General features: G+C 34.8%; 12 protein-coding genes across 23 annotated transcripts; 9 read left to right on the top strand and 3 right to left on the bottom strand.

The window, feature by feature from the left end:
• Nucleotides 1–4501: 4501 nt before the first annotated feature.
• On the top strand, nt 4502–8608 carry LOC103491643 (receptor-like cytosolic serine/threonine-protein kinase RBK2). Of its 2 annotated transcripts, none has more exons than XM_008451684.3 (8): nt 4502–4655; nt 6321–6672; nt 6767–7018; nt 7094–7248; nt 7344–7423; nt 7522–7657; nt 7766–7912; nt 8162–8608. In XM_008451684.3, the coding sequence occupies exons 2-8, from the start codon at nt 6342–6344 to the stop codon at nt 8303–8305; spliced, it is 1245 nt and encodes a 414-aa protein (XP_008449906.1). In that variant the 5' UTR covers nt 4502–4655; nt 6321–6341; the 3' UTR covers nt 8306–8608. The 2 variants fall into 2 exon arrangements, with proteins under 2 accessions (XP_008449906.1, XP_008449908.1); XM_008451686.3 differs by lacking the exon at nt 4502–4655 and adding an exon at nt 4850–4987.
• A 7746-nt stretch (nt 8609–16354) lies between these two features.
• On the top strand, nt 16355–18564 carry LOC103491644 (L-ascorbate oxidase homolog). The gene is made up of 3 exons (XM_008451690.3): nt 16355–16717; nt 16826–17938; nt 18041–18564. Exons 1-3 carry the CDS (start codon nt 16467–16469, stop codon nt 18339–18341), a joined length of 1665 nt encoding a protein of 554 aa, XP_008449912.3. The 5' UTR covers nt 16355–16466; the 3' UTR covers nt 18342–18564.
• Nucleotides 18565–22491: 3927 nt separating this feature from the next.
• Nucleotides 22492–24573, top strand: LOC103504343 (L-ascorbate oxidase homolog). Its single transcript, XM_051084987.1, has 3 exons — nt 22492–22844; nt 22934–24043; nt 24146–24573. The coding sequence occupies exons 1-3, from the start codon at nt 22594–22596 to the stop codon at nt 24444–24446; spliced, it is 1662 nt and encodes a 553-aa protein (XP_050940944.1). The 5' UTR covers nt 22492–22593; the 3' UTR covers nt 24447–24573.
• Nucleotides 24574–40309: 15736 nt separating this feature from the next.
• LOC127149468 (L-ascorbate oxidase homolog) lies at nt 40310–42408 on the top strand. Its single transcript, XM_051084986.1, has 3 exons — nt 40310–40654; nt 40744–41853; nt 41956–42408. Exons 1-3 carry the CDS (start codon nt 40404–40406, stop codon nt 42254–42256), a joined length of 1662 nt encoding a protein of 553 aa, XP_050940943.1. The 5' UTR covers nt 40310–40403; the 3' UTR covers nt 42257–42408.
• Nucleotides 42409–44787: 2379 nt separating this feature from the next.
• On the top strand, nt 44788–46626 carry LOC103491641 (E3 ubiquitin-protein ligase SIRP1). Its single transcript, XM_008451682.2, has 2 exons — nt 44788–45014; nt 45290–46626. Exon 2 carries the CDS (start codon nt 45356–45358, stop codon nt 46454–46456), a length of 1101 nt encoding a protein of 366 aa, XP_008449904.1. The 5' UTR covers nt 44788–45014; nt 45290–45355; the 3' UTR covers nt 46457–46626.
• An 814-nt stretch (nt 46627–47440) lies between these two features.
• LOC103491640 (pyruvate kinase, cytosolic isozyme) lies at nt 47441–51548 on the bottom strand. Its single transcript, XM_008451681.3, has 3 exons — nt 50942–51548; nt 49157–49618; nt 47441–48498 (listed from the first exon to the last, which is right to left on the bottom strand). The coding sequence occupies exons 1-3, from the start codon at nt 51167–51169 to the stop codon at nt 47686–47688; spliced, it is 1503 nt and encodes a 500-aa protein (XP_008449903.1). The 5' UTR covers nt 51170–51548; the 3' UTR covers nt 47441–47685.
• A 1072-nt stretch (nt 51549–52620) lies between these two features.
• On the bottom strand, nt 52621–69942 carry LOC103491639 (glucosidase 2 subunit beta). Of its 6 annotated transcripts, none has more exons than XM_051084989.1 (17): nt 69572–69942; nt 69345–69461; nt 68644–68739; nt 68264–68503; nt 66017–66279; nt 56951–57043; nt 56733–56822; nt 55008–55308; nt 54783–54887; nt 54583–54684; nt 54429–54486; nt 54255–54323; nt 53571–53658; nt 53288–53349; nt 53150–53201; nt 52974–53053; nt 52621–52871 (listed from the first exon to the last, which is right to left on the bottom strand). In XM_051084989.1, the coding sequence occupies exons 1-16, from the start codon at nt 69708–69710 to the stop codon at nt 52991–52993; spliced, it is 1938 nt and encodes a 645-aa protein (XP_050940946.1). In that variant the 5' UTR covers nt 69711–69942; the 3' UTR covers nt 52621–52871; nt 52974–52990. The 6 variants fall into 6 exon arrangements, with proteins under 6 accessions (XP_050940946.1, XP_050940948.1, XP_050940947.1 ...); XM_051084991.1 differs by having other exon boundaries at nt 56960–57040; nt 69572–69940; XM_051084990.1 differs by having other exon boundaries at nt 52621–53053; nt 56951–57040; nt 69572–69941.
• A 3039-nt stretch (nt 69943–72981) lies between these two features.
• LOC103491638 (uncharacterized) lies at nt 72982–89643 on the top strand. Of its 2 annotated transcripts, XM_017045280.2 has the most exons (10): nt 73758–73862; nt 73953–74389; nt 74625–74879; nt 75050–75126; nt 75280–75414; nt 78202–78256; nt 78392–78479; nt 88588–88686; nt 88851–89060; nt 89265–89643. In XM_017045280.2, exons 2-9 carry the CDS (start codon nt 74349–74351, stop codon nt 88983–88985), a joined length of 885 nt encoding a protein of 294 aa, XP_016900769.1. In that variant the 5' UTR covers nt 73758–73862; nt 73953–74348; the 3' UTR covers nt 88986–89060; nt 89265–89643. The 2 variants fall into 2 exon arrangements, with proteins under 2 accessions (XP_008449897.1, XP_016900769.1); XM_008451675.3 differs by lacking the exons at nt 73758–73862; nt 73953–74389 and adding an exon at nt 72982–73470.
• On the top strand, nt 78486–88335 carry LOC127149469 (uncharacterized). 2 transcript variants are annotated; one of them, XM_051084992.1, is made up of 2 exons: nt 78486–78765; nt 81658–88335. In XM_051084992.1, exon 2 carries the CDS (start codon nt 82991–82993, stop codon nt 85955–85957), a length of 2967 nt encoding a protein of 988 aa, XP_050940949.1. In that variant the 5' UTR covers nt 78486–78765; nt 81658–82990; the 3' UTR covers nt 85958–88335. The 2 variants fall into 2 exon arrangements, 1 of the variants encoding a protein (XP_050940949.1); XR_007821091.1 differs by lacking the exon at nt 78486–78765 and having other exon boundaries at nt 78772–87559; nt 87720–88335.
• Nucleotides 89644–92050: 2407 nt separating the features above from the next.
• On the top strand, nt 92051–94585 carry LOC103491637 (mediator of RNA polymerase II transcription subunit 21). Of its 2 annotated transcripts, none has more exons than XM_008451673.3 (4): nt 92051–92618; nt 93957–94034; nt 94108–94159; nt 94366–94585. In XM_008451673.3, exons 1-4 carry the CDS (start codon nt 92409–92411, stop codon nt 94440–94442), a joined length of 417 nt encoding a protein of 138 aa, XP_008449895.1. In that variant the 5' UTR covers nt 92051–92408; the 3' UTR covers nt 94443–94585. The 2 variants fall into 2 exon arrangements, 1 of the variants encoding a protein (XP_008449895.1); XR_007821092.1 differs by having other exon boundaries at nt 92072–92618; nt 94108–94273.
• A 2687-nt stretch (nt 94586–97272) lies between these two features.
• On the top strand, nt 97273–100382 carry LOC103491636 (protein MET1, chloroplastic). The gene is made up of 7 exons (XM_008451672.3): nt 97273–97807; nt 98555–98661; nt 98844–98938; nt 99166–99242; nt 99349–99469; nt 99861–99920; nt 100010–100382. Exons 1-7 carry the CDS (start codon nt 97398–97400, stop codon nt 100145–100147), a joined length of 1008 nt encoding a protein of 335 aa, XP_008449894.1. The 5' UTR covers nt 97273–97397; the 3' UTR covers nt 100148–100382.
• Nucleotides 100383–101029: 647 nt separating this feature from the next.
• LOC103491634 (lysine--tRNA ligase, chloroplastic/mitochondrial) lies at nt 101030–120741 on the bottom strand. Of its 3 annotated transcripts, XM_008451669.3 has the most exons (14): nt 120320–120741; nt 119998–120216; nt 119571–119682; nt 118421–118529; nt 117636–117693; nt 115626–115694; nt 114068–114175; nt 113401–113493; nt 113217–113321; nt 103653–103859; nt 103136–103230; nt 102335–102425; nt 101738–101914; nt 101030–101346 (listed from the first exon to the last, which is right to left on the bottom strand). In XM_008451669.3, exons 1-14 carry the CDS (start codon nt 120593–120595, stop codon nt 101254–101256), a joined length of 1812 nt encoding a protein of 603 aa, XP_008449891.1. In that variant the 5' UTR covers nt 120596–120741; the 3' UTR covers nt 101030–101253. The 3 variants fall into 3 exon arrangements, with proteins under 3 accessions (XP_008449891.1, XP_008449893.1, XP_008449892.1); XM_008451671.3 differs by lacking the exon at nt 103653–103859 and having other exon boundaries at nt 120320–120737; XM_008451670.3 differs by lacking the exon at nt 115626–115694 and having other exon boundaries at nt 120320–120736.
• Between the last annotated feature and the right edge of the window lie 1155 nt (nt 120742–121896).

Below are 121896 nucleotides of genomic sequence, written 5' to 3' on the forward strand. Positions count from 1 at the left end.
GTGGGACCCGTTAAGTGAAGGAAAAAAATAGAGAGAGATGGAATTTGGAGGTGGAAATTAAGTTCGAGATTTGAGAGCATCTTAGGTTTATTTGTAATTCAAATTACCAAATAGCTAAAATCCTCATCAAAATGAAAATTATCCCTTAAATAGACTAATTACATGCAACATGTAATTATTTTGTTAAATCTCAACATCTAATAATCCACTAACTATCGTTAACATCTAGTGGGATAGGTGGATGATGAACTTTATTTTAAAATTTGTTTATATTGATAAGGCATTTGTTTTAATAAAGGCATGATAGTGAAATAATATTTTAAGAGTAATATTATCTCAATTTAAATTAATTATCTGGGACATTTTTAAATTAATAAAATTAATTAAAATATTTATAAAATATAACAAAAAATTTTGCTATATTTGGTAAAAACTTTTCTTAATTAAATATAAATAAAATTTAAGGTGATTCTACGTTGAAAAATTGGCAGCATGATTGAAATATACCAAAAGTTTAGGATTAATATTATTTGTATAATTTACTTTTATTTCAAGTGAACGATATTTGATATAGTTATTTATTATGAGTGGGGAAGCAAAGAATGTGTAAATCATTATTGCATTCGTAAGGCAACAGCAATTATCACTCATTTGAGTACATCTTGATGTTTTAATGATGGTCTCGCTCTATGATCTCATCTCTTTTATGGTCGAGTACAACTTCATCCATCCCAATTCCTTTCACATTCCCATTGAGTTGAAATTATACGACAAAAAATCTCAAGTATGAAACCTAATAAGAATCATCATATTCTCCGGTGAACCTCAAATATATATCAGAAAGGTTAAACTATAAACCTACTCATTGAAATTTTCAACTTTTTGACCACATTTGGGACAACGCGTTCTGGAGTAGTGGACTCCAAGGAACTATGAAGTATGAGGAGTTTCAAACAATTGATAGCATAGAGAATGTGCTATCGAATTGCATTTAATTCGGGACATTCGTTCTACAATTTTAAATTTCAATTTGACTATTTTGTAGGTTTTGAGTAAATCATGTGTAGAATCTGCATTGATGACAAAATTGGAGCTTAATTAATTGGACAAAAACGAAGTCAAATTGCATCAACAGGAGACAAAAGGGCAAAAAAAGGCTTAAACAACCTTTGCCTTGCAACGCCGTGGAGCCTTACAACTTTGTGTGCGATGCTGTAATGCAAGTAGCTATCGAATTCACGAAAAGGTCATGCAATGAAGATGATTCACACAAAATTGTTGGTCAGTGTCGCGGCGTTGTTCCTATTATACCACATGACATTACGTTTTCTTCAAATACTGGTGCCACCACTTGATTAAGGGGATCTCAGATTCCAACTGTATCCTTTGATTGTTTCAAAAATATCAGCAAATCTTAAAAAAAAAAATGCATGGGCAAAGCCTTCTACAAATGGGTGGGCAACAAAGTGGTCAAAACCTTGTTGTCTTTTCTTTTGCCCACGCTTTTTGATGTTTTACCCATTACCTTGAGTTAGCAGTGGTGGTGTTGGCTTTGAAAAATTGGAGACATTATCTATTTGGCGAGAAGTGCCAAATTTTCACATATCATAAGAGTTTGAGATATATATTTGATCAGGTGGCTTGAACTCATTAAAGACTACGACTGCACTATAAAGTACCACTAAGGTAAGGCTAACTTTGTGGCAGATGCGTTGAGTAAGAAGTGGAGACTTTCGAAGAGTACCTTGTGTGACATTCGAGAATCCTTGTTGAGAGAGCTAAAGAGTTCTAAAGCAGCGGTATCTGCAGAGAGTTCAGGGAGCTTGTTAGCTCAGTTTTAAGTTAGGTTTTCTCTAGTAGTTGAAATTGTGAGAAGACAATTTGAAGATAGTCATATGCAAAAAGTGCTTGGAAAGTCCAAGCAAGGCCACAGAAGGTAGAGTTTGAGCTAAGAACAGATCAAGCCATAGTAAAGTAGGGTAGACTATATGTTTCGAGTATCAGAGACCGAAGGAGGGCTATCTTAAAAGAGGCTCATAGCTTAGCACATATGCTATGCATTTAGGTAGTACCAAGATGTATAGAACTCTGACAATAATATATATTAATTGGTGGCCCTAGAATGAAGCGAGAGATAGATGAGTATGTGGATAGATTAATCTGTCAACAAGTTAAGCCAGTTCGACAGAGCCAAGAGGACTTCTTAATCCACTACCAATACCAGAGTAGAAGCGGAAGCATATAACTATGAATTTTTTGTTTGGACTATCTCATTTTTCTAATGGACACAATGGTATTTGGGTGATGTGGATAAACTCACCAAGACAAAATAGTTCATGATACACATGATCTGTTTGATATACTTGATGTATTGCAAATCAATTTTGTATTCTTTAATGATACACTCGATTCGCAAAATACATTTAATATACTTGATCAAGTCCTAGATACACTTAATACATTACTGATATACATTTGTAAACTTGATTGATATACTTAATAATGACTCATTTTACTAATATGTTGATATATTTTACTAATATATTGTTAATATACTAGACAATGATCCACTAAGTTATATCGTTCATACACTTAATAACGTGCTGACTTAGACAATCGATACTCTTGATACAAAATTTATTACATACTTAACTATAACTAAAATGAATTGCATAAATTTTGAATAAATCATAATCACGTAGTAAGTATATCAGTCAATTACTAATATATATAATATAAGTACATCACAACGCTCACCGGTGGATTTAGTATAGGCTCGAGGGGGAGGGGGAGGCTCGAGCCCTCCCTCAACTTTATTGTCTTTATATAATATATATATATATATATATATAAAGAAAACTACCTAATTATTAATATTTTTCATTAGCTTAGTGGTTATTCTTATTGTTAGCCTCCCTTCTCACCAATGTTCAAGTCCTACCTATGTAGTTTATTTTCCATATTTTTTTTGCCCCCGTCAATACATTTCCTAGATCCAAACTCATACACAAAGTAAAACCAAAACCTCATAAAGAAAAAACAAAATCATTTAAAATTAGATTCAACTTCAAAGTTCACATCAAAGAAAGTAGAGAACAATCATAGTTGAAGTTAAATTCCTCAAATCAACAACTATTATATATCATATTGCAATTAATGAATGTACCGTTGGTATCTTTAAATCAAGATTAGTACAATAGAAAAGGGATTAATTTGTGGATGCCTAATAACAATACATAAAAAAAATAAAAAGCAAAACTATAAATAAAACTTAAAAATTGTTTAAATTGTCGAAAAATACAAAAAATCAAACACCTAAAACCACAAGGACAAAATCGAAATAATCAATAAAAATGAAGGACAAAATGAAAATTAGAAATCCATCCTCATATGAGTTTTAAACAACTTGACAAATGATTTACAAATGAAGACCCCTTTATCGATTCTGAAACCAATTGAAATCTACGGATGAGGAAGAACAAATTGTGTAAAAGAAATGATGACGGAGCTTAAAAGGTGAGAGAAGAATATCTTGAAGGGTAGTTTAAGAATAATAACAAATTTAATATGAAAAATATTTTCAAGAAGGAAAATTTTAAAATTGCGTGTCATATTTGTTATGTAAAAATATTTTAATAAATGAAAATTTTGCCATATTTGCAAAATCCTAGAACCATATACCATATTTCCTATATACTATTCTAAAAAAACTACCCTCTACAATTTTCCAAATGATACTTTTGGAGAGAACACTCTTTTGCTCTCAAAAGACTCACTCACCTTACTTAAAGTTTCTCTCTAAACTCTCTTGTTTTATTTTTTTCCTCTTTGTTTAGTTTGCTTGCTTGCTTTGCTTTTTTAACAAATGAGGACGATACCTCTTATTTATAGGCATAAAATTCTTAGAGCCTAAATATAAAAGCTACCCTCTGCAATTTTCCATACCTCTTATTTGTAAAAGATCTTAAAAAATAAAAGAAAAACTTTTATCTTTCTTTAAATATAAAAGAAGATATTTTATCTTTCTTTAAAATAAAAAGAAACTAATCGTAAAAAATGTAACATGATCGATGTTATTGCTTAGTATATATCTTTACATATATTAATAATAATTTAATTTAATGTTCATAGAAACTAGTTAACCTATCTAGAGTTGAGTTCATCAAAATTTAATTTAACAAAGTAAAAAAAAAATTACTATCAATAATTGAAGTATTGAATAATCTTAATTATAATATAAAATTGACATAGATGTATGTATTAAAAAAAATCTTCTGTTAAAATGATGTTAATTTAAATGTCCCTAAAAGAGTGTTTTTTACTCTCATCGGCCAGGACAAAATGTTGGGATATGTTTTCATGATTATCTGTGATGATTACTCCTAAACGAAATCTTAGAATTCACGATTTCGATTCTTCACATTATAGCTTAAATTTTGCTTATTGGCAACAAGAATGGAAAGAAAGAAAGAAAGAAAGAAAGAAAGAAAGAAAGAGACATTGTTTATTTCTTGAAGCAGAACCGTAGATTGAGGAGTTGGAGTTAACACCTTTCTGGATATTTTTCCAGTTCTCATCTCTTCCTCTCTTTACGTCCTCTTCTAGTGCTCATTCCAATGCCAAATATCTGAAAGCTCTTCCCCTTTTTCTTCAAGGTACATTCCACTTTTAGGTTGTTCACTTATTTGGATATCTATTGTACGTTACGTTGGTGATTCATTTTTTATACTTTATGTGAGAAGAAAGCTTAGGGGAAAAAAATTAGAAAAGAAGTAAAAAGGATATGAGATTTTTGTATATATTAGAATTGGAAAAGAAGTATATATATTTTTAATTCAAATATGAAAAAAAAAAAGAAGAAATCTGCTAAGAAGTATTTTGGAGGAGAAAGAGGAAATTGAGAGAGTCGTCACTGGAGAAGGTGATGAACTGCTGGAAAGAGAGGGTGGAAGTTGCTATTTATACGAAGAAAATTCAAACAGATCGAGTAAGTTGTTTCTTAACAAATTTAAAAGATTAGAGAAGTTATGTAAACGTTGGAGACTTTCATTATTATGTTTTGCTCAGAGCTTCCATTTCCATGGATGGTGTGCCATCAGCGTTATTGCTCAAAGATGGCTTGGATGTTGAGTAACAAACAAGGAATTAAAAGGGGGAGACTAAGAATTTCATGCCAAAAGACATAGTCGGTTAATTAGTTATTTTTTCTTTACAATGAAGCATGAATTTATAAACGAACGAGAGAAAGAGATAGCGTGGCCATGAACAGTGAGGCCAAGATTAGGACATTCTAAGAAATGTAATATTGCGTAGGCTTTTAGAGAAATTGTGAGATTTTCTTCGAAATTGCTGGCTATGAATTATCAAAAAGTTTACGACTTTTGTTCTAGAAGTGCTTGAGATATTGTGTGATCATTTGAGAATTTTGAAATATTTTTATGTTTTTTGAAAGAAATTTGAAGATAATCACAGATTAATTAAGAGAACATGTGGTAAGAGTTTAAGATTTGAAAAATGTTGCCCAAGGTGGTTATCGGTATACTAAGTGAATTTCTCTCACCCGTAAATACTAAGTGAAGGTCTTTCCAGAGTACGTCAGAGAATTAGAAAGATATACCTTTGGGACCCACATCGACATACATAAAGACTTTAGATCGTGTGGTAGGAGTGCTTTGCACATTAATTAGGTACCGCTCTGTGTGCACTTAGATCATAGATTTACTTTGTTATGCACTCATGAGAGCACTTCGATATATAGTACGACAGAAATTGCTTTTATGTTATGCACCTAGATATTACCCGATACATAGTAGGACAAAGATTTGCTCTACTATGAGTTTGGAAATTAAATTACTTGACATAGAATGCAAGAGATTCCTGTATTGTGTATATTGAAACTATATGCCTAGGACAAAAATTTTGGTATAGATTTTGGTTATGATTTTTACCAAGATATATTTATGATTTAAAGAGCTACTTTTACGAAATTTTCAAGCATTTTTATATGTCTCGAGTTTTCAAATTGCTCATCTTTCAATTGTATCTCAAAAGAGTTTTGAATTTCTATCGATCAGAATGTGATAACATTGATTTCTAGCAACTCTTTTAAAATGGCTTGGAACTATTTTGAAAAGAAGTTTCAATGGTTTGACAGTGAGCTTAATTTGAAGTGGTAGGTTTAGGTGAGGTGAGTTTTGGGTCAATTCATGATTGCTTTCACCCATCAACTTCAATTTGTGATTTAAGAGTGCTTTGTGTGAATGTGAAGAATGTCCAATATCCTGACGATGCTTTCTTTCTTGTCTCTCACTCTCTGGTAGGGTCTTTTTATTTTCTGAATTATGAAGGAGAAGGTAAATTCGTTTTCACCCACCGGAGTTCTAGAAGACTACTTTAGGAGCTCAGGACCCGAATCAACTTCTTCTGAGTTGGCCAAACCAGCAGGTTCCTTTTGGCGTGGAATATTCAAAATATTGAGGTCGAAATCCAGGAAGCCTGTAAGTAAATTGCATCCTCAGAGTGTGCTAAAGCTATCCAAAAGATTGAGCAACAGTATGAGAGAGACTCTGCATCTTCACTTTGGGTTTGATTCCGATGACTGCAACTTTAACTCGCCATGGAAGAATTTCACTCTGCGAGAACTCGAGGCTGCGACCAATTGTTTCAGCCCCGGTCCGTTCACACCTAAAAATTAAACATCATGTTTTTTTAAATAATATTAGCATAATTGGTAAGCGACTTGTGTGTTTTTTCTTTTTGGGTGTAGAAAATGTGATTGGAAAAGGGGGTTATGCTGAGGTTTACAGGGGATGTTTGAAGAGCGGACAAGTTGTGGCCATAAAGAGACTGACTAGAGGAAGTTTTGATGAGAATGTTGGTGATTTCTTACTTGAACTTGGAATAATGGCCCATCTCAACCATCCCAATACCGCCAAGTTAATTGGCTATGGAATCCAAGGTGGAATGCATTTAGTTCTCGAATTTTTTCCTCATGGGAGTTTAGCTTCTACGCTTCATGGTAATTATCATTTGCTAAATGATATATTTCTTTTCTTTTTTTCAAGTAATTTTAAACATATTGGCTATTCTCTAGGTTTAAAGGAGAAGCTGGAATGGAACATTCGGTATAAAATAGCCATTGGAATCGCAGAGGGTTTAAGATATCTACATGAAGGATGTCAAAGAAGAATTATCCACAGAGATATTAAGGCCGCTAACATTTTGCTCACTCAAGATTTTGAGCCTCAGGTATTTAAATGTTTCTGACCTTAATGAATATCATATTATCCATCATTTACTGCTCCTCACATGGTATTAAGTCCAAAACAAAAATTGTTGAACAGATTTGTGATTTCGGGCTTGCAAAGTGGCTGCCAAAGCAATGGACTCATCATATAGTATCAAAATTTGAAGGCACATTTGGGTTTGTGAATCTTATATGCCATTCTCTTGTTTACCAGTAGTGTGAGTCTTACATATATATCAACTTTTAGCTTATTCCTCCTCCTCCTGTCTTTGTAGCTACTTACCTCCGGAGTATTTATCACATGGTATAGTAGATGAAAAAACTGATGTTTTTGCATTTGGAGTTGTCCTATTGGAGCTTGTTACTGGACGTCGTGCTCTTGATTACTCTCAGCAAAGTCTTGTTTTGTGGGTGAGTTCTTGAGTACTCGCTTTATGCAACAAGGTTGCAAAGTTAATTTTGTTCAATCATCTGAATGGATGGGCACCGATTAACTCAGATTTTTTCTACCTTCATCAGGCAAAGCCGTTGCTGAAGAAGAACAATGTGAGAGAACTTGTTGATCCTTTTACAATAAATTATAATTCACGGCAGATGAATCTTGTTCTTCTTGCTGCTTCTTTATGCATACAGCAATCCTCAATTCGGAGACCTTGTATGAGTCAGGCATGTTGTTGTCTTTATTATTCTCAAATTAATTACACCCTTCTTATATATCTAACAACCAATTAAGTTGGAATTAGATATTGCATTTAGTATTCTGTTAGTTTGATTTTGAAACATTTTGATTTGGTCCAATCTATCGGATATGTTTCATTTGAAGCTTGCTTTAATTCTGATGTTTGTGATATCAAAATACTCTGGACTCCAACCAAAAGCCCAAGAAAAATTACTGTCCAAACATGTGATATGCAGGTGGTTCAGATCTTGACTGGAGACCTGAGCTGCATGAGAGGGACCAGAAAAATTCAAATACCTTTCCTTCGAAGAGCTTTTCGTGAAGAGTTATTTAGAGCGGAGCAGCCAAGGTTGAGAGATATTCTTATGGAACATCCATAGGTGGTGGTTTCATGAAAAAGAAAAAGACAGAGCATGGCCCTGTTGTGCCGTGGAGGCGCGAGGTCAACTGCAGAGTTCCTATATTTGGCTATTGGAAGCTGCAACCTTGGCTTAGGGAATATAGATTCAAATGCTTGCTTTCTATTCCAAAGCTTTGTTTATAATAAGAACATAAAATAAATACCACAAAGAGGGTCTCAGTTTCTTGTCAAAATTTTGTTTACATATGTCTAGTAGATGTATAAAATGAAACTTTTGAACCATAAAGACATAATAAGATATAGGATAATAATTCAAATATAATGTGCTAACTTCTCGCACATGTCTCACTATTTTACAAAGTCGCTGTCATCACATTTTTCTCACCGACTGTAACAAAAGATTTCGACGGAAGCTTATTTTGAAATAAAATTTAAGATTCAAAGGTGAAAGTAAAACCTTGAAATTTTAAGAGCCATGATTGAAATGTAGAGTATTTAGTGTTATGTCAAGTGAAAGATATATGAGATACTTGTTCATTATGAATGTGGAACAAAAATAGAAAAATGATTATTGTATTTAAATACAAATTTGTAAAGCAATACAAAACAAGTCCAACTGTACTTGTATGATTAAAGAAGACTCGCTTCTGTTTGCGCGCACACACATATCACGCACGTCATAACTTAATTTGCCTAATGAGTAATTTTGGACCCAAGTAGAAAGCTCATGACAGAAAATAACACACTAAAGGTTACATTGAAGCAAGTTAATTCAAAATCTATCCATACTCCAAATACTTAAAGTGTACGGTTCTGAATTTAGGAGAGAGACACATGAATGAACTGATATCACATCTAAATGATAGAAATCTTGAAGACACAAAAAGCAATAATGACATTATGCACCTCCCTTTACTTTTAGAAGGCCTTTGAGAGAAGCAATAACAACGTTTGTCAAGTTGGAGGAACCGGCAAGAACCATCAATTGTCAAATCTAGATTTCGTATTTGGGGCGTGACGTAAATGAAGTGACGGAAAAGTGAAAATCAGGCTAGTTGGCCTAAATTCCTTCCTCGGCCATGGAAGCAAAGGTGGCCTATGCCTTAGCTTATGAGACTAAGGCCAAACTATGTTTAATTTCTAGGGAGTCTCAAATTTACAGATAACTTAAAAGGAGAAGGGACCTCTATTGAACAATCTTACAATGACTAAACAACTGCTATAACAAAGAACTTTTGAAATACATATTGTTAGTTAATGGTCCCACCTACTTTATTTTACCACAAACTAATTAATTAATTGGTTATGGAGTTGGTAAAGAGATTTTCTTTACAAGGATGGTTAGGATTTATTCAAGATTTTTTTTTCAAGGATGGTCATAGATGGTTAGGATTTATTCCTTCTATATTGGTAAAATCTTGTGTGAGAAGTTATGCAGTTTTGAAGCAAGGAAGAAAAAGTATAAAAGCTTTTGACGGTAAGTTAAGTTTTTCGTTGTAGTTCTTCATGGAAAATAATACGATAAATAGATAGGGAATCATTAAGTCGTTCGGGTCTTGAGTTGAATACATCATCCATAAATCTGAGATTAAGGGGGAGATATTTTGTTCTTCTTATGAGTCATGACTATTATGTTCTCACATATTTAGTTCTAATGAGTCAGTTCTAGGGACATCATGGTGATAAATGTGTAGAGTGTTGTACCTTCAGCCAGAACTATGTATTCAACAATTATTACATGCACAATATATAAAATCTTCTATCCTGGGCAAACAGCCCCCAAATGTAGATGAGTATTCATCGAACTGGGTTAACAAATGATGATGTGTTGTTTGTTTCCTTTCATGTTACTCTAGTTTCATTGTTTGTGCACAACTGTGGTTACAATTGTTTTACTTATCTGAGAACCGCCTATTTTTCAATTGGTATCAAAGCTCGGTTAATAATCGATTATCATGGATGAAATTCGTGAAAGAAACTCAACGACTAGGCCACCTGTACTGGACGGAGGAAACTGTGGATGCTGGAAGTCGCGTATGGAGGCGTTTCTTATGTCTCTGGACATGAGGAGTTGGAGAGTCATTATTTCAGGATGGGAGCATCCCAATGAAAAGGATGAAACTGGTAAAGTTACACAAAAGTCTGAATTGAAGTGGACAAGCGAAGAAGATGATGCGGCCCTTGGCAATTCACATGCACTAAATGAGTTATTTAATGTTGTGGATCAAAACATATTCAAATTAATCAACACCTACAAGTCGGCCAAAGCAGCATGTGATATCCTGAAGGTTGCCTATGAAGGAATATCAAAGGTGAAAATGTCACGACTGCAAATTCTGACATCACGTTTTGAAGCACTTCAAATGACAGAAGATGAGACAATTGTTGAGTTTAATGTCCGAGTACTTGACATCATAAACAAATCAGATGCATTAGGAAAAAAGATGTCTGACTCAAAACTCGTTCAAAAAGTCCTTAGGTCTCTTCCATCCAGGTTCAATATGAAAGTCACTGCAATTGAAGAAGCTAATGATCTGCCAAAAATGAAGCTAGATGAGTTGTTCGGGTCATTGCGAACTTTGAACTACACTTGGGAGAAAGTGAGAGTAAAAGGAAAATTGGGATTACTTTAACCTCTGTGAATGAAGAAGTGATAGAAGAGTCCAAGGTGTCTACTAATGAAGAATCTGTAGCTGAATCCATTGAGTTACTAACAAAGCAGGTAGCCAAACTTAAGAGTCAGTTTCATAAGCATGTCGGCTGTCAAAGGAGCAATATCCACTCCAGTTCGACATATCACCCTAGAATATCTAGTTCATTCTCCTCACCTGGACTATATAGAAGAAAAGATCACGAACGAGACGAGATCATGAGTATGGGTCTTTAAAGTTTGAAAAAAACGGTAAAGGGATTAGATGTCATGAGTGTGAGGGGTTTGGACACATTCAAACTGAATGCCCAACATATCTCAAACGTAAGAAGAAAATCCTAGTAGTAACACTTTCAGATGATGAAGACTATTCAGAAAGTGATGAAGAAGAAGTTGGAAGAGCATTAATCACTATCTCCTCAACAAAAGAAGGTGCAATGGAAAGTGTAAACCATCAGGTGCTTGAGCAGCAAGGACCAGTGTCAAACGAACCTATCAGCGAAAGCACACTAAAAAGAAAATGGGCGGAAGATCAAGTTACAATTGCACACTAGCAAGACAGGATACGGTATCTTTAAGAACCAAAGTTTTCTATCCTCAATAGTCACATTAAAAGCTGAATTAAAAGAAATAAGAAATAAGTTTGACGAGCTTTCCAAATCTATAAAAATGCTGACAAGTAGAACTCATAAATTAGATGACTTGCTCAGCCAAGGGAAAAGATGCGATGACAAAAGAGGATTGGGTTTTTTCAGAAAGGGAATCTGACAAGACTAAAAACAAAACTGTGTTTGTACGTGTAGCCACCTAATTTTGTTTGATCTTATTTAAAATTAATTTAATTGCTAAGGTTAATTTTTACCTTAATTTGGCTTATTTTGAATTTTGTGATTAACTACCTTTTTCTTAAAAAAAAATATTATTTAATTGCTTTTAAAGTTTTGTGGATAGTTTGGTTAGAGTAACTAAATCAATTAGTTAGTCTAACTAAGGTATTGGAGAAATACCAAATATGGTAATTTTTTTAATTTACTTTTGTTAATAAAGGCTATATGCCATTTTGAGTTGTATGCCAAAGTTGGCATTATTTCAAATTAAAACAAATCCCACCATTTTGAATTTTTAGTCATTTGAACAAACATTTTTTGCTATAAATAACCCCTTCTTCTTCATCCACACAACACAACATAAAGAAAATGTCACACAAAAAACCCTAGAAATTTTTACAACATTCATATCCTCTCTTCTTCATCTAAATCTCTAAATTCCATTCCCCCTACTTCTTTTAACCTTCATACCTTCTTAAAAAAAATAAAAAGAAAAGATATACAACATCTATTTTATCTTTTCTTCTAACAACATCTATTTTATCTTTTATTCTAACAACCCCTAAATCTTCAACTTTCTCTTTGCAATACCAAGAATCCAACACACAAAAAACTTTAACTTAGTTGGAGGTGTATGGTAAGGTTTTGGTCCCAATGATCCATACCTCAACAACAAGTGAGTTTAGTATGTTGAGATTTCAACTTTTATTTCTTTTCTTTTTCCTCTTCTTCTTATTATTTTGTTTATTTTCCTTCAAAAGAAAGTTTTTCATTATTTCTACTATTTTAATAATTTTATTTATCTTTCTTCAATCTTCCATAAAAAATGCAAAAAAAATGACTAAATGATTAAATATTTGTCTATTATTATTGTTCTTATTTCTGTACATTTATTTCTTTTATAATTATTTATTTATTATCTTGTGAGCTTCTCTTTTATAGTTTTTTTTATTTATTACATATTTCTTCCTATCTTGTTGTTATCTATTTTTCATTTATTATTATGTCTTTTCTTTATTAATTTATTCTTAAGCTTTATTTTCTATATATTGTTTCTTTATTTTTTTTATATATAATTAGTATTTTTATTTATTTAATTTTTTTTCTTTTTATAGCATTTATTATTGCTTCATTTGTATTTTCTCATCTTGATTATTGCTTCTTTAATATTTTTCTCATTTTGATAATTGCTTCATTAATATGTTCTTGTCTTTTATATGTTATTTAATATTTTGTTTTCTCTCTCTTTTGTGATCAATTTAATATGTTATTGCTAATAATTTTTAAGTTTGTTAACATTTTAAATTATTTTTACTTTAAAAAAAAATCCGACGATGGAATCTAGGAAAATTTGAAGTCTAATTTCTTAGAATTCTTGAGGTGAGGAAATCGATTCTTTGGAAGTGCGAGATCGATCTCCAATATGTTTTTATTAAAATATCAATATGTTATTTTGTGTTTGCATAATGTATTATGATGCTTCTTACTCTTGTTTCTACTTATTTAATTTTCATATCAAGAAGAAAATCCTCCCGTCAGAACTATGTATTCAACAATTATTACATACACAATATATAAAATCTTCTATCCTGGGTAAACAACCCCCAGATGTAGATGCGTATTCATCGAACTGGGTTAACAAATGTTGATGTGTTATTTGTTTCCTTTCATGTTACTCTAGTTGCATTGTTTGTGCATAACTGTCGTTACAACTGTTCTACTTATCTAAGAACCGTCCATTTTTCACATATTATTGAAAATATGGGTTCATTGTAATCAAACTTGAACACAGTAAAATAACAAAAAGATCATATCAAGCTTTTTGTTTTCATTCTTTCCTACTGTTTGTATTCAATTATTGTCATGATATAAAACATAACACAACTTAAGAATAAATCTAATCTAAAAGAGGGAAGAAGGTTACGAAGCTTATGTCAAGTAAGAGAATTATAGAATATATAAAAGTCAAAATCTAAGTTATCTCATATGAAATCATAATGGAAAATGTATTTATAGGTGATTTGATATAAAATTTATCTTTGTCCAACTAGAACTAGGGATATGAATTTCATTTTTTTAATACAATAATCTAGGATATGGATGTCATAATCCTATATGAGATATGTTATCTCTCAAGTTGAATGGTTCATGGCATGGGAAATAGGGAAGGTTGGTCGATGTCTTTGTCGGGCTATATATTAGACTTTAGAGTGACCTTGGGCCAGGGCATGCGTAAAATATGCCCCATCGGACATTTGGCAAAGGCTGGTCTCCTCGGAAAGGAACAACCTTGACCTCGATGAGTGGCTTGGGTCCAGCCCAAACCAACCCCCTTTATAAGGGCCACTTCGATTTTTTATTCTCTTTAGTTCGTATCATGTTTTTTCTTGACTTTGTTATTTTAAAATGGCAATTATAACTTTTGGTTCAAAATCAACCATAACAATTATCCTTCCAAATGATGCAAATATACGACTAAATTGAAAAATATATTAACAACTTTGTGATTACGATATTAAAAAAAAATAATCAAATGCAAAATTAGTGGGACAGCTTAAGAAACCGACCACCCAACAATTTGATAACTCAATTAAGAAGCTTCTCCTTCTTTTCTCTCTCTATTTCTTGTTATTATATTGTATATTACTAGCTAGAATACAGAATCTGGCATACAATTAACAATCGATAACGAGGAAAATAACTCCAATCAACGAAAATTTAGAAAAATTCTAACATTTTCATGGGCAGATTAAAATTCAATTATTGATAATTTATCTAGACAAAACTTCAACATGCAAACTATTGACATAATTAGAGTATTTTCGGGAAATATTATTCTTAGGAAATATTATATTATTCTTGTATATTCTTTTCTTTATTGTGTTTTAATATGGTTATATATATAGGGTTGTAATCTTTGATTATAATGAATAGATATCAATGAAATACTGATATTCCATACAATCTAACATGGTATCAGAGCTTTAGGTTTTAGTTGATCCCTACTTTCGTGTTCGATCTTTGTCTCCGTCTATCGTCAATGACTAGCCATAGACGGAGGCAGACCCAAGCAAACCCAAGTTTAATTCTATAGCTTCCACTATTTGTTTCCACTTAATTAAAAAAAAACCCATGTGGTTTGCAACTCAGACTACTACACCCCAAACCCACGTCATCCGCAACACACCATGCCCCGAACTCCCTTCCTTTAGATCTGCCATTCCTTTGCAAACCACGTTTGCCGCTGGTTCCTTTGCAGCCTCGGTCCGCTGTTTCTGCCGTCGACCGTCGCCCCTAGCCTACTGCAGCCATCGTCGCAAGAAACCCTTCCTTCAACTGCTGTCATTTAAACACCATTCAATGACCCATTGTTTACTGATCGCCGCAAGTCTCCCTCCGTTCTAGCCCTGTCCATCGCCGTAATACCCATGTTCGCCGCCGCCGCCTTCAGATCTGCAACTCTATCGCATCGGTTCGTCGTCAGCGAAACCCGTCTGCCGTCCCTGAAATCAATCTGCCGACCATCTGCATCAGCTCCGTCCATTCTCCGTTCGTGTGAAAACAGTAAAACCCCCTTTCTCAGCCACTCTCGGGTTTCCGTGAAATCCAGTCTCTTGTTCTACTCTCCGTCGCCCCGTTCTCCGATCTCCGTTTGCTTTAAGACGAAGCTCTCAGCCCTCCGTTTTTTTTTGTTTAGCCTCGTGGTTCAGTTCGTAAATTACTTTAAAAAAAAAGAAAAAAAATATTTATTCTGTTTTCAAATCAGTAGTTATTGGATTCCGTTATGATCTCTACGACCCAGAAGTTCGGTATGTTCTTCGTAGGTTTTGTTATAGATCTCTATACGAGGATCTATATCTCCATCCCAGAAGTTCTTCCTTTTGTTCTTCGTGGGATCTGTCTCCATCCCAAAAGTTTTTCGTTTTGTTCTTTGTGGGATCTGTCTCCAGCCTAGAAGTTCCTTGTGTTTTTGTTCTTCGTGGGTTCCTGATATCCTAGATTTACTGATTTGCTTAGTATGTTTTTCTAACAAACTCAAGTTTGTGATAACCTTGAGTTTGAGGGAGGGTATTGACATATTTAGAGTATTTTTGGGAAATATTATTCTTAGGAAATATTATATTATTCTTGTATATTCTTTCCTTTATTGTGTTTTAATATGGTTATATATAGGGCTGTAATCTTTGATTATAATGAATAGATATAAATGAAATATGGATATTCCATACAATTTAACACAAACAATTTCAATTAGAATGTATTAGTTTTGAAATTAGGACACTAGAATTTGGGGATAAATATGAAACAATGAGCTTTCCAATTAGTGAATTAAGATCGAGTGGTAGTTAAAAACAAAATTCGCCCACGTGTCCTTTTTACTCCACATTTTCTGGGGAGTCAACCACTAATTTATTGAAAGAACATTAAGTTTGAAGATGGGTGTTGGTATTTTTCTTTTTTCTTCAAAACGAGAGGTAAGGAAATATGCAAGGCTAGAAAATGGGAGAGGTTAGAGAGAAAAAGTAGCAACGTGAATGGTACAGAAATTGACTTTTAACGGCTTTATAAATGAGGGGGATTGGAAGGGCTAGAATCAAAGAAACACAACAATAATCAATCTTATGTTTTTAGAAATATAGTCTACTCGAGAACAAAAGCAGCGATTTGACAGAAATAAGAAAAGAAAGAAAAAGGTGGAGTTAATGATGGCTACAATGATGTTTACTGTATTGCTTTGCCTTTCGGCTGCAACAATGTCGATGGTTCGAGGTGAAGACCCATATTTCTTCTTCACATGGAACGTCACTTATGGCACCATCTCTCCCTTGGGTGTTCCCCAACAAGGCATTCTCATCAACGGCCAATTCCCCGGACCCAATATCAACTCCACATCCAACAATAACATAGTTGTTAACGTCTTCAACAACCTCAACGAACCCTTTCTTCTACATTGGTATACCAATTATGTTTATTATTTATATCTATGCATACACATTTAAAACTCTATTTAGTGGTTATCTCGATGGCATAATACAACAACAATATGGAATGGGACTTGCAGGAGCGGTATTCAACACCGGAAAAACTCATGGCAAGATGGACTACTTGGAACCAATTGCCCAATCCCACCGGGAGCAAACTTCACCTACCATTTCCAAGTTAAGGACCAAATTGGAAGTTTCTTCTACTATCCATCAATTGCCATGCACAGGGCAGCCGGAGGCTTTGGTGGCCTCCGTATCAATAGTCGTTTACTCATTCCTGTTCCCTATGCTGACCCTGAAGATGATTACACTGTCCTTATTGGTGATTGGTACACCAAGAGCCACACCACTCTTAAGCAGATCTTGGACAATGGTCATCGCTCCATTGCTAGACCTGAGGGTGTCCTAATTAATGGGAAAACTGCAAAAGGTGATGGAACCGATGAGCCACTCTTCACCATGAAGCCTGGAAAAACTTACAAGTATCGAGTTTGCAACGTGGGACTAAAGACATCTCTCAACTTTAGATTTCAAGGACACACCATGAAGTTGGTGGAGATGGAGGGGTCTCATACCGTGCAAAACGATTACCAATCACTTGATGTCCATGTTGGACAATGCTTTTCAGTGCTAGTCACAGCCAACCAAGAGCCCAAAGATTATTACATGGTTGCATCAACCAGGTTCATTAAGAATGTTATTATTGGTAAAGGAATTATTAGATACACCAATGGCAAAGGTCCTGCGTCTCCAGAAATCCCTAAGGCACCCATGGGCTGGGCTTGGTCCCTCAATCAATTTCGTACCTTCCGTTGGAACCTAACTGCTAGTGCTGCAAGGCCTAATCCTCAAGGTTCTTACCATTATGGTTCCATCAACATTACTCGAACCATCAAGCTATTCAATTCAGCTACTAAGGTGGACGGTAAGCTGCGATATGCCATCAATGGTGTCTCTCATATTGATCCTGAAACTCCACTAAAGCTTGCAGAGTACTTTGGAATCGCTGACAAGGTCTTCAAGTACGATATCATATCTGATGAAGGGCCAACAGAAGGTGCAACTGCCGTAACTATTGCTCCTAATGTTGTTAATGCAACCTTTCGCAACTTCATAGAGATCATTTTTGAGAATCATGAAAAGAGCCTCCAGTCATGGCATTTGGATGGCTACTCTTTCTTCGCTGTTGCGTAAGTATCACTTGCTTGAAACAATCAATATGTGTTGATAAGTATAAACTGTAGATCCGAAATTGATGGATGAGTAATAAATTCCTGTTCAATATTTTACAGCATTGAGCCTGGGAGATGGTCTCCAGAGAAACGATCAAACTACAATCTTCTAGATGCTGTGAGCAGGCATACAATCCAAGTATTTCCTAATTCATGGGCAGCCATTCTTCTCACATTTGACAATGCTGGAATGTGGAATTTAAGATCTGAGTTGACAGAAAATCGTTACTTGGGACAACAACTTTATATGAGTGTTCTTTCACCCGCTCGCTCCCTTAGAGATGAGTACAACATCCCAGACCACACTTTACTCTGCGGTTTGGTGAAGGGCATGCCATTACCCAAGCCCTATACCATTTGAAACTATTCCAAATGCCCCTTTTCAACTCCAGTTGTGAAAATATGCTGCACATCAAGTAATTTGGAGAGGTTAAATTTCCATGCATGAATGTTGCTAGTAATTAAAAATGTAAGATTCTCTTCTTTATAATTTTTATTTGTAGTATTGAGCCTTCTTGTTTTCTTTTTGCCTTTTTTGCTTTTCGTATAATGAATTTTGAAATAAAACACAAATTTTGCATCAATCAAGTTTTCTCTAAAGAAAATTAAAAAATGTTTGATTCAATAGTCGTATAACTAATTAATCATTTCATGTAGTTATATTATATTCTACATCCATTGATGATCAATTGTCAAATCTACTCCTATTTTTGTTTAGATTGTTGTTTTAGATCTTATTTGTGGTATGATTAATGAGACTATGTAGGTTCAATTTTTTCTCTTTACATTTATTTCTCCGATTATCATTTTGTATATTTTATATTGAAGTGTATGCTTTTTACAATTATACGTCATTGTCATTGTTTTTTATATCAACATATAACTGTTAATATAATATTCTTCAAAATTATAAGGAAAAAAGGTTCGTCAAGTGATATACTCCACTTTTCTTTCTTCCATTCTCGTGCCTAGCTAGCTAACAAACAACAAATTTTAAATTTGTAAAAAATGATAAATATAACAAAATATTTATAACATATAGTAAAATTTTATATTATATCAATGATAAATATTGACAGATACTAATATGCTTCTATTAGTCATATTGATAGACAATAATAAAATTCTATCGGTGTCTATTATTGATATAATCTAAAATTTTGTTATATGTCGTAAATATTTTAATTTATTTTACTATATTTAAAAATATCCCTATTTTAAATAAATTATGGGCTGCAAGATGCAAATAAAAACTATAATCATTTCAATTTTTGAAAATTTTGTAATTTAAAATCATAGTATAAATCCTAATGTCATGTATGGTAAAACCAAATAAACCACAATCTTGTTTGGTTATATCAATTTTGACCTTTAACATTCAATTTCATTAAAATTAAATCCTAAACTTATATAAATGTTGAAAACAATTACCTTCGATTCAATGTTTTGTTAGTTATTTCACAAATTTTAATAGAAATCAAGATAAAAATTAACCTTTGTAAATTTTAATAATCTCTAAACCCTAAATCCAAAACGTGACTTCTCTTTGCAAGGAACTTTGCCTGTTTAAGGAAAAAAAATATAGAAAAGGCATTGTCACTTTCAACTCCATTGTTGTGGTTCTCTCCGATCCATCTAGCTTGAAAGAAAATAATAGAATTTTAAAATATCATGAGATCGAAGTCCTTTGCGGAGATTTGAGAAGAGATTCAAGTGCTCTCACTAGCAACTGGACTAGCAAATCTCCTCAATTTGCAAATTATAGTACTAATTCTACTGCTTTAGATCTTCAAGCTTTTGTTTAACTTATGAACTTATTTGGGCTTATCTCTTAGCCCTATGCTTTTGTATCCTTCCTTCATGAACTTCCTTTCTCATTCAATAATAAAGTAGAAATGATGACGGCACTAAGGAAGTGTCCACCTAGTGGAGATCATATTTTAGTACACCTACTAACTCCTTTGTGTATCTTTTTGAAAAAAATTGTAGTGACAATCCCATGAGAAAAAATTATCTTACCTTTCACATTATTATTGGTAGGTGATTTTTAAAAATAAATCATGAATATTTCGACGGTATTGTTGAAAATTTTATGTTCTAAAACTCGTAGATATCAAATGTAATTTATTGACTGTCATTAATAGTGTTATTTTTATAATTTCAATAAAACTTTATTTAACCTAAATTCAATAAATTAACCTTTAAGTTGTTTGATGAGTCAGAAATGTATGTAGAGACGTAAATGATCAATATCTATAGTACAAAGACAAAGGCTATTAACTATGACATTAGAATAACATTAGGCTCGAAGCATTTAAAAATTATGACACTCAAATTTAAAAAATGAGTTTTTAAAAAAATATAACAATTAACCGACAGAATATTTACGATGTATATAACAATTTCCAAACAAAAAAAGCTCATAGGCCCATATGAAAAATACAAAATATGTCTTAGTCAACATGCGATTAATTGGCCACTCGCGCTCGTAATATATTTGGTTTTAGACGATCGATTCGTGTACGAAGATTGTTTAGATTTGGATCATTTAGATTTGATAGTTTAGATTTGGATCGTTTAGATTTGATAGTTATTTGTTATCGTAAGATATTTTTTATTCTTAGCATAATTTATTTAGACTCACATATATACTAAACGGTTAATTATTTTAGCATTATTATTAATTTTCTTCAATTAGATTGTAGTTCACTTTTGCCTAATGAGACCCAATAATAATAATATGAGGTATTTATTGTAAATATAATGATATATTATAAATGTAAATATTCATAACTTAGATAGGTTACAATTTTCATATAACTCTCGCATTCAATTCCATATATAAAATAAATCAATATATTAAGATATGAAAAATAAATTAATTATTACAGTTACAAAATAAATTAATTAGCTTTGTGTATATTGTAAATATTGTAATGATATAATTGTAATTCATTAAGAATTGAATGGATAAAATAGTCCAAAAATATATTTTTCAAAATATATTTTAAATAATAATAACATAATTTAGTAAATAACTTTATTTAGTTTTTTTCTTTATAACATACTGAATGATTTTTTACCATCGTATATAAAACAAATTTGTTGTGTATCGTGGATATGGATCTTTTCAAAAACATAACAAAACATCAAAATATTTATACTGTATAAAATAATTTCGAAAACGGAAAAAACTCACAGTCCCACCGTGTAAAACACAAAAAATGTCATGTCCACTATGCCGTCAACAACGGATATATTTGCTAAATGATCGTTTAGATTTAGCTATTGTTTGGTCTACTATGCCATCGTTTTGGTTTTGCTATTTTTTGTATATGTTCGTTTAGATTTGGTTACCCAAATTCAAAGGATGTAAAAAAAGAAGAGGATAAGAAGAAAGACGATGGAAAGAAATTGTAGGAAAAAAGAAGGAAAAGAAGAAAAACGATGGAAAGATTAAACGACGTAAATAAAGAATTAGAAAAGAAGAAAGATGATAAAAAGAAATAGCAGTAAAAATGTGAGTAAAAAAAGAAAGACGACGAAACAAATCGCGTAGTAGAAAATCAATAAAAGAAATGGCAACGAGGAGAAAAAGCAATAAAGAAATCGCGAATAAGAGATGAAAGACGACAATCTGGAATATTTAAAAAATGGCTCATGGACTTTGTCAAAGGAATCGTTAATAATTTAGTATTTTATTACATTTATAAAAATTAATCTCGTAAATATTGCAACAGCATAATTATAGTTTATTAAAAATTGAGGGGATAAAATAGTCTAAACATGTTTTTCAAACACCACGGTCTTAGTAGATAGATTAGATATATATAGATAATAGGATCTTAGATATTTCAATTTGTTTATTTAGTTTTGAGGCCGAAAAATTTATTTTTAGTTTTTGGTGTGATTTGTTGTTGTTGTGATGATCATCATCATCTTAAAATTGTACGTGATTTGTGTTTATAGAGCTTTTCTTAATAGATTTTTATTCAGTTATATATAAGAAAATCAATAAATAAAATTGCAACGTCGAATTTGTATATAATTAAAGTTGATGCCACAAAGATTATATTCAAATTCAACCACGATTAACCATTTCTAAGTTTTTTTATTAATATTTTTCTATGCCCAGAAAGTATGCCCACGTGTAAAGATTTCAAAGTACATTATACTTGGCAACTAATGATTTACACATACATGCAACTAAATCACTATTTTAAACCAATTAAAACTAATGAGAAAGAGGAAAATTAGAAGCTGGCAAAAAAAAATAAGAAAATATTCTTTGTTCGTTCGTCTCTCTCTTCCTCCACTATTTTTGAAGAGTCAACTCATTCTAAAAATTGGATGAAACATATGTTTGGACCGGGATGTTGGCATTCTTCTGAAAAACTAGAGGTAGAGGAATATGCAAGGCGCAAGAAAGAAGGAGCAGTTAGAGAAAAACTTGGAGTCAAAATGTTTGAGAAATTGTATATAAATGAAGGATTGGAAGGGTTAGCCATCAGGGAACGAACAATAACCCATTTCGGGATACATAGCCTGCTCGAGAATAAGAGCGGTGATTTGAAAAGAAAATTATTGAAAGAGAGAAAAGGGAGAGGTAGAAGATGGCTAGGTTGATGTTTACCGCACTGCTTTGCCTCTCGGCTGCAGCAATGATGGCGACGGTCCGGGGTGAAGACCCTTATTTCTTCTTCACATGGAATGTCACCTATGGCACCATCTCTCCCTTGGGCGTTCCCCAACAAGGCATTCTCATCAATGGTCAATTCCCCGGACCTAATATAAACTCCACATCCAACAATAACTTGGTCATTAACGTCTTCAATAACCTCGACGAACCTTTCCTTCTACATTGGTATATATATGGAACCGCCACTTGTATTCTCATCATATTTACTAATGTAAATCTTTCAACTTATTAATAAATTGGAATGGCACTTGCAGGAGCGGAATTCAGCACAGGAAGAACTCTTGGCAAGATGGACTACTTGGAACCAATTGCCCAATCCAACCGGGAACAAACTTCACCTACCATTTCCAAGTTAAGGACCAAATTGGAAGCTTCTTCTACTATCCATCAACTGCCATGCACAGGGCAGCCGGAGGCTTTGGTGGCCTCCGTATCAATAGTCGTTTACTCATTCCAGTTCCCTATGCTGACCCTGAAGATGATTACACTGTCCTTATTGGTGATTGGTACACCAAAAGTCACACCACACTTAAGCAATATTTGGATAGCGGTCGCTCCATTGCTAGACCCGACGGTGTCCTCATCAATGGAAAGACTGCAAAGGGTGACGGAACCGATGAGCCACTCTTCACCATGAAGCCAGGAAAGACCTACAAGTATCGAGTTTGCAATGTGGGTCTCAAGTCATCTCTCAACTTTAGATTCCAAGGACACACCATGAAGTTGGTAGAGATGGAAGGGTCTCATACCGTGCAGAACGATTACCAATCACTTGACGTCCATGTGGGGCAATGCTTTTCGGTGCTAGTCACAGCCAACCAGGAGTCGAAAGACTATTACATGGTTGCATCAACTAGGTTTATTAAGAACGTTCTTGTTGGTAAAGGCATTGTTCGATACACCGATGGAAAAGGTCCCGCATCTCCTGAAATCCCCGAGGCCCCAGTGGGTTGGGCTTGGTCCCTCAATCAATTTCGTACCTTCCGTTGGAACCTCACTGCCAGTGCTGCAAGGCCTAACCCTCAAGGCTCCTACCATTATGGTTCCATCAACATTACTCGTACCATCAAACTCGTTAATTCAGCCAGTAAGGTGGATGGTAAGTTGCGATATGCCATCAATGGTGTCTCTCATGTTGATCCTGAAACTCCATTGAAGCTTGCAGAGTACTTTGGAATAGCAGACAAGGTGTTCAAGTACGATACCATTTCCGATGAGGGGCTAGCAGAAGGCGCAACCACTGTGACAGTCGCTCCTAATGTTGTCAATGCAACCTTCCGCGATTTCATAGAAATCATTTTTGAGAACCATGAGAAGAGCCTTCAATCATGGCATTTGGATGGCTACTCATTCTTCGCTGTTGCGTAAGTATCGTGGTGGTCTTAAATAATTTATGTGCTAATAGTTTACATAATTTAATCCCAACTTAGGAATGACTGACAAATTCTTGTTCAATGTTTACACAGCATTGAGCCTGGGAGATGGTCTCCGGAAAAACGAGCCAACTACAATCTTCTTGATGCCGTGAGCAGACATACAATACAAGTGTTTCCTAAGTCGTGGGCAGCCATACTTCTTACATTTGACAATGCTGGAATGTGGAACTTGAGGTCCGAGTTGACGGAAAATCGTTACTTGGGGAGCCAACTCTACATCAGTGTTCTTTCACCAGCTCGCTCCCTCAGAGATGAGTACAACATCCCAGACAACACTTTGCTCTGTGGTTTAGTGAAAGACATGCCAATGCCCAAGCCATATACTATTTGAGACAGTAAATCCATCATTCCCCACTCCAAATGTGAAAATATGATACACCTCAAGTAATTTTGGAGAGGTTGATTTTTCATGTATATGATTGGTTGCGATTAAAAAATAAAAGAATATTTTCTGATAATTAATTATATCCTTTTTGTATATACCCTTTGCATGCATGTTTTTTTATTCGACTTTATATGATGAGTTTTTAAATAAAAATAAATGTATACTTTTATTATGGAACGTTTATAAGACATGATTCAATAATTCAGGAAGAATGCTCCTTTAAAAAGGTTTGTAATAGATAAGCTGCAAATATGTGTAACGAAGAGGGCAATCATTTGTTTGCATTTATATTACATATCCAAGTCATTTTTAACAATACTTTTGTGCTTAATCTAATACAAATATTTTTACTCTTTTATTTAGAGAAAACTGTTCTAAGCAATTATAACTGTTTCACACTGTCTCTGATAACCTACCTACACCTACGATACGCTACGACCGATAATAGATTCCGAGCATGCCATGGAGTCAGGTGCATAGTTCTAACAAGCCTGCAAACTCTTCTCAAACTTAAACTAACTAAACTTAAAACACATTATTACTTAAATATTTCACTCCTCCTTTTAGCTACATGTCACGTTACATTGTAGAGACTATCGGCAATTTTCAATCAGCTAAAATCTGGTTGAAACTCAAGAGCAACTGGTGGAAAATAATTATGCAATGTTGAACTAAAAAGCATAGTTAGTGGTGACACTTTTTAGAAAAATTGTTGGGTCTTGTGGTTGCCAATATTTGCTTAAGGTCGTTTGGCTATTTTGGGTTTGATGGTTGTCACATAAATTTGCTTCAAAGATTGTATGAGACATTTCCTTTCTTGGAGGATTGTTTCTTCCTTATTTAAGCATCTGCAAATTTTTGCCTTGAAGGATTTTTTTCCTTTTTGGTATGATTGTCAGTTCTGAATGGGTTGGTTTTCCTTTTCTGCTGCTTCTCTTTTTAAGACAGTTTCTTGCTAGGGTTACCACTTCTAAGATTGAACATCTTTGTTTTGTGAGAAATTTTTAGACGGTCGTAGAGCTAAGAAAAGGGTGTTATGTGTTCGTCTTGTTTTGCGAAGGAGTGTCTGATGAAATAATACTCACTAAGGCGTCAGGTCATGGTTTTGGGTGATTCAAAGATCTCTTCATTGCTTAAGAAGTAGATTAATTTAGCTAGGGGAGTTCAAGTTTGTCATGTGAGTGCGACTTCACAACAAGGTGTTGGGAAGATCATGATTGAGAAGAGTTCTCACTTTTAGAGTGAGCGTAAGAGATAACTTACTGACATTCATACTTAGAAGGAACCTAAGTATTCTCGTGTGGAGGTTTTACATTTTGGGGCACTTAAGTATGTTCTTAAAAGTTGAGTTATTCGTTTGTCAATGTTTAGATCTTTCATCTATAGATAAGTACAATGGTCGTAAATTGCTAAACTTCATACGCTATAAAAAATTGTGGCTCTCCCAACGCATTCAATCATCGGGATTATACACTACAAGAAATCGGAGTTTTTTCGATGCCAAAAAGATGTCGACACAAAGAACGTCGGGAATATCCATATTCCCGACACCGGACAGATGAGTCGTGAAAGCCGCGTCGGAGAAAACCCTATTCCTGATGCCATGCACAATGCGTCAGGAGTGGCGTCGGGAATAAGGCCAAATTAAATTTAAAATACACCTTATTCCCAACGCCATGCACAGTGTGTTAGAAATAGCGTCAGGAATAAGGGGTTTTCCCAACGCATTATTGCGCATCGGGAAAACCTTTTAATGAGCATCGGGAATACTCTTATTCCCGACATCATAAAAGGGATCTCCCAACGCTTTCGTGCAGCGTCGGGAAATCCCCTTTATAAACATTCCAATTTTATTTTACACTGAACTTAATACCAAAGGGAAAGAGAGAAGAGAGAAACGAAGATTCGTCGTCGTCCGTTCCGCCGCCCTCTGCCACCTTAGGTAAGTTTAAATATAAAGTTTGTTTAGTTTAAATATAAGTTTTAGGGTTTTTTTTAAGAAAATTGTTTTAGGATTTTGTTTTGGAATAGATTTTTGTTTGTTAAATGTATTTTTGTATAGAATTTGTGTAATTTGTGGTTGAATTGAAATTTGAAGGCTTTAGGTTCTATGATTTATAGTTAAATTGAAAATTGAATTGTAGGGGGTTATGGTTGAATTCAAATTTGAATGTAGGAAGGTGTTATGGTTGCATTCAAATTTGAAGGGGGTTTATGTTTTGAATTGAAAATGTAATATGTGTGTTAAGATTTGTTTTGGCTATCCTTAGCCTGTTTAAGTTGAATAGCTTATTGAATGTTTGTTTTCTATGTCCACAGTCATTATGTCATCGTCATACCCATGTAATAATTTTACGGAGACGCACGCTATGTTCTGCGATACGTATATATGTCTCCATTATTCTTAAGTTTTTGCAATGATAGTATACAGTGAACATATGGATATATGTACTAAACTTAGTTACTTTTATATCATTGTACGACTGAAGGTGTAGAATGACGCGTACGCGCCTCGTTGGGAGACTTTTTGTTATGTTTGCGTATTTTTGTATTATGAGAACTACATTTTTTGTATTAAACTTACTAATATTTTTTGAACTTATTCGTATTATTAATTTTAAAATTTTTTAATTTGTTTTTGTATTTCTTAATTTATTAATTTATATTGAATTTTTTTTAATTTAATCCAAAACGTCAAGAAAAATATTTGAGTCGTTGTGAATGTTTGGGCAAAATATTTTAGAGAAAAAAATTAGAAATTACATATTTTAAAAAACATATATAAAAAGGAATTCCCGATGCACAAAATACGTCGGGAAAAAAACGTCGGAAGAGACATTCCCAACGCCACGTCATGCATTGGCATAAGGTCCGTCGAGAGAGGAACTCCCGACGCCACTTTGGCCGACGCATGTCATGGCGTCGAGAATGCCTCTCCCGACTCATTTCTTCCCACGTTATTTCCAACGTGGTGAAAAACGTCGGCATATCCTTTCCCGATGTTTTTTCACTTTTCCCAACGTTTTTGTGCGTCGAGAGTACCTCCATCCCTTGTAGTGATATATATCAAAAAGTATCGATAAAAGATCTCCTTTTGTGATATTATTTACTTGTGATGTGGAATATGTACATTGTCTTCATGCTGTATGTTTGTCATACAATTTGATTAAAGAATTTGTTAAAGACAATTAGACTTTTGTAATATGATACGACTATTATCCACGTAGATAATAGGTCAGCATGAAATTGCATGCCTAGTAAAGCGTAATAATCATAGCAAGAACATCGATACAAGATTTCACTTTATCATATATCAAGTACATGAAGCTTGAAGATCCAATTACATATATTTTATTCATAAAGCCACTCAGAGTTGATAGTGTTTAACAATTTGAGATTTTTGCTTGGAGATTACAGAAAACATGCTTAAGCTAATCCCTAGACCCAAGACCCCAAACCCCAAACTTCAAACTCGATCTGTTAATTTTTTAAAATAAGTTTGTTCACTTTTATCTAAACGTGAATATTTAAAAATATACATATTTTTAAAAAAAAATCTATTTTTAAAAGAAAATTCAAATTTTGAAATCTATTCTTTTTCAAATTTTTGTTTACTATGTGAATTTATCAAAATCAATTATTTTTGGGTAAATGGGAAACACAAATGTTTTTTTTTTCAATTCTAACATCATTTGATTTTTGTTATTTCTTTTTAAGGCGATTTAGTTAACATAATATATATAGGTTAATTTACATATATACAACAAAACACGAAAATATTTCCGGCCCGTATAACAAAAAAAAAAAAAGTCTTTGAAGCCACCATTGTTTTTCATAAATTTCATACTTGCCCTTGTTGGTTTTGAATTTCCCAAGACTAGTATATTAAATTCTTTCGTGAATTTTTTTTATATTATTGCTTCTCCTTCTTCATATTCTCACTTTTCTTGTTCACGATTTCTCCATTTTCTCTTCCAGAATTTCTTCCTTAATCTTTGTCATCTCTTATCTTCTTTTTTTTTCTTCAGTTCTTCTTTTTTCACTACATGATTATGTCCCAAAATCTAAACAATTAGTCGTCTATCCCAGAAAAACAAAGATAGATCACTATCTATTCTAGATAAATAAGTGATAAGATCTAACAATTATTTACCAATATCTAGTATAAACAATTATTTAGATTTGATTTGGTACAAGATCGTGTACCAAAGATCATTTAGATTTGGTACAAGATCGTACAGTGAGATCATTTAGATTTGTACAAGATCATGTACGCCAAGATTGTTTAAAGATATTGGTACAGGATCGTGTCCCATTTAAACAATCAATCGTATATCCTAGATAGACAGAGATAGCTAAACCATTATCATTATTTATCATAGATCAATAAGTGATAGTTTCAAACGATCGTTTACCAAAGATATGAACAATCGTGCATCAATATCTAAAAGATCTTTTAGACTATATCATGTTGGAATTTATGTCCTAAAACTCTTAGTTTGTAATCATATTCTATAAAGTTGTTATTTAGAAATTGAAAACTATAATCTTAAATCCAATATATAAACTATGTCCCAAGGCTATTTTTTAGTAAACTTTAACTTTATGTAGAGACATAAACGTGGATTAAGTTTGAGTATATATCCTAAATAGCCTATAGTATATGAATAAAGATTGGGCGTCTTATTGAAAGAAACTATGGATACAGTCCACTTTGTAGTTAATTAGTACAAACGAGGTGATCCTGAATCATTCATGTAGAGACATAAAAGTGGGGGCTAAAGTGTTTACATAAGACTAAATTATGAAATAGTCACTTTTACGTTATATCGTAGTTTACTGTTTAATACTGACTTTCTCGATTATTGATGAACTAGGTAAGTTAATCATAATCTTTAGTTAACTATGAACTCCTATTCATACGAGATTATCCTTAGATCTGCATGAGTGAGGACAACTCATTAGAGTTGCCCAATAAAGCCTCCTATTTCAAGGGTAAGATCAGGTGGATAGCAGGAAAAATAGGGTGCAAGACAGAACGTTGGTTTTAGCTCGATCTAAAAGAGTTTAGTTAATTAATCTTGGATCGTTGGAGCCCATGATCTATAGGTCTATTAAGCTCCCCTGCTAGCTCATATGGAATAAACTTAGAACAGTATGATGGAACGAGTCAAATTAGGCTAATTAGGCCAGGAGAGAGAACTGACAAGTATATGTGATATAGTCATCGGATTTCAGATTAGATATAAAGCTTTACGTTTAAATGGGATTTAAATATTAAAAATATAAATACGGATTCATACTCAAAAGCTCGAAAATAATGGAAATAGTCAAAGTTGTAAAAAGTCAAAATGTTGACTTTTTTAATTTGAAAAGTCAAACAAGTCAAACTTTGATCGATAATATATTCAAATGTAATTTGAATCTTGAGAAAATGAATGTGATTCATGCTCGAGAGGTCAAAATTAGTCAAAACGAACAAAATTATAAAAAAAACAAAATGTTGACTTTTTAGTTTGAAAAGTCAAAGTTTGACTTTAACCAAATGACAATTTTGCCCTTTGACCAAAGTTAGTGGAAAAATCCAACATTTTGTTGGATAATCCCGCTAACTATAGTAGGCTAGGTGTTAGCACACTATGAAGACATTAAGTACACTAATGATTAGTGGGTTATGTGTTGGTGGCTCATAAGCTTGCATGCACATGCAACCTTGCATGTGAATGCTTTACAAACTGGGCTCTATAAATTAGGCTCTTGGGGCCTTTTGGAAAGGGCTGGCTTCTTTATTTGAAGAACAATTGGGCTGTTGTTTTTCCTTTATATTTTCTAAAATCAAAATAAATAAATAAATAAATAACCCTATTATATTAACCATTTTCCATCTTCTTTCTCTCTCCAGGTTTCCTTCATCCAACGGGTCTCATAACCCAATTCTGAGTCTGGAGAATAGTAGGTCAGCCCTAGTGGTGGTTCAAGCAACAGTCGGAGCTTCAAACGTAAGCTTTTTTATAAAAAAAAAAAACTAATTTTAAACTTATTTGATTAGGGTTCTTGTTAATCAATTGCATTTAGAGTAGATTACGATCTTTTTCTTGTCCTGCTTGTTTAATCTCTATCATATTATACGATCATTTAACTAAGAAAATTTTCACGACCGTGTTGCCAATTATTTACAAGTGTTTTTCTTATTTCACGCTATAGGCCTGTGGGTTTTTTCCTTTTTCAAAATTGTTCAAATAATAAAGAGCAATTATAAAAAATAAAACATCTGACAAAATATTTACACTTCATAAAAAAAAATCAAGAAATCAAGTGTAATGAATTCTATGTTTTGTTTAGGGTAAATAGTTTGTCAAATTTGCCCTTTTCAATAATCCATTTTTTGATTTAGATATTCTTTTTTTAATATAAAAATGTCTAATGTAATCTGATTTTTTAAAAAAAAAAACAAATTTAACGTGATTTGAATATTATATTTTTTTAAAAAAAATCATCCCTAAGAAATAAATTTAAATGTGATTGGATTTTTCTTACGAAATGTTATTCCTATAACCCATTTTAGATGCACTACAAGAAATCGAGCTCCCGGCTCAGAGAAAGGCATTGATAGAAAATTCATCGAGAATGACACAATATCCCGACGCACACTTTGACACGTCGGGCAAACCTCATTTTCCTGACGTCGTGATGTAGACGTCGAGAAACATGTCGGGAATAACAAGTTATCCCGAGCATACATGTCGCATCAAGAGCTGACTGTCGAAAATTAGATAACATTAATTTTGTCAAACATATATTCTCGATGCATGCTGCATGACGTCGGGGACAGTGTCGAGAGAAAAGGGATTTCCCGACGTTTTCATGTTGCATCAGGAGTTTCCCTATAAATTCGATGTTTCACATAGAATCGAAACGAACGAATAAATTAGAGAGAAGCGTCTGGCGATCGAAAAAGAGAAGCCTCGTTCCCTCACCGCCGTCGTCCTTCTCCCATTGTCTGCTACTGCACATTCTTAGTTGAGGTAAGTTTAAAATCCTTAAATTTAGTTAATTAGGTAGGTTTATTTAGATAGTTTAGGGTTTTGTTTTTTTAAATTTGTTTTAGGATTTTGATGATGAATTATTTTTGTTAAATAGTTTAGGATTAGATTTTTGTTTGTGAAATATAAATTTTGAATGTGGGTTGAATTGAAAATTTGAGCGGGGGTTGAATTGAAATTTTGAAGAGGGTGGGGGATGAATTGAAAATTTGAAATGGGAGGAGGGTTGAATTGAAATTTTGAACTGGGGGATGGGGGGTTTGAATTGAAAATTTGAGGGGTACTGGAATTTGTTTGTGTTAAAAATTTTGTAATATGTGTTAAGATTCGTTTTAGCTATCCTACAGTTATGGTAGCCTTTTTTGTTCTGTATTTGTGAAGGTTTGAAGGGGTGGTAGTAGGATAGCTTGTAAGGTAGCGTTGTTAGAAGGGTAGGTATGATGCCAAGATTGAAGTTTTTTGTGGTTAATAATTAGGTTGTGTTGGCTATCATGCAGTTATGATAGCCTCTGTATTTTGAAGTTAGTTTTAGTGAAAATTTTAAGAGATTGTATATTTAAGGGAGTAAGTTTAGGATGTGGGAGGAGAGGGATATGTTTCTAATCAAACCTATTTATGTTTTAGGGACTTAAATGATGGACAAAGGTTGGATGAAACTTAGGAATAAGTTTTTCCTTGAATATAGAGAGGGAGTGACCCAATTTTTAGAATTTGACAAGTTTCACGTTGATGCCTATGGAAGAATAAGGTGTCCAAACAAAAGATGTATGAACTTAAATTGGAACTCACTAGAAGATGTGGAACAACATCTACTTACTATTAGAATATCCCCTTGCTACACAGAATGGGTGCATCATGGAGAGTCAATAAGCTTTAAAGGTATAGAAAACTTTGAGGAAGGAACTAGTAGTAACCCTTTTGATGAAGGAACTAATAGGAGACAGTTTAATGAAGAAGATGATATGTTTGGTATGCTGATTGATTTACAAGTCCTGATTGAACAGGAAGAGGAAATGGAGCAACGTCGTTTGAAAGATGAAATGTCAAGGAATATTGGGATAGATATAGATGAAGATAGAACATCGTGTGTGAAAGATATTTTCCGTCCGCTGCCTTAAGTGGGCGAACGTTGGCAGAGAATACATTGAAGTCGTCAAGGTCGAGCTCCAGGTATTTAAGTCCACTACACATTTATGATTTCATTTGAAACATATTTAAGTTAACCAAGCTAATGTGTTATTTTTGTAATGTTAGCGGTTTTTTGTGCTTGATTTCAATGATCAAGCAATGAATAGGTTCGTTGAGCATCAGATGCTCAGCACCTTTAAATAGTTCCAAGGCAACTGTCACAGTCACTTCAAAAAGTATAGTGACTCTGAGGAGGCTCGTGCCAACCCACTAAACCTATTGGTGGGACGTGATGAGGATTGGCACTTCCTATGTGACCACAACATGACCATGCATTCCAGATGAACAATTGAATCATTTGTCATGGTTAATTATGATTTCAACTTTTAATATGTATAAGAAATAAACAATATAATTGTTTTCATGTGTGAGCAATCACGAACGAACAAGGCTGCTAGATAGAAGCAGCCTTACAATCATAGCAACAGGTCAAAGTCGTTGCTACAACGACAACACAAGCTTTCTGAGCAAAGAGGGGAATCGGTCAATCGTGTAGAGTTGTTCTAAGAAACACACGTTCGAGTCGAGACGTTCATGTCGCTAGCCGCAGATGATGCACATGTAAATTATCGAAGCAACACTTATGCCCTTATTAATTGTCCTCTTTGATAATATATTTTTGACTTACTAACTTAGTTTTAAAATTTATTGCAGAATCAAATGTTGGAACTCCAGTCTCAGTCTACCCCAGGGGGTAGTCAGCCACACTCTAAGGACGAGATATGTGATCAGGTGTTGGGTAGACGACCAGGTTACTCAAAAGGTCTTTGTTGGGGACTCAATCTGAAGCCCCGCAAGACGACGAGTGCAAGCAGTTCCTCGACGTCACGTCTGCAGTCCACAGAAAGAGAAATTCAATTACAAGCTAAGCTTGATCCAGCTTTGGAACTGATTGAAGAGAAAATAAGAAATCACCGGGCGTTAGCTTTAGAAGCGGAACAAATGCGGAAGCTGATACAAAACATAACTCGAGCATAGCAAGGACCACCACATGATCCCTAGCTTTGTGATACGTATATATGTTTCCAATATACTGAAGTTTTTAAAATGACAGTATACAATGATGATATGGATATATATGTACTAAACTTAGCCACTTTTGTATCATTGTAGGACTCGCGGTGTAGAATGACGTACGAGGCTCGTTATGAGACGTACGACTTTCTTTGCACTTTTTTGTATTATGAACATTATATTTTTTGTATTATGAATGCTATTATATTTTTTGAACTTCTTTGTATTATCAATATTAAATTTATTTGTTGAATTTGTGTTTTTATTTTGTAATTTACTAATTTATTTTGAATTTCCTTTAATTTAATCCAAAATAATTATGAATATTTCACAAAATAGAGACTTGATTGGAAAATATTTTAGGAAAAAAAATAAAAATTACATATTTAAAAAAATTACATATAAAAAGAAATTTCCGATGCAACATTCGTCAGGAATACGTTGCATACGACATGTCGGGGATAGTTTTTTCCGACGCATTAGTGACATTGGGAATTACGTATTGTCGATGCATCAAAGGCGTCGGTAAAGGAGACATCGGGAGAAGGTTATTCCCGACGCCTTGTTGGTGACAGGTCGGGAATTATTCTCCCGACGCATTACTTCCGACGACCTTCCCAACGTCGCTTTCTGCGTCGGAAATATTTTCTCAACGTTTTTACCACTTTCGCTGACATTTTTGTGCATTGAGAGTCCCCAGCTTCTTATAGTGATGGCATAGATACAATAGATATATAGATAGTTTTCCCTTCTTAAAGTTATTTAGATATTGTTATTTCTTTCTTAAAAGGATCCAAGATAATTTGAATTTTTGTTTAAAACAAATCTATCGTGATTTGAATTTTTTTTTAAAAAAAATCCCTTTAATATTAAAGAAATAAATCTAACGTGATTGTACTTTTTTTTTAAAATCTTCTCTATTTAAGTGGATGGCAAGAAAATTCTTCAAGAGAAATTAAATGTTCTATTTTATAGATTAAAAACTAAAAAAAAAAAAAAAAAAAAAAAAAAAAAAAAAAAGAGCTACAAACACATAGAGCATAAAACACATAAAATAGTAAATTTTACCTACCTCTAAATTGATTGAAGTTGACAAAAGTTCTAGTAAAACAAATTAGAGAGCAGAAGAAAAGAGAAGTTACCAAATCGTGAGTACGAACACCTGCGTTAAATAAAAGAATTAATTAATTATGATATCCCTTCTAAATCTAATGAAAATTTTCATAAATATAACAAACTATTAAAATATTTACAGCTAGTGTAACAAAGCTTTATTTTTTTTTCGCTATGATTTTTTTCCATCATTTTTTTCCTCTTTTTTTACGTCGTTTAAATTTGGTTACTATAATCTAAAACATTGTGTATAAAAAATCTTTAAAAAAAATCGTTTAAATTGAAGTAGCCAAATCTAAACAATCGTATAAAAAATTTATGCAAAAATAATTGAAGACGTAAAAAAATTGCTAAAATAATAGAAATGTATAAGAATTATAGATCAATTATTAAGGATTTCTTTCTATATCATTGAATATCGAAGAAAAAATACAAAAAGGAAAAACAAAATAAGCATAAACTTCAAAATAAGGAAGAAGAACCAAGGCAATAATGAAAATATCATAATAAATAAAACATCCATATTGATAGTCTACAAAAATACAAGAATAATCTTCTAACATACAAATTCATTCCACAAACATTTGCTGGCATGAATGGGAAGAGATACATAATTATCAAAAACTCTTGAAAGTGCAATGAAAATCCTTAATAATTCTTTGTCCTTGTCTGTCTATATCATACAAAAAAGAATTTGCTAGAGGAAGTGTAGATAAAGAAACAAAAAAAAAAAGCCCTTATCTATCATTCTTTAAATCAAAAAATGAATTTTGAGAGATTGAGTTGTGTGCAAAAGAAACCAATAGAAGATAAGTTTTAGAAAATGTAGTGAAGAAGACTCTTTTTATAGTAATAAGAATGACATTGTAAAACTACTAAAATTCCAAAAGTTTTGGAACCAATGTAATTATAAATTAAAGATAAAGTCATAAATTTTAGAATAATTTTCTTTTTAGAAATAAATAGATAAAGACATTTCAAATTCTACATTCTTAACATTTGATTACATTTAATGATAATTAGTAATTAGAAATCATTTTTATTAATAGAATTCAATTAAAAGGGTAATGATAAAAGAAAGAAAAACTAAAAAATACATTTGATCTAAAATGACAAAATTACCCATCAAATTAATAATGAAAATAGTTATAAAGGAAGGATAAAAAAGAAAGAAAAAGTTTCTCCATATAGGAGCTTTTATATATAGTATAGACTAGTTAGTAACAAGTGCATTGCACGAAAAATTTGTTATTTTATTTTAGTATATAAAAAAGTGAGATTTGTATAAATAGCATAATATGAATTTGTATATTCAAATATAGTAGAATTTCATATTGTGTGATCTTATATTATTAGAACATTTATAATTTCTATGAACATAAAAGTAAGCACACATAAGATAATATTAGTCATTAAACTTTCTCTCATATAGTCATATACATTCTAAGACTTTATTATTTAAGTTAATAATTAAAAAAACATATATAACAACTAAACTAATCTAATGTAGTTAATTTGGAAATGTGTAAATTAAAATCATGCACTATCTTTCACATCTCAAAGATGAATAATTTCATTATAACAGACTTTCAGCAACAACCCAAATTGAAATTTTGATTTGATTCGCTCATTTAAGAGCTTAATTAATATTAGAATTTCCTTTTTTATCTCTTATTAACTGGTTAAACACCATTTTTTACAACCTCATAAAACACCTTTCTCAAATTTGGCACCATTGAACTATCGTTCATAATTTATCATAATCGATCACTTCTTAATCGTAAACCCTTTTCCATCTCACTCTAGCCGGAATTGAAAAGTACAAATTAACAAAATATCATTTTAATGTCTACCTTCCTCATGATGAAAGAGAGAAAAGTTAGGAAATAAGAGAGTATACCCTCGTAAACTTCTCTTTTTCATCACCTCCATGCTTGTATTTTTCTTTGTAGTTTTCTACCGATTTGATTGTGGCAAGCTATTAAGACGCTAAAAAAGAAGAAATCTTAAAAAGAACGCTCAGTGAATTCTTCCATAATTCCATGCTTGTGTACACCTAGCCAATTGTTCAATGATGTTCTTTTATGTTATTTGATTTATGAATCCAATAGTCTATTTATAGATGTGATTTGAATGAGGTTAGAATTTGATTATGTTGTTTTACTTGTAATAAGAATAAATGATTTTGTAACTTCATTCTTGAGTAAGGTAATTTAATCATTAATTTGCTTTACTTAAATGCAAAATAATGAAAGGTTATAACATTAATTATCAATTAAATTTAAGAGTCATTCCAACTACTTTAAAAATCCAAAAAACTACATGAAGTTATTTTATTAATTGTTTAGAAATAAAATTATGAGAAAAACATTTTCACATACTTATTATTGAATGACAAAATTACCACCACTATGAGAAAACTTAAAATCAAAAGGTAAAATGGACTAACAAAATTTATGAGTTTGAAAATATTTTATCAAAATATATATTTTTCTCTTGTTGGTGCAAAACACTACTCTACATTCATACAAACCAAGAAACTTTTAGAGGGTGAGCTGAGAAAGAAAAAGAAACAAATTAAATTACAAAAAAAATTAAATAAAAAGAAATGTTAGAGTTTACATAATTTATAGCCATAAGTTGTATTGAAAAATGTTACAAAGAGGGAGTTAAAAGATTACATAACCTTTTATTATTGGTGTAAGGCCATTGTATAAAATAACTTGAAAATACCTGTGAAAGTTGAAAAGATTGATACCTTAGTTTAACAACATTTGTCAAAGCATATATACGTCTTTTATTAATGCAAAAATATTGATATGCATTCTTGAAAAAAATTGAGAGAGTGAATTGAGAAAAAAAAATACAACAAACAAATTAAAAAAAATGAATTAAGATACAAACTAAAAACCTTTACAATTATTGATGGATTAATCTCTAGATTTTATGCATTGTCTTCTTTTTTTCTATGTGCATAGAGATAATTATTTCTTAGTGTATGTATAGGTAAAGAGGGAGGGAAGTTGAAACCAATTTAGAAAAGGAAGAGTCTTGGTTTCAATTCATTCAATAATTCTCATCATAAACTTCTCAAATTTAAAATTAAAAAAACAAATGAAAACAAAAACATTATTCATTAAAAACATATTGTTTTATTGTAAAAACAAAATATGAAGTTTAAAAAGAGAATTACTACAAAACCCAAGTAGTAACCTAGATAATGTATTAAGAAAAATGGATATAATGGAGATAAAAAAGTTTCTCCACATATGAGCTTTTATATATATAGTATAGACTAGTACTTAACACGTGCGATGTCTGTGATACTTCAAACATTTTTCAATATCATGATCTGTCAAATTCATCTTTGAGTTACATTTTTTTCTTTTAGATTCTCTTTGAAAACTTATGCAAAGATAATTGAAGAAGTAAAATTGCTAAAATAATAGAAAGGTATAAGAATGGTAGATTAATTATTAAGGATTTCTTTATATATCATTGAATATCAAAGAAAAAATACAAAGAGGAAGAACAAAATAAGTATAAACTTCAAAATAAGGAAGAAAGAAAGAAGACATGGTTGGTGATATATATATAGTAATTAATTGTAGGAGTGAGAACCAAGTCAATAATGAAATATCATAACAAAGGAAACATCCATATTGATGGTCTACAAAGACACATGAATAATCTTCTAACATGCAAATTCATTCTACAAACATTTGCTAGCATGAGCAGGAAGAGATACGTAATTATTAAAAACTTTTTAAAGTGCAATGAAAGTCCTTAGTAACTTTTTGTCTTTGGCTGTTAATCATACAAAAAAGAATTTGCTAGAGGAAAAAATGTAGCTGAAAGAACAAAAAAAATGTCCTTATCTATCATTATTTAAATTAAAATGATGAATTTTTAGATAAATTGAGTTGTGTGTAAAAGAAACCAAGAGAAGACAAGTTTTAAAAAATGTAGTGAATAATGCTTCTTTTATAGTAACAAGAATGACATTGCAAAACTACTAAAATTCCAAAAATTTTGAAACCAATGTAATTATAAATTAAAGGTAAAGTCATAAATTTTAGAGTGATTTTTTTTTTAGAAATAATTAGATAAAGATATTTCATATTCTACGTTTTTTCCATTTGATTACATTTAATGATAATTAATAATTAGAGATCATTCTTATTAATAGAATTCAAATAAAAGGTTAATGATAAAAGAAAGAAAAACTAAAAAAAAAAAAGAATTACAACAATGGACAAGCAATATTACATCTGATTTGAAAATGACAAAATTATCCATCAAATTAATAATGAAAATAGTTACAACGGAACGGTAAAATTGGAGAAAAAATTTCTCTACGTAAGAGCTTTTATATAAGTAGACTATAGATAGATATAGATATATAGATATATTACTTGAGCTTATTGTGGTGACAATTACTTAGGCTCCACTTTGATTTTTTGTTTTTAGTTTTCTAAAATTAAGAGTGTACTCATTTCACCGATAAAATTTTTTACTTTCTTATTTATTTATTTATTTATTTTTATTCAAAATGTCCATGAGCTTTATTCTTTTGGGTCAATAATGTCCATCAAGTTTTGAAATTTTCAAAAATATCCTTAAACTTTTAAATTGAGTTCAAAAATACCCTTTACCTATGTTTTGTGTTATAAATATCAATCAACTTTCCAAAGAATCACAAATACCCATACCGTACAAAATACCACTAATATTGTATCTTACATCTCATTTGTAAATCTTTTTCTCTATCCTTTTTTTAATACCCTCTTACTCTCTATTTTGTTAACTATTTGCTACAAGAAACTGTGACTCTCTCAATGCATCAAATCATTAGAAAATATATCAAAATGAGGATCTCTTGATGCATAGAGGTCCGTCGGGAGATGCGTTGGTAGAAACACGTCAGGAGAGAATATTACCCGACGCATACATGAAGCAACATTGGGAATTCATCTCTCAACGGTGGAATGAAGAGCGTCAAATGTAAAAAAACTCTTGACGCGATAAAATACGACGTTGAAAATAAACTCCATTTGGAAAGTATCAAGAGTTCCTCTATCCCAACACTCTACTCGAAGCATTTAAAATTATGACACTAGAATTTCAAAGACGTATTAAGTAAATTCTATTTAATACAAAAAAAAATAAAATAATTCAGCTTTTAAAGTTGAGATAAAGTGAAAAATTGAAAATAAACTTTTGTTCGATCGTCTCTCTCTTTCTCCACTATTTTTGGAGAGTCAGCCCAATCTAATTATTGAATGAAACATATCGTTTGGACCAGGATGTTGGCATTCTTCTGAAAAACTAGAGGTGGAGGAATACGCAAGGCGCAAGAAAGAAGGAGCAGTTAGAGAAAAACTTGGAGTCAAAATGTTTGAGAAATTGTATATAAATGAAGGATTGGAAGGGTTAGCCATCAGGGAACGAACAATAACCCACTTCGGGATACATAGCCTGCTCGACATAAGAGCGGTGATTTGAAAAGAAAAATATTGAAAGAGAGAGAAGGGAGAGGCAGAAGATGGCTGGGTTGATGTTTACCGCGCTGCTTTGCCTCTCGGCTGCAGCAATGATGGCGACGGTCCAGGGTGAAGACCCTTATTTCTTCTTCACATGGAATGTCACCTATGGCACCATCTCTCCCTTGGGCGTTCCCCAACAAGGCATTCTCATCAATGGTCAATTCCCCGGACCTAATATAAACTCCACATCCAACAATAACTTGGTCATTAACGTCTTCAATAACCTCGACGAACCTTTCCTTCTACATTGGTATATATATGGAACCGCCACTTGTATTCTCATCATATTTACTAATGTAAATCTTTCAACTTATTAATAAATTGGAATGGCACTTGCAGGAGCGGAATTCAGCACAGGAAGAACTCTTGGCAAGATGGGCTACTTGGAACCAATTGCCCAATCCAACCGGGAACAAACTTCACCTACCATTTCCAAGTTAAGGACCAAATTGGAAGCTTCTTCTACTATCCATCAACTGCCATGCACAGGGCAGCCGGAGGCTTTGGTGGCCTCCGTATCAATAGTCGTTTACTCATTCCAGTTCCCTATGCTGACCCTGAAGATGATTACACTGTCCTTATTGGTGATTGGTACACCAAAAGTCACACCACACTTAAGCAATATTTGGATAGCGGTCGCTCCATTGCTAGACCCGACGGTGTCCTCATCAATGGAAAGACTGCAAAGGGTGACGGAACCGATGAGCCACTCTTCACCATGAAGCCAGGAAAGACCTACAAGTATCGAGTTTGCAATGTGGGTCTCAAGTCATCTCTCAACTTCAGATTCCAAGGACACACCATGAAGTTGGTAGAGATGGAAGGGTCTCATACCGTGCAGAACGATTACCAATCACTTGACGTCCATGTGGGGCAATGCTTTTCGGTGCTAGTCACAGCCAACCAGGAGTCGAAAGACTATTACATGGTTGCATCAACTAGGTTTATTAAGAACGTTCTTGTTGGTAAAGGCATTGTTCGATACACCGATGGAAAAGGTCCCGCATCTCCTGAAATCCCCGAGGCCCCAGTGGGTTGGGCTTGGTCCCTCAATCAATTTCGTACCTTCCGTTGGAACCTCACTGCCAGTGCTGCAAGGCCTAACCCTCAAGGCTCCTACCATTATGGTTCCATCAACATTACTCGTACCATCAAACTCGTTAATTCAGCCAGTAAGGTGGATGGTAAGTTGCGATATGCCATCAATGGTGTCTCTCATGTTGATCCTGAAACTCCATTGAAGCTTGCAGAGTACTTTGGAATAGCAGACAAGGTGTTCAAGTACGATACCATTTCCGATGAGGGGCTAGCAGAAGGCGCAACCACTGTGACAGTCGCTCCTAATGTTGTCAATGCAACCTTCCGCGATTTCATAGAAATCATTTTTGAGAACCATGAGAAGAGCCTTCAATCATGGCATTTGGATGGCTACTCATTCTTCGCTGTTGCGTAAGTATCGTGGTGGTCTTAAATAATTTATGTGCTAATAGTTTACATATTTTAATCCCAACTTAGGAATGACTGACAAATTCTTGTTCAATGTTTACACAGCATTGAGCCTGGAAGATGGTCTCCGGAAAAACGAGCCAACTACAATCTTCTTGATGCCGTGAGCAGACATACAATACAAGTGTTTCCTAAGTCGTGGGCAGCCATACTTCTGACATTTGACAATGCTGGAATGTGGAACTTGAGGTCCGAGTTGACGGAAAATCGTTACTTGGGGAGCCAACTCTACATTAGTGTTCTTTCACCAGCTCGCTCCCTCAGAGATGAATACAACATCCCAGACAACACTTTGCTATGTGGTTTAGTGAAGGACATGCCAATGCCCAAGCCATATACTATTTGATACAGTAAATCCACCATTCCCCACTCCAAATGTGAAAATATGGTACATCTCAAGTAATTTTGGAGAGGTTGATTTTTTATGTATATGATTGGTTGCGAGTAAAATATAAAAGAATATAATATTATCTGATAATGAATTATGTCTTTGTAGTATAGACCCTTTGTTTTGTGCTTTTTCTTCTTTCGATTTCTTATGATGAATGTTGAAATAAAAATAAACATACATTGTTATTAATTAATTATGTTACCTAAGAGGTTCCGTAAGACTAAATATGTTTTACTCAATTAATTCAGAAACAAACCCTCGTTTACGAAGGTGTATATAATATATAAACTCAAATATGTTACCTAAGAGGGCAATCGTTTATTCATATTATACTATATTTTCAAATCATCGGACCTAGTATATTGCATATTAAATTATAATTCTATATTTATTTAGAATTAATGGTAAAATTTTCTTAAATATAAAAATGGTCAAAAATATAAAAATAGACAGAAGATTTAGACTGCAATGAGTTTGTCAGGTTTTTTTTAAGGAAAATTTTATTGCGTAGCAAATTAAATATAGGATTTAGCAACCATATCATCACTTCTAAATTTTGTAAATATAGGAAGGAAATAACAACATATTTAAATGGTTTTAAAACTTAAGGGCGTTTGAGTAAGCATTTTACCCAAAAATTTGGCACAGTGTGCCTTTGTGAATTATATTAAAAATAAAAAACATTGACAACCATATTCTTTTCTTCTTCTAATTACAAACTTATGTTCTGACACCCACCTTAATTGAGCAAGACCAAATTCAGAAAATAATTAATTTTTGTTTAAAGATACATCTATTATGTTTGACATAAATATATATAAAAAAATATATGTATTTCTAAAATTTTGTCGACAAATTAGAATTTCATTGAAAACACGTTTTTGTCCACGCAAAATGATGCGTCGGGATAAAAAGTGTCGGAATTGCCAAAAAAATCTTGTAGTAAAAGTGTACGAAAGCACCATTCACTTTTTTATCCTAACTAATCCTTGGCCCAAGGAATAAAAAATTGATATTTACTAACAACCATTGATAAATAGTTAAATGAGTTGTGGGTGGATAATATTCAAACCATTGATAGAAAGGGAAATATGTGAACGGGTATTAGGTAAGCAGTCGATGCATATGAAAGGATAAGGTTGGGGACCAAGACCAAAAAATGCTAGAAATGAAGCAATTCGACAAAGTACAAAAGAAACTAATGCACATATTGCACACTTGCATAAAATATAGTTGAATCGCAACAAGCTACAATTGAAGCAATTTTAAGAAGGCTAACAAGTCAATAAGCTACCTTCAACATGGAACGAAGTTCAGAATAATCAAATGACAGTCAACAAGTAGCTTTTTTTAATTAGTTTTATATAAAGTGTTGGATTAAAATAGTATATACAAATATGGTATATTAGTCATAGATTCGTTATGCTTTAAAGTGCCTAAGTTTCGTTTTTTTAGTTGAATTCTTATGGAGTTTGTTGCTTTTAATTTAGACATGACATGCCCCCTCCTCATTGTGGTTAGAATGTTTAGTCGAATCATATTGAGTAGTGTCATTATGCTTTAAATGTCTAAATTTCGTTTTTTTTAGTTGAATACTTATGGAGTTTGTTGTTTTTATTTAAGACATGCCCCCTCTCCTTTACGGTCGGAATGTTTGAGTAATTGGGGATGAGTGAGCAAACTTTTAATCTAAAATAAAAAAGAGTGGATGTCAATTAATATGGAGTTAATTCATTTCAACACTAAGATATATAAAATTAGGTAAAATATATGAATTGCTAATGAATAACATTAAAGAAAAGAAAAGTATATGTTAACATACAATTTGTTCTATGTACATCGAGTTTGTAAAATTCTTGTAGTCGGACCCTACTACATCCACTTTATTCTTTCAAAGTCAATTGTTTTCAAAAGTAGTTAAATAATAACAAAGTATTTTCATGAAAAAGTACAATATGTTATGCCTGAAAATGTTAATAAATTTAAAAAGAATCAAAGAACTTAATACTGTCTAAACTAGAAGGTTGGATTAAATTTAAGATTTATTAAAATTAAATTAACTAAAATTAGAAATTTTGAGGTGTAAGGACAAGAATTAAACAAAATTTAAATTATAGGAGATAAAATGTTAGTAGTTTAACTTAATAAAATAATAATAACATATCAAGCATAGGTCAATTTATATATACAAACATATGAGTAGCTACAAAATCTCCTTATTTCTAATTGTATTAAAAAGAATATATGTAGTAAATAAAACAAAAGAGGAAACAGCATAAATAAATAAGGAGAAAGCAAAAGCATGAGGATAATTGGAGGATGCGGGAAATGGGCATGGGAATGTAGATTGCTGAGGAAAGAAAATTAGGAAAAAATGAAATAGTAAACAGTTTTTTTCTTTTTCTTTTTTTTTTCTTTTCTTTTTTTTTTTTTGTTAAATAAGAAAATAACAATAATAAATAGTAAAATAAATGCAATAAAGGGAGAGAGAGAGAGAGAGAGTTTGAAGAAGCGGATAGGAAGGGTCGGGTTGTCCAGAGAAGGAGAGAGGGAGAGAGGTTCTTTTTATTATTTACCTCTTTGTTGTTTATAACGTTGAATTCTCTCTCTCTCGTTCGCCACGGCTTCCTCTTATTCAATTCAATTCGCCGTTTCCTTGTCGGACCGACCGCACAGATTCCTGGAATTCCTCAACATACGCTTCGGTTTTCAAGTAATTCCTTCTTCTTCTTTGTTTTCCTCCTCCCATCCTTCTTGCTATTGCTTGCTTTTTTTCTCTTTCCATTTCAATTTCAATTGAATCTCCATCCACCCACTTTTTCATCCTTTTCTTTTGATGGTTGACCCTTTAACGGCGGATCTGTGATCTGTGTACGGTTTCCAAGTTTTTGCGCATTCCACATCTCACATCTGATCGGACGGATTCCCCCCCCCCCCCCTCACCTGCCTACATATACGATTTGTGACCATCCTCTTACATTTCTACAGAAAACAGAATACCGGAAGGCTGCGTGTGATCATCCCACTACTACAATACAATTCGTAGAGGAGACGATGGACGAGTTAATTGCAACCAGATATTGGTGTCACATGTGTTCTCAAATGGTGAATCCCATCGTTGACGTGGAAATTAAATGCCCCTTCTGCCGCAGCGGCTTTGTTGAGGAGATAGGAAACGGTATTTCCAGCGACAATAACGATAACAACAACAATAACAATAATAACAATGAGCTCGAATCCGATTTTGGGTCGGAGCGAGCTTTGTCTCTCTGGGCTCCGATCTTGCTGGGTATGATGGGAAATCCCCGTGGGCGACGAAGATTCAGACATCTAGAGTTTGACGACGACGATGATGATAATGAGCATGAGGATGGAGAGGGGAATCATGTGAGTAGTGAGACGACTGAGCTTGATTCAGTCATTAGGAGGAGGAGAAGTTCAGCTACCATTCTTCAGTTGCTCCAAGGTATCAGGGCTGGAATCGCAACTGCTGAATCAGAGAATAGTTATGAGGGAGAGAGGAGCAGAGAAAGAGAGAGGGTTATTCTTATAAATCCTTTCAATCAGACCATTGTAGTTCAAGGAGGTGAGAATCAAAATCAAAACCATAACTCCATTGGGTCGCTGGGTGATTATTTCGTAGGACCTGGTTTGGATTTGTTATTGCAACATATAGCCGAGAATGATCCCAACAGATATGGCACTCCACCAGCACAGAAGGAGGCAGTTGATGCGCTGCCCACCGTGAGGGTTGAACTTGAGGAGGATAGCCGTTTGCAATGTTCAGTGTGTTTGGATGAGTTTGAGGTGGATGAAGAAGCCAAAGAGATGCCATGTAAGCATAAATTTCATACAGGTTGTATCCTGCCATGGCTGGAGCTGCATAGTTCTTGCCCAGTTTGTAGGCATCAATTGCCTGGGGATGAATCCAAGCGTGATGTAGATGGTGGGTCTGCTGCCAGGTTCATGAGCGACCTCAATAATGGTAATGGTAATGGTAATGGCAATGGCAGCGGGGAGATTGAGGAGAGAAATTCATCCGAGTCTGGGAGGAGGTTTTCGTTTCCATGGCCTTTTAATGGCTTGTTTACTTCCCAAGGAAACTCCTCGGCTGGAAGTGCGAGTGATTCTCAAAGGGATCACACTTCCATTTGAATATCCTGCCTCTGCTCTGCTTGCTTGCTTATGTATGTGTATGTTTGTGTATGTATGTATGTATGTGTGTTATATTAATTATACTATACAGACGTTTTGCCTCCTGTTCTCAGTAGAACAATTTATCTTCTTAATATTTTACCAATATTGTATATGCCTTTTCACTCTTACCTCTGCTTTTGTTGCTATTTCTTAAATTCAACGATATTGGCTGCGATTTTAAGGGACATTTTCGAAAAATATAGCAAAATTCATTAACTATCTATAGCCATTTGAAATTTTTGCTTATACTGCAATTTTTTAAATTCACGGTGGCTTATATATTATTAAAAGAAAAAATGTGATTATTTTAGCATATTCTTGGTTGGAGTTCATCTTTTTTTCATATTTTGAAGCGGTAAAAAGAAGTAGTTTATTAATTACGGATATAATACTCTATATATATAGAGATTTATTGTTTTGGTTTATTATATATATATTTTTTTTCGTTACTTGAAATAATTATAGCTAACACATACGGAATCCTAAAGCAGAATGAAAAACTATAAGATCCATGTCCAACATTAAAGATGTATTTAATTGTCAATAAATTAATCTGCAAATTACTTCACATAGGAACTAAATAGAAAATAGATCCTTCTCAACTCCTTTTTCCCTTGAAAAAGATTCCTTAAATTTGTTTTTTTAATATAGTATATAGTATAGACACAGAAAGCTGGTCTGGCCTTCCTGGTGCATTAAGATGTTAAATTCATTATCATGAATCCTCTGTAGCATTGCATTCTATTGAGAATAAAGCAATATGAAGATCAATCTTAAAAGAGTGATCAACAGTCGTAAAGGAAAAAAAAATGATATGGTGACCCACGAAAGTTAAAAGGGACTCTCAACTCAGAAGTCTCCTGGTTCATAAGCTCGGAAACAATAATATAATTGAAATTGCTATCCAATTGATGACAGCAGTCAAACAAAAGCGGGATAATCTTTTCTAATTCAACATCCAAGATGCCTGGCAAACGGCAACAATTTATTGATGAACAAAACATAATTATTTCAAAACAAAAATCCTGTTTGGTTTCCAGTAACACGACATTGTCTGTGAAAGAGTGTAAGTTAAACTGGTGGTCTCAACGACCCCGAAAACAATGATGAAAATCAGGAGCAATTATTCGATTTAATCTGTGATCGTGGTGAATGGCAAAAAAAAAATACTTCAAAGGGCATGATTACTACTTCACAGTCAATATCTTGATAACAGAAGCTGTACCGACCCGGTGAAGAGCCACCACAGAATCTCCATTTTTGCAGAGGCCCTTGGACTTTGCATGCTGAATAGCAAACTCTATTGCTTCTTCTGTTGTCTCCGCATGAGACGACCTTGCTGAGGCTGTGCTAAGAACCGGTACCAAGCCTCGAAAGATTAAGCTATGCCTTGCTGGAGCTTCATCACTGCATGACCAATCAAATGAATCCGTCTTAATCTCAGGGACAACTACAGACAAGATTGGCGTTCCTGGCCTATACTTGGCCACCAATTTTGCTGTGCTTCCTCCTCTAGTTAGGACAAGTATAAGAGCTGCCTTGGCTGAGTTTGCTGTCCTAACAGCAGAAGAAGCCAGGCTTTCTAATGGGCTCATGGGAACTGGTGAATGTTCCATAATTCTTTTAAAGACATCACCATAATGAAGGGTGCTCTCAGCTTCAACACATATTTTTGCCATTGTTCTAACAGCAAGTTCAGGATATGCTCCAGCAGCCGTTTCACCACTTAACATTACGCAATCTGTCCCATCAAGAACAGCATTTGCAACATCAGTGGCTTCAGCTCTAGTTGGCCTAGGAGATTTAATCATTGATTCCAGCATCTGTGTTGCTGTGACAACAGGTTTTCCCTGGATGTTGCACTTGTATATCATCACTTTCTGCGCCAAAAATATCTTCTCAATTGGAATTTCCATTCCCAAGTCACCCCTTGCCACCATGAATGCATCTGAATTGGCTAGTATGTCGTCAAAATTTGCCACACCTTCTTGATTCTCAACCTGTGGGCCAAATTCCAGATAGATAACAAGGCTGAAATTGCTTTTAGTACAGACATGTTATGGTACATAGAAGAAGCGATCCCAAATATCATTTGTCCTGCTTGATTTTCTTCTTTAGTACAATTTAGAATTTCAGGGGATATTTCCCTCCCACTAATTAATATTTTAGTTAAAATACTATTTTGATTTTGTACGGGTTTTGTACCATTTTGGTCCCTTCTCTAATTCTAGTCCATGTACTTTCAATGAATCTTAAATTAAGTTGTCTATTTAAAAATTTTAAAAAAAAAATCTTAGATTTACTCCACCAAATTTAATTTTCATTGATTAAATGATGACGCTACGTAAATATAATTTTTACACTCTAGAGAATTTTCTTTCAAAAAAAATCAACAAGAAACTAACTACAATAACGAATTATAAGATTAATTGAAAATAAAAAGACTAAAATTGAACAAGTGGAAGTACAAAGACAAAACAAAATCTGAAGTACATGAACCAAAATGGTATTTTAACCTTCTTCTATACATGCAAAAACTCTTAACTTTGTCATCCTCATGAATAGAAACTTATTTCACGGAAAATTAAACTCTTAATTTTGACATCCTCATGAATAGAAACTTATTTTTACGGAAAATTTTCATGTAACTGAATGTACCTTTGACATGAGAAGAATACTCTTGGCATGCTTTCCAAGCAACTTCCGGACCTCCACAAGATCAGAACCTTTCCGAACAAAAGATAGAGCAATCATATCAATTTTATTAGGAACCCCCCATTCTAGTATATCTTCCTTATCTTTTTCTGTAAGGGTAGGGAGATCCACTATAACTCCAGGCAGGTTAACATTTTTCCTTTCACCAAGAACTGCAGAGTTCTCACAACGACATCGTACCAAACCCAATTTTTTGTCACAAGATAGAACTGAAAATGAGATTGTACCATCCGAGCAAAGTATCACGCTCCCTGGCTTTACATCCTCGGCTAACTTTTTGTAGCTCATACATATCATATTCTCATCACCCTTCAAGCTGTAGTCGGTAGATATGGTTATCTCCTGCCCTTGTTTTAGTTGGATGGGTTTGCCATCTTTCAAAAATCCAGTTCGAATTTCTGGGCCCTGTTTTCATTTGAAATTCAAGGCTAAAAACAGTTGTTCTCATGCATTTCTTTAAATTGAGAGGTGAAAGATACGGATGGTGCATCTCCAAATAATGGTGGTGTCATTACTATAGACATGATTCATTGATACGTTTAAAACTTCAGATGTAGTTGTATTACACAACAGAGAATAAGAATGCTATGTCACAAAATGAATTTTGTAAGTGCTGAAAATGGATATTAGATATGAAAGTTTGAAACAGAAATCAGGAAGGCAATTGTTCCAGGAAAAATCTCAAAAAACTAAAGATACTTGGTGATGTTCAAAGACGACAATTAGAAAGTATAAAATATCCAGACAAGACAAACAAGCAGTACCAAATTAGTGAAGATTTCCTGGTAATGGCCAAACAGTCGGTGAGAACTGTGTATTAATGGGAGAAAAATTTCAGAGAACATTTTTCAAGTAGAAAACAGACTCAGGATGACAATAACAATCGTATTCAGTAAAGAAACACATGGTCATCTCCATTCAACTTGTAGAAAATGAATAAATAAATACACATCTCAGCCACCTGCAAGGACAAAACCCCTTCCCCACTCTTTCCATTTAACCTTGTAAGAACAAGACCACTTTATCTCCCCATTCGAACCTGGTAATTGTAATACCTGAATGTGTAGAAACTTGCAAGAACCTACTCGTTTCAGGCTTATTTATTACAATTGGATTGTTGTGAATGTAGTGCAAGATGTAGAGCAAGGATTAAGTTGTCATTTCAACTTAATATGACATAAAAAACACTACTTTTGAGAAAGAAAATTTCACAGTTAGCATGCAAACTTCTGTCTTCCATCTTCTTTTTCTCAAGTACATAAAATTCGAGTGTTGATCTACTTATTCATGTTTTTCTTGTAAAGATATGTTGGAAATCTACTGATAATCTTGCAAATAATAAGTTTGTGTATATTCTTTCTTCACAGGAGAAAAAGAGTCTTAAAGGTGTAAGTGGCTACACATTAGCACTCGTAAGCTATAACAAACAAATTGAGCATTTTTAGGAAAATTGGCACAAGGAAAGCGACTTTTAGATTATCTGGAAACATCCAAAGCATAACTAGAAAAATACCAATATATCTGTGAGTCTAAGAGAACAAAATTAAAACAAAATAATAATAAATAAATAAATAATGAAACGTAGAGTTATGAAGAAAAATTCCAGATTATCTGGATCAGAAGAGGAAAGTAGATATGTAGAAATGAAGAGCGAGAAATGGGGTTTCATCAATTAGAAAGATAAGATGATGATATTGTAAAAATAAGGGAAAGAAGGATGAGAGAAACCTTGGTGTCAAGCATGACGGCGCAGAGAATACCAGTATTCTCCATTCCGGCCCTGAGATTGTCGAGCGTCTCCTGGTGATAGGCGTGGGATCCATGAGAGAAGTTGAAACGAGCAACATTCATCCCAGCTTTCAAGAGCTTCTCGATCATGGGCACGGACCTGGATGCCGGCCCTAGGGTGCAGACAATCTTAGTCTTGGGTTTCTTCTCAATCACTAATCCGTCCATTTCTTGTGGTTGATTGTGAATGTGAATGATGAGGGAATGAAGGATCAAAGGATTAAATCTTTCCTGGAGGAGTTGGAAGAAGAAGAAGAAGATCCAGAAAAGTGGAGAATGGATGAGATGAAACAGAGAAAAAAGGGCGGATCGTTGATCGGATGGAAGATTTTGAAAAGGCCTCGATTGAATGAAGAAGAAGGACAAGGTTTAGTAAATCAGAATCGAAAGGCAGGAGGAGCATTTTCGGGTTTTTGAGGTCAACTGTAAAGGCGTGGCGCTACCTCATCGCATCGCATACGTTCACACACTTTTTCTTTACTTTTTTATTTTTCGTTTTTTTTAAATCACACTTTTTTTTGTAATTTGTGCTGAAAGGTGGATGTTGATGGAAATATAGACGCTCAATTTTGACGAAATGTATGCGTATTCTTTTTAATCATGAAAATTATTTGAATCAATTTATGAAACTTCGATGATTATTTAATTATATTATAGCTTACCAATTTTATTAATCATATCCAAAAATATGTATATACGGTTTATCCATTCTCTTCTATAACAAAGTTTATGTTTGAACATTGACAATCGTAAATTTATAATTTGGATAGGAACTCAAAGGATAGAGATTGAAAAATCTATATCCATCAATGTATTGTTTGACATAGAAGTTAAAAAATGTATGTTTAAAAGTAATGTGGGAGTATTACAATAAGATTACTTTTATATCATGTTTTTATAATGTTGGTCTATTCATCTTTCGGACGGATTTTTAAATTTTATGTTTTATTTTACCCTCATTTTCTAAGCTAGATCTTCGATGTGGCATCCCCTTTTTGGCAAGTTCTTTGGATCAGCCTCGACATCCAAGCTGAGCATCGTGGCACTCAGGCACATGCCACCTTTCTTTTCTTAGCTTCAACCTTCTTTGGACTCTTTGTTTGGTATTTTACTAGGCTCGACTCCAAATTTAGCCTTAATCTGATAGTGCACTTAGATAATTCTTTGGGTAAGAGCATGCACCAGACATTCGGCACCAAGACTTAAGCTAACCTCTTTTTCTTTTGTTATCGTGGTAGAATCACTAAAGGGCAATTGTTGAACTATAATAAAATAGAAATGTAATACAATCTAATGCAGAACTCACTTTTAATTGAATGTTTTGGGCTCAAACTTCAATATCAAACTCATTTATTCCCACATTTCTCAATCCAATTTAGACCCATTCAATTTTAAACTCATAAAATCACTCTTTATTCCTACATTTCTTTGATTTTCAGTAATTCTGACTTCTAGTCACAGTCTAATTCTTCAAACAACCCCTTAGTAGATATTAAATCCGAAGTAGATAGTCATCATAGCTCAAACTCATGTTTTATTGACCACTACGTCGCGGAAGTTCTATGGTATTATATTATTAAAATAAAGAAAATAAAATCAAACAAATTGAAGTCCAAATATGAAAGAAATTCAAATGAATGTTATATAGCTCATCTAGTACAAATATCCATTTCGCTCATTATAATTTGGACATTCCGTCTATTAGTATAAATTAGTCCACAAAGATGGCCTGATAGGGTTATCGAGATCAATTGCATAAACTAGTCTGGCAGATCCCACGTCCGAAAATGGGGATTAGGTTTTAAGTGTCACTCCCGCGACCCATAATAGAACTACACCTTCTGATTTAGAGAAAAACCATTCCTCTAGCCTGCAAGAAAAACTACTTCAATAATTTCATCCAGTCTCTTAAATAACACCAACTGCCACTAGAGTAGAACGATAATCCAACACAGCCGGGCACTCTTCCCACCCGTTGTATTCTGAAGTTCAAAGTTCATCATGCTTCTCTGCCTCTTCTTTACTCAGCATGTCCAACTTGTTTTTTAGTTCCTGTGGAACATTAAGTGGGTGTCGTCAGTGTGGAAAGTCTAATATTATCTAACAACATCGTAACGAATGCAGACATAAAAAGACAATAAATGAAACCTGAAGCTTTTCCTCTACACAAACAGCTGGGGTTGATAACAATGCCACGTACCTGTCACAAACTCACAGTGTGTTGTCACAGAGAGAGAGAGAGAGAGAGGGAGAGAGGGAGAGAGGGAGGGAGGGAGAGAGACTTACTCGCAACGGCTTGGTTCATCTACATCGGTTATGCCATTTTTAACCCCACATCTTAGCTTAACCTGGAGAATAAACACGAAACTGTCAAGAAACGGAAGTTGGTACTCCACTCGCGCCTTCAATATACCTGAACTAATCTTACGTCTAAGTTTGGTCAAATATATTATCAGGAAGTAGTTATTATGCTCTGTTCAACAATGAAAATAACTACATGCCGGTAAATTTAATCATTGTCTTTATGGCAAGTTCTAAATTTTCACAAGAAAAATTATTCGCAAGACACCTTTAAGCTTCTATCAGGTCCATTCCAGCACTTATCCCCACTTGAAAAAATCATAACCCTATACGAGTCTTCAAATTTATCCCAGCGCCTGGTTGAGAAAAAAATATCACGTTAAGAAAAAAGAGTAGAGTCAATAGTCATACTAAGGGTGTGTTTGAGTTAACTTTTAAAGTATTTAAATTTGAAAAAAAAAGTATTTTAAAAAAAAATTGAGGTGTTCGGTAACTTTTCAAAATGCTTTTAAGAAAAATGAGATTAAAAAATAATTCATTTCAAAGAAAACAGTTGAAACTAAATATTGAAAAAATAGATTTTTAAACAAAATTAAGTATATAAACACTTGTAAAAAGATCTAACCAAACATGTGTGTTTAAATTTTAAACTCATTTTAAAGGAAGTGTTCAAAAGAAAATGTATTCTTGAAAAACATTTTTTTTACATGGATAATCTAAATGCACACTAGGTTCGCTAATAACTCAAGATTTTATCTGGGAAAAGGATAATTAAAACAAAAGAAGTCTAGACTACGTGTACTAGTATATTCGAGGGACTAAATCTGTGTGAGAGGAGACTCGGAAGCTTGCATGAGCTCCGATCAGTATCCTAGCAGTCTAGTAACTCAAATTTACACAAAAGATTATTTGGCGAAATAAATATATAGATCATCGATTACTAAATACCTACCCCAAACGAGTTGTTGAATGCCCCTCGACCTGTGAAGCTTGTTTGTAAGGACAGATTTTGTAAACGTATCTGAAAAAAGAAACCAATACTTGATATTAAGCAGACGAACATACAAATTCAATTAGCATTGGAAAAATCCTAGAAAAAAGAATTGAAGGGTAAAATCAGCGCTACTTGTTCTCCTTGATTTCAAAACATTGATCATAGAATGAATAGAACTCCTTCTCTGGACCTACAATCAGACAGAACAGAAGAATATTGAAGTAAATTTTCATATTCTAAGCTGGTGTTGCATAATAAACGTGGAAACAGTACATCTCGCACTAACCAAAATCATTCTTTAGCTTTTGTGATAAACTTGAGATCCTTGACTGAATTTTCGATAACTTGGCACTGGACTCCTCATATTCCTTGCGCACGTTAGCAGCATCTGATGAATGAAAATGCAACACAACCATTTTCATGTGGTTAACTCTGAAGCCTGCATTCAAGTGTTGAACACCATGAATTTGTAAGCTCGTATTTTACCTGATTGGTTCACTGGAGCCTGGAAGATATTAACAGCTTTGAGGACATTTCGAACTGTTTTTTGTATCTTCTCAAGCCAGGAGGGGTTACTTTGGGTTTCCACATCTACATGCAATTACAAATAATAATTAATAAATTAAAAAAATAAAAATATTTCACAACTAAAGGGAGTTAAAGCAATATTATATATTAAATGAGTTGGATAAGAGAAACCTATTTTTCAACCTGTTGAGTCCAATTCTGTATCTGAATAATATCTCTCAGATGAAGTAGAATCATCATGAAATTCGTCTCTAACATCATCCAAATCACCATCTTGGTCATCATCGTATCTTTGGTTATCATCATCAGTCTCTGAAGCATAACCGTCATTTTCATAGGCTTCTTTTGAGATATCATGACTTTCTTCATCACTATCGTTCATACTATCCTTGTTTCTTGACTGTTCTTCAGTATTTTCTCCTGTCCAACGAGAAGCAACAAGGCGGCCCAACTCTTCCTTGGACAACTCTGGACTACCATCATTCTGCCAAAAGTTTCACCCAAATTGAATACAATTGAACCAGGAACGGAAATCATAGAATTTAAATGAACAGTGGAACAGATGGCCTTTAAAATTTAAGTTGGAGCTATTGAATTTATGAGCTAAAGTTTGAATCTTCAGACTAAGAAACTTCTGATGGACTAAATAGGAGTAAATTGAAATCCAATCCAGGACGTACTACACACATACATATTATGAGAAGCAAAAGTCATATTTTTGGCTGCAAAAAAAATGGTTAGCAGACCAAACAATTAACTGGAAGAGCAAAAGAAACAGAGAGCAAGTAAACCAATCTAAGATCAGAAATAGAGGAATTTCCAAAGATCTTCCAATAATAATATTAGATCTAAAGCATCAGAGATAATTCTAGTGGTTGGCCAGGTTATATCTCCAATTTTCGTTTCCGTTATAGCCACGCTAAATAAAATTATCCGGTTTTGGAAATATAGTTGAGCTTGTGCTAGGCCCCCAATACTATTCACATATAATAGAACAAATAAGAAGATACATGAAGTCAATGATGGGGGAACACGTGGGAGTAAGGAGAATAGCCATGAAGCCAATGAGGAGAGTGCACGTGGGGGAATAGAGGAAAGCAAGAAGATCGGGAACCAGCACGTGGGGTCCACAGTTAGTTAGTAGTGGGGAATTAAATAGAGCAGAGAAGTGCAGAAGGGACAGGGATATTTTGGGGTAGAAAAGAGAGAGAGGCTGCAGGCTCCTTTGCGAAGGAGAGAGCAGAGTCCAGGTTCCTTTGGTTCTTTGTTTTTCGTTACTAGTGTTTGGCTGTGTCTTTGAATATTTCCAGATTGTTAGTGTGTTTGTATTTTCAGCTATATTAGAATATTGCTGTTACTTTGTGGTTAAGACTTATCGTTGAGCATTGATATTATATCAAGTTTTGGGTATTTTGGGCTGCACTTATTTTGTTGAAGTTAATAGAACAGTGAGGTACCAGTTGGTATCCTAACAGCTTGATCTTTCACAGGATAATTCTAGTGGTTCACCAAGTCAAGTTCTCAATTCCAGACTTAGAAATTATCCGATTTTCTTCTTGTTTTGGGTTAGTTCTTGCTTTATCTGACACTAAAACCCAAATTTGGACTTACCAAGTACTCCAGTTTTCTATGCATCCTCCATTTTCTAGACTCACTTTTGCATCAAATGTTTCCTATATCTCTTGTACCGAGCATTCATCGAACAAAATGACCTCACAATATCGATTGAACAATTCTTTACAATATATTCTGTCTAAAACATTTTGTCATTGATATTCATTAATAACTATTATAAGAAAAAGCGTAGAGGATTCTATGACAGGACCAACATACCGGCCAAAATTTTCATACTAATGTCATCAAATAGATTTAATAAAATAGCACAGCAACCACATTATAAAATGATACCTTTCTCAGGACTTCTTCTGATGATTCTTTAGTGCCAGCACTTTCTCCAGTTTCAGATTTAGCCAGCGGGTCCTTCTCTACTGCTGTATCCTACATCAAAACATATTTAAAAGAGAAAATATATATATATATAAATTTCTATTATTCAGTATAGAACACCGCCATTGACTGAAGGACACAAGAACAAGAGATTAAACATTCAAACATAAAGATTTAACCTCTTCTACCTCTTTCGTCAATGATGCTTCTGTTTCAGGTTTATTAGAAAGGTGAGCTTCGAGTTCTGAATCAACTTCTTCCATCCTAGCCTGCTAAAAAAGTGTCAATATGAGAACACGAAGGAAGAGAACATTGTGCCCAAATCAACGGATTAAAGATTCAGCCAATAATTTGCCAGATATATTTTAGATATAGATAGTGTATGATGCTATATCTTATCTCGCAAATTATTGACTAAATGCTATAGGCTAGAAGAAGGGACTCCAACTATACAAAATGAAAGGTCTTTGAAATCAATACATAGAGGAAAACGTGAAAACTACAAGGACCAAACATCACTAAGATCCCTACCCAACCCTTTAACCACATGATTCTTCCACTCACCCCAATGATCTATCATAATAGCACACACCCCAGAAAACAATAAAAAAACAAACTTTCTCATGATATGATGTGTTATAGTATATACGTAATTATAGGGGCTGATTGGTCTTCTGTCCTTTATTTAATTTACTAGTTTTTGTTTAGGGTTTCCACGTGTCTATATATATTGAATTCTATTGTATAGAATGAAGCAAGGAGTTCGCTCATATTTACATTTTGCTCTAATTTTCACATGGTACTAGAGCTCTAGGTATTATTTCCTAGGGCAATGGGGTCTTTGAGAGTAATTTGGAGATTTGTGAACCCTCAGTGGGTGTTTGGCCCATGGGTTTAGAGTTAAGGGAGTTTCGCATTTGAAGCCAAACCCATGTTTTGACACTTGGAATATTTGAAACCAAACCCATGGGATTGGAATATGTTTTTTCTTTTTAAATTGAATGTCATATGTTTTAAAAAAAAATCACTTCAACCTTTTACCAGTGATCATTAATGACCATTGGCAGCAAACGTCGGCCGACTTCACGATCAACCATTGATGAATGATCATGATCGATTGACGATCATGACGACCGATCGTCTTAACCGTTGGCTCCGAATGATCTTGATCGTTGCCTCAGAATCGTCTTGACCGTTAGTGATCAATCATCATGATCGTTGGTGATCTAAACTTTGGACATCACTGTCATAAAGTGAGCATCTTAGTCGTCAGCGAACAATAGTTATCGTTAATGATCGATCGTCGTGCCTTAACAAATGGCTGTGGTGATGGTCAATGACCAATAGCCATGACCCTAGGCGACCATTTGTCATGATGGTCAGTGACCAACCAATCGTCTTAATCATTGACAATCGTTAACCATCTATAACATTGATCAACGACCGTCTTCACCAAGGCTTCCTACACTATTTCCCATGGGTTTGAATAGTAAACACTATTAAAGCCCATGGATTACTTTTTTTTCTAATTCAATATAGAAAATTCACTGGCCAACTCCAAACACGGTCCCCGATGACCATTGTCGGTCGACCACTGGGTGTCATTTCTAAAAACTCCGTCAGCGAACTTTTGACCACTAACTCTAATGATCGCTGCCAACCTTGAAAATTTAATATAAATGAATTTTTGGAAAACCTTTTTTTCTGAGTCATTCCAAACACGCCTTTGATTTAATCAGACCAATATTTTTTAAAATACACATTTTCTCATTTTCTATTTTATTTTCTTCTTGAGTTTTTTTTATTAATAATTATTATTAGATCTTTTTTTTTTATTTATCTCTAGTCTCTTTTTTCTTTAAAATTAATATTTCCTTCATTTTAGGATATTTTGTTTATTTTTATATTTTTCATAGGTGAAAATTGATGACCAATCTATTTTGATCTCAAGTATAAATCAAATATTAATATGTTGGTAATATAGTGAAAATTATAAATATATATAGAATATACCATGGTTTATTTTTAGTTTAATAACATTTTCCCTTTTTTTTCATTGGTCAATTTAACTAGAATACTTGGGACTTATTTGCATCGACTTAAAAAAAAAGTGTTTTAAAAATATCCATTTTTATTTAAACCCTTTTGATAAAAGTGGTTTAAATTAAAATACATTGCATGCATATCATAGGTAGACAACCATAACCATGCCTAAAAGTAACTTTACTTGACTTTCGCTTTTGCTTGACCCTTTTGGTTATGCTTATTTTAAAACTAATTAGACCATTTTTAACGTTGCTTAACTAGAACATTTTTGTAAACCCCATATATTTTGGGAATGGTTTGTAATATTTCTAATTAGACTATTCATGTTAATACAACTGTAATCAAAATTATTCTGAATGAATGTTAAAAATTCTCGTTTTACATTATTGTCTTAAAATTAATAGAGTCGAGATATTGAATCAGAGGAACAGAATGTGAAAAAAAAATCAATTAAATATAGGATGTACCATTAGAAAAAACAAAACAGATTAGCTAAACCCATGAATTCAAAACAAGCACCCCAAATACAAGCATCAGAAACTCAAATTTCCAAATCTTGCACCCCAAACACAGGCATTTCTAATTCCAAGCATCAGAAACCCATCAGATAAACCCACAAGCATTTAATTCCCAGGAATTTGATTCTAAACCTGCATGCCAAAAGCTTTAGGTTAAGAGCATTTTTTTTTTAGAGTTTAGTCTGGAGTATTTCCTTTATTGCCCATTATTGTCACTGAAATCCCCTACCATTTTTTCCGCCATCGCCAAAATCCGCTATCATCGACCAGCACGGTTTTTTTTCCTCACTACCCAACTCAGAAGAAAGCCCACTTGCCAATCTACAAGAACCCAAAATTTAGCCCAAAAATAGTCCATGTGTGAGTCACACACGCCACCAAAAGTTGTTGCCCACCGTCACAAGCCGGCACGTGGAAGCACGTGACCAACTTGCTTTGACTTCTGTCCTTTGGGTTCGTCTAGATTCTATTTCGATACCTAAGACCGTTCATGAAACGTTGTCTCATTCTAGTAAATACAGTATGATGATTGAAGAGGTGAATGCCTAACAATAATAATGATACTTAGGATTTGGTATCTCTTTCGGCAGGAAAGAAGACTATCGGGTGCAAATGGGTGTTTGCAATTAAGATTAATCCTAACGAGTCAATAGCTCGTTTAAAAGCATGCCTCATGGCTAAAGGTTATGCTCGAACAGATGGGGTTGACTATTTTGATACATTCTCTCCTATTGCTATGCTCACTTCTGTCAAGAGAATCATTTCTATGGCAAAACATCAAGGTCGGCCTATAGATCAGCTTGACATTAAAAATGTCTTTCTCCACATTGATCTTCAAAGTCATCTTCAAAGTCGAAGTCTATATGTAACAACTACCTGGGTTTGTTGCTCAAAGGGAGAATGATAAAGTGTATCACCTTTGCAAATCGTTGTATGGGTTGAAACAGAGTCCACGCGCATGGTTCGAAAATTTTTCAAGCAGCCGTTTGGAATGAGGAAAAAGTAAATTGCCAAAGATCTATGAATCGAATTATTCTACTTTTTGTATATGTTAGATGATACTGTCATAACTGGAATTGATACATCAAGTATATTGTCTCTCAAATCTTTCAAACAAAGTCAATTTCATACTAAAAATTTAGGAGTAATGTATTATTTGGAAATTGAAGTAATGAGAAGCAAGAAGGGTATTTTTATGTCAAAGAAAAGATGTGCTTGGTTTGCTATTTGAGACGGGAAAATTGGGAGTCAAGTCATGCAATAGTTCGATGATGCCTAGATTACAACTTTTATGGAGAACAATTTAAGGATGCTGAGAGTTGGGAAGTTGAATTTCCTTATGGTCACTAGCAGAGATAGCTTATTTGGTAAGCATTGCGAGTCAATTTACGACTTCACCCACAGTTGAATATTGAGAAGTAATACAACAAAATTTATGTTATCTTAAGGTTGCACTTGGATGTGGGATCTTCAATAAATTTTTCAGATGTTAATTGGGCAGAACCAAAGAAGACAAAATCGACGTCTGGGTATTGTGTTTATGTTGGAGGCAATTTGATTTCGTGGAAAGAGTAAGAAGCAAAACGTTGTTTCACGATCAAGCATTGAATCGAAATATAAAGCAATGGCACAATCGGTGTGTGAAATAATGTGGTTACATCAACTTTTGATTGAGTTGGGTCTTAATACTACAACTCTGACTAAGTTGTGGTGCGACAATCAAGTTGCTCTTCATAGTGCATCTAACCCAATATTTCACAAGTGTACTATACATTGAAATTGATTGTCATTTGGTTCAGAAAAAATACGAAGTATGGTGTCTACCGGATATGTGAAGATTGGAGAACAATAAGGAGATATCTTCACAAAAGCTTTGAAAGGAGTTCAAACAGAGTACTATGTAACAAGCTGGCCATGAAAACTTTCGGCTTGGTGTATGCTCGTCATAGAGATTATAGAGGGATGATTAAGAAGTTCCTCCTCAGTCCACCTTGGGGAGGAAGAGGTCGGTTTCTTTGGCATGTTTGTGTGTGTGCCATATTATGGGTTTTATAGGATGAAAGAAATAGGGGGTGTTTAGGAGGAGTGGAAAGACTTGGTCGGTTATTAGATATCATGTTTCTCTTTGGGATTCGACTTCAAAGACTTCCTGTATTATCCTATTGACATGGTTTTGTATAGTTGGCCCCCTTCTTGAAAGTGGGGATCCCCCATCTTTTGTGGGCTTGGTTTTTGTGTGCCCTTCCATTTTTTCATTTTTTTCTCTACGAAAGTTGTTTATTTAAATTTTAAAAAATAACATATATGCTCTAGCTTGAGGGGGGAGTACTATAGTATATATGTAACTATAGGAGCATATTAGTTTTTTGACCTTTATGGTAATTTAATAGTCTTTATGTAGGGTTTCCATGCATGCCTATAAATATTGAACTCTATTGTATAGAATGAAGTGAGGAGGTCTCTCATATTTTGCTCTAACTTTCTCATGATGGATGGAGGAACTTTCTGATCATATCACAAATCTCCGTATGTCACACGCTAGCAAGAATCTGAAAGTCTGAAAAAAGTCAGATCACATTGTTCTCACAAACTCACGTCTAAAAAGAATGTGGCCCAAGTCTTCCTCCATCTTCTCATGGAGAATACAAAACAAACCAATTAATAAAAGTATCTTCCTCCTAAAGCGGTAACTCTTCCATTTATAACTTGCCAGGTGGATAACTAATGTAGCAAGGATTAGAGTAAATAGGCTATCTTGGTTGCATTCTCTTTTGGTTAGGATTAGATTTAGTTTCCTTGGTTCATTAGGATTAGGATTATCTTGTTTTCCAATTCTCTGTATATAAGGAAATTGTCTTCTTGTATTAATAACTTACAATTGAAAATTTTATTCTTCAATCAAGTTCTCCTTTTATCTCTTCGGCCACATCAAATTGGTAGCAGAGCCGCTGTCGAGGCCAATGTTGTTGACAATCGGTGGAAAACAAGAAACTCTTGGCAACACAAATTGTAAGAGTGAGTTTTTTTTTTCTTTTAAGATTTTGCAATATTGGACTATTACTAAATATCGATCAAGGAAGACCCAAGAAAAGTTGCAACAATTGGCATAAGCAAAAAAGTCAAATTTACTCAATAAAATCCTGTTACAATTTGTGTGATTTAGAAGAGAAATTTCAACGCCATGTCATTCAAGCTTGATTTTATGAAAGAACCTATCAAGGTCCACGTTGGAATTTTGATTCTAGTGATTCAAGCGGTCTAGAGGAAGCATTAATCGAAAAATAGAAACAAATCAACATTTTCAAAAAAATGCTTGAAGATTTATAACAAGAAAAATTATTTCAAATGGAAATAATGCTAAAATATTTATAGACTGCAATAGACTAGTTGTGCCTATCAGTGTTATGATAAACATAGATAGTAGCCTATTGCGGTCTATCACAAATAAACTCTTTTACGATATTTGTGAATATTTTGGTTCATTGAAAACACCTCTTATAAAAGTAAGAAAATTTGTTTTAAATAACAAAATTATTGAAAATATTTACAAATTGATAACCAGAAAGAGTTAACAAGAACCAAAGGAGAAGTCGAGAGCCCCCACGTCTTGCTCCAATCCACTTACTAACCATTTAGAAAGATACTCCTCCCCACTACGCATTTGTCTATATATAATTCACGGACTACTCAAAATGTCGTGCTAACTAACTTGGGCCCGTAGTTGACCCACAACCCACCTCACTCCCAGGCCTCTCTTTCTTATCTACACCTTCGTGAAGGGGTCTATTAGATATATTTTTATGAAACAAACAAGTTTCATTGAGAAACAATGAAAGAATACATAGGCATACAAAAAAAAAAACCAGCCCACCAAAACACCCCAACTAGAAGAAGGGGGACCAACTAAGTAAAATGTTACTATAGAATAATTATAAAAAAGCTTCAAAATCGAAGCCTAAAGGGTAACATGAAATCTAGCTAAAGACCAAATCTCGCTATGCTTCCTCTCCCTACCCCCAAAAACCTGCTCATTCCTTAACCCCATATGTCCAAAACAATAGCACACACCCCACCACCCCAGGAAATCCCGCGTTTATCTTTAAAGAACGGATGGATAAGGAACTCCTCGATCGTCGCTCTAACACCCCTAGAGCCAGCAAAACTAACAGCAAATTCCTGCAAGAAAGAGCTCCACACTGCCCTCGCATTCCTCTGCCTTTTGACAAAGCATGCAGCAAAAGGGCAAGCCTATCCACAATGTTAACACACCGGAGCAAGACTTGCCAAATAAAGAACCTAACTTTCTTGGGAATCTTAGCCCTTCAGACCACATCAAAGACCAACTAAGAGTAGGGAGAAGGATCTAACAAAAGACTAAACAAGGAATTACACGTGAAGCCTCTACTTGGATTAGGACTACATACACGTACATCCCTTCTCCCGTCCCTAAAAATACACCTCTAAACAAGGAAAGAAGAGAGGTCATCTTTGTTGCTTCCCTATTGGTCAAATTACGATGAAACCCAAAGAAAAAAGACACAGGATTCTCTAAGCTCAACAGACAATCTGAGACCATGCAGTTTTTGAACAAAGATAAATGATAAAGATAAGGAAATAAAGAACAAAGGGAACTCTCCCCCACCCAACGATCCTCCCAGAAATAATTATCCTTACCATCCCCCACAAAGCAACAAGAAAACCTAGAGAAAGTGGGAAGCTCAAAGGAAATATCCTTCCAGGGACTTCGGTGTGTGCTTTTAACCCCTTTCGACGTCCATTCAAAGGGATGAGCGCCATGCTTACTCACAATAATCCTATGCCTTAAAGACTCTGGTTCAAGAGAAAAGCGCCAAAGCCACTTAGCCAATAGTGCTCTATTGTGGATTCTAAGATTGTCAATCTCTAAACCCCCCGATTCACCGGACGCCCCACCAAGGCACCAACTCCCAACTCAACAAATGGGAACCATGATCGTCAACCCCCTCCCAGAGAAAATCTCTCATGTACTTCTCCAGACGTTTACAAACCGAACTAGGGATCCTAAAAAGCAACATGTAATACAACGGTATTCCACTCATAACAGATTTCATCAAAATTAATCTCCCCGCTTTTCAGAAAAACCCTTTCTTCCATCCTGCCAATCTCTTCCGAATCTCCTCACAAACGGGATTCCAAAACGACATAGCCCTTGGATTGTCCCCTAAGGGGAGCCTAAGATACAGCGAAGAGAAGGAACCAACCTCACAGTCAAACACCTCCCCCATCTCTGAAACTTAATAGCATCTGTGTTAATACCCAATATAGTGCATTTGCTTCTATTAATTTTCAAACCAGACAACTCCTCAAAGAAAGCAATCATATAATTAAGAGTGAGGAAAGACTCTTCTTTCTAGAAACAGAATAACAACGTATAATCCGCAAATTGCAAATGCGATAAAGTAACTTCATTTATGCCAATCCAAAAAGGGTCAATAATGTTCCCTTCAACCCCTTTACTTAAGTCGACTTAAGACATCCACCACAAGTAAGAACAAAAAAGAGAATAAAGGATCCCCTTGTCTTAAACCCCTAGAAGCTTGTATTGACCCTTTTGGGACCCATTGATGAGAGTCGAGTATTTCACATTTCTAATACACTCCCACACCCACATTCTCCATTTGTTGCCAATGCCTTTTTTCATCATCAATCTGTCCAAAAAATCTCAATCAACACAATCATACGCTTTTTCAAAATCAAGTTTAAGCAAAACACCCTCCTTTTTCTTTGACCTATACTCCTCAATAGCCTCATTCGCAATAAGAGCTTGATCCAAAATCTGCCTTCCCGTTAAAAAAGCACCTTGAGCTTCTGAAATTGTCGAGGCAACACTTTCCTTAACTGATTAGCAAGAACCTTAGCCAAAATCTTATAAACATGGTAATAAAACTGATAGGCTGGAACTCCCTAACTTTGTTGGCATTATCCTCTTTGGGGATCAGACACATAACTACTCAAAATACCCCTTTCAAAGAACTCCTTAAAGACTCCCTCCAAATCCAACTTTGATCAGATCCCAGTTCTTTTGCAAGAAAGCCATAGAGAACCCATCTGCCCCATGAGATTTGCCGCCTTCACAACTGAAAACTGCTGTTTTAATCTCTTCCAAAGAAGAAGGCTTTACCAGCTCCTCATCCTCCCTGGGCAGAATGGGGTTCCAATCAATACCTTCCAGAAAAGGCTTAACACTCACTTCAGGGCTGAGGAGATTAGAGAAGGACTTCATAATTTCCTCCTCAATCTCCTTACTGTCTCTTTTACTAACACCATTATCAAGGATCAAAAGATCAATGTGATTCTTGTTCTTCCTCCCATTAGCCTCTCTATGGAAAAATCTAGTGTTACAGTCCCCTTCCTTAGCCCATTTGATTTTACATTTCTGGTTCCAACTCACCCTTTCTTTCCTGATCAATCTAGACAAACTAACCACATGAATTTGGAACCAAACAATATCTTAGTGTAAAGAAAGAATAAGAAAACATAAAGGATGTGGGCAGAGGGGATTACGTTTCAGGAAAGAAATGAGCTACAATAACCAACAAAACATGCAGAATAAGAGACTAAGTAGTAAGCGTTCAGCATCATATGCCAAAAATGTTGAAGGTTGCTGATGTCTAAGCTTCAAAATAAACAAACTTGTCTAACCTGATCTGAAGCAGAGTCATCCCAGTTACCAATTTTATCATCATCGCTGCCTTCTCCTTGTTTATACACCTTGTCATAATTTTCTGTAGCTTCATTTTTCTTCCAATTGTCTTCCTCGTGAGTTTTGCTTTCCCCAATATCAGTTGTTTCTGTTGACTCAATTTTTCTAGTCTCATCTTTTTCTCTCTCCAAATGTTTCTTTGCTTCTTTTTCTTTCAATAATCGCTCCTCCTCTTCTACCTTCTCGATTTGCTCTTTGCGCTCTGCATACAACACAATGCAGGATAAATTAAATTACCATAAGATATAAATAGAACAAAGGACCAGACAAGAAACAGAAAAAATCACTTAAAAGGTATACTTAGTAGAATACTTTTTAAAAAATATAGAACTTTCATTGAAAAGATACTCCTAAATTACCAATTGACCCAAAAACTTAAGCTAATAGGTGAAGATAAATTTAATTATACATCGTCTAAGCTCGAAATGTGAAGGTCCAAACAAGTGAAAATCAAATTTAACTGAGGAAAAAATATCATTGCAAGCGCTTGTACACAAGACCTTCCTGGACCACCTATTCTAATATCATCTTAAATCACCAATTGGCTCAAAAACTTAAGCTAATGGGTGAAGGTAAATTTAATTATATATCATCTAATAGATACAGGACCCAAAATACAATGAATGTGGCAAACAAAACAAAACAGGAAGTCTTAGTACAAATAAAACACAAAGCAAGAACTAAATAAAAACATTGGTAATAGAATATTACAAGAGAAACAAAAAGCTTCCCAACTTTGAGAAACATCTCAATTGAAAGAACCACCAAAGAGCTTCAATAGAGAATACCAAGAAGAAGCTTTTTAGATGAGATGAACCAAATTGATCATACCTAGAAAAATAAGAATTTTGGAGGGAAAAAAACCTTGATTTCATTCCAACCATGATGATGATAGAAGAGCTTTAGCAACATTAATCCAAAGCTTCATTTCCTTTTCATGAAAAGAAAATACCATTAATCCAAAGGAGATTTGCGATTGGAGCCAATTGAACACCAATAAGAACTTTTTTTTTGGATAAGAAACATTTCATTGATGAATGAAATATTCAAAGTGGTACAAAAAGAGAACCATGATAGATATGTAGAAATATTCAAAGTGGTACAAAGAGAGAACCATGATAGATATGTAGAAACCCAAGAATAGAGGAGAAGAAAACCCCAGCGATAAAAAGAGATGACCATAAAAGGAGGAGAGGGAGCCCATACATAAAGGTCAAGTATGATTTAAAAGTTGTTTTCCTTGAACAAGTGCAGATAAAAAAGCACGTTGATTGATGAAACGCCCAAAAAGGAAGATTTATCTTCGTAGAAACCCTATAATCAAAAGACGTAGAGTCAAGTTGATGTAGAATCTTCTCTAAGTAGAGCTTTTGCTTTTTTGCCATAAGAGATAAAACTTTCTAGATTTCAAAGTTCTCTCCTTCCTTTTTTTCTCTTTAATGATAATTGGTTGGGTTGTCTTCTCGCAGGGGTCGCCTTTATGCAAATGCCTAGTCATTAAACCATGGGGCCAAGGTCATCAAGTGAGGTGTCAAGTCGAAAAAACCATAACGATTTAGAAGATTATAATCAGACCATTTTCCTATGTGATATGAAGGAGATAATGGCATTAGGCTAGATAAAAAAAGCATCTGAGTCAACATCTGATGGCAGCGCTGCGATGGTCATGGAGTGTTTGGTGTCAGGGTGAAAAATAGTGCGCTTTGGAAAGGAAGAAGGGTCTAAGTTGTTACTTTTTGAGTAGATCGGTTTGGCATCTCTAGTGTAGGGGCTTGATGGGGGAGGGAGTAAGGTGGCTAATGATTTTCCTGGTGCTTGTGAGGAAGGGAGATGCTATCATTCATAGCTTTCAATTTCAGAAATGTGCTATCAGTTGCTATAGTTGATAGTCGCTATCAATGAAAGTCGTGCACAAATGGCAGACTTGGTATTTTAAAAAAATTTACAAGTAGACCAATCAACATTTGCTACTTTTGCAAACATTTTATCCCGATATTTTTAGTTTATTTTCTAAACTGCCCAAACGGTCCCAATAGCCACTGATAAACTGAAAATATTTCCAGCAGTTTTAACCAAACAATAGGCACTGCCATGAATTTTTAAACATTGGAAGTTTTTTCATGTCATTGATGATGAAAATGAATTATAATGGAAAAACAATAACATAAAAATATGAATGTCTAGACCTTTGAGTTGTTCAACGAGCCCTTTTAATACTTTTTCCTCGTTTTTCAACTCCAATAGCTCTGCCTCATCTTTGATTATTGCATTTTTTGCATGTTCAACATCTTGTTTTCTAATTTTAACACCCTCTTCAAAGGTTGAAATCTTTTTCTTCAATTTATCTCTTGCCACTTTCCCAGCTTCCCAACACGTATTTGGACATTTGACTTCGCTGTCATATTCGTCACTTCCATCACAACAATCTGCATGTAATTGACAGATAAAAACATACACACAATACAGTTAGTGCATGAGCTTACAGGATTCATGCTGCAGACACTTGAATTCTAAAAGGACTAAAGATTACAAAATGAAGAGATGCTGCCGTCGAGAAGTAACTTACCACAAATATTGTCGTTCACCCTTGAAGAAAACAACAAAAGTGGAGCGTGCCCTGCATTTCGACAATAGAACTTCCCATTCGAGCATGCAGATGTGCCTTCAATCACGAAAGTATGTCATCAATACGCATGAAATTTTGAAACAGAGCAGGCCTTTTTAAAAGAAATTAAAAATTGAAGGATGTGCCTTCAATCATGAAAGTATGTCAGCAATACGCATGAAAGTTTGAAACAATGCAGAACTTCCTTTCGAAAAATTGAAGGTTTATAGGACAAATGATATACTATCGACAATGCAATAAACCGGCCCACATCAAACGGAGCCCATTTAACAAAACTATGGGAGAAGTTGTTGATAACTCATAAAGAAACCAAAACGAAACCCCATTGCAAATCCACACCATATTTTTGCTTCTTCGCCCCAAGTTATACCAGAGATTATATGAAGAGTGAAATGAAGACCCGTGAATATGCATACTGTTAAGAACAATGAAAACTGCACTACCTAATCGCTAACGAGGATATAAGTGGATCGTAATACGTCTGTAAGCAACGACAGCAGTTTCTGCAATTTCTATAACAACCCAATGACCAACTCAGATGCTAGTAAGGACTAAATACGCATAAGATTGAGGCAGATCAAGGCCTAAGGAATTGAAAAAAGAGAAGGAAATGCAGTGAGATGAGAGAGAGAAATCGATACCAGGTTCATCAGTGCCATCAGGGCAATCGCAGAAGTTATCGTTAAGCTGAGCCTTGGAAAATTTTTTCGAACCGTCTCTACATTTGATCATGTCGGACGACTTGTAATACATCTCATCTACGTTAAGATAAAGATTCTCAGTGTCCAGAAATATTTCGAAAACTAAAATTAAAGGAATGAGGAATTGAAGATTTAGTAGATTGTGCAAGGGATGGAAACCGAAGAACCTTGAGGAGAAATTCCACGGAACTGGTGCGTTGGAGATGAAACTGATCCAACAATTGGAGTTAGAGCTAGAGCTAGAGCTGTGCACAACACCCATAAGGTTGCAAGAGATTCTGAATCGAAGCCTCCCTTTTGTCTCATCGTGTTGGAACTGACAATCAGAAAAGTGAGCGACTGCCTACTCTCCAACTGTTCTTCCCCAATCAAATCTCTATGGGCAATATATTGCACCCTTCAAAAATGGAGAGAGATCCCCAGAGGTTGCCTGCAACCTTGCGACACCAACTAGAATGAGCAATAACAATTTGCCCTAAAAAAACAAAATTGCAAAGCAAAAATCAACACTATTTCTCTTGATGAAACTTTCATTAATCACTAATTTGTATATACTATTTTATAAATTCTACTTAAAAATGGATAATTTATATAAGAAAAATTTTCATAGACACCATTAGTCAATTTTTTTATTGACCTTCATATTTCTTCTCTACAACTTTTTTATCTTTTTTCCTTTACTTTTTTTTTCATGCGATTTCTTTTCGTTACTCTTTTTTCGATGCAATTTCTTTTCATTCTTTCTATCTTTCTTCTTTGCTCAAGGCCAAATCTAAAAAATTGTATAACCAAATCTACCCTATTAATATATGGATCGTAATCAAATTGAAAAAATAAATTCGATTATCCAAATCTAAATGAACAAATTTAAACGTATACCAAACAAAAAAAATACCTAAATGGACCTGCTTTTTCCGTTTTTCTATTCAAAAAAAAAATAAAACAGGCTATATATTTTTCGTTTTTCTATTCAAAAAAAAATACCTAAATGGACATGCTTTTTCCGTTATATTTTTTAAAAGACCCCTGTATATTATAAAACCCAAAACTATTTACAATCTATATAAAAAAAAAAACAAAAGAAATAAAACAGGCTCGTGATTGTTTTTTCATTAATTACAGGGTTGTCTGACCAGTTTTGAATTTTCGCAGGACAATTTTTGAATTCCTTTGCACCTTCTCTTCATCATTGGTGGCATTCTCCTCTATCTTTGGCGGCGACATTAGGTATCATGTCCTCTTTCTTTTTCTTTTTTCATTACATGGTTGTATCAATATCGCAATAAATATAGACCACTATCACTATCTATCCCATCTAGATTCAAAGAATCGTGTACGAATATCTAAACGATCGTTCAGATTTGGTACAATATCGTATATCGAGATTAATTGTGACAGAGGTATTTTTAGTATTTCATGTTGTGGACTCGTAAGATTTTTCTTTGTTCTATTCAAAAAAAAAAACCCTACAAAAAATAGATAATGCAACAAAATTTATTTTAGTTTTTTCACACCCTCGTTTTTAAATTTCATTAAAAGAGCTATATCATACAAAGTTAGCTTACATGTTTAGGATGAGGTCGAGGCTAAACATAATTATGCGTTATTGTGTTTGAATGTTAAATAATTTATTGATAACATGTTTTGAGTAAACGTTTTCAAACCATTACTTTCTAACTCGGTTTAATGAGGCTATCTATATGTGCACATATGAAGGTAGGGTAAGCCATGCGTTGAGTATGTGTCCGTCTAGGCCAATACCTTTTATGTGAGATGTGCCACCCCATAGTATTTGCAGGTTGAATGTGTGAGTTTACACACAGATTCAAGTTGGCAGCTGATGAAGGGCTGATGAATGAGTATTTTAAGCACCTGAATGCTTGAGTGTTGTCCACTTAAGTGTTAGTTGTGTGAGTTTGTCCACACCAGTTAGTTGGGAGTGTCGAATTTGTTTCATCATTCAACTATGTTCGTTTAGAAGTTTGAACAAGTTTAAGCTAATGAGGTTTTGGCATTTCATGCCTAGATGAGAGCTCATCAACAAATGTGTGCCTCAAAGAAAAGAAGTGATTTTGAAACTTGGTTTCTATTCGTTATAAAATGTTTTCCTAAAATTCACCACTCACTGAGAGCACATGAGCTTATGTTTTTCCCCTCAAGATACAAAAGAGTTATGGCATGCCACATAGTTGTTATTGCCCTTGCCACGTAACGTATTTAGTCTTATTGCATTACATTGCCTACACGTTAACTTAGTTAACTAGTTGTAATGTTAAAGCATGCATCGTAGAATGCTTGTTAATGAATAAAAATGAGTTTGTCGTCATGTTGTGTTATCACATAGTGTAGTTAAGACACATGATAAATATATCATATGAACTTATAGCAAGCCTCAAGAAGTTTAAGTTTCATTTAAGCATAAGATGTCACCCAACTCAGGATGTTGACATTTCTCTCACTTAAGTCACATCTCTTCTTAGGGTTGTGAGGACAACTTTTGGGAGAAGGCATGACACATTCATCGTCCTCACATCCTCTTTTAAGTATCGAGGTGTTATCTGTGAGGGGGCGTGACATCTTACATATGCCTACATGATTACTAACATTAGCATAGGTGATACCTTACATCTCCCCTTGTACTTTTTGGGTTGTAATTTTGTTTTAGTCACATCTTTGTCGATATAACTTTGTTTTTGCCAAATGACTACTCGTTTTTATATGTTTTTTCACATTCTTTTCAACTATGCACGTAAATTGAATTGAAACTTAAATAACCTCTAATCTTATTAGTCCAAAAGTAAATGTTATCTATGCTTAAATATATTAATTACTTTTTAGTATCTTGCTAAATTTGTCTGCATAGAGAAACACAAATAAAATATATACTAACGAGTGATCATTTAACTAAAACGGAGTTGTACCAAAAAATATATATCAAAAACAAAATTATTGTATGTATAGAAAAGGTGGCTTGCCACTTAAATAATATAGTGCGGTTGCTTTGCCCTTTTGTCTTTGTCATATTTTTTGTTGATACAATCTAGATTTAACTAAATGAACACTCATTTCTATAACTTTAGCAACATTCTAAAAAACAATGAATGTAAATGAAATTATAACATTTAAACTTAGATTAAATTTGTTTTTGGAGTTATAAAGTAAAAAATTGATTTAAATTTGATTGAACATACATAACCAAGAAAAATGTAAATAATTGGAAAATAATTATTATAAGTGGTAACAACGAAGCTCTTATCTACCAAACTCAATCAAGTGGGGTGACAAAGGTCCCTACGGGAGGAGAAGGAAAGATCTCAATAGTGACGAACCCGTGAGAAAGCCATTAAAAGTGATGCCGAGAAAAATACTCCATGCAATGTACCAAACGTTTTATTTTGTTAGTTTCACTAAAATATGGGAATAGTTTTTTTAATAATGTAAAAAATAGAGTAGAAAGCAAAAATATTAACAGTAATTTGGACGAAGTCATCTAGAGACATCCAAATTTGCTTTGAAAGCAAATCTTGTAGCACTTACACGACTTTGCTGGATATTAAAAATATTAAATATTAAATATCATTCCAAAAATGTTGGATTATCCATCCGATACGGCTTACTTCCCACCAAACAAAGTCGGAGGAGATTCCTTCTTCTTCCACTAGCAGAAATGGCTTTGCCTCCAAATCCCCTGTGAGTAACGTGAGCTGAAATTGGGGCATTTCACGATGTCTTTAGCTCCACCCACCTCCCTTTATCTCTACTCTTCCCACTCTCATCCCCTCCCTAAATCCCATTTATCTTCCTTTACTCAACGTTCCCATCCCAACCTCTTTCCCGTACGCTTTCTCTTTCATCTTAGTTTCTCCACCTCTTTTTCAACCCTTCATTCCTTCAAATCCTCAGCTTTCAAAATCGACATTGGACTAGGAGATTCCCATGATGCTGGCCAACCTCGTGAGCAGTATCAAGTGGAGCAGGAGCAGCCTCATGGTTTGAAATTTGCACCTGGAGCTTCTGCCCACAAGACTCGACTTTTCAACGTTGGGGATAAAGTTATCACTACCAGGTTTTTTTTCCTTTGCCCTTCCACTTATTCTGTTCTTATTCTTTACCTACTCCCCCTTTCCTTTTTCAATTCAAACTCTGCTTCCTTAATCTTGCTCACCATGCAAGGGTAATTAAGGAATTAACGGCAAATCTTGGCTAAATTCACGTTAATCATTTTTTAGTTTCTTATTTGAATTTTAATTCCTTTTTAGTTTCATTTTGGGATTTCATTTTCTATAAACTGGAGTCCTCCCTCTGTACCTTTAGAACTTTGATTCATATTAAGTTTTGAAAGTCGATAATTGGATAATTCTCTCCGTTGGGTCCTTTAGGCTACATCAGTTCTCCAACAACAATTGACCTCTCTGTTAATTTCTCACGCTCAGCAATTTGAATTGTGAAATAGAAACGGTAGGATGTGGCACGCTTCCTTGCTTCATACTAGTTACTCCCTCTAAATACTTGCATCATCTTTACAACTTTTCAGAATGGTGGATGCAGGGTCAGTGGTAACATTTGCTTTAAAGATCAGTTTTGGATCTTTCCTTAGTAGTCTAAAATTCGGCTATACCAGATGGCACCTGGATGAGCATCGAGATAACACGACCACCATCTTATACTGGTCAACAGTAACGAACTTGGTTTCATTTAATGCAACCTATGGTTACTATGTAGAAAAATACTACTGAAACTAAAAGCTTGTTCTTCCTGATACTCCTTCACTTGCGAGCTTGGAGTTGCTCCCGAACTCAACAGGCTTAAGAGCTTACGGGCTGATTGGGGAGAGGAGTTGGGTGGGGTGGAGTTGTGTGGCCGAAGGAGCTATTAACACATTGTAGATCACCTGATTCATTAGCATCAATTTCATGATTTATTAACTCCTTACATTGTGGATCTATGACTAAACAACTTTACTCATCATTCCCTCGTGGGTTATGGTAAATTTAGTGAGCAATTTATATTCTTGGCTCTCTAGACTATTGGATATTTATTGAGACAACTGCTAGAGGGAAGGAAATAGTCATATTGTTGTTTTGCCTAGTTTTTCTTAAAGAAAGTAAAAAAGAAAAAGAAAAAGAAAAGATATAGGCTCCCTGATTACTACATCTTTCCAGAAAATATGACTTAACTCATGCTTAGTTTTCATTCGTGCTCATCATCTCTTTTCTTCAGGCCTAATTTTCATTTCTCCAACCACATTTCTGGAATATGTCAGTTCCCGTTTCATGCTAGTTCAATTGTTCCCCACGTAAAAAATTCCATGCCACGCCTCTGCTGTCAAGCCTCGCTTCGGGCTTCTACTTCTTTTCCTGAAAATCGTGTGGCTGAAGAGAGGAGTTCTATTTCAGTATCTTCCATTGAGACGATACCAAAGATTGACAAGAGCGGCAAATTTTGTAGTCCGAGAGCTGCTAGAGAGCTTGCTTTGTAAGATCCACTACTTCCTTTTCACCTTTTCTTTCTATAACATATGAATATCTCCTATCTACCTTTTACCTATTCCAAAAGTTGGCTTACTCACCAAGATATGCACTAAGAATTTGTTTAATTTCTAGACTAGTGATAAATTCTAATTCTACTAGATTATTCAATCACAGGTCAATTGTTTATGCAGCTTGTTTAGAAGGCTCTGATCCCGTTCGGCTCTTCGAGAAAAGGTTAAATTCCCGACGAGGTAATCTATGGTAGAGACATGATATATGGTTTTTTGTTACCCCATATACTATTTGGTGTGTGTGTGTTTTAATGTAAAAAAGATCACATTGGGGAAATAGATGTCACTCAAATATAAAATCCTGCTTGCTTTTTTTTTGTTTGTACAATTTAGAATCAGGATATGAATTTGACAAGACATCGTTGATGGAATATAATCATATGAGCTTTGGAGGTCCGCCAGTTACCGTGGAAACAATTGAAGAAGCAGATGAGCTTTTACGCAAGGATGAAAGGGATTCTACAATTGGTAAACGATTATTTGACCTTCATATATAATACACACACACACACACACACACATATTATTTCTGCTTCTTAATTCGCCCATTACTTTATATTAAAAACATAATTGACTAGAAGAGACAACTGTTCATTGAAAAGACGAGAAGTGTAAAAGAGAGACTAATGCTCAATAGATGCAAACTCTCTCAAAGGAGTAAAAAGGAAAAAGAAAAGCAGAAAAATGTAAAGATTCCACAAACCATAACAAATGATTGATTTACTTAAAAACTTAACAAAGAACTAATAGATTAACATCAAGCATCGGTATGAACATTGAGTTGCCGATAGAAGTTGGAGTAGATCTCCGAATACTACAAGTGTTGCTGAAAAAATTACAATCTTCAGTTTGGGCTTATTTGACAAAGAAGCTTCTTCTTCTGAGTGTGAACCAATTCTTTGTCAAGATGAGATGTCCATGTTATATCAATACTGTATTAGGTTCCATAAGAAAGCTCTATATCATGTGAAGAAAAAGTTAAAGTTTGAGAAGGGCCATCATCAACTTGATTCTGCATATTGACTTCCACCTTGATTCTTCTTGAAACGGGGTGTTAAGGACCTGTTTTCTGGGACATCGTTTGTCAGTAGTGATCTTCATGAAACTTGGCCTTTTTCTTTTTAGACGTGCTCCATGATTTTGTCTCCTTGTTGCCTTTGTATTGGGGTTTATTGATGTAGCCTAAGCAACCTCAAGGAGTAATTCTATAAGAACCAAGATTGTTAATCTTTTTATTAGAATAGATAATGTGCTTAGGAAGATAAAACTCTTATAGTTTTATTACAAGTGGTGGGTAAAAATGAAATTAACCTAGAATATTAACTAATTACCCAATTAACCCCTATTCTTCTTACATCATTCTACCCTTTCAAAAAGAAAACTTGTTCTCGAGTTTTAAAAAGAAAAAAGTTGTGAAGCAAATAAATAATGAAATAAACTTGTTCAACAAAGTATGAACCAACCAACCTCCTATGTTGTAAACAAGAATATTATGTTCAAATAGATAAAGTTGAGACAAAAAATCCAATATTTCCACCAAAAGAGGAACCTCTCCATCGGTCGTAAAGCCAAAACAGATTTTTTCCTTCATGCTCATTCAGAACCACATTCAATGGACCAATCACTAAAAACCATATTCCAAAGAGAATCGTTCAAGAATCACGTCTTCTCTATCATTTGCTTCAAGTTCTTCAACGGTTCAATGATCCATTTCCACTGCAATCAATGTGTTGTTGTTCTTGTTCGATTTTTGCTCGGTGTTCGATCCTTTTTTCCAATCTTCTTCGTTGGATTTTTCTTCACTTGAGACTATTTTCAAATTCTTGTTTTTCTTCAATTTTATTGTCCAGATTTTCTATTTGAAATTTTTCCAATCGTGATTCCTTTATTTTTTCTTCTGTATATGAAACCAATTTGTTCTTGAACTCTTGCTAATGGATTGATAGTTGATCGACATGTGAGTCATTTTCCTTGATGAACGTTGGATTTCTTTTGTTATATTTTTTTTATTTCCTCCAATCTACGGCCCAAGGGATCAAAGTAGTCATTTTGTAGGGCGATTGAATATGTTTCAATCTCGTGGTGAGTATAGGACTCATCCATTGATTTTCTTGAATCAACCTTTCTTGATCGTGTTCCATAACCAAAGAGTAATTTTGAGTCTTGAACGTTCTTCTAGGGTTGCAAAAATCAATTGATTCTTTAATTCATTTAACTCCCAAATTTTATGTTGATTTCTTAAAAAATGGGGTTGATCGAATCATTGGGCTGTTTGTCAATATTTCCGTCTTCGTATTCCATCCCAAGTTTCCTTAGAAATATCATCAGAGTCACTAGAATTACTAGAAGCAAATTTCCTTTGTGGAAAGATAGGTTCTTTGAGAAGATCGAATATAGGTAAAATTAGCAAGTTGAAATTCTTCTTCGGAATCACTTGAGTCAAAATTCCAGCACTGTTTTTGGAAGTAAAATTGATTTTCTTGCCTATTCAAACTGCTGTATTTTTCTTGGACATCTTTGATTGGTAATAGTCATTTCTTGCTAAATTTTGAAAAAGATCTGGTTTCTTCTTTCTTTCTTGAAATTTAAGGGTTCCCCCAAATTAGATGTGTGTTGTTCGACAACAAGCACAACTCATGAAGCTCCCTCTTGTGATTGGCATCGCCAAAATTTTCTTGATCTTCCATCGGTGGCAGTCAACGTTGGCCCAAGTGGCCGCTCTGACAGTAAAGTGATGTAGCCTAAGTAATCTTAAGGAGTAATTATCCAAGAACCAAGATTGTAAATCTTTTTATTAGAATGAATAATGCGTTTCATACAAGAGGGGAAGACTCCTATTTATAGAGTTTATTACAAGTGGTGGGTAGAAAAGGAATTAACCTAGATTATTAACTAATTACCCTATTAACTCCTATTCTTCTTACATTAGGGGCCCTCTGTTTTTTGTTTTAATCCAGCACATTTGGTTGTACTTCTTTTCATTTCGTCTACTTCTTTTTCAGTTGTAATCTTTCCCTCTCTTTTGGGCTTCTTTTTTATTCTTTTCATTTCGTCTACTTCTTTGGATTATTTCATTAATCAATAAATTGTTTTTTTATTTAAAAAAATGCAACCGAATCCAGAATTAGGAACTAAGGGTATTTTAAGTTTTCCCATGTTTTTACTATAGTTGTAAATGCAGTATTGTCTAGCCTCAAAGTCCTATTTTATTGCGGTTGGTATTAAAGTTTTGTTTTCTGCATGACCGTATCTCAGAGGCAGAAATCCTCGCAGCCCCACCAAAGATGGTCTACAGCAAACTGATCTTACGGTAAACTTGGTTTATACTCCCTTACCTTTGGCAGAGGGTGATAAGATGAAAATTTTGTATGAATTTCACCTATTTTATCAATATTATTCACTTTAAGAATGAAATAAGGCAAGCCATTTTCTTCATGGTTTGCAGGTTTACACGAAAACTTTTGGTTGCAGTTGTGGACGGATGGGACAATCGTGCGCTTAAAATTGAAAAAGTCATTCCTCCAACTTGGAAGGTCGTGTAAAAAGCTTGTTTTTGTTTACTATTTTATTTTCTGATTTTCTCTTCTTTACGTTGTTATCATTGGTTAGAATACTCCTCCTGAATCGATCTTTGCCTCATAATCATAGCGCATGTGTGCTTTTTACAAGACTTATAGAAATTTGAAAAGCTTTATATGACGGTGACAAGGATGGAACCACAAACATATGTGCAATATTTTTCAACCACGGATATTGTTGGATCTCTCACGTGAGTGTTGGAAAATCTGTGCTCTTCTTATTGAAGGTTTGAGCTTAGTGGTAAATGTCCTTGGACTCAACAAATAGTTAATAGTTTTAAAATTTGTTGGATCTCCTTTCCAGAATTTTATATCTTACAAGTTCTTGACAATAAATTACATGATCGTCCAAGTTAGTTTAATCCCAGAAAATATCTATTGAAGTTTTTTTGGGGGATAAAACAAAAACTTCAGCCTTGAGAACATAAGTTTCGTCAATAGTCATCTAGATATGCTACGAGGTTAAGCTCTATATATAAATCATAAATGTATAGTCATTCTATCAAATATTTTCTTCTTGTCTGTTTAATTCATATGCTCTTAACAGGTATGAACCGAAATTTGAGTAATGTTATCTTTTGTTAATTTGTTTTTGTTTGAATTCAACGATTGCAGGGTGGGAGATTGAACTATCTAACCTTTAAAATTGTAATGGATGCTTCTTTCTCTTTCTAAGAGACATAAGAGAATACATTCTGCACATGGTATCAGAGTGGAAATAGCATTGGAAAAAATCCTAGTTTTCTTATAAACTAAAAAACCCTAGTTTGTGCCATACGGCCACCACTATCAACCTTCGTCCTCGCTGCCAATCCTTCACAGCTCGTCGGCCACCACATCTCCGTTTGAAATCCCCGATCTCCTCCGTCACTCGGGTTTAGCTGTTTTTCCTCTTTTTTCTTTTTTCCGCGGGTTCTAGTCGGCCAGTCTTGAGCCACCACCGTTGCCAGATTTCTCCTCTCTTTTCTTTCTAGAACTTCTATTTTTTCCTCTTGGGCCTGTATTTCTTCAGTAATATGGTAGACAAGTCCACTACCACTAAAGTCTTAAACAGCCGCACCTTAGCCAACAGTCCCACTACTTAAAGCACTATCAATTAGCTTAATGGGGATAACTTTCCTCGTTGGCCCCAAAGTGTTTGGATGTATATTCGTGGATGAGGGAAGATTGGTTACATTACTAGATAAAATACCACCCCTTTAAGCCACCTGATCCTTCATTTGCCTGGTGGGACGCTGAAAACTCCGTTGTTATGACCTGGCAAGTAAATTCCATGGTTGAAGACATTAGTTATAACTATATGTGCCTACACAACCAAGGAATTATTTGACTGTGTTACTCAAATGTATTCTGATTTGGGCAACCAATCACAAGTATTTAAGTTGAATCTTAAATTAAGTGATGTAAGATAAGGAGACAACTCCATTATCCAATACTGTTAGATGCTATATTAAATTTATTCTTACCCACTAGCTTAAGCTTTTGGGTCAATCGGTGATTCAAGATGATATCAGAGGAGGTTGGTTCACTTGAGTTCAAACTCCTGCAATGTTAGTTCCTCCTCAATTAATATCCACCTTATCTTTTGTTTTCTTCATTTTCAATAATATTCATTTTCACTTGTTGGATATTTCTCATATCTCAAGTGAGGGGGAGTGTTCAATATTATATTAAATTTACCATTACCCACTAGCTTAAGCTTTTGGGTCAATCGATGATTTAAGAAATATTTTCACTTCCTAAAAAGGATTTGGCTAGACCTTGATCTCTTTGATACATATGAATGGAAGTTTATAGAAGACCAAAAGCATTATAGGAAATTTGTAGATGACGCATTTGCAAATTCCTTTCTGCCCTCAATGTTGAGTTTGATAAGGTTAGAGGTAGGATACTTGGGAAAACGACTCTTCCATTAATCAAAGATCTTTTTTTTCTTGTAAGTTCGTTGGGAAGAAAGTCGAATGTTATAATTGGCAAAAAAAACATGTTGATTCAGTTAGAGAGTTTTGCATTGGTGACTGCAAGTTCTGCTTTGAAGGCATCTCTAACTAGACACGTGAAAAATATCGTCTTGTGTGGTTATTACAATAAATCTTGACATACGTGTGAAACTTGTTGGAAACTTCATGGAAAATTTGCAAACTGGAAAAGTTCTAAGGAGAAGATTTCTCATCAACATGCCTCTAATGCTACTGTCTAGGACTCCAACCCTTTTAATAAAGAACAAATTGATCAAATCCTGAAGTTATTGAAGACTAATTCATCATTTGGTAATCCTAGTGTTTCCTTGGCACAATTAGCGAATTGTTCTCAAGCCCTCTCTTGTCGTATATCCTTTCCGTGGATTATAGATTCCAGAGCATCGGGTCATATGACTAGTCGCTCTTTCCTTTTCGAATCATGCTCTCTTGTATATTGCAGTAAAAAAAATTTGCATTGTCGATGGTAGTTTTATATCTATTGCAGGAAAAGGAACTACTTATTTGACAACAAAACTCTGTCCTTCATGTTCCAAAATTAACATGCATTCTGTTATCTGTTAGTAAAATCTCTAAGGATGCTAATTGTTGTGTTGCCTTTTGTAAATCTCATTGTACTTTCTAAATTTAGGACTCGGGTAGATGATTCGATGTGCTATGATGATTGGTAGTCTATATTACTTTGATGAAGTTTCAGTTAGTTATAAAATAGCTTGGGAATTGGGTAGTGTTTGCTCTTTTGTTAAAGAAACTATAATGCTTTGGCATCGTAGGTTGGGTCATCCAAATTTCTTTTACTTGAAGTATTGTTTCCAAATTTATTTAAAGATTTTGATTGTTCAATTTTTTTAAAGTGAAAGTTGCATTTCTGCTAAACATCATCGACCCAAACCTTACGAGGGTTCCTCACCTTTTTACTTCATTCACACTGATGTGTGGGGTCCATCTAAAGTGTTGGCTTACAGTGTTAAGCGTTGGTTTGTTACCTTGATCACACTTGATTTTATCTTTTAACAAAGAAAAAATGAAGGTAGAAGAGGTTTTTGTTTGGTTTTACAATATGATTGAGGCCCAGTCTCAAACTATAATCCGCATTCTTCACTTTGATAATAGTACTGAATATTTTAACGAACAATTAACTTATTTTTTGCAAGATAAGGGTACATCAAGCTACATGTTGAGATACTTCTTAGCAAAATGACGTTGAGCGAAAAAGACATTTACTTGAAGTTGCTCGGGCCCTTATGCTTTCTATGCATGTACCAAAATATTTGTGGGGTGATGCAGTCCTTATTGCTGCATACCTCATAAATCAAATGGTAACCAAGGTTTTGAATTTTAAAACTCCTCTGAGTCACTTCAAAAAGTTTTTTTTTTCTTTTTCTCTAAATTTTGGCTGTTTTCTGACTTACAAATAAAAGTATTCGAGTGTATTGTTTATGTTCGTACTCTTTACCCTATACTAACTAAACTTGATCCTCTAGCTGTAAAATGCATTTTTATATGCTATGTCTCTCATAAGAAAGCTTTCAAATATTTTGACCCTTTGACCAAAAAGTTTTTGGAGCATGGACTTTCTTTAAGCCCAAATTGTCTTTAAAGGGAGACATCTAACCTCGAAGATAATTTATGGGATACTTCACCTACCCCAAACATCATTGGTCTTGAAATTATGAGTTATAATCCTTTGATGCAAAGTGTGGAAAGTTCTTCTTCGGGGGGAGAAACACTACAAAAACCTGAACTTCAGATTTATACTAGAAAAAACTTGCCTCAAAGTAATCGAGAATAGGTGGTTGATCATCATAGGACCAAATGATCATGCAAATCCCAGTAATATACATTCTCCTCATAATTCTCCCAGTACTTTTTCTCATAATTTTCCTAGTTCTCCTCATAAGTCCTTACCCGATGTCTCTATTCTTGACATTCCAATTGCCCATAGGAAAATTTCCCGTCAAGGTGCCAGATGTCAGGGGCATAATTGTCCAACGTATTAGTTACCGTTGGTCATATGCCCGAATACCCCCAAATCACTTTATCTTTATGTCTTGAAAGTAGTTTAGGTTAATTCTTTCGTTTAGGTGTCGCCGAGTCATAGTGTGACATTTCGGCTTTTTCATATGCAAGCCTGCCAAGGCCAAAATTCTCAATATGTACTATAGGGGGTACATGAACAGTCCGACCCCCGCCCAAGCCTTGTAGCACTCTTTGCATGCTGAGTTATTTTCCTTGCAATTGACAGTCTTCAATGCTTTCTTTATGACGTTTTCAATTATTTACTTTCTCTCTCCCGTTTTATAAAAACATTTTTCCAAGAACGGGGAGGGAGGCTACGTCATACCGCGAGTTTGTCCGCGGATTCCGATTATCGAACGGCTGACTTGCTGATTGAGCTAAGCAAGTGCCGCACAATCGTGTTGAGAAGTTACGATTGTGACAAGTGGTATCAGAGCCAAATTGGCTAATTGACGATTACACCGAAGCATGTCGTCGTCGAATCCATCGGGCAAGGCCCAGAGAGACCGACTAGTAGAGATAGAGGAGCAGATGCTCTACCTAGTCGAAGTTCCCGACTCCATCCGCTACTTGGAGTCTCGTGTCGACGAAATTTCTGAGAAAGCTAACATGATCGATGCGGTAGCTGGCCGTGTCGAAGGGTTGCCAATAAAAGAGTTGTTGGCAAGGGTTGACGCCCTAGAAGAAAACACCAACGCCAGAAGAACTATTAACTACGAGCGTGGGGAGAGTTCTTCAGGTTTTGCTGCCCACATGGAAGAACGCGTCAGTGAGCTTGATAACACTCAGAAGACACTCTTAGAGATGATAAACGCCATGTCGGAGGATTTTAAAGTCACCCTCGATGTCGTTAGAAATGAAATCGCGGACGTGAACGCAAGGCTGAGTCTCACGATGCGAGCAATGGCTAACCAAGCTCCAGCTGGAGGAGCAATTTCGGTTAGCAAAGTAAAAGTCCCAGAACCAAAGCCCTTCTGTGGGGCAAGAGATGCTAAGGCCCTGGAGAACTACATTTTCGACCTTGAACAGTACTTCAAGGCTACAAACACTGTCGCCGAAGAAGCCAAAGTGACGTTGGCAACGATGCATCTGTCTGAAGATGCAAAGTTGTGGTGGAGGTCCCGATACGTAGACATACAGGAAGGACGTTGCACTGTAGATACGTGGGATGCCCTGAAGAGAGAACTCCGCTCGCAATTTTTCCCCGAGAATGTGGAAATCCTGGCTCGGCGAAAATTGCGCGATCTAAGACACACTGGCGAGATTCGGGAGTACGTGAAGCAGTTCGCAGGGTTAATGCTAGACATCCGGGATATGTCAGAGAAAGACAAAGTTTTCTACTTTGTCGAAGGGCTGAAGCCGTGGGCGAGGGCCAAGTTGTATGAACAAAGGGTCCAAGACCTCACGTCAGCATATGCAGCAGCCGAACGGTTGTTCGACCTGACAAGTGACTCTCAAGATGCGAGGCGTAATCAAAGTTTCTCACCAAGAAGGAATAGGGATAGTCGCCCGAGCTCTCCCAAAGCTGTCGGGGGAGACAGACGTTCTGGTAAGGACCGCAAACCTTACCAGCCAACCACCGAAAATACATGGCGGAGGCCGAATGATCGAAGCCCAACCAAGCGTCCCCTCAGTTGTTTCATATGTCAGGGGCCCCATTTGGCAAGGGAATGCCCGAACAAAGTCGACTTCCATGCGTTTCAGGCCTCACTAATTGCGGATTCAGACGATAAGTCAAATCGTGCTGAGGACGAAGCGGACCTGGTAGATGGAGGCGAGAAGACTCGGATTGGGGCCATAAAGTACATGTCGTCTCTCCAGAAAAAGTCAGGGGAGAGACACGTACCAACAAAAGGGGGCCTAATGTATGTTGACACCTGGATCAACCAAAAACAGACTAAGAGCACAATGGTTGATTCTGGTGCAACCCACAACTTTATTACAGAGGCAGAAGCCAGGCGTCTAGGGCTCCGTTGGGAGAGGGATTCAGGAAAGATGAAAGCCGTGAATTCCATTGCCCTACCTATCGTCGGATTGGTGAAGCGAACGACGATAAAGTTGGGAGGATGGAGAGGCCCCGTAGACTTTGTGGTTGTAAAGATGGACGACTTTGATGTAGTGCTGGGAATGGAGTTCCTCCTTGAACATCAAGTCATTCCAATGCCGTCAGCCAAATGTCTAGCGATTACTGGATCCTTCCCTACGGTAGTGCAAGCAGATATTCGGCAGCCTAACGGGTTCAGAATGATATCGGCCATGCAACTAGACGAGAGTCGCGCCCAAGAGGAACCACTGTCTGTGGAGATCCTGCTTGGGGCGTTGGAAAAGCCGGGGGAGACAGTCCCCAAGGACACTCTGTGTGTCCCAGAGAAGTGCCATGGTGTGATGCCAAGTAGATGGCCCAAGTCCTCGTTGATGCGGAGGAGAACCGACCATGGGGTAGAGTCGCCATCAGAGGCAAACGCGCATGCGAAAAATGCTTATCGCATGGCGCCATCGAAGTTAACCAAACTTCGGAAACCGTCAGAGATGTTGTCGAATACAGGGTGTAGTATACCCGTACAAGCTCCGTATGGAGCCCGCGTCCTTTCCCTGAAGAAGGAGGACAGAAGCCCACAACAGTGTGTTGATGGCCGCCCACGTGGAGTGAAGCATCTCCCAAAGTCAAACGACCGACCGAGGCAATGTCGAGTAAGAACAATGAAGGCAAAGGGACTCGAGAAAAATTGTGTCACTAGGCATGAAGCATACGAGTCCCCCGTGGTGCCGTTGGGTCTTACTGATGCCAAGGGAGGAAAGTGTTATTCTGCGCAGGGCCAGGTGAGCGTGCTGAGTCATGTGGGAGAGTGCCACCAGGGTGGGTCGTCGAGAGGAGAAGACACTCAGTGGAGCGAGAACCTCGAGTGTCAGGTCGCCTTCAATGGTTCAAAGCAAGCCATGATCGAGGGGCCAAGTCTTGGGGTCGTCGGGGCGACCGAGACTCCTGAAGTCGAAGCCGAGCAACTCAGTTGTGTGCTCGCAGAACAGCTGCATCATTGTGTTGATGGCAGACAAGAGAATTGGGTTCAACTGCTGAAGGTAACCCAATTCGGTTATAGTGCTCAGACCGACTCGCTGATCAAGAAAAGTCCGTTTGAGATTGAAAATAAGAGGCATTCTGCATTGCCGCTCATCGCTGATGGCCCTTGTCTAGGGAACCGCCCTCAAGTCCACCGAGTTGGAGAAGAATGTGAACAGATGGCCAACATCGCTCAAGTGTGCCTAGAAGAAGCTTCAAGGCCGACGGAGGAGAGGGGAGATCAAAAGCGATGCCCCCTCGAGTTAGAGGGGATGACCAAGCTTCCAAGTGACGGTGCAACGACGCCGTACGATTGCCTGTCAACCTGGACCTGGAGGAAGACAGAGAAGTCGAGGAAGGCCTTGCTGACAGAGTAAGGACCTGTAGAAGGCCCACGAGGGAGATACATAAATTCCTGGTGAAGCGGAAGAAGCCCTCGTGGAGGTAACCAGTGGAAGACCGTCGAAGATTTTGAAGCGTGGATGCAGAAGACCGAAGAGCTCCAGCTTCGCCAGTTGACGAGGACGTCAACCGTTTGAGTGGGGGAGAATGTCAGGGGCATAATTGTCCAACGTATTAGTTACCGTTGGTCATATGCCCGAATACCCCCAAATCACTTTATCTTTATGTCTTGAAAGTAGTTTAGGTTAATTCTTTCGTTTAGGTGTCGCCGAGTCATAGTGTGACATTTCGGCTTTTTCATATGCAAGCCTGCCAAGGCCAAAATTCTCAATATGTACTATAGGGGGTACATGAACAGTCCGACCCCCGCCCAAGCCTTGTAGCACTCTTTGCATGCTGAGTTATTTTCCTTGCAATTGACAGTCTTCAATGCTTTCTTTATGACGTTTTCAATTATTTACTTTCTCTCTCCCGTTTTATAAAAACATTTTTCCAAGAACGGGGAGGGAGGCTACGTCATACCGCGAGTTTGTCCGCGGATTCCGATTATCGAACGACTGACTTGCTGATTGAGCTAAGCAAGTGCCGCACAATCGTGTTGAGAAGTTACGATTGTGACACCAGACATCCCATTGCAAACTATCTTTCTTATCACAAATTCTGCTTCGCATCCAAAATAAACAACCTATTTATTCCGAGGAATATACAGAAGGCCCTAAATGATTTGAATTGGAAAGTGGCAGTAATGGAAGAGATGAATGTGCTTGAAACAAAACTGCACATGGGGCATAGTTGAACTACCTAAAAACAAGAAATCAGTTGGATGTAAGCGAGTGTTTGCTGTAAAATGTAAAGCTGATGGCAGTATTGAGAGGTATGAGGTCAGATTGGTTGCTAAGAAATTTACTCAGACCTAAGAGTTGATTATCAAGAAATATTTGCTTCAGTTGCTATATGTTGCAGTTGATTTTGGTTGGCCACTTTATCAACTAGATGTTAAGAATGCCTTTCTCAATGGGGATCTTGAAAAAGAGGTATTTAATAGATTTGCTACCTGGTTTTGAGGCAGATCTCGGAATTAACAAAGTGTGCAAGTTGAAGAAATCATTATATGAGTTTCCTAGAGTTTAAAAAGCAGTCACAAGCTATGGATCTAGTCAAAATCAAGTTGATCATACTATGCTCTATAAACATAGAGGAAATGTCTAGGTTATTGTTTTGATAGTTTACGTTCATGATATCATTTTTACAGGCAATGATGAGACATGACTGACTTTCTTGAAGAAGTTAGCTGATGATTTCCAAATCAAAAACCTAGGAACTATAAAATATTTCCTAGACATGGAGTTTGCTAGGTTTAGAGGTGGCATTCTTGTCAACCAAAGGAAATATATTCTTGATCTATTGAAAGAAATAGGTTTACTTTGCTGTAGGGTGGTTGAAACTCTTATCGAGCAGAACTTGAGATTGGAAGCTGCTGTTGAAAAAGAAATAAAAGAAAAAGAGAAGTATCAAATATGGGGATACTTACATATCTCGATCACACACATACTGACATCACTTTTGCAGTTTGTATGGTAAGTTAGTTCATGCATGCTCCTGGACCAACTCACTTTGATGTTCATAGAATTCTAAGATATATGTCTAAGATATATGAAAAGTACTCTAGAAAAAGGCATATTGTTTAAAAAACATGACCACTAAATATCGAAGTGTACACTGATACTGATTGGGCAGGTAGTACAGTTGATAAAAGAGCCACTTCTGGTTATTCCTCCTTTGTGGGAGGAAGTCTAGTTACTTGATGAAGTAAAAAACAGAGTGTGGTTGCAAGAACTAGTGCAGAAGCAGAATTTAAGGTTGATACCCATGGTATTTGTGAGGGCTTATGGATAAGAAGATTATTGGAAGAATTGAGATTCTCCTAGACAATGCCTATGTGCATTTATTGTGATAACAAGGCAACAATTTTCATTGCCCACAATGCAGTCCTTCATGATAGGACGAAACATATTGAAGTTGACAGACACTTCATGAAGGAGAAGATCGTTCAAGGAATAATATGCATCCCTTATCTTTCAAGAATAGAACAAATCGTAGATGTGTTGACTAAAGGTCTTCCAAAATAGCTATTCAACAACTTAATTGAAAAGTTGGCTATGGATGATATCTTCAAACCTGCTTGAGGGGGAGTGTTGATTATTTTCTTTATTGTTAATATTTTCATTGTATTAAATTTACGTTTGTGTATTTTTTTTCCTTTTTTGTATTTTCTTACTTAGTATTGGGTATTTTTCTATTTAATAAAACCCTTTCTTTCTAAGAGAAATAAGAGAAAATACATTCTGCAAAACATGTTTTGTTATTCTATTCGATAAATCATTCCAGCTTCAGACAAGAGAAATAAGAGAAAAACATTCTGCAAAACATGTTTTGTTATTCTATTCGATAAATCATTCCAGCTTCAGACAAAGCAGTTGAACGAATACAAAGCAAAGAGCATGCACTTGGACTTGAACTTCTTGAATTTGCAAATTTTTTAGAATGTGTAAGATTTGTAATAGTTAAGGAGATTAAATATCTCATGTACTCGTATATATTTCAGAACAAGCCAGCAGGAAGGATTCTGGAGCTTTGTATTCTCCACCTGGCGATGTCTGAAATAACGGTTATTGGAACAAGGCATCAGATTGTAATTAATGAGGTAAAAATGTCTTGAGATGTTTTACTTGAAGGTCAAAACTAACATCTCTGAAGTCTGTTTGGTATATGTTTGAGAAGGTTGTCTCCGTTTCAAAAGAAAATCCCTTTTCTAACCTCAATTCTTTTTCTGTTAAAAAAATATATCATTCTTGGTTATTGATGAAGGCCGTTGATCTTGCAAAACGGTTCTGTGATGGAGCAGCACCTCGTATTATTAATGGGTGCCTTAGGACCTTTGTAAAGGACATCAAAGAGACCGATTCAACGCCTGCTCGAGAGAAGCAAGAAGTCCGTGCATGACCCTGAACTTTTGGGGTGCCTCAGAGCCTTTGTAAGGATTTTGAAGAATTTGACTCAACTCATGCTGTGGCGCAGGTAAAAATTTCTGAAATCTGAACTTTTTGGTAGTTTGTTAACGTTGTGAGTGATTTTGAAACATGGATGTGGTCACTCAATCAATTTAATATTCAATTTTATACTTTTAAATACAATTTTATATTGTTAAAATTTATTTTGAATGACTAAAAATACATTTCAAAGTAATTCTAAAAATATAAAAAGCAATTTTCATTATTTCAGAATCACTTTCAAACATGCTCGAAGCTTGTTACTGTCGACAGCAGCCAAAGTGAAGTGATTTGAAGAATCTCTCGTACTTGCCGCAATTCACAGTTAGAATTTCTCTCCCGTTCTCCATGTAGCTGTGAATTTCTGTTATATCTAATTATCCATAGAGTTGAGTAATGAGGTGCATCGGTGTGAGAGAATGAATTGTCAGATTTACCCAGTACTGGGAGACATGTTATCATATGCACAATATTATCAGTGTAGCAAGTTTTGAGGAAGGCGTGATGTGTCGTGGTCGTGTTTGTCCTGTGTCCCCATGGCAGCATACCTTTGGCAACCTCTTTTTTGTCATGTTTTCATTATGTGTATTTTACTTTGCCTTTTTTTTTTCTCTTTCTTTCTGGTATGTGTGTGTGATTCCTCGCTACTTTGCATGTGCTAAATATGGCTCAAAACGTATTATGGGGGTAAGGTTTGTTGGCAATCCTTGCTATTCTGAGTTGTGTGCTAAGAAAGTTGTCTTTGTTTATCTCATATGTTTTCCGAAACCTTTTTTCCATTCCGTTTTCTGAAACAGTTTTCTCGCAATCAAGGTTGCGAGAAAAGGTAGTTAGACTAACGATGAATCAGATGTTAAGTTGGCTTGCTTGTTTGAAGTGCAAAAACAAGAATTGTGCAGGGTGCATAATCTTATAGTTTCAATTTATAGAGGAAGATTATTTATTTATTTATTTTTCTAATTTAAATCTTACCCTGCTGCATCCTCATAAAGTTACAAAATAGTTAGAAAAGACCAAAATAGATTGATTACCATGCTGCATACTGCATCCTCATAAGATCACTTTTTTAGAATAATTCGACAATTGTTCTAAAAAAATGAAGAACTAAAATCAGTATACAACATAAATATAAGAAACAGAATGAGTCATATGTTGTTGGAGTTGGTTGTCTATAAATTGTCGTCAGCGTTGCTATCAGAGGCGGTGGTCTCTAAAATTGGGCTCGAAAGTTGAAAATATTGGAGGAGAGTTGATTATTTTAACCATTGAATTGTAAATATTGTTATAGCAAATCAATGGTCAAAATGAACACTTATCCAGATTATCTTATTGTAAATATTGTTATAGCAAATCAATGGTCAAAATGAACACTTATCCAGATTATCTTATTAGCATGTCCCAAATACTGGTTGAGCTATTGCAGTTGTTCTATTCATTTCGAATTATTCAACTCATTTCGAATTATTGACTCAAATACTCTAAGAGGGGATAGAGTTCTTTCCACCGAAAATGTAATTAAAGAAATGCCATTTATTTTATTTAAGGAGGTCATTCATGCATAATACTTTCAATAGTAATCAACTTTTACTTAAAGAATTTAGTAAAATGTATCCATTGTCAATTTCACATTCAATTATATCAAGTTTTGCACAAGTATCGCAAAATTTACCATATATTCGACTTTTACTATTTCATCAAGAATAATATGTGACGAAAATATTTCTCATCTACTTTTTAAATTTTAAGATTTTTCCTTTTGTTTATGTCGTATTTGGGTTTTCACCAAAATGAAACACAAATATGTAAATTTAGATTGGGTCTCGCGCTATCACGCTATTGTTCTCTTGCTTCTCTCACTTTCGATCTCTCACTTTCACTCTCGGTTTCTCACTTTTGATTTCCTCCCACTCTTGTTCTCTCCCACTCATCCAATGTTCACCCTTCTCAATCTTCTCTTGCTCTTTTGTCTTTGTAACGCTCATCCACAAATCCGACCCTTCGAGAGCTCTTTTGCTTTACGACATCCCCATACATCAAATGGTTCGATCTCACTATGACAACTCGACAACACATTCAACTGCATCGATCCATTATGGTCAATAATATCTCTACAACTAAAAAAAAAAAAGATGGAGAATATCAAGGGAGGACATGAACTTGGGTTTGTGATTGAGGTTTGACATTTGAAGCTAAGCACATGTTTGTGCACTAGGAATAAAATTCTTGAGATTAAGAAACCAAACCCATATGGTGTATGGAATATGATTTTTTTTTATTGAATATCATAGGTTTTAGAAAAAAATTCACTTCAACCCGTTATCAATGATCATTATATTGATGATAGTTGGCAACAAAACTTGGTCAACTTCATGATCAACCATTGATGATCAATCCTAATCGACCAACGGTCAAGAAGATCGATCATCTTGTCGGCTCCGATTCATCTTGATTGTTGGCTCAAGATCGTCTTTACCATCGATTATCAATCGTCATGACCGTCGATGATCGATCATCTTGATCGTTGGTGATCTATAATTTTGGACGTTACTATCGTCGAGTGAACATTTTGATCGTCGACAACCAATCATTAATGATTGATCGTCGTGTCTATTAACAAACATAGACCTTGCTTATACATGTGATAAAATCATCATCATTTTATCACACCATAGACTCTATCTCATATCAGATATCGAACCTGCGCACCAAACACTCTCCAAAAGTCTAAAAAAAGTGGATCAAGATTTGTTCGAGTGATTTTCTTTCTTTCTTTCTTTCTTTTCTTTTTCCTGCTGCTTCTTCTATACAATCATGTCCTAAAAAATCACACAACTATTAGTTTTATCAAATTGTTACGAGACTACATTTTATTGAACATATGAATATTTTCAAGGTAAAAATTGCGTCTGTATACACGTGTTAGGTAAATGTGGGATATAAAGATTTAAAAAAAAAAGATTCAATTTTGTTTGCAAGGTCAACTTGCATAAATTTTGTTTAGTGGAACAATCATTGGAATAGAAAATGTGAAACACCAATTTTAGAAAAAAGAAATTTTGGAAGCAGCTGAAAGATGACAATAACTATTCAGCATCCACTTGTGACTGATGTTCTAAAACTAAAATATTAGGAAGGTATAAGGAAAAGGACAGAAAAGAAGGAACCCTAATTCATCTGCTTCTTCTCCGTCTCACGTTCAACCGCCCAGCCCCTTCCTTGCCTCTCCGGTAGTATCTCGATGACAGTCCTTTGAGATTAGCGGCGGATCGTACTCTCACTCACTCAGTTTCTGGAAGTGATTTGCTGATTAAACGGAGCAATATGTGTATTATTTGCGGAATCATCTTCTGAATTCTTCCTAGGGATAAGGTTGAAGATGGACATAATTTCCCAATTGCAGGAACAAGTTAACACAATTGCTGCTTTAGCTTTCAACACATTTGGGACATTGCAGAGAGACGCTCCTCCAGTTCGTTTATCCCCTAATTACCCCGAACCACCGTCTCAGGAGCCTACAGAGGATAGTGCAACCATCGCAGAGCAGCCCAAGCTTATGAGTGCCGCTTTGGTGAAAGCTGCCAAGCAGGTGCGAATCGTTTATTCTTTACCTTAATACTTCGGGGTGGAAAATATGAATGTGTGATGCATGTTGATGTACCTCTTGTTAATAACTTTTTCACGCATTGAAACCTCAAGAAACATATTTGCATTTTCCATTTGGGGAAATTCAGTATCCTAGATTAACCTTACATGCATTCTCTCTACTGGGTAAGTAGCCGAGAATGCAGTATCTACTTGAATCACCCTTGTGCTGAGGTTGGAAGAGAGAAAAAAAATCAAGGCAGCAGATTTCCTGCTACTTGTTTGAGATGAGTACATATTCTAATGCTATGATATATGATACAATCCACAAATTTGGTATCAAAAACTTCAGTCTATTTTTGCCATCCAACATCAAATACTACTTAGGTAGGTATGGCTACTCGGTCGGCAATAAAACAAACTACTATGGTTCTTTTTCTTAGTTATCCTTTTCTTTTTAATTGCTTGTTATGTACATTTGGGCCCACTTTAAGGTGTTCTTTAAGTGTTGATATTTTGGAATCTGATACCCAAACCCTGTATTTGAGCAATTTTGCTGAGCGAGTTTTGATTTTCACAAGTTTTCATCGTCGAACTTAGCAATGCATTAAGGTTTGTTCTTTTCAATAATTAGCAATGCATTAAGGTTTGTTCTTTCCAATAATCTTTCAAGGATTATATAGAGTTTATAAAATGCACTGATTCTGTCCACGTTAAGTTTGAAAATCCCAGTGCGATAGTATTAAGTAATAGGAACATACAAATTTTTCCAATTCTGTTGGACTTTTAATGTCTTCTAGATGTGATTCTACAACGAGTTAGATTTGTTCTATACATTCTCTCATTTTCTGTCTTTTTTACGTTTACCTCTTGATTGGTATGTTATTTTATTAGCTTTTTAAGGAGTTGCAAGGAGTCAACTGAGGAATTCTCCTCCCTCCACTTTTTTCTTTGGGAGAAAAGGTTGTTTTCGTAGTAGGTTGAAGTATGTGCTACTTTGTGGGGTTTGGGGTGCGAGAAATGATTGGATCTTCGAGGGAGAAATAATCGAATCTTGGATCTTGAAGATTCATTTTTCAGAATTAATCGCTGAGTCATATTTCACTTGATTGGAGCCCTTCCCCTTCTTATAGTTAGCTACACTTTTTGTGAACACCATTCTGTATGTTCATGTATTATTTCACCTTGTTTTTCAACAAAAGTCTAGTTGTACGTCAATAACAAAATTTATCAGCATTTTGAACGAAAGAAAGGGATGGGATCTTGCTTCATTTATTTGCAATTATTCAATTGAACGTGTGTACTTCTTAAAAGAAATTATTGTCAATATTTTCTAGCACAGTTTGATGCACTGGTTGCAGCATTGCCTCTATCTGATGGAGGTGAAGAAGAGCAATTGAAAAGGATTGCAGAACTACAGGTATGAATTCTCATATTCTGATGTTGATATAAGATCAAGAGTTGTGTTGTTTACTTCTCAGTATGTATTTCAGGCTGAGAACGATGTTGTAGGTCAAGAACTTCAAAAGCAGCTACAAGCAGCAGGTGTTACCTCCGTCTTCTTGTTAATCTTTATATTTTCAAGCAGCAGTTGACTGATGTTTGGCTGGCGACTTACATCAGTTGAAATAACTCTATTTAATAATTTTAGCCCTAAATGTAAATTTCTCATGTTCACTTCATTCTATTGAACATACGGATATTTTGCCCCATCTACACAACTAACAATCTTTACCGAAACTGTGTTGCAGAGCAAGAATTAGTACAAGTTCAGGAGCTGTTCAGCCAAGTAGCAGATAATTGCTTGAACTTAAAGAAAGCAGATTGAAAGAGTGGGGGAACTTTCCTATGCTACCAATGTATGGAAACTTTCCGCCTTCATTTCTGCCACATGACTCTTTGTTTTTATATTACATATATGTAGAAATATACGTGATTCTACAGTTTATGGAAGAAAAATAATTTTGTCCATTGTATTAATTTTTTTACTGACATTGATATTTTCATCGATATTTCTAAGTTTTCAAATGACTTTGATATCATCACGAGGAGCGAATGGATATTTTCATTATATTGTAAACAACTAGGAAAAAAAGGCTAAATTATAAAAAATGTTCCTTTACATGTCGGGTGAGAAAACTTCTAAACTCTCAAAATTAGCTTCGAACTTTCTAGAATACCCTTATTGTTAGTTTAGATGGAAATTGTTTTTGAAAAGTTAAAAAGTTAAAAAAATAATCTTGAACTTGGAAAAGAGTCAAAAGACTATTCTCACACAGTATATTAACCAAAACTGTTAATATCTAGTTAAAAAAATAACTCTACATTTAAAATGTCATTGACAATATCTGTTTGGAAATATGATTGCATTGTTGTTAGGGAACTTACAAAAATGTTGATTTTGCAAGATACTTTTTTTGTCCTTGGTTACTTTTTTTATTTCTCCTGTGGACATCCTTTATCCAATGCGTAATTGAGTTAGGGTTGCGCATTGTGAATATTTAAAGGGCACTTAGTCCTTTAGTTAGGGTTTGTCGTTTTGTTTATCTTAAAAGCAACATTTTTATTATCTTGTTTTAGCTGTTTCACTTGTGTTAGAAGAAGGAAACCCTCTATGTGTTGGACACATACTCCATTCTTCTAACTATTGTGCATTGTGATTAATTGATTATGAGAGGGAGACCCACAAACTAGAGAGGAGTTCAAGTTCTTTAAAGAGGAAGTTTTTGTCTTGGGGGAGCCTGATATCATCTTCATTAAAAAATAATAACAAATAAAGAAATTTGGAGGTGAAATTAGTATCTAGATTTAAAAAAAAAAAAAAACTACTCTCAACAGTTTATGGATATTCTTGAAACAAAACTTTTAACGTTTCTATCTAAAACTAATGGTAAGAATATTTTTGAACCATTTTGAAAGTTTAAGGGTATTTTTGAACTTGTGAAAAGTTTATGAATATTTTCTTACACAAAATGCAAAGTTGAGGGGTATTTTGTTTTGTTTCTTTATAATTTTACCCAAATAAAACTAAACAACAAATTGTCACTAATGTAAATATAACTATAATTAAAGGATTTTTCTTTTCATATATAGCCACATATCTTTAATTTGTTTTAAAATTATAAAATGTTTGTTTACTAATTTAAATTTAACTTAAATTTTATTTTAAATCATTCCTTTTTTTTATATAATTTATCTAGGGTCTTTTAAAAAATATAAAAAAGCAACAAAGTATTTACATTGTATAGAAGTTTAGATTTGACTAATTTGTTACACGATCGTTTAGATTTGACAGACGATTTTTTTTTCAAAATTTGGTATAAACAATTTTTTTTAATATTCTTTATACTAGTTTTGGTTACCTTAATTTAAATGTTTAACCAATTTTTCCAAGATTCTTATACACCAGATTTGGTTACCTAATCTAAACAAAGAAAAGAAGAAACGTAAAAAAGAAAAGAAGAAAGACGATACAATGCATGCAATGAATGGAAAAAAAGGAAAAAGAAGAAAGAGGAAGAAAGACATGGACTCATGATAGAAAGAAAAAGAAGAGTACAAACGAAGACGAGTAGTATGGTGGAAGACGATTAAAAAATCACATGAGAAAGATTTATGCTTTATGATTTGTTACACTAGCAGTAAATATTTCATTAGTTTTTTTATTTATATTGACTTTTAGCGATAATGATAAATTTTTTTTATATTTGTGTAAAATTAAGACATCAATATTCTTTTGTCTGAAATTATATTTTGAATCTTGGTTATTATTTTAAAAAGTAAAACAATATTGTTTTGTTCTATTTGGTTATTATTTATTTTTGCCTTGCTCTGTAATTACTTTGGCTATTATTGAATGATATATGAGGATAAAATAGAAGTAACCAAAAAAAAAAGAGAAAAGAGAAAAGGCATGCGAAAATTTTAAATTATCTTCTAAAATCACAATTCCCATGCTTAAGGTTGTGTTTATAAGCACATATACAAAAATACACGTTACCCTATTATTTATCGTAGAATTGTTTATATCAGTATTTATATGTTCTCTTGTTTTTGCTTTTGGGTTGTCTATTTTTTGAAATGTCCAAGAATTTGTAATTTGGCTGCGCACTCGCTAGTCAGGTTGACTATTTATAATGTTTTGATTGTTTTTTTGGATAGGCCCTAGAGGTTGGAGCGTGGATTTTTGGGAGGATATCCCCGTTGTTTTCTCCTCTGTTCTTGAAGAGAGATTATAATCTATTGTAATTGTTGCATTCTTATTTTCCGAAAAAACAAGTTTTTGGAGAAAATTCCAATCATAAGAAATGTCAATCCTTTTCCTTTTATCTCTCTCAACAATTTCTTCTTTCTAACTAATTGTCTTGTTGATAATGTCGACAAGGATTAATGATTGTTGTCTCGAGGTGGAAAGGAGATTGTTGCTATCGTGTTAACGCAACTTTCATTTCTACCATTTTGACACTTACAATCTCATTCTCATTGTGCACTTGATTCTCCGCTTATTCTAACACCATTTAAAATTTCAATAATTCTAATTACATTCTTGTGACCAAAAGAAAAATAGAAAATAAGAATGAAAATAGGGACAGGTGTTGGAAGCATATCGGGTAGATGCGGGAAATCATAAGAGCCACAAATGTGTGTTGCAATCCGTTTCTGTTATTTAGGACCAAAGAAATCGAACGGAAGTCTCACTCTTCCTTCCTTGGAAATGCATTCACTATTACATCTAATCCCCTCTTGAGTGTGAGCAGTGAGCAGTGAGCAGTGAAGAATTTTGATGTTCACCACCATGTCTTTAGCTCCCCATTATCTCTATTCTTCACGCTTACTTCCCAAAATTTGCCCTCCTAACCATTCCTCTTCCTCTTCCTTCATTCTATGCTCTCAATCCCATTCCCATCCCAAACTCTCTCATCCACCTTTCTCCACTTCCTTTTCAACTTCTCATTCCCTTAAACACTCACCTTTCATCCTCAGAGCATCCGATACAGAATCCAAAACCGACACTGATTCAGATGATCCTAACCAACAACCTTACGAAGAGTACGAAGTGGAGCTAGAGCAGCCTTATGGTTTGAAATTCGCCAAGGGCCGAGATGGTGGAACTTATATCGACGCCATTGCTCCTGGTGGTTTTGCCGACAAGACTGGATTGTTCACCGTTGGTGATAGAGTTCTTGCTACCAGGTTCCTCTCAGTTCAGCTTTTCTTCATCAATAACTATTTATTTCATACGCTTAGCAATTTTGAATTGTCAAAGAAAAAACTATAGGATGTGCTTTCGTCCATTACCTGCGACTTTTCAAAACGGTGTATGCAGGTTCAATGCATAACTTTTTCTTTAAACATCGTCCCTGAATCTTTATTTGTGGCGCCTGGATGAACCCTGAGATAGCGTGATCACCATCTCCGTTATATTAACCTTATGCGCTTTCGTTGCTATGTTCAAAATCACATATGAGACTAAAAGCTTATTTTGCAACATTCATCACTTCCGACGTTGAAATTATCACAATCTAGATAGGTTACAATAATACAACATGCAACTCATATCCTTGACACTAGAAGAAGATGAACAACGCTTCAAAATTGGATTCTTGTTGATTTCTGTATTCATCCTAATGGAAGTAAAATGAAGCTTCCACAGGTTAGAATTTTAATTGACCCAACTGTTTTAGTGAAAGGTGAATTATAATGCCATGTGCTCATAACTTCTGTCTTCTTGTTGTTGTTGCGTGGTGTATTTTTGTTTTAAAAGAAAGTTCAAAGAAGAAAAAAAAAAAGAGAAGACTAGTTTGCATGATTTCTACATATCTCCAACAAACGTGGCTTAGCCTAGAATGAAAATGTGAAACAGAAATATCCTAGCAGAAACATTCGCAGCTTTTCTTCCATGGTTGGGATATGATAAACAAAATCGCTTCATCTATGCAGTGCAGTATTTGGTACAGAAATATGGCCCGCTGCTGAATACGGAAGGACAATGTACACAATTCGGCAAAGAATTGGTCCGTTACTCATGAAAATGCAGAAGAGATATGGTTAGTTATCAATCACACTCAACACATGAATAACCCATAGCAAATGAAAATGAAGGATGATCAGATTTCTTATCTTAAATTGGCTGACGACTTGTATATATCTTAGTTCACAAAAAGACATAATACTCTTAACATCCTCTATAAATATGACCTTTATAAATTGTTTGTGATTGTTTTTTCAGGAAAAACAGATAGTTTCGGTGAGTTAACGGAAAAGGAGATAATCAGAGCAGAAAGAAACTCGGGCGTAGTCAGTAATAAAGTGAGAGAAATTCAAGTAAGTGAATGTTTTCTATTAGCTAATAGTATCCTATTGAGGCAAGTAACATCTCCATTCTCTTTCCTCATTTTTCTAAGCTTGGCAAGTAAGTATCATGCAATACTTCGCAGTTAGCAGAATGTCAGTGAGGACTTATCTGGAAAATATGAGCTGCGAAACATTGATTTAGCATTTAAAATCTCTGCTATATTGTTGGCATATTATAGGTCTAATTGTTGTTACAGTTGCAAAATGCCTTGAGAATGAAGGAGCAGAAAGCACGCAGAGAAAATGACCTACGCCAAGGGCTGCGTCTCTACAAGTATGTGGTGTATATCCAACTTATCCTCTCCCCGTATGGTTTACTTTTGTAGTGAAGACACATCAATGCCCAAATTCCTACTTTCTTTCTGTTTTTTCCCCTCAAGGAATGCTAAATATGAGGAAGCCTTAGAGAAATTCGAATCAGTGTTGGGATCAAAACCAACTCCAGACGAAGCTTCGGTTGCTAGTTACAATGTTGCATGCTGTTATTCCCAACTAAATCAGGTAATGCTTTTGCTTTAATGTGGAATTTGTTGTAACAATATCTAAAATTGCAATCTCATGTTGAATATGAAACTTCGGCTTAGGTTGAGGTTGATGTAGATTATACAATAATTGTTGCCCATAGTTTATTTAGAAAAGTCATTTGTGAAATGAAATAAAAATAGTATTTCACTGAACTTCAATTTTAAATTAGAAAGAAATAGTAGATTTTGTTAAATGAATATTAGATTAGTGAGATTTAGCTACAATGCTTATTATTTCAAAGTACGCAATCCCATGACTTTAGTTTACCATACTTCGTATAGACCCATTTGTTTGTTTACGTTACCATCTTCCTAGACAAAATCACCCAAAATGGGGATAACTGATCCCCTATATAATGCTCAAACAGTTAAAAGCTGGGCTATCAGCACTTGAAGACGCCTTGGGAGCAGGATTTGAAGACTTTAAGGTAACAACCGCTTCAAGTTTTGAAATAATATTACTTGCATTGGACAATTTGGGTGGAAGTTGTGAAAGTATTACTTGTATATTTGCCAGAGAGTTCGGACGGATCCTGATCTATCAAACCTAAGGGCATTAGAGGAATTTGAGCCTCTTGTGAAAAGGTTTGACGAATCATTTATCAATGAGAATGCCATCAATGCCATCAAGTCCCTATTCGGCTTCAAAACATAAAAACAGACTCTTCTACATTAATCGTTTATTAAACAATTCACATTCTTGTTGTCACAACTTGTATATAAGTATCCTGAGCTTCTAGCTTTTAGACGAGTAACAAAAGAATTTCCAGGGAATTTGTTCCCATAAGGAAAAAACTTTACATATTCATATTGGTGATCCTATACACAGTATAGCTATGTTGAAGAAACCTGTTTGTGTTCAATTAATTCCAAGATAGTCAGTTTCTCTATCTGAAAGCTGAAACTTGATTTTAAGTTTAGGTTATGAAAGTTAATGTTAAACCATGGAAACTAAAAAAAACCAACCAAAATCAAAGTCAGTTTAAGAATTGTTTGATTTTCCAGTTTCAGTGAGTTGGTCGTGAAGCGTGCTAGCATCCACGAGTGGTGCAAGTTTGGGGTATGGGCAATGATATGTTTTGTTTGTTGATTATATATCGTTACTCCTTACCTTGTCCATCCATGACCCATTTTGCCCCAACCTACAACCCCAGCACTTGGCTAATAATCAAGGCAAATCGGTTAGATCAAATCAACTATCAGTTTGGAGCAGTTTGGTTGTATTTCTTAGGTGGTTTTGTTTCAATTTTTGTTATTCTTTATATGTATATACACAGACAGTTCAGTTTCGGTTAGAAAGTCCAACCTAACTGCTTACACCCCTTAGATGATAAGGTAAAGATTCATGTACTATCGCTGCTATATTTGGACTCCTTTTCCCCAAAACATCCGTGATCTACGATTAAAGAAGAAAAGAACTGCTAAGTAAATTCTGAGAAGGTGAAATGCAAACTTGCACGTTTGCCAATCAGATAGGGTACCCCAAGTCCTATTCATCCACCCCAATCATCCAGGGCTTTTGAATTACAAAAGTAAATTCATAATCATACATAAACTTTATTATTTCAAAATCTCAATCCAATCCACAAAACTGTAGTGCCCTTTTACGGCAATAAATGGATAACAGAAATGGACGGCAAGCCTCAAATAGCACATCCAGATGCATAAATGTGAACTTACGCCATCTAACTGGTCCTACTGCCGAACAAAACTTGGAGTTTAAGAACAAATCTTGAGCCTCTCATGTCAATCGTTCTAAAATTACTGCTGACTTTTAAGCACAGGAAAAGCAATTACATCTCGAATGCTTGCAGAGTTTGTCAGAAGCATCACTAATCTATCAATTCCAATTCCCTGAAAGTTAAATTCTTTCATCAGTTACAGCGAGGAAAAGGGATAAACATCCAAGTACAACGAAACATCCATCGTATGTTCTACAATTTAATTATAGATCAAATATCAGCTCCAAATTCGGTAATTTGTATGCACTTGAAAATTTTAGACTAGTTGCTTGCACATGGGAGACTTCAGCAGCTGGTTCTTAAATGTTTGCACGTGGAAAAACTTCAGAGCAGCTATGAAATAGCTATTCAAGATACTTTCATTGGCCACTTTCTAATCTATTTTTTCTGTGATTTTATTATGTCAAAAGAATGGAATGATCTACAGTTTCACTAGCAGTGCATTAAGGATCCCATCCAAAATGAAATACAGAAAAGCGGACAGACAGAAAAGACAAGCATACCAGTCCAGATGCTGGTGGCATTCCATATTCCAGAGCTGTAAGAAAATCATCGTCAAGTGTCACTTCATAAGAATCATTCTCATCTTTTGTGCGATTGAAGTCCAAAGAGTCTGTTCCAGAAACAGCTGAGCCATGCTTCTCATTGTGTTGCCTGATCTGGTCTTCAAATCGTCCTCTCTGCCAATTTTGTTTTTTTAAAAAAAAAAAAAATCATTACAACCATTCCAATTATCATGGAACCGGAACACTATAACTTTCGAATAGAAACTATTATTTCTTGACATGGCATAAACCAATAATGCACAAGTATACCAAGCAAGAAGAATAGAATGCTCATATGGAGCTTTGGCCGCACATTGTTATGGAGTTAAGCGCATACCAAAAACCGATTCCTTTGGTAACCTTTTGATTGAGAGGGTCTATACAAGATGGAACAAAGTACAGGAAAGTAATCTTCCAAAAGGTGATAGATTATCCAGTTCAATTTGACTTCAGTACCAATGTACTTTCTCTCTTTCAAATGCCATGAAATTGGCTAAAAAGTTTCATCATGTGTGCACCCTTCTGACATTAATGATTGACATAATTAACTCTTACCTGATCAATAGGATCGGTCAATTCGGAAAATGCATTGGCCAGCTCACGACCACAAATGAAAAGTTCAAATCTTTCTGTGAACCCTGCATGCCTAATAATGCACAAGAAATGAAAATTTTTAACCCCTCCCATGTAAGAAGAAAGAAAAGATATATAGGCCAAGAAAAGACATTCAAACAGCTGTTGGTGTAAAGATTTGACATCTCCATCATGGTCATCCTCCAATAATTTCCAAAAGAGGAGAATAGTTGAATATTTTAGGATGGAAAACAAAATTGATACTGACCCAGAGCTTATTTCTTTGGAGTTCTTGTAGATTACTAAAGGAATTAGACAATACGGCTTTGTGTTTTAACATCAGGAGTGGATATCTTGTTGTAGCACAAACTTAACTTAGGACAGTATGCTCTGTAAATTATGTTTTTATGTTTCTGATTAAATAATTAGTTGTTTTGTGTGAGCACTCGCCCATATTTTAAATGGCAATTATCTTTCTAGTCCTACAAATGAATCTTTGTTTACAAATGGAATGGATAAATTTGACATTGTTGCGCACACAGAAACCTAGAAGACTACAGGCACCTACAGTTATGCATGACACTGATTTACTTGCATCTTGCTGTAAACCCCGAATAGGGACAGGCTAGTTAGATAAGCAATAGAAAAGCAATACTCTGGCGTATATAGCTCAGATTGGAATATTGTAATACCTGATTCCCTCTGACATCTCATTACACCAAGAATACATGAAACACAAAGCTAAAAATATAGATGATATGCATCATGTGGCCTTGATGATACCTTCTGTGAGGTTTAGCCAGAGGAGATATCTCAATAGGGTAATCCAGAACAAACGTGGGTTGAATGAGTTTCGGTTCCACAACAAGCTCGAAAATCTGGCACATAAGAAGCAAAGCATAAGGATTGGATTAAATAAAGACAAACCTTTTCTTCTATAATAGGAAACTGTATCATAAGAAACTATGGGCATAGGCCAAAATAATACCCAATCTATGACAAGAAAAATACAAGAAATCCCTCCAATTGAAAGGATATAGACCAAAAGAAGAAGGGACTAGGGAAAATCGAGAAATCCTCCAACTTATCATATAAAAAATTTAAACCTCTTACAAAAGTAAAAAAGAAATTTATTGACACCCATATGGAGGCCGCAAAGTGGAGAAGTTATGGGATGACAACAAATGAACCAACACGAAGGGACTGATTGCATCCATAAAGTTTCAAGAGAACTAAAATCTTCTCATAACATAATGTACAAATGTAAAGGTAAACCTCCTAGATAGAGATGGAGCATAACCTCAGATAGCAGATGCCCAATGGATTGGCTTGCTTCAATAGAAGTTGTATCCTTACCATCAAGCGCATCCCCAATGGTCCTCAAAGTAACTTCTTTGGCAACTTTAAGGTCATTTCCAAACTCATTTATATCTATCCCAGTGGTTTCTTTCACGAGGTTGTGCATTGTTTCTCTCCTCCAAGGTCTTTCAAAGCATATATCAGTTCCCTACATATTAACCACAGTATAAGGTTCGTCTTCTAATTGACCGATAATCACTTGATGGAGTCTTTTGTAAATGCGGCATCTTTCTATATACTAGTAAAGAACGCGTGCGACCGACGTGAAAATCACACACGAAAAAAATATAGTTCTAATTTAATTTTATAAAATTGGAATAGCCATTTCAATATTTTCATATTTATATCATTTTTATATTCACATCGTAATAAGTGTAAAATGAGTTTATTCAGTAAAGAGATAATTTTGTCATCTTTCGAATGTATTTTTGAATTGATTTGTTTGCATAATTCAAATTCTATTTCTTAACATCTTAAGCTTACATGTTGCAAACTTAACCATCTAATATCTATATATATCTAAATAAAGTGGAAGATAGAAAGGTTATTAATTGTATGATAAACATATAACATTATGTAATATCAGTTATGGAAAGATGGAAAAGTTACATTATGACCCTATAACATAGAACATTAACTAATATTGGTTATGGAATCAAAACCTTTTTTTTTAATAAGAAGATGTTAAAGTTAACGAAGTGTAATTTCTATCTTGTTGAATGTAAAAATGACCACAAACATTAAATCTATGTGAATGACAAAATTGCAACTAAAGCAAAACTAAAAAGAAATTATAATGAAAGGGTAAAACATCCATCAAAATCATATTTCTTTTGAAATTATGAAATTATAAATGTGAAATCATAATTTTTTTTTTAATGATTTTGTAGGGAAAAAAATTAAAAGAACACATTTTATTACCTTTGTGTATACTTAATAAATTCCAACAATATTTACATTATTTTAACAAAATCAAAGTATAAGTCGTTCAACCATTTCATTAATAAAATAGCTTTAATAAAAAAAATTAAATGAAGAAAATGAGCAAGATTCTCATAGTTTCTTTTAAAAAAGATTCTCAATATTATATGATTTAATTCACGAATGTACATGTCCCCAACTTATGTTGTGTACTAAAAAGAAATCTATAAATGAAGGAATATACACAAGCATACTTATATATAAAAAAAATAGACAACAAAATTTTAAAAAAAAATTAGAAGAGAATAGAAAAACAAGATTTGATTTCTTTTTTACCCTTAGCATTTTGTTGAGACTTGTGAACATGAATGAAAAAAATGAATAGGATATTTTACCCAAAGGCTTGAAAAGGAAGAATTTGAAAGGTTGAAAGAGATACAAAAGAGTTAATATGAGAAAGGAATGTGAATAGTAGGGAGAAATGAGACAATAATAACAATAATTAAATTCAAATTGTAAAATAAAGTTAAAAGGCAAAAGGAAGAATTTGAAAGGTTGAAAGAGATTGAAAAGAGTTAATATGAGAAGGGAACGTGAATAGTTGAGAGAAAATGAGACAATAATTAATTTAAAATTAAAAAATAAAGTTTAAAGACAAATTACAATAAAACCAAGGTAGGAAATAAGTTAAAGAACTAAAAGAAAGGACAAAATTGGAAACAAAAAGTTTCTCCACTTTCATCCTTTTATATATGCTATAGAATAGATATAGCAGATGTAGATAAAAGGGGTTATAAGGGAGAACCTTTATGGGAAATTATCAAAAATAGGATAAAATTGGAAAGAGGAAAGAGGAAAGAGTTTTGGGATGAATTTTAAATTTAAAGAATAGTAAGACAAATGAGTACATGAAATGTCAAAATTGCCCCCACATACAAAAACCCTAAAGTTCCCTTTTTCTCTTCATTTATCTCACGCCTCAACACCCTAAGATCAACCGCAACTACAACTGAAAGTTGGGAGCTCTTGTTTGTAATTCTTCTTTTCTTTGGATTTTTTTTGGTTTTTTTTTAAGGTTTTGGGCAAAAAGAGAGTGAGGGTATGATTTATGTATTTGGACAATGTTTGGACGGAAAGGGGAATGTAATTATGTTTTTGTTCATCTACGTAAAAGAAATAAAGTTTATAAATTTTTTGGATATGTTTTATATAGTTTGGGCGATGCTTGAATTTGAAGTATTGGATGAATGATGTTTTTGGGTATACAAGATTGGTAAAATGAACTTCCAATAGTAGGTAAAATTAAGAACTCCAATCTCGTATAGGCTATGAACAACTACAAATTGAACCATAAACTCCAGGAATCAAAGCAATGTACCAACTACTAAATGCAACAAAATCAAAAGTTTCAGTTAGAAAGAAGTGGATTATAAGAAATTAAAAGGAAATGAAACTGAAAATTCATAAAAAAAAAGAAAGATAGTGATCAGAGAGCAATTACTGGCAAGTCTTGTGCTTGTCGAAGAGAAAACTCGAAAGCATGTCAAACATCTCAGCTTTCAAAATTGGAATTTCTAACGTTTTTATTCAAAATTATTTATCTCGAACATAGAATTGATTTGAAATCACCTAAAATAAGTATAGAATTGATTTGAAATTAGGTATTTTTGGTTTAAATCAAATGTGTGCAAGAGGTAGAAATTCGATCTTGGAACACATAGTAAAAATTTGGAATGTGCAAGATGTGTGCAAGATATATGCGAGATGTGTGTGAGATAATACATATGTACCTAATAGGCTTTCTAAACATACGTAAAAGCACTCCAAAGAACTTAAAAGCAGTAGAAATTCGATTTTGGAACATATAATAAAAATTTGGAGTGCATGAGATGTGTGCGAGATGATACATATATACCTAATAAGCTTTCTAAACATGCGTAAATGCACTTCAAAGAAACTTAAGAGGTAAAAATTCGATTTTGGAACACATAATAAAAGTTTGGAATGTACGAGATATGTGCGAGATGTGTGCAAGATGTGTGTGAGATAATACATATATACTTAAAAGGCTTCATATCTCGCACACATCTCGCACATTTCAAATTTTTACTATGTGTTCCAAAATCGAATTTCTATCTCTCTTAAGTTTTTAGTTACAAATTTTTATCTCACAAGTAACAAATTTTTATGTAACGGATTTTGAACACATACCCTCATGTGTGACTACCCAACAACAACAATGAAAAGTATATAATTGACTTGAAGTTGGAAATTTCAAATTTGAATATTGCGAGATGTTCGCGAAATACAAAATTATTAGCTAAAAACTTCCTTAAACATGTGTAAAGCACCAAACATCACCTAAAACAAATATATAATTGATTTGAGATTGAGCATTTAATATTTGAAAGTTGCGAGATACAAAAAGATAAAAAGGCTAAACACTCCTATTAAACCATGTGTGTAGAATCGTCCTAAATCACATAAAACAAGTATATAATTGATTTGGTATTGGATATTTAAAGTTTGAAAGTTGCAAAATGTTTGCGAGATACAAAAATAATAGCTAAAACGTCCTAAAACATGAATCATTTTAAATCGCATGGAAAGGTATATAATTGATTAGGGACTAGACATTTAATGTTTGAGATTTGTGAGATACTTGCGAGATAAAGAAAATAACATAAAAAAATTCTAAATATATGTCAAACAACCCTAAACCACTTAGAACAATTGTAAAATTGATTTAGGGTTATACATTTAAAGTTTATGTTTCACCAAGAGAACAAAGGAGAGCATATGTCAAAAACTAAGAGGATTATCTATTATCTATAACAGTTAAAAAAAAAAAAAAAAAAACCTTACTAAAATAACAAGAAAGTTGTTAAAAGAGTGGCTACTAAATTCAAAGGAGTTGCAAAAGAACTTGGGGGAAAAAATAAGTTAAAAAGAGAAGTTAGACAGATGAGAGAATGTGAAAAAATAGCATGTTTCACATTTTTTGGTAGAAAAAGAGATGAAAAGAAGTTTTTCATGTAAAGGCCATTATAATACTCATATTTGTCCTAAAACTCAACTTTTCAAAAAGTAATCCCGAAGCACTTTACACCTCCTAGTTTTGTCTTATTTTTCCCAATTTCCCAACCTTTATCTACCTATTTTATCCTTTTTTTTATATCAATACATATTTATTTTACTCTTAAGTTCAATAATGGGTTACTAAAAGTTCAGTTTAAATTATAACTAATAAGTCACAAATCGTTTTAATTATATAATTATAATTAAAGTAAAAACCATTTCAGCATTAATGAATTGTAATTTTCCAAATCATCTTGAAAAGTGTAAAGGTCACATAAATTTTGAAAGAAGACAAAAATATCAATTAATTAAAGTAAATAAGTAAATAAATTTAATTAAATAAATAGTTATTAATAACTCCTTAAAAGTTACAATTAATGTAAAAATCACATTGTAGTTAATACATTGCAACCTTTAAACTATCTTGAAGAGTGTTTGGTATAAAAAAAAATTAACAGATAATTTTCAAATATAGTCAAAAGTATGGTTGATAGTTAGTTCGGTTCTGTCGGTTTTTGGATCAAACAAGAACCAAACATTGATGAACATCTACTAGTGTTTGACATACACTATCAACATCTATCAACGTTTGACATACACTATCATCTATCACTAATTATGACATACACTGTCTATAATAGATTGTAAATTTATTGCTTATTTGGGAAATATTTATCTTTTCCTTTTTTGTATTTTTTTTCCTTTTATATTATATCTTGTATTAAGTTTGGGTTAAGGAAATAAGAAAATGATTTTTCTCCTAGAACCACATGTATTATATCAGTGATGTCAGGAGAAGAATAATGAGCCAAAAGAGACGCCATCTCTAAGAGAAGCATTTGCAGAAGTTCGACGTGAGGAAAATCGAAAATGCTTAATGATGCCCGAGAATAGATCTTCTGTTGGACAAGACACTCCGGGCATGGTAACACAGTTCATTTCGAGATAACAAGTTCAAGAAAGGCAATCGGCCTTAGTGCAACCACCGTAAGAAAGTGGGTCATGTACAAGATACTCGTCGAAAAATTCATGGCAAACTAGCATATTGGAAACCAACAAACAAAGGTAACGTCCATGTTGTTACTCCCTCTTCTCCACATCCAACAACTTCTGTTGTTTTCTCCCAGGAACGATTGAAGTGTTGAGATGTTGGGTTACTCCTTATAAGATAGATGGATTACTCCTCTCATCGCCAATTGGTTTTGAGATGGAACTCCATACTATCAAACATGGAAGTGTTACAACAAAAGATTGGTCACCTCTCATTCTCAAACTCTACATCTTCAACATCAGTCGAGAAATGATCTAGCAATCTTGCCCATCAAGGTACCTCCTCTTCTTGTTTTTCTGTGAAGCATAACAAGCAAAAACCTTGGACTGTGGATTCAGGAGCATTCATTCATATGACTGGTGATATCAGCTTATTCCATCAAATCCAATCCCTACCTGGGCATTCCGTCCGTTCAAATCTCTGATGGATCTCTCATCAATATAACAGGAACAAGGTCAATAAAATTGACTAATGACCTCATTCTCTCAAACATTCTTTATGTTCCTCAGTTGAACTTCGATTTGACTTCAGTTAGCAAGCTTACTGGTGACTCAAACTGTATCTCTAATTTTTGCCCAACTTTGTGTGAATTTCAGAAGGTGGATTCGGGGAAGGTGATTGGCAGTGCTAAGCAACATGGTGACCTCTATCTTCTTCAGGAAACTCATTCTCCAAGTTTGGTCTTCAGTCATAGTCTTGAACAAAGTCAAAGTCCTTGTCAATTGAAAGTCAAGTTATGCTGTGACATTTTCGTATTGATCATCCAAATTTCTTGTGCCTGAAAAATTGTTTCCCAATTTATTTATCAATAGAAAACCGAGCTTTTATAGGTTTGAACCATGTTAATTCTCTAAACATACGATAATTGTTTGTCACAACGTGACTTATCAATCTCGATCGAATGAAAGAGCTCTTCCCCTCTCAAATAGCTAGGTATCTACCCTGGGTGACCTCTATCCCACTGGAACTGAGTTGGGAGTGAACCCCAAATGGACGTCCTAACAAACCATAGTACGCTCGGCTAATGGCAAAGGACGACCTCAAGTTTCGGTGCCAATCAAAGCATCTTCTTAGCTTTTGTCAGTGAGCTGTCTGCCTTTGAGTTGATGATAACCTTTATCTCACAGGCAAGAGTGTGAGCAAGGTGCTCTTTGGCCTCAGTTTACCTAGTTCACCTTCAACAGAATGAATCTACTCCAGTGCTTCGAAAAGAGGGTTCACCCTTATATATATAGTGTTTTTCTGATGATTGATTAGCCTATCCCGACTATCTTGTGCTTGTACTGGAGACACCAAGCGTAGGATATTTGCGATAGGGAATTACAAAAACCAGAGGTTACTCTATCCAGTGCACCGATGGTTAGCTAGTGTCCTCCGTCTCATCCGATGGTACGTCTGAAAAGCTAGCTCCTATCCAAACCACTCCTAGAACAATCTAAAATACAATAAACTAACGAGTCTGATTTCTTATTGTATTCTTTTTTGTTGGTTGTTTGCTTCCTTTGAACCTCTCGATCGGACGTTTATTCTATGGATTGAAAGAGATAGGTGGCCCCTTTATCTATCTAATGTATCAGCTGATGGGTCCCGTTAATTCCGCTTTAGCAACTCATATATTGTTTGGGGACTTGAATTCTCACAAGGCAACCAAATGGAAAATATCTCGGTTGCAAATGGATTTTTAATTAAGAGACTTAATCGCTAAAGATTTTGCCCAATCATATGGTATTGATTACCAAGAAACCTTTCCTCCAATAGCAAAATTGAATACTATTCGTGTTCAGTTCTCTTTGGCAGTAAATCGGGATTGGCCAATTCACCAACTTGATGTAAAAAATGCCTTCTTAAATGAACTTGGAGAAGAAGTTTATATGCAAATTCCTCCCAAAATGGAAGACAAGTCTAATGGCAATCTGGTATGCAAATTGAGGAAGTCTTTGTAAGGTTTAAATCAATCTCTGCGAGCATGGATTGATAAATTTACCAAAGCACTAATTAAAGGTGGTTACTCTATCAATGTCAAGCCGATCTTACTTTTTTTTTTTTGAAATGAAAAAAAACTTTTTTATCAATAATAAAACTTAAAGTACAAGAGAGTTACACAATGAATGTAGTAAAAAAAAGCTTAGAGAACAATAAGCAATTTGAATTGTTTGTGAAATCCTTAAATAACAAAATTGCAATTTTAATTGAATAGGTAGATGTTATCACTGCATGGAATGATCATGAAGGGATCCTCAGCATCAAAAGGATGCTCGCCGTTAATTTTATATTATTATTGAATATAATAATTCAGAATAAATAATGTCCTTTTATGCAGGAAAAGAAAAAAAAGAAAAATACATAAATGGAAAATACATTAAAGGAAAATAATAATAATCATAAATCATAATTTTCCTTTTAACACCCTTCCTCAAACTCGAGGTATAGAATCACGAAAAACTTGAGTTTGTGAATAAAACGTTCAAATCAAATCAGCAGATCTAAGATAAAACCAAAAACCCATGAAGAACGAAAACAAAAACTTCTAGGTTAGAAACACAGCCCCTAGCCACGAAGAACGAAACCAAAAACTTCTAGTATAGAAACATAGATCCTTGTATTGAGATCTATAACAAAACCTAAGAAGAACGAAACAAGAACTTCAAGGTCGAAAACAAGATCCTCATAAAGAGATCTAAACAAACCCCACAAACGATTGATTTGAAAACGAAACAAAGACCCATTATTATTATTATTTTCTTTAGATTTTCCACAATTGCAAATGAACCAAATCGAACCAAACCAAACTAATTAAATTGAACCGAAATCAGGCAAGTTGATTGACGTGAAGTAAATGGGCTTGACTGAACTAGAATGAAAACACCACCAAACTAATTGAATCAAAGCTAAACAAAGCTTGTATGAACTGACGTTGATGACTGAACCAAATGCTGCATGATCTTCACAGAATGGGGAGCACGAACGTGATTCAAACAGTCTGTGGCGACGACGGATCAGATCTGGAGCGGCCTTAGATAGGAACAGAAAAGACAGGAGCTAGGCGGAATACAAGCAGAACAGCGAACTTTGGTTGTTGTACGCGAACGAGCAGAACGGATTTGAGACCGAGGTGCAAATTTGTTCGACGACGGATTGACTGAGTTGCAATATGAAAGCTCAACGACGTGGCCTGAAGGGCGTGTGAAGTCGAGCAAGGGTAGGCAGAACAAGACTTGTTACAACAGGCAAGCAACAAGTCTGCCTCCTTCGATGACTAATCGTCGAAGGCAGAGATTGAAAGATGTGACAGCTAAAGTTCAATGAGATAAAATCCCAAGTTCCGATACCATGTTAAATCACTAATTCACCCAAAAGCATAAGCGAATGGTTGAAGGCGAATTTAATTATATATATCACTAACACTCCCTTACTTGTGGACTTGAAAATATTTGAAAGGCCCAACAAGTGAAAATCAATTTTAATTAGGGAGGAAACAACAATATAGGGGCTTGAATATAGGACCTTTTTGGACCACCGGCTCTGTTACCATCTTTTTTATCTTGTCGATGTCCCATCCACAAAGGTTATTGGAAATGACAGAAACCGAGCCAACCTACCAAACTGAAGTCGGTCGATTGGAGAACGAAAGGGGTCAATTGGTGTCGGGTTGAGAAAGTTCCAAATCGAAATTTCAAAAAATATTTCAACGAGTTAAGCCGATCGATCGATGTCTACTCATCGACGGTTGAGATCAGATTGAACACTTACTAAACCTACCATAGTCGGTTTGGTAAAAAAAAAACCGACTTAGACTAACTGATTATCGCTTCTAATGGCACGTGCCTGTCTGATGAAGGCTGACACAACATAACGAATGGATGACTTGAGAGGAAGGTTCATGATGGTCTCCCAGTGCCACACAGTAGGGATCGTGGCGCGTACTAGCAGACTGAGCTTCAGTGATCTCCTCGTTCCTGATGCTGAAGATAGTCAGCGACATTGCCTCCATCTTTAGCAACTCATCACTTACAATTCATTTTATTTAATTTTATATTTAAAATTAATCTTGAATGATTAAAGGAAACATTTTAATGATTTTGACGATGGAAAAAGTGATTTTACTTTTAACCATTGTGGAATCTTACATAAAATCACTTCTGATTGCAAGCTATAACTAAAAGGGGGCAACTATATCATATGTAAGAAATATATATTTCACAATAGGGTTCCATGTTGAACCATTCAACCTCTCCGTCTTGGATTGTTCTTCTATTACCCAAAGCCAAAATTTCAAGGAACTTTTATAGCATTAGTCTACGAGTTCTCTTTTAAGATATACCATTTAAAAGGTCCTTTTATTCTATTTCATTGTTTAAGAACAACTTGTTAAATAACAATTTTGCATTTTTCAAAATAAGTACACCATCCACGCTGGCATAAAATAGAATGTAAAAATGTTGAATTGGAACATACCTGGTAATCAACAGAAAGCTTCCCATGGATAGCAAGTGCACAACGAGTAACAATTTCTTCCGCCATATTCATCATACTCCGATAATCGGAATATGCTTCATATATCTATGGAGCAAGCCATAAAGTACTGATTAGAATTCATTTGCAAGATGTAACTTCAAAGAATGATCAAAAGAAAGCTTGCCTCGATAGATGTAAATTCGGGATTATGACGAGTGGAAATTCCTTCATTTCTGAATATGCGTCCAATTTCATATACTTTCTCAAAGCCACCAACCTGTCAGCAACAAATAATACATTCAGGATAATACTATATCTCAAATACAAGGTTTGAGCTGATAAAGAAAGGGTTATCTAACATCCTCTTATATTACATGAGGATTTTCTTAATGCCTTTCAAGATCAATATATGAAGTTGAAAGAACTTTGCATTCCTTTCTCCGGGAAGCTTAAAATGGCAGCAAGATTTCTCACTTAGCAAAATGGGATCCAGTCAATGGTCTTGGCATTGGGGGCTTGAAAATTTAAAATATAGCTCTCCTTGTCCTAGCTAAATGGGGTTGGAATTTTATTTTGAAAAAAGATTCTTTTTTTGGAAAGGAAACACGATTTTGAATGGATAGGCTTCTTCAATGATAACTATTTTTTAGCTTGTTTGGAAAGGGGTCCCCCCACCCCATGCCAGTGCCTTTAGGCCTTTTCCTTTTGAATAGATTCTCAGTTTCTTATAAAAAAATAACGATGACCTCTGTTCGCAAAAATCTTGAGAAAAAGAAACTGTCGGGATAAAATAAGGGACCGGTAATTTCATTCTTTGCAACAATGCTAAAAGTATAATATCAATAACTCACAAGCATCCTCTTTAAATGGAGCTCAGTAGCTATTCTTAAATACAGATCTCTCCCAAGGGAATTGTGGTATGTAACAAAAGGCCTTGCTTCAGCTCCCCCAGCTGCTCCCTAGTTGATTAAACAAATCATAAACCAAGTAAAAGGTAGTAGCCACATTTGAACACTTAAATTTATAGAGTAAATACATAGAAGAAAATGGCAATTCATCCATAATTTAAAAGATGCTTCTTAACATTCAGACAATCAGGACCAAGTCAAAAGTCTCGTGTATGTAATAATTTGATAGCTACAAATTTATCGGTTTTAATTCTCTGTAAATGAGCTGGCTCTGATAATAACATAACTTGGATCAGTCTTGCAAGTGATAAATTTTTTTTCTTTTGATATCCGTGAGTGTCCGAGCCAGCTTACGCACACCTCAATTGATCTCACGGGACAACCGCTTGAACCTACAACATTTGTGTGTCAAGGAAAGTCGTAGGAAATTAATTACTAGGTAGGTAGCCACCATGGATTGAACTCATGGCCTCTTAGTTAGATATTGAGACTAGTCTTGCAAGTGATAATTGATGTAACGTTTAGCATATAAAGACGTAGAAATGTTTGGTTTCAAAGTTCCTTCAAAATACAATTTTATCAAGCAGTTCATACTTCTCAGAAGCAAGATGACAATATAGTTTAGGACTGCCATACGCTAATTTCTCAGTGTTACGTCATACTGCAAGCTGTCAAAACTAGTTCATACAAAGTACCATTTAAAGGGCAGTTTAAAAAACTAAAGGCTAGACCTCGAATATCCGTCAAAAGAAGTTAACATCCAATTATTAATGCCGTCAGTTTGTTTGTTGTGTTTTGAGGCCAAGGATGTTTTTTGTTATAATACATGCTATTATGTATAGGTGCCCATGTCCTTTATTGTATTCGGGTGGAAAGAAAATGGCGGATATGGTTCATCATATGATCATTTTTTAGGCTAAAGTTTTCTTTCTTTTTTTTTCCTTTGTTTTTTGACAATTTACAATGTGGGGGTCAAACCTCACACCTCGAGGTCGATAATACAAGGTCATGCCAGCTGGCATATGATCTATTTTTTCAGCTATAGTTTTCTTAGAGGCTTCTTGGTGTAAAAGTCCTCCCCCACTCCCCTCTCCCCTCTCATCTTTTATTACTGTAGGCTGTAGCTTTACTTTTTATTACCCAACTGGAGAGGTTTTTGTAACACTTAACGACCCTTCCGTAATTTCAGATGAAATTGCCTCTTCTCCAAAATATAAATAAATAATGAAAATTGGTACCTGCATGTGTGCACGTACACAAATTATCTCATCAACTAAAGAAAAGAAATTTTAAAGAGGCAGACAACCAATCTAGCAAAGGAGATATTAGATCTTTGGTGTAAAAATAAAAGGAAAAGCAATTTGAGGCCACGTCAAAAGAACAAGGATGATTAATTAGTTCTAATTGATCCTTAATTTTCAAATTTGTAAATTAATCTTCCTAAGATTTTTTTAATTTATTAAATTAGATATAAATTTAGACTATGAAAATTTTCACAAACCTGTAGGACTGGAGTCTCAACTTCAACAAACCCTAATGATTCCACAGTTTTGCGAACCTCTGATATTATCTATACAAACAACAGATAGCATTGAGTTCTAAGTATTACAAGACTTGACATTATTTTTTGCAAATATTACATTGTGCGTGCAGGTGGGATTAGTAAGGGTCTTAGTTTGGGATATTAGTATGCTATTGGTAGAGGCATAAGAGTAATTAGCTAGGTAATTGGTCGACGTATTTGATTATAAATAGAGGAACGGGGATTGAGGGAAGGGAAGCAATTGTTAGCATACTCAAGGTAAGAGATACCAAGTGCATTATGCTTGGTTTATCTTGTAGTTCTTGATCCTTTATATTTCACTATATTACAATTCTTTATTCTTGTTAGGTGGTATCCTAACAATTGGTACTAGAGCAAGTTCATCCTGGAGTACCATTTTTGGCAATGGGAAAAGAAAAGCAGTGGCCATGGAGAGTAACTACTATATCGGGTTGTTGATCATAAGAGTGAGATGGAAGAAAGAGGAAGAATTCCGTGGTCATGGGAGCCACTGCAAAATTGAGTTAAGGATCTTCAATGACAAATGGTGGAAATAAGAAAAAACAGTGGGAGCAAATGCAACAAACTCAAAAAGAAGAGCAAAAACGGGATGAGAATATCGAGTTTGTAACTGAGACCAAGACTGTCATTAAAAGATTGCTGATATCTAAAGCCCGAATAAGCCTTTGGTGTACGGCAGTGGAGGCTCCAGTGATTCCATCAGAGGTAACAACCAGATGGAAAATATGAAGAAGTAGTAGAGGAAAGGAGGAAAGAAAAATATACCCGCAAAAAATAGTTGAGGCAAGCAAACAAAGAACTCACTGAAGGACGTCAGGTTGAAGAGACAGAAAGACAAGCAAATAACGTTAAAGAAGGATAAAATTTGTGACTGAAGGAAGAAGCAACAAGGAAAGACACAATATTCACGAAAAGGTGAGGTGACCAGCGGATGAAAAATGGGAGGAAACACTTGCTAATAGTCACAGGTAGGCAGTTGAACGTGTTGGAACTCACTAGCGGGTGGATGAAGAAAGTTTTCTTCTTTTCCTCAAGGTTGAAGAGGACAATTGGCCACAATGGGGAGAGAAGATGCAGGAGGTTCATTGGCTAGTAGGATGGGAAAGACTAAAGAGATTGGTGACAGAAAACAACCAAAGGAATCAACTCTTGTCACATAGATCGACCGAGGAGGTTGGATGTTGAAAACTACAGAGGAAGGTAAGTTGCGGTGGACAAAGAAGGATTGAGGAGGTAGCAAATTTTGTGAGGAGATAATGGGGATGATTTGAATCACGTGTGTTGTCGAAGAAAAGTGAAGTATGGAAGTACGGAAGCAAGTTGGTTACTCTTGGCCCTTGGGCATGTGCTTAAACAAACGTTTTTGGAATAGGCAAAAAGCCTAAAATTAAATAGGTTAGCTGAGCTTATTAGGTGTGGGCTAGCCTAGAAAAATTTGGATCGAAAGCCCTACTTCACAAGTAGTTTTTAATCATTGGTCCAAATAGGGTTGGGTTGTTCCCTTTGGTTGCATTCAAAAAGATTTGGCTCGTTGTCACACCAATGGGACCATGTGGAGATAGAAAGGTCAACCCTAGCTATCACCTCATTTGTCATCCATTGTTTATCATTGCTTGCCAACAATTGGTCGCTGTTGCACCTAACCATTTGTCACTCTGACCACCGCCGCTGGTTATAAATAGCAAGGGGCGAGGCCATTGTTGAGTGATTCTGGACTTGGGTTAGTATACACAAGAGGGGAGGTTCCAAATGCCTTACAATTGAAAGTTCTTGTAATTTTTGATCATTTATATTTCAATATACTTCAGTTCTTGATTCTTGGTATCCAAACATATTTAAACCTACAACTTTTTAAATGAAGTGAATAGAAGAAAGCCACAAGCTTAATTATATAGTTATATGTACAAGTTACAAATAACTATAAGAAATAGTTAAAGCCTACATCACCTTTGCTCTTTTCCGAAATGTATCAGCTACTTCGGGATTTGCAATCATATCTACGTACCTAGAAAAAATACATCAATTCAGCTATGCAAAATAGCATTTCTAACCGAAAGCATATTTCAAATGTACGTTATTTGTACTCATTTGAAGTGCATTGTCTTCGTATTATGAAAAATATCTAGATAGTGAAGATTATTACATGTGAAACAAAAGGTAAATATTCCTCCATAGGTAACTGATGGTGATAATATTTAAAAATAATAATAATAATAATAATAAAGGAGAGGAAACACAAAAGAAGAGAATGAAAATTCCCTCATAGCCAACTTGATTTTCATAGACATTCTAAGGTTTTTTAAAGAAAGGGGGAGGCCCAAATACCCACATCCGGATCAGAGGGGGTTTTCACAAAAAGGAAGACCCTTGAAATATATTCGTAAATCCAATTTTGCAAATTTCTTTCTGTAAGTTTGTGGAAAACCTTTATGGCAGAAAATATTGCATAGTTTTCTCCTTGGCAACCAGTGATTGATAAGGTTCAAAAACAAATAGATAGTTGGAATTTAACAAGAGGGGGCAAATTGACTTGATGTAACTCGATGTTATCAAGTAACAAGAATACCTCTCTCTATGTTTCCCCTTTGGGGTTATTTCTCCGTTGTTTCCTTAGAAATAAGACAAAGAAATTGATTTTCAGAAGCTTAGAGCAAAAGACATATCGAGAAGTGCTTGTCCAAAAAAATCAGAACTTTTTCAAATATAAAAGAAAATAAACAGCCAAAGATTACCTTTGGCGGTAGCGCTTATCAACATCAGTTAAACCATGATATTTGTCAGGAAGTGGAAGTAATGACTTTGTCAGGATTTCAAAAGAATTCACACAAACAGAAAGTTCCCCTGAAGAAAATGAAGGACAAAAACTAAAATGAACTCACAACCAATCCAAATGCCTAAGAAGGCGCCAATGCAATTTGGTTCCACGTAGAAATATGCTCTCTAGTCTTAAATTGAATATGTACATAAAGGAACACAGAGAACTAATGCATAGGTAAGTGAACTTTACAATTCAAAACCTGTATACCATACCGAAATTACTCATTTTATTATGATTCCTAGCATAAACAATGAGTATGAAAAAGTCATGACCATACTTTTTTCTCTCTTATTGTTCTAATCTAAGTACAATACAAAACATTCCTTATATGGTCTCGAATACCATTCTCTCATTCGAATGGCACAGAAATACTCTTATGGCCCTATGAAACTGTCCAGTGCGTGTTTCTTTGCCTATTACAGAGAGAGAAATAGTAGGATTTTTCAAGATAAGGAACTCTCCTTGGATTATTTTTGGAAAGCTATCGTCGATGTAGTTTCGGAAGGGAGGTTTCTCTATTCTGGCCTTTAAGCTGTTTTTCCTTGTAATGTTTTTGGAAAGCCATCTTTTGGAATCAGGGTGATTAGCCACATTGTGTGCGTATGCGTGTGCGGGTTAATTCGATCAAAGTTTTACTCTCAAGATCATGGATAGATGGAAAAAATACAAATCTTTCAAGAAAAACATAGCTTTTATCAATGAAATTTTTGTATTATTGTTCACAAAGGAAGGAAAAAAATGATCGATTTTGGTTGACAGTTTCCTATGCAACAGGTGGATTAAGCTAGGAATAAGATTAATATTTGAGGTTCTCTCCTAAGTCCTAATTTCAAGTAAATTATGAGAAATCAGTTCTTTTTTCTGATAGCTACATCCAATTAGTGTTTCACTTCCAAGACTCTAGCTTCCAGAAGTTAACTGTAGAAACTTTCCTTGAGTTGGAATCCCATTCTAACTCAGGATTCTTTTGGTTCTGAGCCGACAGTAAAATGTGACCTAACCTCCTGAAAAAAAAATCGAAAAACGTGATCTAGTCATTTTGAAACAGTAGCGTGAGGACTCACCTTTCTCGGTTCGCTTAATTGAACCTCGAACACCAAGAATATCTCCAATGTCAACGAGATTCTTTAGATGATCAAACTGATCATTTACGAGCCTTTCCTTCTCACAGTAAAGCTGAAAGGAAAGTTCAACCAATTATGTTGATTAAATGGCCCATGCTTAGAAGAGCAGGAGTAAAAAAACCTCTTCAAAAATAGCACCTTAATCATAAAGGATATAACTCAAAAGTAACTAAAAAGACGTCAAATGATCTACCAATTATGTTCACCGTCATCCAACATCAAAATCAAATTTCCCCTTCTTAAAATAGTGCACTGCTAAATAAAACTAGTATTTTCTATGCACGCCAAGTTTCACCGATCCTAGCAAAGACTTGAGTGGACGAGGTAATAGCGAGCATATGTGCGTGAAGCAAGCGAGTGTTCGAACCTGAATTGTACCAGAATCATCTCTTAACGTCAGAAATGCAAGCTTTCCAAACGCTCGGCGAGCCACAATTCTTCCAGCTACTGACACACAATCCGTATCGGCATTAGACTCTTCGCCATTACCTAGATGCTTATACAACTCTTGCAGCTGATTAGCAGTATGAGTCCGGTCCCACGTATATGCATAAGGTTCGAAGCCCTTGCTCCTCAACTCTTCAACCTGACACAACAGCATAAATGTCCAGCACGGTCAAGAAAGTCCAAAGAAAGAAGAGGTGTGGAGGGGTAGAGTATGGTGCATTTATAAGTCGATAGAGAAGAACCTTCTTTAAGCGAATTGCACGAACGGCCTCCCTGTCAGACGTGGAAGAAGGTGGCGACGTAGTCGAGGAGGAAGAACGGCGGGTGCGACCTGAGAGCTTAAGCTTTCCGTCTCCGGCAGTGGAGATTGCAGCGGAAGAACAGCAGCGAAGGAAATGGGCGGAGCGAGAAGATTTGGGAACGAGGGCAGTGATGGTGGAAGTGGAGGAAGGTAAGCGAATGACGTGCTTGAAGAAAGGCTGTGAGCATATCGTGCCGTAGGGCTTCAAAGCTTCCATTAGCCTAACTCTCGACCCTCACAATTCCTCTTCCTGTTCCGCTGTCAGTAAAACATCAACTCGAATGACCCCTTATCCACTCCCACTGCATGTGCCCATTGCATTTGCCGCCACCTCCCATATCAGTGATTGACCCTATCACTATCCACCCATTACACCCACCTTCCTAAAAAGAATTAAAATAGTGTTGACAAAAGTAGAATAGCACTAACAGTCTTTCCAACAAGATTAATGTCATCCGTAAAAATTTGGCTTGCGTTTGGGGGAAGGGTTGATTTAGGGAAGGGTTAGTGTTAAGATAAAACTAGTGTTAAGTTAAACCTAGTTTTATCATAACCCTTGTTTGGGGGAAGGGTTTAAAAAGGTAGTTTTATGATAATATGTGTTTGGGGGAAAGGTTAGGTGGAAAGAGTTAATGGGGATTTTATGATAAAATGTGTTTGGGGGAAGGGTTAGGTGGGGAGGATTAATGGGGATTTTATGATAAGATGTGTTTGGGGGAAGGGTTAGGTGGATAGTTTAATGGGGATTTTATGATAAAATGTGTTTGGGGGAAGGGTTAGGTGGGTAGGTTTATGTGGATTTTGTGATAAATTTTATTTTGGATAATTGTTAAATGGGTTGGGTTAATTAATATTTTTAAATTAAATTGTAAATATCATAAAAAAATTATTGCATATTTTTTTACGAAATCCTCGAATCCGTCTTATTCTCCTATTTTATTTGTTGTATGTGTAATGTTATTAAATTAATACATACAGTTGCCCAAATTAAAATAAATTTGTGAACATATTGTGATAAATTTATTACAATTAATTTTTTATAAAGATAAAAAAATTATTCAATATTTCTAATCGGCGATAGCGAAGTCATCCAATTTTAAACCTATATAAATAGCCGTTATAACGCTTTTGGAAAATTGTGACTATTTTCTTTCATTTAAAATAAACATTACCAATGAAGAAAAGAAGTTTTTGACAATAGAAAATGCATAAATAGTCAACATGATACAGAAAAAACGTAAGGAAATAATAAGCAACACAGGTCACTACAAACAGAAACTATCTCTCTATGTCTCGTAGGAGGACTCTACAGAATCTCTCCCTTTCATCCTCAGGCATGAGTACGAAACCCCGAAGGTCGTCCATACGAGACAAAAGATGCCTTTGCAATAACGCCCTATCCAAACTCGTAAGTTCTGGCATCTCACGCAATATGCGGAAAAATTCCGTGCGCACGTGGTTGTCATTTGCAAGGTTGCGTGCTGGCCACTCCGCAATCTGCCTGAGTTGCTCGTTTGT

The sequence above is a fragment of the Cucumis melo genome, chromosome 5 (genome assembly GCF_025177605.1).
Source record: "Cucumis melo cultivar AY chromosome 5, USDA_Cmelo_AY_1.0, whole genome shotgun sequence".
In the NCBI taxonomy this organism is placed as follows: domain Eukaryota; kingdom Viridiplantae; phylum Streptophyta; class Magnoliopsida; order Cucurbitales; family Cucurbitaceae; genus Cucumis; species Cucumis melo.

Coding starts and splice junctions, on each gene's coding strand:
- LOC103491644 (XM_008451690.3), top strand. CDS start 16,467: ATGATGGCTACAATGATGTTTACTGTATTGCTTTGCCTTTCGGCTGCA. Junction 16,718..16,825: donor GAACCCTTTCTTCTACATTG/GTATACCAATTA, acceptor TGGGACTTGCAG/GAGCGGTATTCAACACCGGA. Junction 17,939..18,040: donor TACTCTTTCTTCGCTGTTGC/GTAAGTATCACT, acceptor AATATTTTACAG/CATTGAGCCTGGGAGATGGT.
- LOC103491639 (XM_051084989.1), bottom strand. CDS start 69,710: ATGAGACAAAAGGGAGGCTTCGATTCAGAATCTCTTGCAACCTTATGG. Junction 68,504..68,643: donor GGTGAACGACAATATTTGTG/GTAAGTTACTTC, acceptor AATTACATGCAG/ATTGTTGTGATGGAAGTGAC. Junction 56,823..56,950: donor TGACGAAAGAGGTAGAAGAG/GTTAAATCTTTA, acceptor GTTTTGATGTAG/GATACAGCAGTAGAGAAGGA.
- LOC103491641 (XM_008451682.2), top strand. CDS start 45,356: ATGGACGAGTTAATTGCAACCAGATATTGGTGTCACATGTGTTCTCAA.
- LOC103491643 (XM_008451684.3), top strand. CDS start 6,342: ATGAAGGAGAAGGTAAATTCGTTTTCACCCACCGGAGTTCTAGAAGAC. Junction 7,019..7,093: donor TTTAGCTTCTACGCTTCATG/GTAATTATCATT, acceptor GCTATTCTCTAG/GTTTAAAGGAGAAGCTGGAA. Junction 7,913..8,161: donor GGAGACCTTGTATGAGTCAG/GCATGTTGTTGT, acceptor TGTGATATGCAG/GTGGTTCAGATCTTGACTGG.
- LOC103491637 (XM_008451673.3), top strand. CDS start 92,409: ATGGACATAATTTCCCAATTGCAGGAACAAGTTAACACAATTGCTGCT. Junction 94,035..94,107: donor AAAGGATTGCAGAACTACAG/GTATGAATTCTC, acceptor TATGTATTTCAG/GCTGAGAACGATGTTGTAGG. Junction 94,160..94,365: donor AAAGCAGCTACAAGCAGCAG/GTGTTACCTCCG, acceptor ACTGTGTTGCAG/AGCAAGAATTAGTACAAGTT.
- LOC127149469 (XM_051084992.1), top strand. CDS start 82,991: ATGTCGTCGTCGAATCCATCGGGCAAGGCCCAGAGAGACCGACTAGTA.
- LOC103491638 (XM_008451675.3), top strand. CDS start 73,130: ATGTCTTTAGCTCCACCCACCTCCCTTTATCTCTACTCTTCCCACTCT. Junction 78,257..78,391: donor TACAGCAAACTGATCTTACG/GTAAACTTGGTT, acceptor CATGGTTTGCAG/GTTTACACGAAAACTTTTGG. Junction 88,687..88,850: donor ATCAGATTGTAATTAATGAG/GTAAAAATGTCT, acceptor TTATTGATGAAG/GCCGTTGATCTTGCAAAACG.
- LOC103491640 (XM_008451681.3), bottom strand. CDS start 51,169: ATGGACGGATTAGTGATTGAGAAGAAACCCAAGACTAAGATTGTCTGC. Junction 49,619..50,941: donor CCGTCATGCTTGACACCAAG/GTTTCTCTCATC, acceptor AAATGAAAACAG/GGCCCAGAAATTCGAACTGG. Junction 48,499..49,156: donor GTATTCTTCTCATGTCAAAG/GTACATTCAGTT, acceptor TTTGGCCCACAG/GTTGAGAATCAAGAAGGTGT.
- LOC103491634 (XM_008451669.3), bottom strand. CDS start 120,595: ATGGAAGCTTTGAAGCCCTACGGCACGATATGCTCACAGCCTTTCTTC. Junction 114,176..115,625: donor TTGAGACTCCAGTCCTACAG/GTTTGTGAAAAT, acceptor TTAATCAACTAG/GGAGCAGCTGGGGGAGCTGA. Junction 102,426..103,135: donor CTGGCTAAACCTCACAGAAG/GTATCATCAAGG, acceptor GTGCATTATTAG/GCATGCAGGGTTCACAGAAA.
- LOC127149468 (XM_051084986.1), top strand. CDS start 40,404: ATGGCTGGGTTGATGTTTACCGCGCTGCTTTGCCTCTCGGCTGCAGCA. Junction 40,655..40,743: donor GAACCTTTCCTTCTACATTG/GTATATATATGG, acceptor TGGCACTTGCAG/GAGCGGAATTCAGCACAGGA. Junction 41,854..41,955: donor TACTCATTCTTCGCTGTTGC/GTAAGTATCGTG, acceptor ATGTTTACACAG/CATTGAGCCTGGAAGATGGT.
- LOC103504343 (XM_051084987.1), top strand. CDS start 22,594: ATGGCTAGGTTGATGTTTACCGCACTGCTTTGCCTCTCGGCTGCAGCA. Junction 22,845..22,933: donor GAACCTTTCCTTCTACATTG/GTATATATATGG, acceptor TGGCACTTGCAG/GAGCGGAATTCAGCACAGGA. Junction 24,044..24,145: donor TACTCATTCTTCGCTGTTGC/GTAAGTATCGTG, acceptor ATGTTTACACAG/CATTGAGCCTGGGAGATGGT.
- LOC103491636 (XM_008451672.3), top strand. CDS start 97,398: ATGTTCACCACCATGTCTTTAGCTCCCCATTATCTCTATTCTTCACGC. Junction 99,243..99,348: donor CAAGGGCTGCGTCTCTACAA/GTATGTGGTGTA, acceptor TTTCCCCTCAAG/GAATGCTAAATATGAGGAAG. Junction 99,470..99,860: donor GTTATTCCCAACTAAATCAG/GTAATGCTTTTG, acceptor ATGCTCAAACAG/TTAAAAGCTGGGCTATCAGC.